Source organism: Tiliqua scincoides, chromosome 7 (assembly GCF_035046505.1).
Source record: "Tiliqua scincoides isolate rTilSci1 chromosome 7, rTilSci1.hap2, whole genome shotgun sequence".
In the NCBI taxonomy this organism is placed as follows: domain Eukaryota; kingdom Metazoa; phylum Chordata; class Lepidosauria; order Squamata; family Scincidae; genus Tiliqua; species Tiliqua scincoides.
In genome coordinates, this window is record NC_089827.1 from 69,538,257 (window position 1) to 69,653,597 (window position 115,341).

The 115,341-nt window shown below is 43.1% G+C and overlaps 2 protein-coding genes and 3 pseudogenes across 2 annotated transcripts; 2 read left to right on the forward strand and 3 right to left on the reverse strand.

The window, feature by feature from the left end:
• Nucleotides 1–16,118: 16,118 nt before the first annotated feature.
• LOC136658027 (5S ribosomal RNA) lies at nucleotides 16,119–16,237 on the forward strand (annotated as a pseudogene).
• Nucleotides 16,238–26,704: 10,467 nt separating this feature from the next.
• Nucleotides 26,705–78,764, reverse strand: METTL25 (methyltransferase like 25). The gene is made up of 12 exons (XM_066634499.1): nucleotides 78,530–78,764; nucleotides 74,814–74,978; nucleotides 68,760–68,860; nucleotides 61,081–61,719; nucleotides 59,565–59,709; nucleotides 47,747–47,841; nucleotides 43,647–43,676; nucleotides 41,439–41,512; nucleotides 38,600–38,693; nucleotides 33,054–33,128; nucleotides 31,765–31,836; nucleotides 26,705–28,203 (listed from the first exon to the last, which is right to left on the reverse strand). The coding sequence occupies exons 1-12, from the start codon at nucleotides 78,762–78,764 to the stop codon at nucleotides 28,090–28,092; spliced, it is 1,839 nt and encodes a 612-aa protein (XP_066490596.1). The 3' UTR covers nucleotides 26,705–28,089.
• A 269-nt stretch (nucleotides 78,765–79,033) lies between these two features.
• Nucleotides 79,034–85,009, forward strand: CCDC59 (coiled-coil domain containing 59). Its single transcript, XM_066634171.1, has 4 exons — nucleotides 79,034–79,190; nucleotides 81,062–81,287; nucleotides 82,896–82,995; nucleotides 84,765–85,009. Exons 1-4 carry the CDS (start codon nucleotides 79,079–79,081, stop codon nucleotides 84,924–84,926), a joined length of 600 nt encoding a protein of 199 aa, XP_066490268.1. The 5' UTR covers nucleotides 79,034–79,078; the 3' UTR covers nucleotides 84,927–85,009.
• A 3,758-nt stretch (nucleotides 85,010–88,767) lies between these two features.
• On the reverse strand, nucleotides 88,768–88,887 carry LOC136657794 (5S ribosomal RNA; annotated as a pseudogene).
• A 3,588-nt stretch (nucleotides 88,888–92,475) lies between these two features.
• On the reverse strand, nucleotides 92,476–92,589 carry LOC136657954 (5S ribosomal RNA; annotated as a pseudogene).
• Between the last annotated feature and the right edge of the window lie 22,752 nt (nucleotides 92,590–115,341).

Consider the following 115,341-nt stretch of genomic DNA (forward strand, 5'->3'; position numbering starts at 1 on the left):
TTCATCTGTCTTCCTTATTTAGGCTGTAATTCAAGAGTGATTTAATCTGTATTTTATCTGTATACTTTTCAATCTGGCTTCAGGCCAAGCTTCAGGACTGAAACTTCTCTGGTCGCCCTGGTGGATGATCTATGCCAAGGACTGGGCAGGGGGGAACATGTCCCTGTTGGTCCTGCTGGACCTCTCAGCAGTATTTGACACCATCAATGATGGTGTCCCTCTGGGACATTCAGCTGGGAGGCACTGTTTTGCAGATATTCCAGTCCCTGCTGGCTGACAGATCCCAGAAGGTATTACTGGGAGACTCCTGTTCCGCACGCTGCTGTGCCTATCTTGTTCCCATATTTACGGGAAAGTGCTGTGAGAGGTCATCCGAGCGTTTGGAGCTGGTTGACCTCAATGTCACCAAGCTCTACTTTTCTTTATCATCTAATGCTAGGATGATGGCTGGATCCCAAAGGATCTCCTCTATGGAGAACTCGTGCAGGGAAAGCGCCCTACAGGTAGACCACAGCTGCGATACAAGGACATCTGCAAGAGGGATCTGAAGGCCTTAGGACCTCAACAAGTGGGAAACCCTGGCCTCTGAGCGGCCCGCTTGGAGGCAGGCTGTGCAGCATGGCCTTTCCCAGTTTGAAGAGACACTTGGCCAACAGACTGAGGCAAAGAGGCAAAGAAGGAAGGCCCACAGCCAGGGAGACAGACCAGGGAAAGACTACACTTGCTCCCATGTGGAAGGGATTGTCACTCCTGAATTGGCCTTTTCAGCCACACTAGACGCTGTGCCAGAACCACCATCCAGAGCGTGATACCATAGTCTTCCGAGACTGAAGGTTGCCAACATTGCAATGCTAGGGAAACATTTGAAACTTTGGTGTGCAGCCTGGAGGCCTTGTTAAGATTTCCAGGATTGCTTTCAAAAAATCACCTGGAGAATGATGCTTATTCCAGGCTAATCCTGGGATTGGCAACCCTAAACACAAGAAGTTACTCCATATCTGTGACCTACTGGGCCATTGACTGTGGTTCCCTATTAGGACTACAATCCTATACACTATATAGGGCAGTGGATTTTTTGCTAGGATTCTGCAGCTCCCCTGACAGTTTCTGCAGCTCCCTGGGGAACCACGGTGCACAGTCTGGAAAGCACTGCTTTAGAAAAAGGTCAGAGATGGGCATGGTCTCTTCCTAGCCCTGGAAAAAAAATAGGCATAAGGCACTAGATGTGCCCACTAAAGTGTAATAGGATCACTTGTGTTTAAACTGAACTCATCAATCATGAAATTAGTTGATGCATTTTTGTATTTAGAAACGCTACAGTCCATTTGTCATAGCAAGGAATCAAATTTTTTTGAAATTGCTCGCCATTTCTTCACATTAGTTTTGGCCATTAACGCAAGGCCATTTGTCTTTTATCTTACATAAACCCCAGAAGACAGAAATCCAGTCAGGTTAATTGTGACTTACTGTCAGTGATACATTTCAGACCTTATATTTAAATTATAAAAACAACAAGAGCAATATGTAATCATATAGAGAAGTCTTTGATATATGAGAGCAGAATAACATCTCTTGACAACTTTATGCTTTTTTTTTTTTTTTCAAAATAAGAACATAAAAACAGCCCCACTGGATCAGGCCAGAGGCCCATCTGGTCCAGCTTCCTGTATCTCACAGCGGCCCACCAAATGCCCCAGGGAGCACACCAGATAACAAGAGACCTGCAAGGCCTCCTGGGAATTGTAGTTAAGAACATAAAAACAGCCCCACTGGATCAGGCCAGAGGCCCATCTGGTCCAGCTTCCTGTATCTCACAGCGGCCCACCAAATGCCCCAGGGAGCACACCAGATAACAAGAGACCTGCAAGGCCTCCTGGGAATTGTAGTTAAGAACATAAGAACAGCCCCACTGGATCAGGCCAGAGGCCCATCTGGTCCAGCTTCCTGTATCTCACAGCGGCCCACCAAATGCCCCAGGGAGCACACCAAATAACAAGAGACCTGCAAGGCCTCCTGGGAATTGTAGTTAAGAACATAAGAACAGCCCCACTGGATCAGGCCAGAGGCCCATCTGGTCCAGCTTCCTGTATCTCACAGCGGCCCACCAAATGCCCCAGGGAGCACACCAGATAACAAGAGACCTGCAAGGCCTCCTGGGAATTGTAGTTAAGAACATAAGAACAGCCCCACTGGGTCAGGCCATAGGCCCATCTAGTCCAGCCTCCTGTATCTCACAGCGGCCCACCAAATGCCCCAGGGAGCACACCAGATAACAAGAGACCTGCAAGGCCTCCTGGGAATTGTAGTTAAGAACATAAGAACAGCCCCACTGGGTCAGGCCATAGGCCCATCTGGTCCAGCTTCCTGTATCTCACAGCGGCCCACCAAATGCCCCAGGGAGCACACCAGATAACAAGAGACCTGCAAGGCCTCCTGGGAATTGTAGTTAAGAACATAAGAACAGCCCCACTGGATCAGGCCATAGGCCCATCTAGTCCAGCCTCCTGTATCTCACAGTGGCCCACCAAATGCCCCAAGGAGCACACCAGATAACAAGAGACCTGCATCCTGGTGCCCTCCCTTGCATCTGACATAGCCCATTTCTAAAATGAGGAGGTTGCACATACACCTCATGGCTTGTAACCCGTAATGGTTTTTTCCTCCAGAAACTTGTCCAATCCCCTTTTAATGGCGTCCAGGCCAGATGACGAGAGATTTCCTTAAAAAGGGAAAACTGGGGAGAGCAGTGCTCAGTGGCATCACTAAGGGGGTTCTGGCTGCATCCAGTGACACCCAAGCAGAGGGGAGTGACACAACTACTAGCCAAAATGTTTAAAATCTTGATATTTTCAAATAATGCCACTGTGTTATGTATTGTTCGATGCGTAATTTCATGTGGAATGCAATGAAACAAACCATGTTGAAATATCTCTAGTCTATCAAATGTTACAGCCAAAAAAATCCATGGGGGGGGAATGGTGTATCACCATGTCCACTCCTTGGTGCATTGCCCCATTCACTGCATGGGAGGAGATCCATCATGAGGATGATATGCTCGCCTCCTTCAGTGGGTGAGACAAACCCTAGTGCGGCCACTGGTAGTGATATCATCCGAAAAGACGGCGCTGAAATCTGACCACTGCCTGATCCTCACCACCATTAAACCCCTCCATGCACTGCACAACCGGCAACATAAACCCCCACCCTGCAGCTCCAGAGGCAGAGGATGTTTGCAGCCACTTCTCCCAGATGCGACAGGAAGGAACACTTTAGCTCTACTAAGAGGCACATGCATCTCCAAGCTAAGCGTGTTAAAGAAGCACAGGACAGCTTCACATACTAGTCTCCTAGGAGAGATAAAACTTCTAGAGCAACTACTTAAATGACATACTTGCTGCAAGTCTATAAAATGCTTTTGGGTAAATGAGCTGAATTAAACTCACTAGACAACAGTAAAAATCCAAAAGCGGTGCTATATGTTAATTAGCAATATTATGAACAAGGCAATAAGTGCACTAACTTATTAACCTCAGCCCTCCCCTCCCCCAGGACATAGAATTATAGCGTTCAAAACAAAGGATATAAGATGTACCAAACAACCACCACCACCAAATATTAATGGAATTTGCAACTTTTTGCCCAAATATACCTGGCGTGATTCCGGACTGATAGACTTGCCTAAGGTAGGCAAGATTTAGAAAATGAGGTCTTATAATAATAATAATATACAGTATTTATATACTGCCTTTCTTGGTCTTTATTCAAGACTTTATTCAAGGCGGTTTACACAGGCAGGCTTATTAAATCCACGCAGGGATTTTTACAAATTGAAAGAAGGTTCTCTCTTTCAAGAACCACCACATTCAAGATGTTACATTCCGATCTGGTTTAACATTCTGGCCTCCATCCTCCCACACTCCGAGCAGATGGAACAGCTCAGCTGCAGCTTGCCAGCTGCTTCAAGGTCGCACGGTGCTGGTGGCCTCGAACTGGCAACCTTGTGGATGTTAATCTTCAGGCAAATGGAGGCTCTACCCTCTAGACCAGACCTCCTGCCCTCTAGACCAGACCTCCTGCTTCTCCCAGCTGCAACAGGAAGGAACACTTTAGCTCTACTAAGAGGCACATGCATCTCCAAGCTAAGCATGTTAAAGGAGCACAGGACAGCTTCACATACTAGTCTCCTAGGAGAGATAAAACTTCTAGAGCAAGAAGTTAAGCAACTTATACAGACCAGTTGCTCTCCTCCTCAATCAGTATAATACAATCTGTACTGTCATTTAGCAAACAGACTTAAACACAATGCATGTCAAAGCAGAGCAAACGTTTAAAGGTTTTATTGCTTGCAGAATTATTGGATTCAATCTAGTGAGACTTAAGTGTAGTTCACCATAGCAACTCTGAGAAATCCCTCTCCTGGTTAGCCTGTCCTAAAATGCCCTCCCTCCCCCAAAAATCTTTGACAATTTGGAATGGCTGTTTTTATTAGTTTCCCTAAAAAATGGGAGGTAGGATTCTTCTTAAGAGCTCTAGCTCAAATGTACCAAAAAGTACAAGCAGTGTTCAGGGTCTATATTAACTCTTTCACATTCTCTGTGTTCTCAGGTATGAAGCAGGGATGCTCACGTTCACCCCTGCTTCTTGCAACACCAATGGAACCATTGGCCATACCTGACATCATCATCAATGTCATTGTAGTCATCATCAACATTATTAATTATTATTATTATCAGTATTGATTTTCACACAGTCAGGCAGGTGTTATCAACTGGTTTGTTTTATCCAAGCATTGATCCTGACTTTAATTATATTTTGATATTGTTCCTAGTAAAGCTGCTTTTTGTAATTGGCTGATGGTAAATTCTGTGACTCCTATATGGGCCCTTTTTGTTATGGTTCTTCATCACAGCCTAGGCTGGACTGGTTATAGTTTGCAATTCAAGATCTAACCAAGATCCTGGGAATCACAGGTCACCTTTAAAATAAAGGTATCTTTAAAGGAAAGTCATAGCGGACCCAGAATGAGCGCAACAGAAGGTGTAGTCCAACTTATGATCCCATGCTAAATGGCTAACACTCTGGCTTCTTCTGGATTACAAGTGACAGCTGTGAGGTGTCAAACTTTACTGAAAGTCATATTCCTTAGATCATGGTGTCAGCCACAAAGTGGTCAGGATAAGGTCCAATAATTTGCGTGCCAGTCGCCTGGGGCACTATGGTAGATTGGATTGGCATTGCCATTGCACTTGTAGTAGATACCATTGCCAAAGACAGCATTTCAACCTCTTTCTTTCTCAAGCAGCGAGAGTAGGACAGCCTTTCCAGCACCACATTTCCTTTGAAGAGAGGACGTTTGAGATTTATGGGTCACATTCAGATGTCACATTCCCAATCTCGCAATCGGTGGCTCAAGCAACAGGCCCCCTCCCCTCTCCTTCCTTCCTCCCTTTTGGAGGAAATGATGCGTGAATTTGTGTCTTTTGTAGTGACCTGGTCATTTATGAACATATTGGTTGAACATTTATTAGGATGGTGGAGAAGCAAGCGCATAGTCAGGAAGACAGACACATCAGTCAAAATCAGGGGTGTCCAAAGTTTTTGGCAGGAGGGCCACTCTGACACTGTGTGACCGGGGGAAAAAAGGATTAAGTTACATTTAAAATTTGAATAAGTTTACATAAGTTTACATAAATGAATATATTAAAGATGAACTTATATGAATGAATGAAGGTCTTGAAATAGCTCAAGGCCTATAAAAGGTCTTGCACAAAGCAAGGCTGGCCTTTCCTTTGCTGCCGCTACTGCATCACAGACGTGAAACAGCAAGCAGTGGAGGAAGCCCTCATCCCACAGCTCAAGCGAAAGGTCAAACAGTCGCCCTCATGCTGAGAGCAGTTGCGTCAGGCCAGTGCGGGCTCCAACGAATCTCTGGAGGGCCAGAGGCTCATTGGAGACTGGGGGTTCCCTGAGGGTCACATTGAGAGGCCTCAAGGGCCGCATGTGACCCCAGGGCCGGGGCTTGGGCACCCCTGGTCAAAATCAACATCAATTCCCATCAAATCCCCCAATTCTCAAAACTATAAACTTCTTTGACATTCCACCTGCCCACTTCTGATTGCTCCTGTTGAGATTCGTCTCACACAGACTTTGCCAGCTTGTGTAAAACCGATTTCTAGCTCTCTCCAAAGGAGGTAACTGTGACCTGTGTTCCATTTAGTGTTAGATACAGGGCACTGAGCTATATGAAGCTCAGGAAGCCTCAACAGTATAGTGGCATGACTCACAATAGGCTGTCATTGTGCTATTATGGCTAAAACATAATAGTGTGCTCGCACTAGGACTGGGACAATTTGCCCATACATCATTCTAAAGGCATTTGGGCCACCATGACATCTGTGTAATTGTGAACATATGTGTAGGTTTGTGAGGTCATTACTATGGTAGATTTATGCAATAAATCCCACATTTCCATCAGAAAACATACATTCCAGAAAATGAGCAACATGTTGTGTCGAAAGGTTGAAGACTCTCCATTGGAGGTTTTCAGAAAGAAAACAGTCAGGTCTCAGTAAAAAAAAAAATGCTTGAGGTGTTATCTTCCAACTTTGGTTTCATGGCCCCTATAACTTCTACAATTCTGTAACGGTGGAGCAGTGACCACCTTCTGAGTCTACCAGGAAGGGTAGGCTGGCCACCATCGAGAGCAGAATGAATGCACTTTCTGCATCAAAGGCAATTTCAAGTGTGAAATTGTGAACAGTACTGTGAATGGAATGGAATTGTGGAATAGTACAGGTGAATTATATGTGTGTGTGCACGTGTTAGTTTGGTGCGTGTTAGGCTGTAGTTAGTTGCAGCCTCAGTTTGGCTGTACTTGTCGTAAGAGGCGACTAAACAGCCACCGGGTAGATGGGACTCATTAGCCTGGGAACGCAGCTCATCTGAGAGAAGGAAAATTCTGATCCCAAACCTCCACTGCCTTGTGGCTACATCCAGTTATGGAAAAGGCTTCAGGAATCAACCTCGAGGCAAAATCCGGAGCCAGAGTCCCTGAGGCAGTTCATGGCTGAACACGTCACGTTCTGGCAACTCCTGCAATGCCGCTGGAACCAGCTGTATTGGCCTCTGCCTTTCCGTTGGACCGTTTCAGCAACGTGGAGAGGGGGGATTTGCTGCATGGGAAACAGTCTATCCTCCATACCTACTTTACCCAGGCTTCGCACACTGGAGAGGACACTCTGTTCCAAAACCACCATTCAGAGCGCGATACCAGAGTCTTCCGAGACTGAAGGATGCCAACAAAAGTGCGTGTTACCTCTATGAAGCCACTGAAATGAAAGCAAAATGTTACATTGCTACTGACACTGAGCAGAGACTTGTCGGTCTGCAGAATATGGTATAGCATTAAGGTGAAAAATAGATGAGCATTTAAGGAGTACTCAGAAGTTTTCTTTAAGAAAAAATCACTTTTCAATCGTAACATAAATGAAGGTGAAACTAAAATAATCCTTGGTCTTGTTGGAATACAGGAGCAGTATTCCAGAGGGTAGTATGTATTGTTGAGGTGCCTAAGACTGACTCTCTCTCTCTCTCTCTCTCTCTCTCTCTCTCTCTCTCTCTCTCTTTTTTCCTGGTCATTGAAAGAGCAGCATCCAGCTTCTGATCTCTATCCCTGAGTTTTAGGCAGCCACTGCTGAAGAGTGCCTCCCTTACCTTCCCAAAAAGTGAACAGCATACTGGTTCTCTGATCCCTAAACAAGTGGTTCTCAAACCTTTTTGCACCAGGACCCACTTTTTAGAATGACAATCTCTTGGGACCCACAGAAGTGATGCCATTAACAATTGCCATTAATTAACTGATGTCAGGGTCAAAAGTGATATCATCAAGCAGGAAAATTTTTAGCATCCCCATACCATCAAATCAAATCAATTAATTAAGTAAAGAAGGCTGCAATCCTACCCACACTTACCTAGGAGTAAGCCCCATTCATATAATCGGACTTACTTCTGAGTAGACATGCATAGGATTGGGCTCTAACCCTCCCAAGCAGTTGCTGATCTCTTTTTTTAAAATCCCCTGATCATTGCAAAGGCTGCAATCCTATCCACACTTACCCAGGAGTAAGCCCCATTGACTGTCATTGTTAAAAGCATATACATAGTAGCCTGTTCAAAGTACAGACTTGTAACATTTCCCCAAATGCAGTCACACGCCATGGTAGCTTCCAGTCTAATATATTAAAAATAAAATATGCATTGAAATGAATGGGGACCCTCCTGAAATTGGCTCATGACCTACCTAGTGGGATTCCACCCACAGTTTGAGAAACGCTCCCCTAAGGGACGGCAAGGGAGGGCACCAGGATGAGGTCTCTTGTTATCTGGTGTGCTCCCTGGGGCATTTGGTGGGCCACTGTGAGATAAAGGACTAGATGGGCCTATGGCCTGATCCAGTGGGGCTGTTCTTATGTTCTTAAGCTGTAGAAACCTCTGTGTGAAAAGTGTCCCCAGGTGACATGGGTTTGTGCAGCCATTTCAACTCCTGAAAAGGCTGATCAAAGAGTGTCCCCTTTGAAGGAGAGGTCTGTGGTCCTGCTACATCAAAGTGAGGCCATGACAGAGTTGTTAGGAAGAAATCTGAGAAGGGCCACCAAAAACCTTCCTGCCAGTTTTGGACAAAATATGACAAACCCATAATTTGAGGCAGCTGCTGGAACTACAATAAAAAACAAATGACAGCCAGGAGGTGGATTTTATAAGAAATGCATATTTTGGAGACAGAAACTTCCACATGTCCAAAATGCCCTATTTTTTCCTACTATTTTTCCTGTATTTTTGGACACTTTTAAGTTCCCAGGAGCTCCTGGGCAAGCTCAGCAGTCTTAGAGTTGCTGGAAAACCGTCCTGCAGCATTCTTGGTTTAGAAACGCCATTCTTCCCCCGCCATGTCGTAGATGTGCCTTCAGCATCCATCTTCTCATTTGAGACGGCTATTCTGCTGAATAACAGAGCTACCTTGCCCATTGATAGCAGATCTGTTGGTCTAAGTCCAAGAGGTGGTATGGAGGAGCCAGGTGGGTTCCACACCTCCAATCAGGTAGCTTGTTGACCTCATCCAGGCAAGGCAATATATTCCTCAGTTCACACAAATCTGGGTTGTTTTCTGCCAGCTGCTGAGTGAACCATTCAAAGAAGAGCATACATTCTTCTCCCCACTGCCCCACCACCTGTGCAAGGACTGTGGCTTCCTTAAGCAATATAAGTAACTGGACTCATTTCTGCCCAACCCACAGGTGTACATATTTGATCCCTGTTGTGTATACATGCAACATTGGGCAGAAATGACTTAAACTAAGGACCTCCTAGCTAGGATTGCATTAAGAAATAACCTAATTTTCCTGATTTGCTAACTTAGGGCCAATCCTAACCAGGTCAACTCAGAAGTAAGTCCTATTTTGTTCAATGGGGTTTACTCTTAGGAAAGTGTGGTTAGGATTGCAGCCTTACTCCAGCTGATTTGCAACTTCTTTGGGTTACAGACACTTTGGTGGAGGGCTGCATAGGCTGAGTTTTTTTTGGAGTAACACCCCAACTCCATCCACAGGGTGTCATGGGCTACTACATCCATATCATGAATCTTTTCTTTATGCTTGCCAGTCAAGCTCAAGTATTTTCTATCAGTCTGCTTGTTCTTTTACTAACCCTACTTTCTTTCTCTATATTATTTAATTTCCTTTTTGTTTCCAGGGGGTCTCCAAACCCTGGCCAGGCAGCCACATCTGCCCCACCACAAGATTTTATCAGGCTGTCAGCAACTTAAAATATTTTTCCCCAGTCACACAGTCAGAGAGTTAACATGTGCAATTCTGTCTGCCACACTCCTTTCCATATGGCCAGAGTGGTGTCAGCCTTGCTAAACCTCATTTTCAGTCACCTGGGCCATCTGCTTTAAGACCCTCAAACCACAATTAATCAGTGTTAACCTTACCCCTGCTGCAAAAACAAATCTGGTTTCCGCATGTTGACTTTTCAAACAATCACAGCGAGCAAAGAGTGTCACTTTTGTACATACATAAACAAATCATTAACTGGGCTTTGCACAGATTGGACAGAGACAGTGTGCCCTGCGTCACTCGCTTCCACCCTATATAAAGCTGATTTTTTTTCAACCCAGGGTGTTCCGGGGTGGAAGGACAGGCAGTAGGCCGGCCGGTGGGAAGACCGGGTCCTTGAGGGGGTGGTGCCAGGATCCAGTATATAAATACTGCTGCCTCTGCTCATTATAACATTTTTTGACTAATCATTTTAAAGGATTAACTACTAATTATCTGTTACAGTATCTAATGTCTCTACACTGATTTAATATTATAGAAAATTCTATTTTTGTATCATCATGACTACATTGTCATAAAGAACCTGTTAAATTTTAGGGGAAGGCAAAAACTCAAAGAAGTTTTTGTAGGAAGCAAAGGGCCCAATCCTATCCAATTTTCCAGTGCTGGTGCAGTTGTGCTAGTGGGATGTGTGTTTCATGTTATGGTGGAGGAGCAGTCACTGGGGCCTTCTGTGAAGGTATGGGAACATGTATTCCCTTACCATGGGATTGCATTGTGGCTACACTGGGGCTGGAATGTTGGATGGGATTGGGCCACACTGTGGTTCCTACACAGAAGACCAGAAGGAAAACCTGCATTCCATTTATATAATGCTGAAAGTAATATAATGGTTTATATTTTGAAAAATTACATTTCTTTCAAGAAGGCTTTTATAGAAATGAGTTATGACTCTTGAGAGAGTATGATTATTCTTGTGGTATCCATCTTGTTTGGGATATGGCCGAATTTCAGCAGAGTTTGGTGGTTACTGTCAGCCAGGATAAGCAATCACAATATAACCACTGTTGGCTAATCTAATACACTGCCATTCATAAACAGAGTGCAGGAATCTGCCAACCAGATTCTGCCAACATTTTTTTTAAAAAAATGTTCCTAGTCCTTATGAAGATAGGCAAGAAATTTTATCAGCAATGTCTGAGAAAGGCTGCAATCCTGTCCACACTTTCCTGGGAGTAAGCTCCATTGCCTATAATGAGACTTACTTCTGAGAAGACAGGCACCCAAAATCTAAGAAGCATGACTTTATCCAGTGAGAAAACATGGCATCTTTGCCCCGATGCCATATCACAAACCTGAAACTCCCCTCAGAGTCAGACTACACATTTTGAGGAATACGTAATTGTATTTTTTAAACAAGGATCATACAGAAAGGCCCCCCAAACAGGAGGGGCACTGAATTGTCCCCATAAGTAGCATGGGCATAACCAAATATGCACAATAATACATCTGAATAATGCAGCTTCTGAGGCTGCCTTTTATTCCTTTATGTCCTTTTAAGTCCAAGATGCAGCTCAGCTGTGAGCTATCTCGCACCCCATGACCATTCAAAGTCCCATCAAGGTCAGATGAAGCTCAGGTGTCCATCAGAGTCTCCATTGGCCTTGATTGATTACAGCTGTGGAGCCAGCCCTGCCCTTCCCAGAGCTGTCAAACAGCTGTCAAAACATGGGAATCGTTGTCAACACCACTTCATCCACCTGATGATCTTCTGATCTTCCATTACAGAAGGTGATTTTGCCCAGGTCCAGTCAGTATTAGGCAGACAAAGGCCAAGCCAAGGCAGTATTAGGCAGACTGGCTGTTGTCTTGAGAGCTCCCTGAAGCATTTGGTGGGCCACTGTGAGATACAGGAAGCTGGACTAGATGGACTTTTGGCCTGATCCAGCAGGGCTCTTCTTATGTTCTCATGTTCTTAGACCCAAAGCCAGGTGTTGTGTAAGTGCCTGCTCAGAAGTTCTGTGGTGTGGGCACCTTACTTTTGATAAGATACACATTGATTGCTGTGCAAGGGCTGTGAACTGTCCTCCCAGCTGCTTTGTAGCTAAATGAGCAGTTTGCCAGGTGCTGTGGATGAACCTCTCCTTGGTGACTGTGATGACTCTATAACCAAAGCACCCAGCTTTTTGATTGGTGAGCTTCTTCCTTAGGCTTAATCTGTTTGCAAGTCACTGTTCTGGCAAATGTTTTATGTGCTTATTGTCATCATTCCAGTTCTAAAACCCTCTGGTTAATTCCAAGTGGCTCAACTGCTTCTTCAACTTAAAGTAGCTGTTCTAATGTTAAATGAAGGGCTTTCACCAGATGAGGTCATTTAGGCAATGCATTGGGTGTGCAATGTTTTGTCTCCCCTACACGCAGTTTAATTGGAATCTAACTGACCCCATTTGCCTCTTTAATGAAATTTTCAAATTCTCTCTCTCTCTCTCTCTCTCTCTCTTACACACACACACACTCAGAGTGAGGGAATGAAATTGAAACATCATAGAACAATTGACTCTTTAGGACCAAATTACACATTACAATATATTAGTTTGGCCCATTCTTTTTTTCTTTTTCTTTTTATAAATAAATGTAATTTATTTTTAAATGTAAAGGGACATGCAAAGCCCTGTCCCCATTGCAGTGGGGGACAAAGTGGGGAGCAGGGGCTTGCTATTCCAATTGCACTCTATGAACAGTTTAAAAAGGAATTCAATCAGAAGCCAATCTCTCCGTGGGGCTTTACATGCCCTCCCCTTGTGGTAGATAGAAAAGGGGTGGGGGAGTACAGATCAAACAAACACTTCCTTTGTAATGCATAATTTGGCCACCAATGATAGGTAAATACATGGAGAAAAATGATGTCGTTTTTAAAAAAATAAACTTAACATATTTGACACTTCTTAGGATGAGTTATAACTAGGGAATTGACCCTAAACTAAAACTAAAGATAGTCCAGAGAGGTGTTGTGTGTGTTCTTCTTCAGTAAACTATGCATAAACTTAAAACTCTCATGGTTGACGCAAACCTGAACTGGAGCTTGAACCCTGAAACATAAAAAGTGGTAACAGGTTCAAAACCAATTCAATCAATCAATCAGTCAATCAATAAAGGCATCACAGAGGTTCTTCTTAAGTGCGGTGAGCAGTGCCATAGCAAATGGGGAGACAGGGGTGGTGGTCTGCCTTAGGTACCAGACTGGAAAGGGGTGCTGTGTGATTGTGACAGCAGCAGGTAGAGTCTCGGATGGGAAGTCCTCCTGACACTCAAGGAGAAGCTTACTCACCCACAGGCTGTGTAATTCAGCAATTTGGACACAGCACGGAAGTTTCTTGTACTGAGGCAACCTGAAGCTTCGTGTATTTTGTCAGCATGGCAGTTCCTCCTTCGCAGCCGTTCTATGCATGCAGTGAAGGTATCATTTCACATTCCTAAAGAGTATTAAGTTCTTTCCTTTTTAAGTAAATTACTGGAACTCTTTGAAAGACAAGATAGAGGTTTGAGGAGTCGGGGCAGGAGAGATTATAGTTAAAAAGGAAGGAGGGCTGTGTGATGAGCAGGAGAGGAAAGAGAGCTCAATTTGAAAGTGTATTAGAGATTAAAAACAACGAAGGGATGAATTTGGTATTTGGGGACAGGCACAGAATTGTGGTGTAAGAAACTGACAATGCAATCCTGTTAACTGCGAGTGCTGGCGCAGCACCTGGTGAGTGCCATAAAGTACTTTTCGACAACTTGTACGTAAGTTGCTGGTGGGAAGGCCTGTGCCATCCCACCAGCACTGTATCCTGACCCCTGGCTGTCAGTGGAGGTAAGTTAAGTGCTGAGAGGTGCAGGGGCTGCACAAGGGTGGAAAGGTGACAGGGAGGGGGGGTTTCTGGGCAGGAGGATGGTTGAATGAGTTTGGGATAGGCTTGGGAAGGGATGGAGTCAGCAGGGAAGGCCTCCGCCATACCCTATCCTCCCTTCTGGGCAAGGAAGTCTTACATGAGACTGCTTGGACTTATCCAAGTAGCCCCATTGGATGTTATTTGGCTACAGCGTTACTCAGGGTAAGGTGAAAAATATCCCCTTACCCTGATGAGACCTCCGGCCTGTTCCTAAGATGTGCTGGATATAGTGGAGTCCATGTGGCCCCACTGTGAGCTGTGAACCAGAACATCCCTGGTTCAAATGGTGTCACCACCATGAACGCCCTACGTAATTTTCAGGGACGTCCTAGGTGACTTCTGTCTGTAGATTCAACTTCCCATCTGTGATATGGCTATAACAACACTAAAGTGATAGAGAAATGCTAAGTTTTATAATGGTATAGTAAGAGGAGCAGGAATAGCAGAAAAACCCCATGAAAAAGTTAGCCTTCTTTAATATCCAAGATCACGGCTTCGCCCATCTATAAGTCATTTACTTCCATTATGATTACAAAAATATGAACTATGGAAAAATTTCCTATTCTGTCTCTACTGTTATCTCACCATATTCTTTTCCCATGAAAAGACGAGGAGGATGATTCATTACTGAGAGACACTGTCTCTGAAATACTAATTCAATCTGGCTTTATTTGGGTCAGATAGGATAATTTTCCATGTCATTTTTTAAAATAAAATGTCAGAATAAAATATATCGCAAACGGGTGCTAAAGTTCAAATGCATTAAGACTGACTAAAAAGGAATTTATTGTTTCACCTGAATAAAACATTCGGAAAACTCCCTACAAAAAGAAGCCATATATCCTGTGTGCTAAAGGAAATTTAAGTATTCTAACAGATACATCATTTACCATTAAGTAGTTCAGATATTGAAAGAATTAAATTGAGCTGAATATGTGGAAACCTGGAGCAAGTTCTATCCTGGCACAGAACAGACATTGTACATGGGGTCTTGCATGGAAAAAAAAATAATCCCGAATTTTGCCTCAAAAGCTGAGTGGATTGTCTGCCTTCCCATTTTCTCATTATTTTGCTCTTCGGAGAAATCACCGTTGCCCACGAAAAACCAAAAGACTGTGTCAGAAGCCGCAGAGGTTGTGTTTTTCACTGCCTAATTTGTAGCCAAAAATCTTTTTTGGAAAGCAATCCAAAACACGGCTGAAAATTTATATGATTTCACAAGGTCAGCAGACAGCTGACTGGCAGCCCAGTCCTATGCATGTCTACTCAGAAGTAAGTCTCGTTAAAGTCAATGGGGCTTACTCCCAGGAAAGTGTGGACAGGATTGGGCTGATAGTTTCCACCACCTTTCCCATTAAGTACAAAGTGCTGTTTTGTTTTGGGACAGAGATATATTCTGTTAGAAGAAGTGGACAGCCCAAATTCATTGTCCTCCCAAGGAGAAAAATATAAACTCATTCGAAACCAATTTCTTATCCATTCCCTGTTTCCCTTTCTTACTGTAACCATTATTCCTCTTGTTCTAAGAGGAGTCCCAGGAAAAGGTGCTGACATCAAATGCTAGTTGCCTTAATTAACTACCAAGTCATAGCTGTAACAAAAGTGCTCCCCATCAGCTTGACCATTAAAAAGTGCTTTGCATTTGCATTCAGTGAAGACTTCCATCCTGAAAAGGGCTAATGAAGCTTGTGTTTCTGTGCCACAAATCAGGTACTGGCCAACAGAGGGGAACGCAGAATGGTTCGGGGAGGGGGGGGAGAGAGAGAGGAGGGCTTCATTACTCCTGAATTTCTGATTAAATCCAGATTAATCTCTGACGTAAACGCAGCAATTAAGGAAAATGAAAAGATTTATCTGGTTGTTTACCATTGTGCAATTCCAAAGAAAACTCTAGAATTGCTTTTAGTAATTGTGAGTTATTGCATTGTGTCATGAGAGAATTAAGTGTGGATGGCACTGCCTGGCCTTTTAAGGACATAACAAGTCATTTCGGGTTTCTTCTGTGAAATCTGAAGTGATGTTTTTCGGCCCTCTGAGGGCTTTCCAAGGCCTTCAGAGGGTTGGGGCAGTCATATGCTGCTTTCCCAGTCCTCAGAACACTTCTGGGGGAAAGGCGGTGGCCGTCAGGGGGCCCTGAGGGCAGTGGCCGTCAGGAGGTGGCCATCAAATCAGCATGCCAGCTGACTGAGTGCTGTGGGGGGGGGGCACAGGGGGTGGATGGTTGCATGGCAAATGCTTGGGGCATTTGATCCCCTTGCTCCCCCCTCAGATACTCCACAGCTCAGGTCACAACGCCCCTGCAGTCACTTCTTCCCAGGTGCTACCATTTTGGATTTTGCAAAATCTCATGACATCCAACAACACTGTGACCCTGCACATGCCTGGTCTCGTCTGATCTCGGAAGCTAAGCAGGGTCAGGCCTGGTTAGTACTTGGATGGGAGACCGCCTTGGAATACCGGGTGCTGTAGGCTTACACCATAGTCTTTCGAGACTGAAGGTTGCCAGCCACGACATCCAAGATAGTGGTGCCCAAACCTCACTAGATCTTGCGAGATCCAAGATGGTGGTGCCCAGAACAACAGATAGGAGGAGCACTGGGGACATCATGCGGTGCCCGTCAGTGCTCTGCAATGCCCTAAGGTGTAAGGCGTAAGTTACATACGTACTTTGGGAACTCCTGCAATTGACTCTCACTCTTCACCCGATTCCCATGCAGGAGGATATGGGCTTACCAGAACCCTGGTCAGAACCCTGCCTCCTGGCACTTCTCAGATCACCAGGGAACTTGGGACATGAGCACTGAACAGTATTTTGTGTCAGGGAAAGAAAATGGGATGTCCCTTTTTTTACACCTGCACAAAAGTCATCTGTACAAACAGATTGCCTTCAGCAGTCACAAGGGCAATTCCTGTCTCTTCTCCACTATTAGGGACCACTTTTACCCCACTACTGCTGTGCAAGACACTCCCTTCTGAATACTGATTAGATCCTATCAGAAGCAGGTTTCCACCCTTTCATCGTTGTACAAAAGCCTGCAGTATTCTTTGCCTCTGAAAACACTCCAGCTCATAGAAGTAAAGGAGAGAGTCCGTGTTGCTAAAAGTATCCGGCAATTAAAGACACAAAGCTTGAATTCTGTGACTGTAAAAACTCTATATAAGGCATAGTTGTCGCTAACAAGCAACTCAAACCACTAATACCTATGAAGAGGGCATGAGGTTTTTCCATTAGAGAACAGCACACAAACACGGTGGATGTCGAATTTCTAGCAAGCAAGTTCATTAACGGTTGTGATTAACGTTTTATTTTTGACTCTCCTCTCCCTATTCAGGCAGCCAGCTAGTGTGGTCACTGCTGACATTGTTTCCAATGGCTGCCATATGTTTTGGGTTAATTAATGAGATTGGCCTAGCCATTGTTTTCCACTCTTGTTCAGCTGAATAGTATTTGCTTTCTAAAACAGCTTTCAGTACATGAAATCCGCTGTGGTTTGGGCACTTTTCATGCTTATGCACCATTGGCAATAGTTTCTGCATTGACGTCACACATCTCTGTCGCGCATGGAGCAATGTCTCATGGTACAATCTCCTGCCCAAGTAGAATCAGTATCCCACTAAAAAACACCCAAAGAATTACAAATAGAAATTGAAAGGCTGTGGCAGAAGAAGACCAAGGTGACTCCAGGGGTGACTGGTGCTATTCCAAAACACCTTGAAGAGCACCTGAACAGCATCAGGGCCACAGAAATTACCATCAATCAACTGCAAAAAGAAGCTTCACTGGGAACAGCTTACACTGAGCAATGGTACTTATAATATCAAAATAGGGTAAAAGTCAGGCAATCCCAGCTCCTTGGGAAAGACTTGATGTCTGGATAAAACAAACCAGCCAATAACACCTATATGAGAAAAAAATCTAATCATCATCATCATCATTTAGTAGGCAGGAATCTGTCCTAGCAATTTATTTTAAACTCTACACACCTTGGTGACTAGTGCTGAATTTTCCAGTGCTGACCTAGCCACAATGCAGCCCTAATGTAAGGTTACAAATTTGCCCTTACCTTGAGGAGGCCCCCTTGATTGCCCCCCCACTGCAGGGTGCAATGCACGCCACAATGGCACACTGATATCAGTGCTGGCAAGTGGGTTAGAATTGCACCCTAACTGGTTCACTTCGCCAGATGACTTTGTGTTCATTGTAGCCCGTGCAAAGCGAAGATGCACAGTATACATAACCATGCTAACTTGCTCACATTTGGGTGCCTTCTGTATGAATATTTCAATCCGGGCTGTTTTCCCCAAGACAGCAAATCCTTAGAGCAATTGTAAAACAGTATCATAAACAGCCATCCCATTGGATCACTTATACAAAGACCTCAGGGGCATTGCTTATTCGAAACAGGGAAGAGCCCATGCAAATTCAACATGAAGGATAACAGCTAACCGTTTCAATGTAGCAGGGGAGCTCTGGTGAGGAAATTGTTCAAATTTACAGCCCATAACCATAAGCTGTTTGAAAGAACATTTAAAGTTTTGCAAAACCACATCAGAATACCAATGTCGTGAAACGGCACACATTGGAACCATTCCCCGAACACGCAGACACATTTCTGATTTTCATGCAATCTTCTCGCCATTACAGGCTCATCTTCTTGTGTTGACTTGACACAATCAACTGGATCTTGGCACGCTTGTGAATTTGTCTCCTCTCAGCTCCTGCTACCTCCATGCAAATGCTTTTGGCCAGCACAGTTGTACAAGGGCAAGAGAAGGGCACAGCCACCAATGCTCAAAAGGGCACACTGAGCAAGGCACACACCGTTCCAACACCTGCCTTAGCCCTGCCTGCTTTCTACAAAGCAGCCAGTAGGGGGCTCCCAATTGCCTGCACCTGCTTTTGTGCAAGAGGGACAGGGCACCATTAATATTATTTTATTATTTATTTATTTTTCACATTTTTATCCCGCCCTTCCTCCAAAGAGCTCAGGGCGGTTTACACAGCTGCTCCTCCCCTCTTTCTTGTCCTCACAACAACCCTGTGAGGTAGGTGAGGCTGAGAGAAAGTGACTGGCCCAAGGTCACCCAGGAAGCTTTGTGGCTGAGGGGGGATTTGAACCTGGATCATCCAGGTCTAAGTCCACCTCCCAAACCACTACACCACCCTGGCTCAGTGTACACCCTACAGTGGTGAGTGAGTCCTATCCCTACTGTCCCCAGAAACCCTGGTTATTGATAACCAGATGGACATTCTATCAAATAATCTTTAACTTCAGCTTTTTCGAATCCAAAACAGGGTTTCACATGCATACACTCACAGCGCAATCCTATATTTGCCTTATTCCGGCAGAGCAGCGCTGGCTGCTCTGCTGGCGCATGCTGACAGAAACATGCCATAAAACACAGCAGTGTAGAAGATAGTTGTGCCAACAGGAAGGCCTGGACCGTCCCTCTGGCACGATCGCAAGCCTTGACATTCCCAGGAAAGATCTGCAAACATGGATCCACTTTGACTTGCACCAGCAATTTAGCAGGCACAGGTCTGAGTTGCTGCCCCCTCCCCACCCCCAGAATGCCCTCCCACCCCTCTCTCTCTCACCCCCAGCACCACCTGGCACAAACATATCTCCTCCAGTTGATGCAGGGGCCGGATCCGGCCCTGGCAGGTCAGTGTGGGCCTCTGCTCTAGCCCAGCCAACTCTTGAGTCGGTGCAAACGTGCCTTACAGCACTGAAGAGCGGGCACAGGGGACCCCCAATGGAACAAAACACAGTTAAGATTGTACCATCAGGAAAGATCAAGGTTCGGTTTTATGGGAGGTCTAAAGAGGACCTTCCTTGTAGCAATGTAGCTTCTGCCCCAATGCTCCAGAACTTGCTGCTTACTGAAGGCTATGCTGCCTACCCTGAAAGACTTTTTGATGGCAGCTAGAACCTCTTTTTTGTTCCACAGAGCCTTTGATAAGAGTTAAGAGCTGGGTGTTACGTTAGGCATCTGCTGGATATTACTCTTAGTGGCTTTGGTTACTTCTGCTGCCTCTCTCGTTATTTGTACATTTCTAATATCTCAGTTATGTTGTTTTACTGCCAGTTTTCTTTTAAACTGTTGTGAAAAATTGCCACGATCGGCAGTATTTTTTTTTTTTTAATGCTGTATAAATGCCTAACTCAGGATTACTCTCTTGCTCGGTTTCCACACCATGTTCCCAAATTAGGTTGGCATAGAAACAGAACAGCTGCTGTACACTGCAAGTGCTTAAGCAGCTTCCTTTGATTTCATGGGCATCTCTTTAAGCTATTTAACTCTGTGTGTGTGTGTGTGTGTGTGTGTGTGTGTGAGAGAGAGAGAGAGAGAGAGAGAGAGAGAGAGAGAGAGAGAGAGAGAGAGAGAGAGAGAGTTATTACAGCCATGCTTCAGCCAGATTGCAGGGAGAAAGCCCTTGATACTCCAGGCTGGATTTTGCCTAAGAATGCCACAGGGCCACTATAAAAGTGTTTGCAGATTGTGTGCGTGTTTGTACGTATGTACAGACTAGGTGAGGGTAAATCTGTGCACATTTCTTGCAAACAAACAAATTCTGATTATTGCAAACACCATCAATATAACGGTGGGGGAAAAGAACCCCCTTTTCCTTCTTTCTGACAATGTGAAATACTGTTTTAATTGTTCAGAGGTTTCTCTGAAAACCTGCCCTCCAGTCTGCAACTTTCTGGTCCCACTGGAAACCATTTTCAATGAAACAATCATTTGGAAATATTTTCCATGGCAAGCTCTTCTGAGCAATACCCTCGGAAGGGGAATGTTAAAAATCAATCCAAATTTATGATTCATATTCCACATTTATGTGTTCTGGACTGAATTTCGGAGCGGTGCATAAAGTAGGCATTCTTTAACAACTTTTTTTTTTCCTTCGTAACAATAGTATGACATAAATAAAAGACAGGATATACTGCATTCTAACCGCTGACAGAGGTGATGATTAAGAGGTAAAAAGCACAACATGGATTTAAACTAGAACTCAGGTTCTGTTTTATTAAGCTTGACAGTATGCCGACTGCAGCCAGTATAAACGGTATGAAAAGGAGTTGGACAAAAAGAGATTTATGGGGTTGGGTGGTAGAAGTTGCCTTTAACAAACGAAGAAGAGGGACAAACATTGCACTAATTGGAAGCCACAAAAATAGTTTTGCTGAAGTTGATAGAAATGCCACTGTTAACTTATGACAATTTTACATTATAAAGACCGGTGCCAGCCTGTTCAGCATGAAAGATTTATTTATTATTTAAAACAGAAATTAAATTATAATTTATTTATTATTTAAAACATTTATACCCTGTTGTTCCAAAAGCTCAAGTGTCGACATTCTCTGTTAAATGCTTTAAGGGCTCTTTCATGGTAGCCATAAAGGACGTGGTAGCATGGTTGCAACTCCAGGTCTTTCTGTGTTTTACACACATTTTAACATCTGTTCATCCTCTTGATGACTTCAGCCTTTCCAGGAAGAACAAGTGAATTCATGATGGATGGCTGCGAAACACCCTGGTGACTTGCACGCTGTCAGCTTTCATTCATTAGCCCAAGAAAAGGCAAGGTCCTGAGTAAGGTAGATTGAACACACATAGGTTTATTGTTCGGTAAGGTGTAGATAACCAGAAGACATCCACATGGCATTTTCAGTTTTGGAGGTGTGCCTGATTCTCCTGAGTGATTCACAAAGCAGGTGAGTTGGTTCTTTTCTTCTTTGGGCCTGTCAAGCAGCTGGGGCATAAAGTCAATCGGGACTTCCGACTGTCGGGATTGCAGCTGATTAGATTGACCATGTCTTCTTTTCCTTGATAGACCTTGTGAAAAGCTTAAAAGCAGCTCTTTCTAACATGAACTTTGTCTAGATTCTATATGAATCCAGACTACCACTGGTTTAGACTCAAAGGTCCTTCTCGAAGGAAGGAAAGAAGGAAGGAATTAGTTTACTTTCCGCTCACTACTTTCTGCTTCTCAGAGAAAAATGGAGAAGCTCTTGTGACTTCCAACATGTGTAACATTAATGTATTGCCAAATGATGCCTATAGCAGAGGGAATAGCAAACCTGAATCTGGGCTGAACACCATGCAGACAGGCGTGTTCGCATCATGGAAAAAAATAGTAACAGGTACAAAGAAAACTAGATTTCAGGGTAAAAAAACCAAAACCTCCCCTTCTAGTTTTCTTCTCTGTGTTGAGAATTGCAGCCCAATCCTAACTAAACTGCTTGCGCCGTGATGTCACAGTGCTGAAATGACCACTGCTGTATCCAGAATGGGCAACGAAGCTGCTGGAGGTCTCCTTGGGGTAAGGGGGTAAATGGAAACCCCAGCAGCCGCTATGGGGTTACTCAGGTCTGCACCAGAAAAACCAGTGGCGCAGGCCTAAGTAGCACCAAGCTGACAGGTTGGGCCTGAGCTGGGGTAAGATCCAGCAGGAGTCTCTGCCACTGTCCACACCCCCTCCTGGTCCCATTCCACTTACCCCATACCACCATCCCCCTGCCCCATTACACCTCCTTCCCTCCCTCCCCCCATGCTGAAATGGAACTTACCCATCTCAACTACTGCTGCCTCCCCCACCAGCATGAGAGGTCATAGCTGTCCCACTCAGCCCTTACAAAGTGCTTTCTGGCAGTTTCACAACAGCCATTGCCAGGGCAATGCATGGGAGACCAGCTCTGTGACCCTGGTGGATTGGTCTCTTAATTTGTATAAGGCGGCATTTATGGTCCATTTCTATGCATGTCCATTCGTAAGCAGGTCCCACTGAATTGAATGGGACTTGCACCCAAGTAAGTGTGTGTAGGATTGCAGCTTTAGTCATATCATACCCCCCAGTATGTTATATAGTCCAATTAGATGTTTACTACAGCTTCTTGTGTCAACTACGCCTAAGGGATGGCTCACACAGAAATGTATAGCTAGCTCTCTCTTGCTCTCTCGGTATGCCAGACAAACACAGTCTTAATTGAAAATTATTGCATTGAGCAGTCCTTTGAGAGATTAGGGAAGTTCAGTTACTCAGTATAGCAGTATAGCAGATTAGGGAAGTTCAGTATAGCAACAGCCTATTCACACGTGCAAATAATTGCCTATTCACACATGCAAATAATTGCTCAATTTGTGCACTCACTTAGTATTTGCAGTTCTGACAATGGTGGCCTGAGAACGGTAGGTTCTTGGTAGTGTTCAAGACACACTGAAAACAACTGGATTACATTATGATCACATTACACTGACTTATAAGAAAAGCATGTGATTGAGCCATTTGAGACACAAAAGGTACAAAGCCTGTACTCTTCATCTCAAGATTTACAGCTCAGTCAGGCTTATTTGGTTGATGAGACTCCTCTTCTTCTCCTAACAGTGATCATTTATATAGCCGTTCTCGGCGAGGTCATGCTTCATGAGCCACAGTGTCTTTGTTCTTGCCAAAGTTCTTATGAAATACAGCATGCAAGTATTACCTTCAGTGGATAATTGGGGCCAAGAAATAGTGACCTCTCTGTGGCTACCTAGCGAATGGTCAAGACGTTTCAGCCTGTGTTCATTTAGTTGTTAACATTCTTGGAGAAGGGGCTAGTCTTTTTTGTGTATGAAATTCTAGAAATGGCCATATACTGGCCCCTGGTTAAATTAAGTATAATTTTAAAACATATCATTCCTGAGCCATATTGAACGCTTTAGCCACAAATCTGCAACCGCTCTCCTTTAGCTTCAATTTCTCTAAGTGATATTTTTTTAAAAAGCAGTAAATGGAACAAAAAAATGGCTGCAATCCAGACACACGCATATCTACACTGCCCACTGCTTGGGAATTTTTATCTCAGCAGTTGTCCTCAGAGCCTCAAAGTTGCATCTTAAAATCTGTTACATTTGATAGCTGTTGAGGAATTTGCCAAAGAACAGTTTAAAGGGAAATTTGGTGTGTGTGTGTGTGTGTGTGTGTGGGAGAGAGAGAGATATACAATGCACATACATGAAGCAACTTTCCTTTAAGCCAGTGGTTCTCAAATGTTTTAGCACTGGGACCCACTTTTTAGAATGACAATCTGTTTGGAACCCAGTGGAAGTGACATCATCAAGCAAGAAAATTTTTTAAGCCCCTCACAGCCCAAGTAAATTAAAAGTTTACAATAAGTATAAGTTAAAAAATTATTTAAAATAAAAAGCCTTTGAATACTCCCAAGCAGTTGATGAACCGTTTAAAAAAAAAAATCCCAAATCATTCCAAAGGCTGCAATTCTATCCACACTTATCTGTGAGTAAGCCCCATTGACCATCATTGTTAATAGCATATATATAGTAGCAATCTGTTAAAAGTTCTTATCTGTTACATTTCCCCAAATGCAGTCACATACCATGGTAGCATCAAGTCTAATATATTAAAAATAAAATGCACATTGAAATGAATGAGGACCCACCTGGAAATGGCTCACATCCCACACACCTAGTAGATCCTAACCCACAATTTGGGAAACATTGCTTTAAGCCATTGTTTCCATATGTCAAAGGTTAGATGGTCCAGTCTCCATGCAAGGAGGACACAACTTAACGCACAGTTGAATTGGTCTTTGGCCAAGCTCCCCAATAGAAGATACACAGACTCCTAATTTCCCCCCCCCCCCAATTCTGGCTTCTCCAACACACTACCTCCCATCAATAAAGGTGAGGAGAAACTTACAACTGCCATGTCGGCTATATTAAGTCTCAAAATTTTGGCTGGCTTAACCTGTATCTCACATAATCACTGCACAGGGAAGTCAGCCTACTAAAGAACCAGACTGGTCCCATAAACTATCCCCTCAAAGGCTATGACTTGGTCATTTCTAGTTTTTATTCAAGTGACTATCCAGGTAAGGAAGGAAGATGCTAGTTGCTGCAATGTTAGATGTTGGAACCACCTGTCAGCTCACTGCATACAATTTCTCTAAATCATCCTATGATACTCTTGGCCTGATTCCTGGCTATGGGGGTTGGTTCTCTTTTTAGCATAAGGAACAGACTACAGGGTGTCAAGGAAAATGGGCTTCTGCTCTCAGTACTGCCAGACTACTACAGCATGGTTTAGTTTCTCAGTGACATTTTTGGTCAGTTTTATAAATTTGTCAATTCATTAATTTTTTTTTTTTAATCTGAAAATGTCCTGTCAACACACCAGCACAGAATTAAAACACTAAACCAATCCTTTTGATTGAATACATATCTTAGCATTGTTACAATGTAATAATCCAGGAATTTAGAGAAATGGAATTTTTAGACAGCAGCATGCTACAAAACACAATATAGTGGTTGCGCAATACTTTCTCTCTAGCAAGTGGTCATTACAATTACTTTTGGTGTACGCTCTCAAAATAATCCACATTAAATGTTTTTGTTAATAATTCAGCTTGATGGGGTAGTGTATGTTGCAAATACAGGAAGCAATTAGATGAAATGTAAGTTTCTGAATAAGGGCATAGTGTTCTTGATCTGCATCATGCCCTGGAAAATTCTAATTGGTGCAGCAACTTAAAATAGCAATCTCTCATTTACTTCCCACTGACAGAACATCTGCAGACTTAATAAGGCTGCAAGTAAAGATAAACAGGAACAAATACATTTGCATCAATTTATCTATCTATATAGCCAACAGCATCAGTAAGCAAATGTATTGTGGTTGGCCCCCGAGAGCATTTTAACCAACTTGCAAAATATATCAGGCTCATTCTACAAGATATTTTGTGTGGAATTAGGACTCACAATCCTGCCTCTGTTCTGCATATGCCACTCTACTCACATTACAGGGTTGATTCATAACGTCTAAAACAGTGTTTCTCAACCAGTGGTATAGGTACCAGCAGTGGTACTTGAGGTGGTATCCAGTGGTATTCACAGGATGCCCAGGCTCCTGCAACCTGACAGTGAGACCAGTAACGCAACGCGACAGACAGAAGTAGGAGGCTCGGCTTGGCACGCAGAGCTCCAAAGCATGCTTTTCCATGCACAAAAGAGCCCTTCTGTCCGCCCTAAGCCTCTTATTGGTATTTGCCATGTCACATCTGGCCTGCCAACCCAGAAGTCGCTGGATACAATATCACCAGTTACTTCCAGTGGTACTTCCAATAGGTGGAGCATGTGAAATGATATAATTAATAATATTATGGCAGGGGACAAATGTTGAGAAATGCTGGTCTAAAATTATCTGCATGGAGATAAAACTTTATAGATGAAATCTCATGGAGAAAGTAATATATGAGATGGTGCAACCACATTGATTACTGCTCTTTCTTAGTGTTGACAGAGGCACATTGGTCCGCTCCACTTGTGTGATGCTGTCATTGGGAAGCTACGTGATCACTTCACGTCATGTTTCCTTTCACCTATCACTTTGGGTGAAAACTTTTAGAGTGTACAGTTGAGGCAGGCAGAAAGCCTGTCTGGAGTTACTGACTGCTTTGTGGCAACTCTAGAGTCACTTCTTTCTGAACCTTCTCCTGTGCACCCCTTGCTCCAGTGGTTTGAATCTTGTGGGTTTTTGCACTCGCACATACAAGCAAAATATATATTCTACAAATGGCCATTTTACATTTGGCTCTGCTTCTTCCAAGCTGCCGTTTCGCACTGGTAGCTCCCGAGGCTATGGCCAAAAACTGTCACTCCTGAAAGCCTCACAAACAGGGAGCCATTGATACAAGGACACCCTTCTTGAATTCTCATTCATTTCTGTAGGAGCTGTGCAGAAACAGTTCACAGGAGAGTAAATGTGGAAACTGGATCAGGCTATAGGCAGACGTTCTTTTTTTTACTCTTTTCTCCAATTCTAAAGTACTGCAGCAATCATACGCATTGCCCTTTAATGTGGTGGTTCAGAATATTTTGAAGATTGTTCTCAGGCAAAGATTCTAAAACATTCTTTCTGCTATGCAGTTGGCTAACAGACCAACCTGCCAATTTAATACACTCAAAATATCTCTCAGCATTTTATTTAAGTGACATACAATAAACGACGCCAATTCTGAAAATATATTTTATATAAGAGTATAATATAAACACAAGGGGAAAGAAAGGAAATTACTCCTTCCACTCCATCATAACTTATTCCCCAGAGCTCTGAGAAAATACATTCATACTCAAATAAGTTAAAAAAGAAAGACACTATTGTGCCATAATTTCTTAAAACTCTGACATCAAGGACTTTGACTTTAAAATGTGAAATCAACCAATCTGGGTTTCCGTAATAAAGAGGGGAAATTTCAGGGCTGTTTCATGCATTATGTTTCTAGAAGATACGGGTGAAATAGTTTACATATACACACAAAACTAGACTGAACGCTATAAAAGTTAGGTGAGTATTGCATGTATGACATGTACCAGAGAGCTGTGTTTGATCACGGTTCCCTGCAATGTAGAAATATTTTGCTCAACATGTTCGCTAACATGTCATATATGAAGTGGTCTTTGCTGATCATATTTCAATTACATCTTTCCTCCAAGATCAGCGACGTGTAAGTGGAGTAATTTCATTCTACTCTTACATAAAGCCCTATGAAGTAGGTAAGACTGACAGAGACAGGGCAAAACCATTCAATGACCTGAGATGACATTAAGCCGCTGAGCCTGGCCTCCAATGAAAGGCAAGAAGGGAGAGGAGCCGATCACATGACTGATTCTTGCCTAGCTTTCTATGGGTGAGATTTCTGGGCATTTTCAGCCTCTCACTGGCATTCATCATGCACCAATGTGCATCACAGCTGTGTCCCCTTGTGGTGCAGCAGCTACTCCCGTGTACTCCCAGCTACTCCTCAGATGCAAGGGAGGGCACCAGGATGCAGATTCTCTTGCTGTCTTGTGTGCTCCTTGGGGAATCTGGCGGGCCGCTGTGAGATACAGGGAGCTGGACTAGATGGGCCTTTGGCCTGATCCAGCGGGGCTGTTCTTATGTTCTTAACTACAATTCCCAGAAAGCCTTGCAGGTCTCTTGTTATCTGGTGTGCTACCTGGGGCATTTAGTGGGCCGCTGTGAGATACAGGAAGCTGGACTAGATGGGCCTTTGGCCTGATCCAGCGGGGCTGTTCTTATGTGTTCCTATATTGTGGGTGATGGAAGAGGCCATCACTAGTTCACTCCTGCTTTACATGGTGGGGGGTGTTTGCTCTCAACATAAAGAAGATTCACAATGCATTTTTCAAATTCATTTAGCATGGTTCCATAAGCACACAAAACATTTTTTTCAAAAAAACAATGGAATGCTTAATAACAGTAAAAACAGAGTTCAAGCCAACAGCAGCCGCCGCTCCGTTCCCCGCTGTAGATGAGGCTAGCAATTTGCTTGCTGGCAAAGCGTCTGTTCCTTCACAGCCACAACTGCGTAGCATCTGGGGGATTTTATGGGATCAAATAACTTCACCAGTCCAGACCAGGCAATGTTGTCCTGTAAAAGAATATTTGATCAGAGGACAACAAAAAGGCGTCTGACTTGAAAGCTCAGAGACATTCCAAATTTCTTACATAAAAAAAAAAAAACATAAAACCAATTCTGCAACTTGTATCCAAAGCAGGAGCAGTTCTCTTTTGGCATCGGGTGTTAACAGCTGCAGCGGCCACCAGTGACACTCCAAATGCCAGAATTTGGAGAGGAGATGGCATTACTGTTCTTGATGGTCTTCCTGTGAACTTGCTCCTCGTGCTACATGAAGAACTCTTCACCAGTTTCTAAACACTACTCACAAGGCCTGCAGTGGAGGCTATTTCTCCTCTCCCTGCTTCACTTTTCCCCACACTATGGGCTGATAGAAGCAGCAGCAGCCCTTCATCAGCACAGGTAGTCTGTGTGGACTGTGCCATAAAAGCTTCTTACAGCACCTAAACAGGCAGGTACAACCTGGGTGCTAACTTTTTATGGGTCCTCATTGCTTCAACCTAATTGTTTTGATGAAGCAAAGGCAAATTATCTTATCCCAAGTCTTGCTGTGTCAGCACAAGCAACAGGGCCATCCATTCAGGCAAGATGAAATGGTAGATTTTGAGGATACTGTTAAAAAAGCAGCACACTGTCAATTATTTAGTGGTATTTTCCTAACATCGTGGAAAGCATTATTTTGCTTTGCAGCCTCAGGCACCAAAATATCTTGTGTTATTGCTACCATGAGGGTGCGGTGTACCAATAGCTACACCAGTATAATGGCACAGAGCTGGTTTTGCAAGCACCACAGGCAGTTACACTATGTATGCACAATTCAGAAAACTATAAGAAAGACTACTCCCAGGTCTGAGGAGGCCCTGGACAAGGTTGTCCTCTAGTGTACCCCTCCCTCTAGGGACAGGAAGCCGGGAGGAGGCTTTCCTGGGCAGCAGCACAATGTCTATTTTGGTTTTCTTGGGAGGTTGCAGGCACGTGGTCATTTCACCCACCAGCAATGTCTCTTGCAAGCCTCATTACAGAGCACTCCATGGTAAAAATGGCAGCTCTGCTGGCTGTTCCGTTTCCCCCCCCCCCCACAATGTTGCAGAACAATGCTACATCAGGGAAACTGTAGGGAAAAAAAATGGCTGTCAGGTTCAATTTGTCCTGGGGGTCTGAAGGGCAGATGTCAGCAGTTGATCCTGCCGGGATTCTGGCAGTTTCTCTCAGGTGTCAAGCAGTTATGCTAGGCCTGTCTACGTAGTAATCTCCCCTCATGCTATGACCGACTCTCCTACCCCCTTTTCTGCTCCTCTTGAAAATGCACATTTGACATTTGAAGGAACAAAAGTCAGAACTGCCATTGTTGTCTGTACACAAGCCTCATAGAACTGCAGCTTTAGCAATTTAAAGCTAGTTGGCATTTGGACATAATATATAGCTATTTAAATATTCCAATATAGACTCTAAAAATAACCAGTAATAACAAAAGGGTACATTTATTACAATCAATTGTTCCAATTTACAATGCAAACATAGTAAAGATTTTCCCCCCTTTGGGATAAAAAAATGGAACGCTTCAAAAGAAAGATTTAATAGTGGAAAAAATGGAGCTGTTCATGTAATACGAAAAAAGTTACAAAATGGGTTTCACTCACCATGCAGAATAAGAACTACAGAAGCATTAAAAACCCACCAAATTTCTTACTGATAAGCCTGGGCGTAAGTGTTAGTTCAATGATTCATTATTTGCCAAAATGTAGACATCCCTGCACAGGCTTCATTGCACTTTATAAGCACAAGGTACATAGATGTGGTTTGCCTGGGTGCAAGAGCGCAAAAAGAGCCACTGGCTATCATTTTTGAGAACAGAACAGTCGCCCCTTCAACTTCCAAGCAACCCTTAAACTTGTGGGAAAGACATGCATGGCTATACAGAGTGTACATGCTCTTTTAAGTATAATTTTTGACTGAATTTCACACTTTTTTTCTCCTAATACTTGATGGAATGATATTGACAGGTTTCCCTTTGGCATTCCTTGTTTTTTAATAGACTTCTTCTGTACTTGTTGTTACATAAACAAGATCACCACTCTTTAGTCTGCACAGCAACATCTGATTACTGTGAACTGATTCAAAGTGAAACATACCCACCACCAGCTGTCTTTCTATGAACAAGTGAGATTCTATTGCCTAAACTGCAGAAACCCATCTCCTTTTTTCTAGGTACAGTGGGCCCACAGTATCAGCAGGGGATCCATTCCAGGATCCCCTGCAGATACCAATTCCCATGGATACTGGGGTCAGCGGAAAGTCCTTAAAGGAAGTTCTGGTCATGTCCAGGAGCTGTTCTGAGGTCAGGGTGTGCCTTTTAATGCCTCTGGGAGGTGTTCTGAGACCCTTCAGATGTGGGGTCAGCACCCAGAGTGAGTCAAATTCGTCGGTGCCAAACCTGCAGATTACAAGGGCCAACTGTATAGTGCACACTACTAACACTGCTTCCTAGACTTGACAGTCACCGCAGAAGAGCGCAGATTAAGGAACAGCGGGGATTGTATGACCCAGCATGCAAACCTTATTGTCTGCTGCTGAGAGCAGAATGGCAAAATATTTTTTTCGGTCCACATATGCTGTACCTGCCTCTTTCAGGCAATGTAAAAGTTCATTATGTGAAGCAACTGAGCATGGAGAGGACAGTAACAATTCCCATGGAGCACTGTCACAATCAGGAGAACCACTGTGGCCTGTATCTATGATTATCTGACTTGTAGAACTAGTTCACATCTTATTTTGAGAAGCACGGCTCCTCTCATGCTTCTCAGTGTAATGTGTGTATTTTCTACCCATGTGGATCAATGGGATTTCATACTTGCGCACTAAGCTCATGACACACCTTCTGACTAGGCAGGCAATGTCAGTAAAGTGAAAAACCACACAACCCATATCCTCCAGCACATGGGTAGAGAATGTACAAGTTATCTTGAGTAGCCCTGGTACAACCACACCACCAAAAGTAACACATGAGCCATGCAAAATGTATTTACATCCTATGTAAGTACCTAGCTAGGAAAGAAAGAGGCTGGTTCAGTATACAAAAACCGACTGTGCTAATTGGCCTTAAACCTGCTCTTCATACTAGACAAAACTGATTTTGCATTGAACTCTTAGGACAAAACAAGCACACTATAGCAGAAAAATAATCCACATAATTATGATTACGATTCAAAACTTAAAAGTATATAGGGAGTATTCACTAAGATGAATGCAAGAACTTACAGAAAACAGTAGTACACACAAAGTAAAAATGGTTTCGCACTTCAACTATTAACAATTAATATATCTGTTTAGGCAGTGCTGCTTCTTTATTACAAGTAAATTACCATGCAATTAAAAGAACATAAAAACTTTACTGTAACAGATTTCACCAAAGTAGGAACATCTGCTGAGCAATGTTGGGAGTGATGGATTAAAAACTTGGGCAAAATGTGCAGTTTTTTAAAAAAACATAAGAAGATCTTCTTGGATGCTGAGCAAACAACCCACATGGTTGATACCTCTGAAAGCGGAGTGTATCTCATACCCACAAATTACCTGTTCTTTGAGGTAGCAGAGGCGATCTAGAAGCATCAGAACTTCTATACAAGGTCCCAGAACAACTTTTAACTAAAAGAAAGGTTTAGAAGTAATTTAGGTACATGCAAGTAATATAACTTCACTACTGCAGCAAGGTTCAGCACACCCACACCTCCTCATCCATATGGTTTTGTTTCCTATATAGACCTCCTGAAAACCAGGGTTTTTATTTTGAAACAACAAACAATAAAAACAGGAAGCTTAATATAAAGGGCTAATAGTTCTCAGTCCAGCTGACACCTTTGGCAAGAAATAATTTGTTCCTCACCAACTGTCAACCATTCAATCTGCTAATGCAAATGAGATACATGTTGCATATGATGGAAGCCCATCTTGTGCATTTCTTTATGGAAAAGAGAGATAAAAGGACAGTCCAACCTCTGCATCTGCATGAGTTCCTGCACCTCAGGACACCCTCTGGACATGACCAGAGGACATCCTTGGTCACACCCAGAGGGTACTGGTGGCCCTCAACACAGGTCAGGGACCTGCATTGAGTTGAATCAGCGGATGCAAAATTCGCGCATGAAAAAGACCTGAGTATCAGACTGTACAAAAAACAGTGTAATCCTACGCATGTCTACTGAAGCAGACATACTTACTCGCAAGCAAGTGTGTACAGGACTGCAGCCTAAATGGCACAAAGGGCTACATTTCTTTGCCTTGTGATCAGCTTCCAAAGTGGCTTTTGGCACGGATCCTGCGTTACAGAACCGAAACTCTTCAACTCCTTCCCACCAAAACAATTAAAAAAGGTGGGTCATTTTCTTGAGAAAAACCAGCACAAGTGCTACTCTGCCAATATTACTCTATTGGACGTCTTCAGAAAACCAGGGTAATAAAGATCAAAGTCTGTGGAATGCAGCAAGCATGGCATCTATTACTTAGTAGCTTTGAGGTATAACCCAGCATGCAAAACACATTGCAAGTGGCAGAAATCTTGTTAAAAGGGAACCCACAATGAAATATATTATAAAGAATACTGGTGAAACAAATGGAGAAAGACCAACACAAGTTCAAAAGAAGCCTGACATTTCTCCTCACATTTATGATACATAAAAAAGAGACTCCATATGTTCTCATTATTTTACTGACACCTAATATAATTCTGGAAGAGAGTAGGCTCTCACCATCTTTCTTTCTAGAAAGTGTATCATAACAAAAACTGATCCACCCCATCAGAAATGTTTAATACTGTTCAGCTATTCTCCAGCATGAACATACAAAACAATTTACTGTGATGTTACCATATTAAAAGCTTCCAGCTCATTCATTCTGTGCTTGTATTTTTCCAAGTACTGCATTATGACTCCGTCCGAAATCTGAAACCGCAAGAAAATTGATGATAGCCATTAAAACCTACCTGAGGCAGACGCTAAAATTATTTTTCTCTAATTAAAAATAGCTCAAAACTAAAAAGACATTTTGTTTTATGATCAATATTTTTTCTAAGTTACTATAATGAACTTCCAGTACTAATTTTTCACTCCCAAAATTACTTATGTCTCAGTTACCTATAGAATCACTTGTATAGCAAGCTATAAAAACATAAAAAGATGAAATTGCTTTAAGGTTGCAATACACAAGTTAAAAGAAAGGAGAAATTTGACAATCTCTGGTGTAGTTTAAAATGTAATAATTTATATGATTTGGCTGTCATGAGCAGGTTTCAGGCTCATGGATATCTTCACCCTCCCGGTTGTGGTCTCCACAAACCAATTCACCTCCAAAGCAGAACTGGGAACTACATTTTGAACCGGGTTTCCATGTTTGGTTTGCAGACAGACTATGATCACAATAGCGTTTGAGCAAATTCCGACGTAACAGCCATCATGAAAGGGTGCTGGGCTCCCATACTGTCTTTCATCTCTCATGCATTCCAGTCCTTTCCTTCTTTGAGCAAAGAGAAGAGACAGTATGGGAGCCCCAACACCAATTTGTGATGGCTGTTACATCGGAATACGGCAAATGATAAGTCCAAGATTGGAAATCTAATGAAAAGATGGCAGATCCAATGGAAGAATATTTCTTACAACTCTGCATAGATTTCAGACACTCTGAAGGAGACCCTTGTCTCCCTTAATTACTACATCTTTAGAAAGCAAGTGGAAGGGATATACCACATTTTATCTTGATCAAGGCCCTGCCAGACAAAGTCTCATATAAAAGAAAGAAAGTCGGCTCCGAGGCAGTGATGAAATGCCGCTAAGAAAACCCCATACTGACTCTCAGTGCTTATCAGCCACTTGCTCTTTTCCTTCTCCTCCAACACCTTGCTGCTGCTGGGGATTTTCTGTTTGCTTATTTTAAGATGCAGTCTGTAGTCTGTCAGGCGGTTCTTGTAGATATTACAGCTGTTAAAACTGCTTGTCAGATTAAACCAGAATTGGCACTGTCATCATGCAGATTCATGCTGCTTTATAATGTTATCCTTGAAGCACGGCATTAATATACACACTTTATACAGATTTGTCATCAACCTCGCACAGTCCTGTTTTGACGACTGAGCTTTAGTTCTTTTTCCGCAGTTGGCTGGAAAATGTTCTTGTTGAAACGCTCATCACAATGTCAGATGACCTATTTGCATTATAACTCAAGCTAGTATGAAATGAGCAAACCAAACTGCAGGGGAAAAATAATTCTCAAAACCAAAGAGCTTGGGAGTAAGTTCCACTGGATTTGGCAAGACTTGTGAGTGAATTTGCATATGATTGTACAGGTTCTGGTAAGGTTTCAGCAACAAAAATGGCACCCTTCAAATCTATAAAATCTATTTCTAGTTCATCGTTCCGCAAATGTGCACAGAAGATTATGCGTTTCCCAACACCAAATGAGGCAGTCTCTGCTTGTGGATAGGTGACTAGATCATAATGACTGGAGATTACATGTGCGGTTCTATCCCTATGTGTGCTTGAAGTAAGTGTAGTTTGTAACTCATCTACACATCTGAAGACAGTTGCTTACTGTCCCAAGAAAGGATCAAGTAAGTAAAATAAAGGAATTTGACACCCACTCCCAAATTCCCTATCTTCTTCAAGTCCTTGTAGTGACTTGTACCTACTTCCTGCTTTATGCATTTAAATAATCTTTTTAAAAAGGTGTTAAATATTTTGAGTAGGTTCTTTCTCCAAGTCTTACTTGGCCTGTATTAAATCTACCCTTTATTATTAAAAATATTTATATACAGGCCTGCATCACTTAATGACTTTCCGCCTAATGAAGGACCACATATATGATGGTGGTCAAAGCACAACAAAGAGGCTCTTAATGAGGTAATTAGGTCTGCCATAGCCTGCAACATAGTGTTTGTTTACACAACAAACAAGAGGCTCTTAATGTAAAGAAGAAGGAACAGTCTCCAGTAGCTTGATGAGCCAAGGAGTGTCTGTTTACACAACACAAGCACCAGATTGGGCTGAATGTTTACTTGAAATCTAAGTGCATAACAATGGGGATAGGAGAATGAACCCCCCCCCCCCGTACAGCATAGCCGTACTGCTTTTCAACAATAAGGAGTACACAGAAGGGCTTTACCTAGCAAAATAAATGAAGAGATTGTTGCCTGATCCAAAAGGGTTCACAATGTGTGAAAAAAAAAGGAGACTTGAGAAATACCACCAGTCATGGGGGGACAGGGGGATGGACGACGACTATGTTGGGGTGAATAGGGGGAGTTGCTCTCACTCTGCTATTTATAAGAGAACTGCCACATTAAAAGGTGCCTCTTAGCCCAGTTAAAGGGTAACTGGGCTGGTTCACGCTTCTATTTTCTCTATTTTGGCAAAACTCCCATATTCTCCCCCTTTTAAAGAAGTCTATTTGCCCTTTATAGCCTTTAATATTTTCCAATTTAACCATGATGGCATCTTCTGGACAATGTTAACTGTGCATATATTGGCTTGATGATAGCATTTTGTTCTTTTTTTTTCCTAAATGGTCTCTCAGTTGTGTCTTTTAGTTTCTTTTAAACTAATTCTCACATTTTTAAGTAACTTCCTAACTGAAATTAAATTGGCTGTAATCCAAGATGTCCAGTCTGCACTCGTCTATAGATCACAGCCATTGAATTTTTGCCTAAGTAAAAGAAACGTGAACTGATTAAAACAATCACTCTTGCAGAGTTTCTTTAGAAATATAAGCTTATTAAAAGAAAATGCCAGCACCAACAATACACATGTATATTCAATATATGTTGCAATAAGTTCCAGATGATGTCCAAAGAGAGGCAAAAAATGAAAAAAAAAATGCATTTCAGTCACTTGTGATATATATTGTATTTGAGCCTTGATGATAGTATCACTCTTCCCTCGGTATCACATGTGAAAATCAACTTAGTTTTATTGCTCAGAAGTAAAATATTCTGTAGAACATCAAACTGACATTTAAATGACAAAACCAATAGTGCTAATTCAGAGTAAACTGCTTTAAAAGAAAGCACAATACAGCTATTTCAACCAAATAGAAATATAAGACAACAATTTTAAAGAGCTGAACTTGATAAAAACATGGCTTTTCCTTGAAAATGAATGTCATGCAGTCATATACAAGGAAAAACTATGCGCAAATACCTCTAATGGTTGGCAACCTTCAGTCTTGAAAGACTATGGTATAAGCCAGGGGTGCCCAAACCCTGGCCCTGGGACCACTTGCAGCCCTCGAGGCCTCTCAATGCGGCCCTTGGTGAGCCCCCAGTCTTCAATGAGCCTCTGGCCCTCCAGAGATTTGTTGGAGCCCACACTGGCTCAACACAACTGTTCTTAGCATGAGGGCGACTGTTTGATCTCTCATGTGAGCTGTGGGATGAGGGCTCCCTCCAATGCTTGTTGTTTCACGTCTGTGATGCAGTAGCGGCAGCAAAGGAAAGGCCAGCCTTGCTTTGTGCAAGGCCTTTTATAGGCCATGAGTTATTGCAAGACCTTCATTCATTCATATAAGTTCATCTTTAATATATTCATTTATGTAAACTTATGTAAATTTATTTAAATTTTAAATGTAAATTAATTCTTTTTTTCCCCGGCCTCCAACACAGTGCCAGAGAGATGATGTGGCCCTCCTGCCAAAAACTTTGGACACCCCTGGTGTTTTGCATCTTTTAGATTGTGAGCCATTTTGGGACAGGGAGCCATTAGTTATTTGATTTTTCTCTGTAAATCACTTTGTGAACTTTTGCTGAAAAGCAGTATATAAATACTGATAATAATAAGCCTACAGCACCTGGTATTCCCAGGCGGTCTCCCATCCAAGTACTAACCAGACCTAATCCTGCTTAGCTTCCGAGATCGGGCATGTGCAGGGTAACAGTTGCTGCTACTTCTATACTTCCCATATATACCTCTATATAAGAGATCAGATAACTCAGAAAGAAATCAAATAATTAAAATTTCAATATATGTGTTTATTCATACTAGACATATATCTGTTGAAGCTTTCCGAAGTGCAGTATAAGTAGTAATTTTCTTCGTGTAAAATAGCTGAATGTTCGAAGCTGCCTGGATCATTTTTAGAGAGAGAGATATCCTTGCTACAGGCTTACATTCCTCCTAGCAACACAAGTCTATAACAAAAGAATGCAAGACTGGCAGCTGGCTCCGACCCAGGGTTCAGTAAGTCCATCTCCTGGTTTCCAGTAGTGGTTAGCAACAAGTGCACAGAAAGCCCACAAGAAAAAACATAAAGGAAGCAGCCCTCCCCACCCTGCCATGCTGTTTGCTTCCCAGCAACTGGTAATTTAGAGGTTTACTGCCTCTGATGATGGAGGTTCCATCTAGCTATCACAGCTAATATGGCTGACCATAGATGGGCCTATCCTCCATGCAGTATTAAAAAAAAATTAATGAATCTAATCCACTGAAAATGATATGTAGCCCAACCCTAACTTGGGCTGTAGCCTTTTCTGTTTTTGTGCCACAGTTGTTACTTCTGCAAGGTACATGGGGTACAGCTGAATAGGGAATCACAGTCTGCAGGTCTTAAGGGAGGAGGACTCAAGGAGGTTGTGGTGACCCAAAACTTCGCTCAGCCTTCTCCACCATGCAAGAGCTATGCTGGAATAGCAAGAACAGCAGAGAAGAGTGGAGTTGCTTGCCTGCTAGAGCAAAGGGATAATATGAAGTCTCATTGCACGGGTACTGAGGTACCCTAAGCCAAACATGGGGCTCTACTATCTCAACACATGTTTATTCCACTCAGTCTTTAGAAAAATATACAGCCATTACAAAGATCTATTACAATATAAAAGAAAATGTTTGATAGCAATCACAGTAATGACTTGGTACTGGAGACACCAAGTCTACTGCAGCTCACTTTAGCTAACATAGGAAGAGAGCCAAAAATTGTTGAGCTTTTCCTAAAGGTTTGGGCAGTTCAGCTCCAGACTGCTCTGCTTCCACCTCTTTCAGAGAGTCAAGTACCTACATATACAGGCTTACCAATATTTCTGAGTTTGGGGGGAACCCAAGACATGTGGTATGGAAATGCAGAGAACACCACTGAAATCAGAAAGTGCCTCAAGGAGGATTTCCATATTCTGCTCTCCTGCAACCTCTCATGCCACTCTGTTCTTGAGGATTCCCTGGCCTGATCCCATCCCTCCAGGAACAGGTTTTTGGAGGGCTACACTGAAGAAGGCAGGAATATTCCCACAATCCCTGATATCTTCAGTGAAAGCTCCCTTCGGAAATCTCCCAATCGCTGACTCAGATGAACTACTGGCATGGTTCTCTACAAAAAGCACCTTCCTGATGTTCAAACCTACAGAAAAGCCCCTGAATACTTTTAAGAAATTGGTTCTTACCTTGGACTCATCAAGTTCAAGCTTTCGCAAAGATTTTCGAACATAATCCAAGAAGGAAGATGACTTAGAAAATACTTTCCCGATATTACGATCACTGAAATGATAAATGAAGCTTTGGTTTTTGTCCTTGTTGCATTAAAAGGATACATATACATGCAGACGCCGCTCCACAAAGAACATCTCTGTCATGTATATAAACTGAAGGCATTTAGTGTTAAGTGAAACTCAAACAAAATTTCCCATTACTTAAACCTACCATTTACCAGAAATAAATGTTTGCTAGAGTTGCTTCCACTCACAAACATTCAAACGTTCTTCCACTCACATTTTCCTACCTAAATGGAAAAGTTTGTTTCCTTTCTTCTAATAAATTGGTGGGGTTTTTTTGTGTTGTTTTTATAGGTTCCATTATCTTGTGGTCATTTTCAATGTGCCATTTGCTAAACAGAGAAACACTCTTGAAAGACGAACTCACTGAGCCAACAACAACATGTGGTAAACTGATTTACTAGAACAGGCTTACAAATTATGCATTATTATAATGTGCCGTATGCTGGAAGGAAAACAAAAATATTAGAAGGCATTCAGCCCTAAACTGATAAATTTTATGCAATAAATACTCAAAGTTGAAAACAACTTTATAGGTAACACATGGACCCACATTTTGCCTATATATTTTGCATTTTGATAACATGATCAAATGATTGGACAATGTTGACTCAGACATCCCCCAATAGTTATCCCTATAGTTAGTTGTGATGAGAACCTAAAGCATGAGCCTTGGGACTGTGGGCTCTCCCTACTCCCTTCTTTGTGCAAAGGAAGAAGAGATTAAAGCTTACTTTCACCATTTCGAACAAATCACAGTTTCCATTTATGTCCAAATAACATTGGTTGAAACCAGTCTATAAAGCTGGTTTACAACCCAAGATCAAGCCATATTTTGATATCCTGGTTTGTGAAATACACTGAGTTTTATTCCTACTCTGAGTTGGTTCTTCTAGCAAACAGGTGAAAACCCATTTGGCAGCAAAGAATTGATGCAAACATCCTTCAACAATATGAAGAACATCTTCTGTTATGTATAATAGCATGGACTTTTATAGTACGGACAAGCTAGAATAGAGGTCGTGCCTCATTGTCCACCGGGATTCCATTCTGGAACGCTCAGTGGATAAAAAAATCAGTGGATACCAAATCAGTGGAAAAACAGATTTAAAGACCCACTTCCAGATATCTTGCTCTTCCCATTTTTGCCCCAGAATGCATACTGGACCAGTGATTTTCAACCATTTTCATCTCACAGCATACTGGCAAGGCACTAAAATTCTCAAGGCACACCATCGGTTTTTTGACAACTAACAATGGGTTGGTGAGGATAGGCATGATTAGTTTACGACTGAATGGAGCCTGGAGCCAAATAGTACACCCGTTAACATTTTGGGGGAGGTAGACGGTGAGCACCATTTCCCACAATTTAGGTCCCTGCATGGTTTTGGGTGGTAGTTAGTGCCCTGCTGTTTTTGTGTAGAGAGTTAATAAAGTGTCCCAAGTTATCTCCAAAGTCTGTGTCTAGAGCAGTTATTTTCAACCTTTTTCCATCTTGCAGCACACTGGCAAGGCACTAAAATGGTCAGGGCACACCATCAGCTTTTTGACAACTGACAAGGCACACTATGCTGCCAATAGGGGGCTCACCTCCCGAATGGTCCTACTAATAAATGACCCTCTCCTCAATTCCCATGGCACACCTGGGGACCATTTGCAGCACACCAGTGTGCCATGGCACAGTGGTTGAAAATGGCTGGTATAGACACTATACTGCATTCAGCCACTAGACAATGTGAATCTAATGGAATGCAATTATAATTATTTAACCATGTGAAAGTAGGAAATTTTATTTTGATGATTTTTCCTTGTTACAAGGCATTTAAAGGTAAACCTTGATATTAGTGGTGAGACGAGTCAGTGGATAGCAAGGTCCCACCTATAGTTATATTCTTGCATGTTTTAAAAGGACCAGCTCACCTTGGGACAGTCACTCTCAGCCTAACTTACTGGACAGGGCTGTTGTATAAGACATGGGGTAGGTGGGAGAGAACCATTTTCACTGCCCTATGTTTTTTTGAAAGGAAGTTGGGGGAAAAAATGGAATAAGTCAACTATGCAGCCTGCACATCATTTGCAGAACACATTAAGTGTGAAGTGTATACATTATTTTTTTTAAAAATTCAGATATGGGGATAGGTACAAAGGTACATACAAAGTGTATACATGTATGTGTATGAAGCAGAGCATCTCTAGTGCAAAGTACTGGGATAGATAGATATGGAAGATTTGTAGTTGAGACCCACTTCAAGCAGGGACTGGCCTTGGAATAGTCATATTCTGGCAAACTAAATTCTTTGTCTACAAAGATAATGACATATCTTACAACTGAGAAGATGAACAGGAAGCATTTAGTGCCATTAAGATGTTACAGTAATGATTAATAATAACCCACTGTAGGCATTGTTATTCATTCTTTTGTTTGACTAGCTGCATTTTCAAGCATGATTACATATACCATTTCAAGAATGAAGAGCTCAGTCTGCCAAGCTTTGTACAGAAGAGACAACACGTAATTTGTGAGTTCCTTCCCACCGATCAACTTAATTAAAAAAAGACTGAATTTACAGAGTGAGTTTGCTTGCAGATTTATAGACTCCCAGTCAAGAAGAACTATTAGGATACAAGGTTTGCTATGCTTTCAACACATGCGTTCTCCTCAGGTGCCATCACCAACATGGGTATAGGAGACCAAAGTGGTCTAATGATATGGGAAACTGCAGCCTCCTACCTTCTGCTGATGCCATAAAATTCTTCTACAATAACCTGCAGGACAGCTCGATAGAACAAGGATTCTGTAGGCAGCTACAAAGAATCAAAGAACAGCAGGAAGTTAAGTTGGAGCTAGGCACCCTAACTAGAACACTGAAAATAGTTGGTCGTCTTCAAATAACTATGGGTTGGTATTCATTCCACTCAGTGTGACCAGCAAGGCTCTCATTCCCAAGTTCAAGTGTTGTTCTTTAGAAATATAATGATGTGACCATAATTGTTGGAAAAGATAAACAAAGGAAATGGTAAACACCATGTGGAAGTGAAAAGAAGGCTAGAGGAAAGAGAAAACCCCATAGGCCAAATTATGCTATTAGTTATGTGGGTCTTACTGCAGAGAAGTGTCCATTTAAGCTTAATCTGTTTCTCTAAAGTCAGAGAGAAAACATTTTGCAAGTATTAAGTGTTCTTTTTTAAAGTTGTTCTTAACAACTTCATCTTCTTTCCCCAATGTATATAGAAAGCACTATGCTTCTAAAAACAGCATTATGTCTGGAAGAACTTCATACCTTTAAGACGGAATATATGTTTACATAAGAAAAGTTAATGCTGGCCTCTTTAAAATGCAGGGGCAAATTCATCCCTTGTGTAAACTCCACTGAGGTCAATCGTTTTGTAGCAGGGACATTTTGGTCTGTAAATCTGGTGTGCTGAATAGCCATGCAGCTTGTGTACATACACCAAAAGGGATGATAAATGGTGCAGGAGTGATTTAAAGTATTCAGAGAAAGAATTTAGACAGGGATTTAAAAACAAAGAATACTGAGAGTCCTGTCAGAACTAAGAATTTGCAATAAATCAATGCAAATCCTTGCACTACCTTCCCATTTTTTATATTTTTAGCTGCGCATAACTAATATGGAACGGAAAAATTCATTGACCCACACTAGGAAGCCGTTATACTTCTGGTTAAATGTCAGAAAATGTATGCCTTTATTATTCTAATATTAGCCTATAAAACTGAAAAAAAAAACACCACAAAATTTTAGTAACGAATAAGTCTTGTGGAAGGATCTGAGCTTGCAGCAATACATTGTGGGGAAGGGGGTGACAGGAAGTGATCTAATTGCAGGAACTAAGAGGATTAGAAGAATATTCACCTTATAAAAAAGTAGTTGACAAACTCTGGCATTACCGGAAAAGTGTGCCAGATTCTTTTGACCAACATACCAACTTTATGAGATATTCAGTTAAGGAAAAAACTTTCATGAAGACTTAACCACAGCAGCAGGTGTCCACCAACGTGTGAACACTACCAAATTCCTCCACACTTTTGTACACACGCGTAGGTGGCCAGGAAGAGAAAAGAAGGTGGCATTTCTGTGATCTGCACTTTTTGAGTCTTCTGCAGTCGCAGAAAAGGCTGCTTACTCCCTCCAACAATAAATACAAATAATCTTGCATTAGATGCTCTCATCGGGTCATGTACTCATGCACATGATCAACTGGTGGAACTCAGCAGCCTGAACGGGCAACTAGTCCATGGTCATTTATATCTCTCTAATGAAGTGTGAGCAACGACATGAACAGAGAACTCATGGAGAACCAAATGCTTCACTTCCAGACTTGAATGATCATAAACGTAGTATTATAAGAAGTACAATAAAAGCATTCTTCTTATCTTGCTGTGGGTTCTCTACAGAAGACACACAGTGTATCTAAGCATCCAAAATGGAGGTCACAAATCCAAACAAGGTAATGGTTTGTTTAGAAACTACTCTGTGCCCTGCAACAATGTTCCAGCAGGAACTATATTAACAAGCAACATCAGGTGCACTGTGCATGCAGACACAAAAGAAACCACGTTACAATAAGACTCTAAACCTCTGCCCACTTATCCAGTCGCCCTGAACAATTTGTCGTGACTTCAAATGAGTCTACTACAATGAGGTAAGCTGATGCAGGACTGAATTGCAACACACCTAGAGGATTTTTAATGTATGCTGTTTCTTTCAAGAATTCTTAATTAACTGAAGAAAATTATGGTTTATCATCGTTCCATGAAGACCAGGCAATAAAGGTGCAATTTCATGGTGCTGATGCAGAATATCAGCCTGCCTCCATTCACGTTTTGCTGTTTGATTCTAGAAAATGACAGGTTCGGTACAAGGTCACGGATTCACAGAGAGAAAACGGCTTTGTCAGTAGAAGGGGTGACATTACTCACCACTTGGCCGACCGCTACACGTTCCAGAGCCTTTAAAGATAGAAAAAATATATATATTGCTGGTATGTTTATTCTTGCATCTGAACATTTTATAAACATTCCGCAAAGAGCAAAAATCGCATATTAACAGAACATGTGATAAAAATAAGTCGTTTGGCTGAAAAGTGCTATCATTATGTGGTGTTTAAAGAGTGTAATAGGATTCACACTTATAATGAAATGTATACACACACTTACATCTGCAAACAGCTGAGATGATGCCAGGCTGTACGCTTTAAAACATTTTTCTGAATTTAACCAACATTATATTAAGTACTGTACGTTTTTAGCCTCTAGTGAAGGCTCCTAGATCATATTCAAATAACTGTAAGGCAGAAAAAGTATGCCCATAAAATGATGAGCGCTTATAAGTTAGGCCTGCAAGTAAACGAAAATGAAAGAGGAAAACTTTACAGAACTGGAAGTAGGATGTAATTTGCAGAACAATGAAAACATGCACTCAATTCTCTTTCCTTTTGCTAACACATAGTCTCAATTAAAAACTAATACAAGTCCCACCCCCCATGACTACAGTCTCCTGTCCAAACCACAGATTCAACTTTTCCTTTTGGCCCTTACACAGCAGTACTGAGGCTTGTAGTCCGTGCAATAAATGCCTTTCCTATACAGTCCTTAATTTTTCAGCGTTTACACATTGAAAAGGCATGTAACTCTTGAACAGCCTAACAGTTTCTACATCTCTTTCTGGCTCTTCCTATCCTTCTCTCATGCAGCAGGTTGATTCTTTCTTGTGAATGCTTGGTGCACCATTTTAGATTTATTTGCTTATTCTCCGTACTGTGCTTAAAACTGAACTGATTCACAATACAGTTGGATGTTGGCGTCTGCGGGAGATCCGCAGACTCCCTGCAGATACTGAAACCCACAGATAACCAAATAAGCAGATTGGTCCAATATCACCTCTGAACACAGTCAAGAGATGTTCTCTGGCTGCATCCGGAGGTGTTCTGAGGCCCAGAGATGTTTAACATCTCTGACCACATCCAGAGGTGATATTGGCCTCAGAAAGCCTCCCGGACACAACTGGAGAACACTTCAGGTTGTGTTCAGGAGCTCAGGTCTTGCCCTCCACTGTGGGTTTGGAACAGGCAGTGTGTTAAATACACAGGCGCCTCTTTTCAACAGATAAGGAGGACAAACCTGTAATTAAAAAGACGAGCAATGGCTGTTAACCTCAATCCCATTCTAGTTGCTCCTCCTTTTACAGAACAGCAACTATCAGCAGGCCATGTAGGTGTTAGTGATTACTAAAGTGCTCATCTTTGGTTGCCAAACTTGTGAGATGTGAAGGCTCCTAGCCATATCTTCACAAAACTCCACCCCATTTCTGCATAAGGCAAGTATCCTTATGCCAATTAGAAGTTTCATTTTCACTCTCATGTTACACAGCCACGAGGATCTAGCCCTTTGAAAGCCCCTCCACCACATCACGCATACCCCCAAGTTCCAAGGAATTCCCTTCCTTATCATGTCTCACGTAGTACCTCTCTCTTCAAGAAGTCAAAGTCGAACCCAAGTCAATGCCTTTCCCCACTACAACACAGAACAGGGGAGGGGATGCACATTGGGGCAAAGAATCAAAACTTCACATATAGTCTAATGGGTTCTGAGCTGTCTGAGACAGATCAGGAGAGATCTTGGGGTGCTGGTGGACAGCTCAATGAAAGTGTAGACCCAATGTGCGGCAGCAGTGAAGAGGGATAATTCCATGCTTGGGATCATTAGGAAAGGCACTGAGAGTAAGACAGCTAATATTGTAATGCCGTTGTACAAATCGATGGTAAGGCCACACCTGGAGTATGGTGTCCAGTTCTGGTCGCCACGTATCAAAAAGGATATAGTGAAGATGGAAAACATGCAAAAAATGATTACTTGGCTGGGGCACCTTCCCGATGAGGAAAGGCTACAACGTTTTGGCCTCTTCAGTCTAGAAAAGAGGCGCCTGAGGGGCGACATAATGGAGACATACAAAACCATACAGGGGGTGGACAGAGTAGATAGAGAGATGCTCTTTTCCCTCTCACATAACACCAGAACCAGGAGACATCCACGAAAGTTGAGTGTTGGGAGAGTTAGGACAGACAGAAGAAAATATTTCTTCAGCCAGCGTGTAATTAGTTGTGGAACTGCAGACACAGAGGAGATCAGAGGGGGCTGCGAAGCTCCACAACCCTGCAGGAGGCCAGTCCTGCCACTCATGTAAGTAAATAAGCCCTTTGGAAGCAGCAATATCGAGATCCCTTCAGTACTGCTGCTGCTCCCTCTCTCTGTCCATGCACTTACCTGGTTCTCAACTCCCCTGTAGGGGTTTGGGAACAACTGTCCTAGATAGTTGCCTTATAGCTTAAGAAAAAGCATTTCGGAAGGATGGCCAACTACCACTTCTGTTAGTCGGCCAAGATGAAAAAGGCAGCATGTGCACAAAAAAACAGGGGGGAAAGAAGTATAGCTTTTTTAAAAATGAAGAGATCAATAAATATTTCAAACAAAAAAGAAAAGAACCCTGGCACAGTAACAAGAGCGTATGGAAAGCACTACAGAAAACATTAAAAACCTACAACATTAAAATTAACCTGATCAACTAAAATCTGGATTATCACTAAAAAAAAATAAATTCTCAGGGACAGGGAGAACTTAACACATGACTGAACCACACAGTGCAAGCAACATTTCTGACAACAAAACCATGATGACATTACTCATCTGACCACAACATTGCTCATGTCCACTCACTGCTGGGAAGGAAACTGAACTGCATGAAACAGAGACATACACTAAGGTAGAGCTCCTTAGTTTCTGTTCATAATCTGCATTTGGACTGAGGCCTGCATATACGTAGTTGCCACTGAGACCTTAAACCCAGCCATACATTCTGAGCATATACAGAGGACCTGCTGTTCATGGATTTAATCTCCTGTGAATTGAAAATGTATTTTTTTAAATTCATATACCCTGCGGTAGGCTCATTGGCCTCACAACCTGCCATTTCACAGTGTTTGCGTCGCACCTGCTCATTTTTGCAAGTATAGGCAATTTACATATGTTTTAGGGTAATCTGTGCAAATTTATACCATTTTGTCAGCATGACATCTGCAGATTTTGGTATCCTGATGGGGTTCCGGAACCAAACCCCCACGGGTACGGAGGCCACTGTATGCACTGTAAAAATGGCCCACCACGTATTAAGAAACATGCCTGAAACCATGCTGTTTGTTCCGTATAAGCAATGGCATTTTTACATTGTGCATGAACAAATAGGTAATCACTGATTCCCACCCACTCCCACATTCAACTAAGCATCCAGTAAATAACAGGAGCATAAGAAAAAAAGATGGCCAATGCAATGGAAGAAGAAAGGGATACAGCCCACCTCCAGTCTACTGAAGAAACAAGGGCTAAGTGGTGAGGGACGAAAAATTTGTCTGAATGTGCTTGAAGGGATTATGTCTGCTGAGGTCAAGGATGAGGGTGTCAAAGAGGCAACAGGGGGAGGAATCAGGTATATAAGAGGATCAGAAAAAGGATTAAATCAGCAATTCGTTCAAAGAGAAGATGTGTGTTCAAAGACAGGGACTATGTTGGAATCAGGAGCAGTGAAGCAGCTCTAATATTCTGATCTCCTTTGCACTTGGAAGATTCTGCTTGCCCTTTCTGATACAAAGCTGGCATCTGTGAAAACATGACGCCCAGCAAAGATTGACATAATAGCCTACAGCCCTGACCTGGCCATTAAATCTACTTTTTTTAGATGGCTGCCAAAAATTTCTGCCCTGACATTGCCCTGTTTTGAGTCCAACAAAAAAAGATGAGGCTGAATTCTTACCTTTGTTCACCATTTCTTACTTAGAACAGTTATAAAGTGTGGGACGGTGGGAAGTTAAAACACTTTAAAAACACCTTATAATTTATCACAAATATACTAAAGCTATCCTGTACTGTATTAGATTTAAGAGGTTACCTAGATTTGCAAGCCAACCATGATGGGTTTCAAAACGTGGATATTTTTCTAAAGGGAAAGAAAAGAAAAGAAAAGACCGTACCAAGCAAGCTGCCATCCTGGCGTTGCGACCACAGAACCAGCCTTCTTCCTTTAAATAGCGACACATGGGAAAACCCCATGTTCCTTGAGTGGCATCTGCAGAGGAGAGAGAAAAACACTGCATGACTTTTTAAAAAAGAAGCACTACATTGACTACTAAGAAGACACTAGAGCACTGGTTCCCAAACCTTTTGTACCAGGACCCACTTTTTAAGATGACACTATCGCATGGGTGTCAACCATAAGGCCTGTGCGCAAGATGTGACCACCAGAAGCAATTTATCTGGCCCCTGTTATAATTGGGCTTTCCCAGCATGATAATTGGGCTCTCTCATATCTTGAAATTACAAACAAGATTTGCGCATTTTCTCATCTGTCATTTGCAGCTAATGAGTTCCTACATAAGAACAAAGTGCTTACTTTCGGTCATCATCTGCTTAATGATGTCACTTATTGATTAATGATGTCACCTCTCACTCACTCTCAGCAGGCACCATTAATGCTATTCAGTCCACTACATGAATTGAATTTGGCATCCCTGCTCTGTCAAGACCCACCAAGCTGCATAACACACGTTTTACCTTACCAGCAGCTCAAGTGTCTGTTTTTATTCTTTTTACTATTGGGGTGTACTGCCTTCTGGAGCATTTGTTGAGCTCCACATTCAGGTCAAGACCATTCTTGCCACTAGAATGGTCCTGAACAGATAAAAGCAGGCCTCAAACAACACTTGAGAAGGAAGTCCACCCCCTCCAAGCTGACAAGGAAAATGCATTGAGCCCTATGGAGTCAAACTGAGCCACACGTGTGCATTTACTTGCAAGTAGGCAAATGTGCCTCAGCTCTTATTGCAGGCCAGGTGACAGGGAATGCAAGGCCACCAGAATGGTGCCCAATCTGATTAATATGAAGCTCAAGAAATATTCCAGAAGGCGGCCTCTACCATCCCAATAAAAAGGATAAAAACAGAGGCTTGAGCAGCTGGTAAGGTGAAACTTTTTTTAGTCTTATACAGCTAGATGCGTCCTGATACAGTGCCATTTTAAAAAATGTATCCCAGGGCTAAAAGTTTGGGTTTAGCATAATCTTGTTTAGTTGATCAGGACTGATCAGGATTTACAGTAAAACCTAATACATTTACAGCCTAAACTCTAGTCCTCTTGCTGCCGTAAACATTTCTGGTAGCAACACAGAGATTAAAAAACGTAAGGAGGGTGAAACCTGTGGTAAACCTGCTCACTTCAGCGAATGCACATTTAACTCTTTCTCTAAGCCACTACTGTGGTCACAACCTGGTAAGCCTTGCCCTGCTCTTGCTTACATTGTGATGAAAATGAAGTCCCTTTCTGCCACAGAGCCCTTCTGCCAAGCCACAGCCTACAGAAGTGGCGAGGGGGAAGGTAGCTTGTCAAACTATGACTCATGAGCATATTTCTAAGCAAGGTGTCAAAGCAGGGGTCATTATCTTTTCAACAGTCAAATTGCTCCTGGTGTAATAAACAACCTCTCATTTTAAGATGGAACACACTGTCTTTAGTATCTCTTCCATTAACAAATCCAAGAATATAGAAAATTCCATAATACAGCAGCACACCACAGATAAAACAATGTTTGAAAACCAAGCAAGTTCAAGGATGACCAATACAGTGAACTGATTAAATCATAAGTATCAAACCCGACTGCAATCGAAGAGTGTCATTTTCAATTGCCTGTGTATTTTTTTGTTGTTTACCCTGATAGGCAAGCAACTGCACTGTGACCTTGAATACAAATTTAAAGATTTTTTTTGTCATCAAATCTGGTGCCCCGAGACTGGTCCAATCCATCTGTCCAAACTGCATGATGTCAAGCCCTTCGGGAGACTTGAATCCCAGAAATGTTGTTTGTCGTCAACTCCACCAATTAGCCAAGACAAATTTCACTGTGCAATAAAAACATTCCTTTCATAAATCACACCTGCTAACAGATTAGTGGCATAGCTCCTGTAACACACTCTGGGCCTGCAAAGCAGGTTAGCAGGTTCATTGGGAAGGCAGACAGATAAAGAAACAATGGCTGGTGATAAACAGTGGCATGGGAAGGACAAGAGAACTCATGAAGGATGCAGGGGGTTCAACTGACTCCTGCTCCATTCTCGACACTTATTTTTGATTAGGATTGTGGGAAGACATAGAAGAGTGGCACACAGCATCATTTCCTCTTTCCCATGCATTCCCTTAATTGTGAGCATGTAAAACACATATGAAAGTGGCTGTTTCAGAGGAAGCACATACCATACAAATATCTTCTGGTGACGGTTTCGGGAACTGGCTTCAAGGATAATTTACACTTTTCTAAAATGATTAGAAATCTCATTGGCTTTTAAAAGAGAAGCATGTGTCACATCCTTTACTGTGAGCTAATTATGATGCAAATCGATAGGTTGACCATAAGGAGGGAAATGAGGCTAGCTTCTAAGTGTTAGCTCAATATATATTGATGCATACGCATTCAACAAACTGCGAAAATGATTTGTAATGGAACATTTAAGAAAAAATAATAAAAAATTTTCTAAGTCTACTGAAAGAAACAAACACAATACACTAATGTATTGAAGTGACAAAGACAAATTTCAAGTACAACTTGGAAATTCCTACAATGGAGAGAGCTGCTGAAGCAACTGACCACAACTAAAAATATACACATATGCGTATATAGTCTTGCACACAGATATTAACTATAATCAATAACCTAATAAAAAACTAATTCATATTCAGAAACACAGCAGTGCTCCAGTTCCTTGACTAGCAGCTCAAGAATCTAATCTTCATGTACAACAATGTCAGAGTCACACAAAAAGAAACAACTGCTAAAAAATTTACACTCTCACATAACACCAGAACCAGAGGACATCCACTAAAATTGAGTGTTGGGAGAGTTATGACAGATAAAAAAGAAAATATTTCTTTACTCAGCGTGTGGTTGGTCTGTGGAACTCCTTGCCATAGGATGTGGAGACTGCATCTGGCCTGGGTGCCTTTAAAAGGGGATTGGACAAGTTTCTGGAGGAAAAATCCATTACAGGTTACAAGCCATGATGTGTATGTGCAACCTCCTGATTTTAGAAATGGGCTATGTCAGATGCAAGGGAGGGCACCAGGATGCAGGTCTCTTGTTATCAGGTATGCTCCCTGGGGTATATGGTGGGGCCGCTGTGAGATACAGGAAGCTGGACTAGATGGGCCTATGGCCTGATCCGGTGGGGCTGTTCTTATGTTCTTAACAGAACCACAGCACCTGTTCCATTCAGGTTCAACCACACACTTTGCAGTTCCAATTTTACTAACGACATAAACCAAACAAGGGACTTAGCATAGTGCAAATAAATGCAAGTGCTAATAACTGCTAGCACTTCTGTTCAACAAATGATTGAACACCGCAATTAATTTCCTGTGAAAAATGCAGGTCCTCTGGAACACTACAACAGAAGGAGACAAGCGACACTTTCACCTTCTTTGCTTCACTAATAAGCATGAAGTCACAGATCCTTAATTCTTAAAAGGTACTCCTTGAACAATCTCCTCCTTTCTTCCTCACCCAATGTTCTGTACTGCTAAACAACCTTTCAGAGGAGGAAGAGAGCGAACTAAAGGGACTTCAGTCACTGCATACAATGATGCAGTTCTGTTAAACTTCAATAGGACAATCTCACTCAATGAGATCAAATCATCAACAAAGTCACCACTTCAGGCTGGAAGGTCCACTGGCATTGGATGTCCAGGTCTTGTTATAACCTGCTATATACTATAAAGATGGTGAGACTTTATACCATAAAGATGGTGACACTTTCCAGAAGGGAACACAAGTCTATTTCAAACAGCAGAGGATGCCCATATTAACCACTTTGGACATCTCTGTTGCAGAGAAAGACAGGGTATAAATATTTTAAGATAAAATAAACCCATGTTGCTATTTCTACACAAAATGTAAAACTCTATTTGTACACAAAATGTGAGTTATTTCTCAAAAAATTCTATCAGGTTTAAAAAGTTACCTAACTCAAATGCTGATAATTAATGAGTGTGGGGGGGGGGGATCTATTTTGAGGAGCACCAACCTCCTCAAGGTTGTCAGCTCCTCAAAAGAGAAGCTACAATAAATAAACACTGAAATGGAATAGAGCAAAAAAGCTACATAGATCACATGTTTAGCTACAGTTACTTTGCTTAATTTCACTCAACGATCTCAAAACTAAAAGCTTTCTTTTTTTGCCAGGACAGCTCTCTCAAATATACAGAGACATAAGAGATGGCAGGAAGGATAGGACGTTAAAATGCTGAGAGCACTTGACTCAAACTCCAACAGAAATACAATTGATTTATGCATTTCTAAGTTAGTACGGGTAGGGCCTCTTTATCCATGGGTGTGGCACCTGTGGATTTAACTCAGGAGGGCCCAACCTGACCGCCCAGACACGGCCTCTCTGGGACTAAGAAAACCTCCTAGAGATGTTGGAAAAGCACTTCTGGTTTTACAAAGAAACCCAGTACTGCCTATCCAACAACTCCAGGAGGTGTTCTGGTGCCCAGAGAGACTGTATGCAGTGCTTCCAGTCATGTCTGGAGGTCCTCTGATGGCCCACCTGCGGATTCCATTAGATGTGGGTTTCATTATCGAGGGGGGGGGGAATATTGAGGACCAACCTGTAACCTTTATTTCTAAGCCTCAGGAGCAAACACCTAATCAGTGCTTTCAGCGGTTATATGTTTTCAAAGATCAGGGAGCCAGGAGCCCTGCAGAAAGATTAACATCTAAATTTCTAATAAAGCAAGGAGGCACTATATCCACAGAGAAAGAAAGCGAGTCCCTGGTAGTTCTAGCTCTGCTAGTACATTATAACATAGAGCCCATTGTTATTTTTTTTAAAAAAAGGTATATCTAAGTATTTTTCTATTCTTCAAAGTTCTAAGATAATTCTTTTTCTGGCCAAGCTAAACCTATCTGACATTCTTCACATGCAGTTTATTACCATTTCAAATATAAAGGAGAGCAGAGTTCTCCATGATCTTTATGCAATTAATGTTTCTCTTTCCCGGTTTTCAAAATTAGTCAAATTTAGTCACTTTCCTTACATTCAGATTACATGTTCGTAAAAATCTGTACACGAAGGACACTTCAAGTAAACTTTTCTTCACGCAAGAAGGGTGTAAATTAAGAATATACTCAGGCTCCATTTTACCACTTCTGGGAAGTCAAGGTAATGCAAAAATAGAAAATTGTCCTAGGCTTGCCAATAACAAATGTATAACTGACCGAGGATCAGATACAGCTGGCAGTGCAAGGTAATTACCCAAGGCCTTCCAAGCACATCGAAACACCTCTGTATTAATCACACACTTACTGGCAGGGATTATTTTGGGATTGAGGCCAAAGATAAACAGTGAAGGGTGACTTGATATGGAATCCATATCTTGTACACAGCTGGATTCACAAGGCTGGCACCAAAAAAGTTTATCAGCTTTTTAATTACAAAGATTACAACTTGGGAGGTAGCAACCAAGAACTGAGTGCAACCTTGGTTGATTTATGGTATATTACTGACTGAACTGAAAAAATGAAGCCACTTTCATTTCATAGACAGAGCAGAACTCTTATCACCTTGGCTTTTCATTCTATAAGAAAACGTTTATCTATAAGAAAACGACTTTGTGCTTAAGGTGGACCACAAAACTTTGAAAGTTTTTAGCGCTGCTTATTATTATTATTAATAAGCATGTATCATCATCTAGACCAGAGGTGTCAAACTCGTTTCATACAGAAGGCTGAAGTTAGCAGTCATGGCACTGCTGAGAGGTAGAAGTGACATCATTAAGCAGGAAGTGACATCATTAAGCAGATAATGGCCGGAAATAAGCATTTTGTTCTCATGCAGGAACTCATTAGCTGCAAATGTGCAAATCTTGTTCATAATTTCAAGATATGAGAGAGTCCAATTATCATGCTGGGAGAGCCCAATTATAACAGGGGCCGGATAAACTGCTTCTGGGGGACGCCTTCCGTGCATGGGCCTTATGTTTCATATAACAAAATTAACCTGCAAAAGTTTACAAACAAGAATCAAGTTATGACAGCGCTGGCCAAAGGGGCATGGGTCAAAATTCCATGCAGAGTTAAGCATCCTGAAAGTCATGAGTTTAAGAGCCTATAATACTGTGTAAAACTGTGGCTTTGGCTTGCAAACACATTCATACTTAGTTTCTTGTAAGCAGGGCTGTGCCAACCATGGCAATGTAGAAAACTGCAGAATTCCTGAGCATTAGCTAGCTTTCATTTAAAAAAAATATATAAACAGAAAGAAATTTCTAGCTTTGATGACTGCAAAAATATGCTACAACATACAAGAGAATTGCTGGAATCTCTTAAAACAGAAAGGTGGCCAAATACAATTACAATCTCAAAAACAAGCCATTGGAAAGTCTCTCCCTGGACTGCATGGCAGTGGCGTCACTAAGGGTGAAGCTAGCAAGTCACCCCCATGATGCACCCATGCATTGGGTGGGGCAATGCCCCAGGTGGTGGGCATAGTGATGCACTATTGCCCCACCCCAATGGTTTTTTTGGCTGTAAGGTTTGATAGAATAGAGATATTTAAACACGGTTTGTTTCACTGCATTCTGCATGAAATTACGTATCAATTTATATATAACATGATGGTATTATTTGGAAATACCACAATTTTGGCCAGTAGAGATGTTAGCCTCCCCGTGCATGTCACCCAGTGCAGCCCATACCCCTCTAGCAATGCCCCTGCTGCATGTTAACTTCATGGCACAGGATTAAAGAAGCTATGTGCTAGGTGTACGTAGACTAGTTCTGAGGCTATTCGATGCACAGCAAGTGGATCCGGAACACCAGAAATGACGTACGTGCAGCAGTTTTTCTTGTGGAGTCCATGTGACATTGCCTGACTTTCAAAACCAAAACAAAAGGTCATATCACACTATATAATAAAAAAATGATAAACCACCATGAAGTAGACCCATGAGCTGCCTATCTGAAGTTGGTTCCACTACTGCAATGATACGCCTGCCAGGAAAAATTTGTTTATATATTTATATTAACCTATACTATAATTTATAATCAGAGGTCGTCAAAAATGGTGATATTCATCTTACTCAGAAGTAATCCCATTGTGTTCAGTAAGACTTAAGCTGTATGTATCAGTGGTTCCCAAACTGGCGGGCTGTGACAAACCAGAGGAACTGGAAGGAGGTAATTTCCCCTTAAGGGGAGTGACCAAGAAATGACTGTGGGGACAGCACTGCCACCATAATCAAGGGGCTTTTTAATATAATGGGGAGGGGGTAGCACTGCCATCTGAAAGGTCTGGGGGCTTCACAGTCTCCTGGGGGCCTCCCTGCTGCTCAGAAAGGCTCTCCAATGCAGTCACGATAGCAGCAGGGACACCTGCAGAGGGGGCTGTGAGCCCCCCAAAGCCTCCAGATGGCTAGCACTATTCCCCAGGTATGTTAAAAAGCCCCTTGTTCGCAGAAGCAGTGCTATCACTGGGGTATTGTCGCCATTCAAGTAGTTTGTCTTCTAGCACACAAAACCTACTTCTGAAACACAAATATTTGGTTTACTCTCAGAATCATGGATATATAAAATAATTCATATATCAAAATAAGGCAAGACATGAGAAAAGGTTTTGAAATTACATTTGCAACACAAAATTTACTGTTCAGCATTGGCATATAAAAATTACAGGACTGTTATAAGACTGGGCGTACTAAATCAATCATTTTAATTTAATATTCAAAGAGAAAATGTGATTTCTTATTGCTGAAAAATCAATTGCTAAATAAAAAAATTGTAAGACGGGGATTGTGACAAATTATGGAGGTCACGGTGCACATACAGCACCAAAGATCAAACAGATTGACTGTAAAGCGCTAATTAGCCAGCTCTCTTTAATACTTGTGTAAAAATACTTCTCTCAAGACATAAAACAGGCCCTAATAATTATGTAGTGACACACCTGGCAAACTGTGCCGAAGACAGAAGGCAAAGAGTTGAAATGATAAAAGATTTTCATGCTAATTCTTTCGAAATAAGTCTGACTTCAACAGACATGACAGTGTTTATAGCAAATGAATCAAATAAATTGGAAAGAGAACTGTGTCAACCACTGGAACTGTAGAATAGAGCTGAAAGTAGTAGAATTCCAGACTACAGAATTCCTGAAGGGGGAAAAAAGAGCAAGTTGTTCACTTTTATGCAGTGAATGCATGCTTGAAAGCACATGGGCAATGCCTACTGGAATATAAGAAAACGAAGGTATATAAATATCATGCTTACGCAATGTTTAAAAAAGCAAACTCTGGCCCTTAAGTCTCAACAGGGCATAAATACAGCTTTTCAAAACATGAACAAGTTACAAGCACATGGGGGGGCTGTTGAGCATCACAAATACCAATGCCATGTGTAGATGAGCCAATGTTCATACTACATTAGTACTTCCGAAACTCTGAATAACTTTTGTATTAATATTGTTTCTACCGCGCATAAAAGTTTATGCTTTAATAAATAAAAAACAAAAAATTAAGGCTGACATGAGTTCCCCAATTTCATACATGCAGGGATAGTGCCATATCTCAGTGGTACCGCACACTGTGTGCAGCAAGTCCTGGGTTCTATTTCCAATGCCTCTGAAATTGGCAACATTTCCTTGACAGGGCTGGGAAAAGACCTCATTTGAATACAAGGGGAGTTTCTTCCATTCAGTATAGAGACCACTAAATTAGAAGGACCAAATGCCTAAAACAATACAAGACAGCGTATCTACATTCTCCTCTGCTGTAAATGAAAAACACAAAAGAAGCAGGTTAAGTTAAAGTTGCTGCAATTCTTTCCATTTTCCTTACTCCTCAAATAATAAATCACAGCATCTTAAAAGGGAAAGAACAAACAAAGCCATGGTGGCGTGTGACGCTCATGCGTGTGTACCCTATGTTGGGTAAAACAGAATTTTGGATATAAACGCGACTATACTGTAATACGTTCCAGTATCCTTGCATGTGTTTTATGGAATGAATAGGGAAACACGATCTTACCTCCCATTGGCGAACTCATGGGAATCTAGATTGAAGCCTATGTAACTTTTCAAAAAATCCTTGCTTTCATTCATTCAGTGAAGGAACACTTCTGTTTTGCTCTATGGCTGAGAGAATGCGTGAGCAATATCGCTGACACAGATAAAAATCAGAATTTATGAAATTCTTCTCTGCATTGTCTCCTCCAGACAAAAGCCTCCACATTTTGAACTGGTCACTTAGTGAGAAAGATTGTCTGAAAGCCACAAAACCGCCAGTGAAATTTAATACGATAATGATTTTTAATGTTTTAGAAACATTAGTTTCTAAACTAGTTAAAAACATCTGTTACTTTCTTTACTGTCCTGTTTTAGATATCTCACAAATTGATTCAAACGCTGCAAACATGCCTGTATTTAGAGATGATACGAAAATGAAATCGACTGCTTTGATCTTGTGTCTGGAGCACTTCATGGGTTGCCATAGTATCAAAGGCAAATATTTTCAGACTGATACTACAGAAGAGGCAGAAGATGATTATTTCACTCCTCCAACATAGTCAGACACACAACACACAACTTCTGGAAGATGGGAAACACCACTGTGGGCCAATTCATTGCTGTCTTAAAAAGTCAGCAAGTCCTAAAAATATTCAAATGTGGGCGCTCCTTCATCCCTCCTTGCATGCTGCGGGAAGTGTGGTTTGTTGCCACAGCTCATACAAATCTGTTTAACTGTGGATAACAAACCACAATTTAAACTATGATCTAAAACCACAGCTGATTTCCAGTTTCGGATTCTGGCTTAAACATATTTTGTAAACTAACGTTAAACAACAGCTCTGAGTTTAGATAAGCTTAGGACCTATGGCTTAAGAAATCACAATTCTCCCAGTGTGCAAGCAGAAGAGACAAGGTTGGGATGGGGAGCACACAGATTCAGGAGCTTTTAAGACCATTTTCACAACCAAACAAACCATAGTTGTTTGGACGGTTTGAACTGGATTAGTCCCTTGAGAGTACATGGTTTCCTTTACCAAATTTATGAAATTAAAATACAGTCTGGACATTAAGACACACATTTGTCAATGCTATAACAAAACAGGCCATGTGCAGATAATTGAACCCCCAGACTTGCATCACAACCATCGATTATTAATCCTGCAATTAGTCTAGCCTCTAAGACTGATAAATCAGTCTCATAGAATGTTTTGCTGTAAGTTTAATAATAATAATACAGGTATTTATATACTGCCTTTCTTGGTCGTCAGATTTCTCCTCAGACTTTAATTCAAGGCGGTTTACATGGGCAGGCAATGCTAAATCCCAATAGGGATTTTTACAATTGAAGAAGGTTCTGTCTTTCAAGAACCACAACATTTCAGATGGATCTTTCATGATCTGGTATCACATTCTTTACTAACACAACCATACCACATGCCATGCAGGGTTTGACGTTTTTATGAGTATAAAGACTTAAATTTATTAATATTTTGCAAGTTTGAGCCTACTACACAGATGCATTGGACGCATGTAGGTCACAGAAGCTTAAAGACAAGTTACTATATTGTGCCATAATATGCCATAAAAGCGCAATATGACTCATTTTCATGCTATAAGAGCCGAACATAGACCACTTTATGGGATTTACATTTCTGATTTGCCACATATCTAAGAGAACAGTGACAAGAGAGTTTTTCCCACTGTGATAATAAAATTAACTTTTAGTAGTCTGCAAAACACTACTGGAGCTCCATTTTTCCTACTACATACAGTTAAGCGAAAAAATACCGTTTCTTTACAAACCAAGACAAACCTGTTCCTAGAATGAAATCCTTTGAACCAATTTACTCATACATATTCACTGTAATTTACATGCCCCCTCAAACTGCTGTAGTCATTTAACCTGAGCTGGTCCTTATGCAGTAAAGCCAGCTGAAGTACTAACCACACCACAGGCATAATATTCCAATGCTATTTACAAAGTGTGCAATCATAAATTGCTGTTGCTATTTAAAGAAAAGCATTTAAAGGGCCAGAATGGTTTCAAATAAATGCGCTGAATTTCTCTGTATAATAAATTAGTGTTTTATTATTATATATTAATATTTTATTAATCAGCATACTGCCAAGAGCAAAGTCTGGTACGAACTTCATGAGGATGGAAATATAATGATGAACAAAACATGTACATATTTTTTGACTCAGGTGGAGCAGAAACAGCTGTCTTTCTAACCATATTAGAAGATTCCACATTCATTGGCCTATGATCAGTACAAACACTGAAAAGGGTGGCAACAGGGCATTCCAGACTTCCCCACAACATAATTACAACTAGTCAGAAATGACTGAATGAAAGGAGCAAAAGACATTTATTAAAGTTCCCTGCTGCCTGCCCCAAATCACACTGACTACAGGTGTCCTGTATTCCCGGAACACCTGCAGATGTTGAAACCCGCGGATAATGAAATCTGTGGGTCTGGACACCTGCAACCCTCTGGAAGTGATGAGAATTGTGCTCCTATTACCTCTGGAGGGGGTTCTGAGGCCTTTGGGAGGCCTTCAAAGGTCACTTCTGGTTTTCAGGGGAGAAACTGGAGGTGACGTACAGCTCCCATCATCTCCAGAGGGTCCATGTTGGACCAACATTGTGGGCCCATGACCCAGGGATAATCAAATCTGAGGGACCTGAATCCACAGGTAATGAGGACCCACTGTACTTGATTGTTTAAGAAAAAGGCTCTTGTACCTTTCGGGGATTCACACTCCTCTGACAGCAGATGATAGCAGCAGCCCACACTGCAAACTGCCTTGATTTCAGGCTTAGCTGTAAAAAGTCGTAAAGTGCTTGAAGCAAGATCACCACATGTATGCAGACCCACCATTACACAGTCCTAGCAGAGAAACAAAAGAGAGTTCAGAACTAAGGAAGGGGAATGAAGCTCTGAACATTTACAAGAGCAGCAGCATCATACATCAGGGGTGTCCAAACATTTTGGCAGGAGGGCCACATCATCTCTCTGACACTGTGTTGGGGGCAGGGGAAAAAAAGAATTAATTTACATTTAGAATTTGAATAAATTTACATAAATTTGTTAGAGATGGAACTTATATGAATGCATGAAGGTCTTGCAGTAGCTCAAGGCCTATAAAAGACCTTGCACAAAGCAAGCCCAGCCTTTCTTTCGCTGCCACTGCTGCAGCACAGATGTCGTCCCCATGCTGAGAGCAGTTTTGTCAGGCCAGCAGAAGCTCCAGCAAGTCTGGAGGGCCAGAGGCTCACTGGAGACTCCGTGTGGGCCAGATTGAGAACCCCCAAGGGCCACAAGTGGCACCTGGGCCAGGGTTTGGGCACCCCTGTCATACACAATGAATGTGAGAGTTAACTGAAGGCTAAAGATCAGGAGGTCATGGACTACAGGTATATTTCAGCTCCATAAAAGAGTAAAGGTTAAGAGTGTTTGCCTTGCTCCTCCATCTCTCCCCTTCTCACAGATGTACATAAATGGATAATTATAGTTACTTGAGATTGAGAGAGTATGTGAAGGAGTACATAGCAATATAGGGAAGCATCCCTCCTGGTGAGGGGAGTTGCTGCAAGTTTGGTAGCAATGGGGGAGAGCCTTGGTACAGGGCCAAATATGACTTCTTCACTTGAAACAGTAAGTTCATGAAAATATTAGCATAAATGACTCTGTTGGTGGCAAGCTACAGCTTCTGATTCAAAACTTTCTTTTTGATCTTAAGGAAACTACAGAATGAAAACTTCATTATGTTAATTTGTATTGTTATTTTGTGTGCATTTTTCTCTCAGTGATCACTTCCTTTCACATGATGCAGAAGATGCAAGAATCTGGAGCAGGTGAGAAAAATGCACCCTTGTCAGCATTTTGCAGCTTTAATTTGCACTTTGGGGAACACAAAGATAGCACTTCTGGGTCAACACCTGAAGACGCTCTCTGTGCTCTGCAACATTTAAAAGGATAATTTCAACAGGAGCTTTGAAATTTCACCACACTTCCAACTTTTTCTACCATGGACCTTCAAATCTCAATTTAATAATTTGGAAGTACATTTTGTTAACATTTGCTATGTCAAAGCCAAAGTACAGTTTCTTTCATCCTTTGCCTCCCTCTCTCCATTGTCATTCTTCCTATCTAAATGTTGACTATAAGACCTTTTTCTTATGCTACTCAGTAAACTGGACAGCAGAGAAAAGATTTCAAAAATCAGATTTTAACATGAACAATTATCACCATAATCACCTCCAGATCTGCAACAATATCACGTAGTTCGGTTTCTGCAGTGATATAGGACGTTAACGGAGAATATATGTTGGTTTCCTTGTACCTGCTCTCTTTGGCTTTAAGGGAAGCCATCTTCCTTCGTTCTTTTTCCTCTTCACAGAGCTCCTTCCAATCACTTTTGGGTAAACAGTCTGTTTCTACTGCATCAGCAGGCAAAACATTTAGAAACACATTTTCTAGAATGCTGTTCTCATCAGGCTGCAGCTGAGCCCCAGAATGAAGTTCATACTGTTTGTTAGTAATAGACATATCTGAGTCTATAAAAACATCAGCGGTTTCAAAGAGAATGGAATCTGGAAGAGCCACCTGGGTCTGACTTTGAAGACTGTTATTCGTATTTAAGGGCTTTTCACTGATATTTGCTTTACACTTCTCTTTATCTTGCTCTGCCCTTTCCTTTGCCTCTTCCAGCACTTGGCCTCTGACATTTGCTCTTGCCCGACTTTGATAGGCTCGCCAATGTTTCTTCAATTTCCTGTTCCTTTCATTAGCTCCATGGGTGTTTGAGTTTGAGGAATCAATTCCATAAACCTTCAGATTATACTGCAGGGACAAGAAGGAGCTCAGGTAGCCTTTTCCAGAGCCCAGGTCAATCACCTATAAGGCGGATAAGAAAAATGACAAAAGTAGCACGTTAGCAGATTGAATGCATCAGTCCATCTTAAAAGCAATTAGAATCAAACAAATAGGTCCCCAAATGTACGGAGTTCTGCCAATGTTTTAAAAAGAAATATGAAAACATTAACAGTATTGGGTATCTCATCCTGTATTCAAGTTGTACAAAAAGCATATAAAGGATATAAAAAGTCTGGAGTTCAATATTAATACCAAATTGCAAGTGCTTTTATTCTATGGAAGTACTCTTGAATCCAACAGAGCTCTAAATTAAGTACAAAGAGTTTGATCAGCCTGAGTGCCAGAAGAATGCTAAAAATTTGGCTTAAACCATAAAAAGTAGTTAGCTTAAATCATAAAAGTGACTTAAATCATAAAAAAAAAATCGTATCAGTAGTTGACAAGTGGCCCTGCCACAAAATGCGGCATCTTCCCAACCATAACATTCACCTCCCTTGCTAAGTTGCTAAAAGCTAATGCAGGGCAATTCCCTCTCACTGCCCACCTCCCACCACCTTGTTGGTGGCGTTGTTTTTCAACATTCTTAATGTTGATGTAGGGGCATCAGGCAGGCTGGGGGAGAAGGCAGCCTCTGTTTAGAGATGGTCCTTATTTGGGAGCCCTTGGGAGGCATCAGGTTTAGCTCAGGGGGAGGGGGTTAAGTCGCCCTAGCCCTCCTCCCTGGCGTAGCCCTTCAGACTGGGTCCTGGGCAGGAACTGTTGGAGACACAGCCTCCTGCCTCTCCAGTCTTGGCTTTCTCCTCCTCATGGGCTTCCCGCCCTTTATATGGGCTACTTCCTCCTCCAGCCCTGCCCCTTCCCTGCTGGGGTAGGGCATAAAAGGGAACCTGCTTGGGGCCTCCCTTCCTGGTGCTACCTCCCTGGTCTCTCACTCCCTGCTGACCTCCTGTCCTCTCGGGCGCTTTGGGGGAAAAGAGGGGGGGCGGCCCCCCTCCTGCCTGACCAGGCTTCCTTTCCCCTGGACCTCCTCAGCCCCCCCGCAGGGTAAGTCTGGGTCAGGCAGGGCAGAGGACATCCCAACAGTTACTTTACTCACGTGGCCGCTAAGTATGCTCAACCCATGCTGTTTTAGGTCCCCCCTCCCCTTTTCTTAAAACCCATTTATTTGTACATACTTAGGAACCTCTATAAAGAACTCCAGGATTAAACTGGTATATATGCAGGGAACTTGGTGTACTCATGAAGAAATGGGCAATGAAAAATGGAATAGTGATTCAGTTCCATGTGTACACAAGCACACATGTCTTGTTAAACCACAATTATGTTACTTTCTACATAAAGATCTGTCAAAAGAGGAAACATGAAAATATGCTCCCCTCTTAGTAATGTTAACATCCCTGTCAAATACCCTTGTCTGGAACCAAGATAAAAGGAACATATGTTTTTCAAACTTCCAATGAAAACACAGTACTATATATTGATGCATTTTCCAATTTCTCGGTTTGTTCAAAGTCTTCACCATTGCTTCCATAAATTATTCAATGCTCCTGCTCCACGGACTAACAGCCATGGTTCCAACAGCAAATTGCCTGTGCTATACTGACATCTAGTGCCTGTCAAAATGCCAGTACTGTACTCCCTTGGCAAGCTCCTTCTATTTATTTTTCATCAAGGAAAAAACACGTACCACCCTACTGTACATGTTTAATGAACATTTGACTTCCTCTTTGAAAAGCGCAGTGAAAGTTCTGTTACATACACAGAAATAAAGCACACTGGAAAAGGCTATTCCCTCCTGAAATATTACTGACTGAACTAGGAAAGGCAATGCCAAGTGTAAACTATTAAAACGAAATTGCCAAGACATAATGAAATCTTTATTAGGTTAAGTACTTTGTTCAAACACAATTCTTGCAAGCAACAAGGCAAAAACTTTAATGCAACATGGCAAAACATTTTAATGGCAAGTCAGAATTAAATGTTTCAATCCTAAAAATGCCTCTGTGTGTACAGTCCAACTGATATTAAAGGACTGACCTTAAAAACGTTATTGGGGTGTATGCTTTGCTTTAATGGGTCTCATAATGTGTATTTGTTATTTCTGATCTTGTTACAAACTGTGAGAATCCCCGTGGGCTAGTCAGTAAGGTATATATTTTAGTAATAAAACAAACAAATAAGGACGGGGTCCAAGCTTTCATCTCACACATTCCACCTCAAATAGCTACATAAGATGTACTTTTCTAAGTATGGAGTAGCCATTTAAACAAACATAAATGGCCCATGGATTGCTTTTAAAACTAAGCAGGCTTTATGCATGTGCTCCAGGTTTGGAAAGAACCCCAACAAAATGTTTCTGTTGAGGTCATTTTGTATTTTTGTAAGCACAAAGACACGCATGCTTCTGTGTTTGAAATGGATCGTAAGAAAATGTAAGGATAAAAAAAACACACACTCTCCCATTCAACAACACACAATCTGTCATCCCTAGCTTCCCAACAGGAACCAAGTTTACCATGTAGTATGGACCATTGTTATATAAAAGTCTCCATAGCCAGGGAGACAGACCAGGGACAGACTGCACTTGCTCCCAGTGTGGAAGGGATTGTCACTCCTGAATGGGCCTTTTCAGCCACACTAGACGCTGTTCCAAAATCACCTTTCAGAGCGCGATACCAGAGTCTCTCAAGACTGAAGGTTGCCAACAACAATATACAAAAGTGTTTTATATCAGTACTTAAAGAGCTTTCTAGACAAGCATGTGTCTGATTTGTTGTGGAAGATTTAATCCCCAAGGCAGGGAGATCAAATTGAAGACTTAAGGTCATTTTGTCAAAAAGGAAGGCCCCATTTATATGCTGCCACCATTCTGTGGTCACTTTTTCACCACAAGCCGCAGAGCCTGGTGAGAGCTTGTTTCGGACTGTGCTCTCAAACAAGTAATGGCTTCATCCAGGACATCCTACAGTAATCCACTTCAGGTCTGTGGGTTTGGCTAACTAATCAATGAGAGTTGATTATACTGCCATGTCTAAATTCCATTCCAAACAGCAGATAATGCACCTAGTCAGAAAGTTCCTAAAGGATCTATCAGATCTGTACAGAAGGCCCCCAACTTACAGACTTTCAGGTTACAAACTTCCAACATATGGTCAAATCTTTGAAGCAAGCACAGCTGGGAAGACCTGGGTAAAAACAAACAACAGAAGCTACTTGGAGACAAGCCACGAAGCTCAATAATGTTGAAAACAGCAACCCCCTGTGGTGGCAATGGAGAAAAACCAGCAGTGGATCAAACTGAAAATCTGAGGATTCCTGGGGGCAAAAGGAAGGAAAAGATGAAGTGGTCAGAGTGGTCAAGGCTGATCGGGCACAGGGACAGCCAAGATATCATGAAGCACAGAGGAGCATTAAAATAGTACAAGGAAAAAGAGGGCCCTGAATGGAGGGAACTCCAGCAACAGAACAACAAAACATAGTGAATGTCTAATCAGAAGTAAGTCCCATTGTGTTAAATGGGGCTTACTCCCAGGAAAGTGTGTATAGGATTGCAGCCAGGGCCACCTTTTACCACTGCCAAGTAGAGAAGGAGGGAGGGAAGTTAAAGCTGAGTTTGATCAAAGCCCCCTACTGCTGCCATCTATTCTCTCTAAGAAGCAAACACAGAGAAATTCTTGCAAATTTAATTATGATTGATGGGACTAAGAATTAAGGTCAAAGGAACAATCTTAGGACAGCACCTTCTGTGTTGCAGTTGCTTTAGTGCAGTGGACAACCAGGAGCCATACTTTTTGCCCAGCCTCAGAGTTGTCGCATCAGGTGGAATGCACCTGATTGACCAAAGTATCCCATTATATAATGAAATGTAAGCTGCTACTCACTGGAAAGTCTGGGCGTAAGCTCCACAGAATGTTCTAATCTTCTTTCTAGGGACTCTCTGGAGTGGTAATGTATGAATTTATGTGAGAACAGAATTCAAACAAGTACTGACAAGAGGTTTCCTGATGTAAAATGAACTTACAGCTGAAATACAAACTTATAGCTGAAGTTCAAAAGTTACTGACATTTTCACAATACAGTGAGACAGAAATTTGCAACCACATCCCCTTCTCCCAAAGAACATGACCTGGCACCTGGGTAGCAAACAGAGGTTAAGAATGGAGTTTTGGTCTGAGTTCTGAAGAAGCCACATCCACAGTTTATATTATGGTCCACTGATGTATACCGAGACACGAGAAAAATAATGCAGAACTACATTGCTGCTGGCACTTGACATGGGCAGATAGAACTGAGTTGAGCTGTGCTGCCTCTGATATATGCCTCTGAGCCTTATATGATATGACATAGGCATCTGAGATAATCTCCATGGCTCACAGGTTACAGAACTTCGCTACACAAGTCTCAGCCTCCGCGAGGGTTCCATTCCCAGAACCACTGCAAATGACAAAAACTGAGCTAAATTAAGTTCATTCTAACAACAATGCCCCTTTCTCAGTGGTTCAAAAATAGCCTCACTTACCATTGTAATATGGGATAGCAGCAGTAGGCAGACAATCAATCTCTCTCCAGGTGCTTAGAAAGGCTTCACTCCAAGACAGCGACCCCTTCTTTCAACATGGGAAAGGATGCAAAGAAAATGTAAAGCAGAGGTGATAATCATTTCCCCTTTGCATTTGTCCACTTGCTCTGGAGAAAGGAGGGGCCGCTCGCCTCAGAGTGAACTGAGCTGTTCTAAGCTCCTGGAGAGAGACTGATTGATTATCTGCCTGCTGCCACTCTCCCACATTACAATGGTAAGTGAGGATATTGTCAAAGGACGTTTTTCCTTTAATTTAAAGGGCCCTTCTCATTGCATTGAGAAAAAACTGCAGGTGAAAAATCTGCGGATAATTATACCTGTATATGACAACCTGATGAACTATATTTGCAGGTAAACAACCCTCCCTTGCAGTGGCGATCCTGGCCCCAGTATTGCCTGGAGCCACAACTGCAAGCTGCCAGGCTGCCACCACCTGACTCCCATCTGGAGGACCGGGGAGGCCGCATGCAGCCTCCCCAATCCTTAGAAGGCCTTGTAAAGCCCTCAGAGGGCCAAAAAAACATCATTTCAAGTTTCATGGAGGAAACTGGAAGTGGTGTTTTTAAGCCCTTTGAAAGCCTTCTGAGGGCTGTGGTGGATTCCCCATATAATGGGGCTAGAATCCCAAGCAGGCTTACCTGAGACTAAGTCCCACTGAACATAGCAGTAAACATGTGTGGGATTATACTGTAAGTCATGTTCATAGTAAATTCAGAAACAAAGTCATCACAAACCCTAGTATCCAGGAGATGCATCTCACCCAGATCATGCTCCAAACCCTAGGCCCAAACCCCATAGGCACTCCTTTTTAATATCTCCCAACTACTCAAGTTATGCAACGTGTTCAATGCTAAACAGACAGCATGAACATTTAGTTTCTATCTCAAGGAGAAATATTAATTTTGCCCAGTAACTGCCATCCCTTGCTGCTGGAAAGTTCAGGACACTTACAGCCCAATCTAATGCATGATTACAATTGCTTCAATGGGATTAACTGACTAATAAGTGTAAGATTACAGATTTAGCATTATATGATTGTGCTGAACACTTTTACATATACACAGCGCCTGTATGCTAAACAGGTCTCTCATCTCTAAGCAGATGTAATTCTGCAGTACAAAAGCATATGGGCTATACAATAAAAATTTAGATTATACACCTAGGGTATATAAAGAATCCGTTTAGCTGCAAACCAATTTGTTATAGCTTTCCAACGGGTATTTACATTTCAAAATGAAAGCACGATTCAATCAGTGTTTTCCCTTAGCAGAATAAATATGATTTAATCCATTCTGAAACTCTGTTTCATGCATACCATACATCTAAATATCTTTCTGATTATTAGAATACCATTAACAAACAGAAGAAGGTTCTGCCCAGGTGTGCGCATAAAATGCACATCAAAGAAAACAAATAAAAAATTCTTTTAATCTGTCAGGTCAAATGGAAAATCTAAGCAAACTGCCAATATAGTCATAAGAACATAATAGCCCTGCTGGATCAGGCCAAAGGCCCATCTAGTCCAGCTTCCTGTATCTCAGATGCGCCAAGAAGCAAGAAACCTCAGAGTTTCAAGAAAACCAGACAAGAAGAAAATTCTGACAAGAAAGTTAGAGTTCTGATTGACCGTTTTCATGTCAAGGAGAATGCTAAATACATAACAAACTACTTCCCTTAAATTATTGGGAAGCTGCTTGAGAAACATGAACACTGTACAACATGTATGATGCCCAGTTTTGCTGCAAACCAGCCTTGCTTCCTATTACTGAAATTAAAAAAAAAAAGGCACATCTTCAAGATTGTACTATTCTGTGCCATAGGCCAGCACCAGGAACTGGTCACAGATTCTGGATACCCTCCTTAGAGAAATAAGAGTCCAAGGACCCCAAGAATCACAGGGTCATTCCCCTGGGACATCTTTAGAGGCACACTGGAGAACTTCCTCAAGTTTCTGCACCAAAGAAGAGGTGGAAACACTCACACAAGTGGCAACTTCCAATAACTTTTCATATTGTTCTACTTTCCAGTATCCTTAAATGCCAATGATTCCTCTCTGAGAAGCTTGGAATCCTACTACCATCACCACAACATACCAATTCAGGGTCTGGGCAATAATGCTTTAACTGAGGTAGAATCTGTCATTTTAACTGAGGTAGAATCTGTCATGGGATGTCAGGATCTGAGTCATCAACTTCTCTGACCAGATCTGAAACAACATCCGAAACTACCTGGTTCTTGGTCTTGGTTCTGAATTCGACTCCCTTGTACCTTGTCCATGGTCCTGCTCTCTTCTGACTTTTTGAATTGCTTTATCAATTCTGCTTCCTATCTTCAGATAATTAGATCAGGCTGAAGGATTTCTCCACAATCCTACTTTCACACAACAAGCAACAGTACCTCAAGGCCATAAAGTTTATCACTTCAACACAAGTGGCTGCTTTAAAGTATACAATACCTACTCATAATTCATAATAATTCTTACCTGCTTTAAGCCACAATAATTTGCAATCGCATCTACTAACTCTGACATCAACTGCACCTCATGCGATTTCTTATAATTCATGAAGTCTTCTGTTTTTATCCCTATATTTGATCAAAAAGAAAAATGCAATTAAATTCAGATTGTTAGGATTGTCAGACAAATGCATTACTATCAATTCTCAAAAGCTGATTTACATATTTACATGTCAGTGTCAACTTTTCTTTGTACTGATGCTTGTTTTCAATGTATAATACAGCAATTTTCAATGACTGTGCACAGCACATTGGTGTGCTGTAAGCGGCCTGCAGGTGTGTCACGGGGGTTTGTGGGTGGGTCGTATAGGGGAATGTGAGTGCCAGACAGCAGTGTGGTGTGCCTTGTCAAATGTCACAAAACTAATGGTGTGCCTTGACAATTTTAGTGCCTTCACAGTGTGCCATGAGTTGAAAAAGTTTAAAAATTTCTGGTATAATAGGTGGTTCAGATTAATAGCCTCCTGAACAAAAACAAAGCAAAGATGCTAAAACTTACATATGTATATCGTAAGCCCCACAATAATGAACCACATTGATCAGCTCTGTCTGATGGAGAGTTCCACATTACTGTTAAGACGCCAGCAGGAAATGCAATGGTCACATGAAACCTTCCTATGCATTAAAGCAGAGTGTCATGATCCCAAGGGCAGGCATTCCTGACCTTTGTTTGGGACACTACCCCCTTAAGATGGGTACTGAGCCAACCAGTGACCTGTAGGTGCTGTGAGTGTGGTACTTCTGAGTTTTGCTGCCACCACTGCTGAATACACATAAGTAAAAAAGGTTTTTACTTACATGCATTTGGTGCCAGCAAAACCCAAAGTGCCACACTTTCGGCACCTAGGAGTCACCGGTTGGTTCACTACCCTCCTTAAGGGGGTAACGTCCCAAACGGAAATTGGGAATGCCTGCCGTAAAGTCACACATTAGAGCCAGTACACATCATCAGTCATGAGTTGATCCACATCATTAAAAAAACAAAACACAGTGCAGCCCTTTGCTAGTTAGCTTAAGAAGGATCATATCATATTTTTCCAGGTTCACTTTGCTTTATATGTTTATGGAAGTGATTCTATTAACCCTGGAGAGATGAGGGTAAAAGGGCACCATAACATTCTGACCTCAGGCTCTCAGTTTGAACGCTTTACAGCAATTAACTGAAATCTCTTAGAATTTTATGAAATAAACACTAGCAATCTATATGCTAAGAGTGTCAGCAAAGGCTTCATAATTCATACACTTTCAAGAAATAGGCTAGTAACCCATCTTTTCGGGAGTCAGATGCATGAAATGCAGCAAGGTGTACATGCTTTACACTATCCGTCAAGAAACCGATCCTCACGTCATAACGCTATTTATTCTTTAATAAATGCCCAAAACATTACAAGTGCATGAAGGACTTAGCTGAGCTCATTTAAGCATCCATTTTCCATGCCAAAGTCCAAGAGAGGCATGTACTTCTGAACATCTGGAAGTATGTACAAGAACAATAAAGATTTTATCAAGTAACAAATAAAGGCATAAAATTTAATGATAAACAAAATACAAAGAATAAACAAGTGTGCCATTTCATTTGATGCGTTCCCTCAAATACTGGCCAGAGCTCAAAGGCCTGAATACAATCATCTGCAGGTAGGTTTTTTCTGCAGCCCTTACAAACTACTGAAAAGCTGCTCTACCTTCTAGAGTAGATCTAATCTAGCACAAACAGCTACACCTAGAAAAGAACAGCAAAATCCCCACTGACACTCATGCACCTTCCACTTCTACATTTTGGAACCTGGGCACTAAATTTGTAAATATTGTCAACATTTCTGTTAAAACAGATATTGAATAAGGTGAAATCTTATTGAAAGCCTGAGGCCTGTATCTAGATGTAAGCCCAAGGCAAAAGACAAGTGTACTGACCAATGGTGACGGGACAAATATGCTGAGTCACAATGACTCAGCAGCCCCAATGCAAGGTGCATCCTGGGAGGATGATGTAACCAAGTCACGAGAGAATGAGGTAATCCCTTACCCGATTGATCAGGGGAGGTATAAAAGGGAGGCTGCTAGAGCCTACCCTCCTGGGTCGTCTGAAGGAGTTTGGAAAAGTGTAAATCTGTGTTGGTGTATCTGAAGAACTGTGCTTGCTGTTAAGCTGCTGGTGAGACTGACTACTTGTATCATAGGTAAATACAGCTTGGTGGTAGTCATCTGCCTAGCTTGTGTTTTCATTCCTTCTCTTCGCTATCTTGGATCGCTTCGGGTGCCAACAGTTCGCTGCACTACATCCTCTGTGGGCTTTGCACGCCACACAGCCCCAACACAATCAGTCAATCAGTCAGACTGGGGACCTACCACTGGTCCCACTCCCCACCTGGGATCCTAACCATGCGTGCCCTGCACCTGCTGCCGCCCACTCCTCACCCCTGATACACCCTCTCAGCACTGTTCACAGTAACCAAATATTCTTATTAGAAAAAGCAGAAAAAGTTACCATGAAGTATGGTACTAGTGAAAGCTATTTTAGTACAACTGTTAAGCAGGACTGAGGCACACTCTCCTGGTGCCTGAAGGGGTACAAGAGATATCTTCCCCTATACTTGGTGGAGTTCTAGTCCAGTGTCATCAACCTTTTTCATTCATCTAAGTTGCTGCAACCCCACAACTGAGGCTTCATGATCCCATTGGGGTCCCAAGCCATGATTGAAGAACACTGCTATGAAGTATTTGGAGAATTCTATAAGAAGGTATTTAGAAACTAGCAGGGATGGCTAACCTTCCAAAGTTAGGGCTCCTAGACCTTTAACAATTGTGTAGGAACAAGAATTTCAGGAAGGAAAGTTTGTCATCTCATAGATGAAAAGCTGCATCTGCTGAAATTCCCTCCTTTACACAACTGTTAAAGGTCCAGGAGCCCTGAAGTTGAGAGTTTGGCACCCTTGGTGTAAAGCCTATTGAAGTTAACATTTAAGGCTGTAATCCTAAAGACACTTTCTAGTGAGCAAGCTCCACAAACACATTAGGGTTTACTTCTGAGGAGACATGCTTAGACTCACACTGCCAATCACAGAACTTAAAAAGTACTTCTACTAGAAGGAAGCAGTTTCAAGTATGTTTTGGATGCAGAAGCTTCACACTTATTTAAGGCCCACTGATGTTTCATGAGATCAGCACTCCTTAGGGATAGAAAAGCAGCTACAACATAATTTTTTAGGGGGAAAAAATAGATTTTTGTAGATGTAACCTTATAAGTGGATCACGTATTTCCAAGCTATTTTGGCTATTTCTAAAGTCAGTTGCATCATGCTTCAAAGTAACCTCTGAGGCATATTTTTCTTCTTATGATAAGGAAAATCATAAAAATAAACATGAAAGAGAATTTTCAGCCCAATGTGTTTGAAAGTTATAACATTCTTTTCAGCGTGCAAGTTCTTTTTCCAAAAATGCAATTTGTTCAAAATCAGTTTTCAACAGTTAACAGATGTGCCTCTTTCTGGAGTACAGAAATGAATCTGGGAATGTCTGGAAAACATTCAACACTCAAAGGTCCCAGTGATCATATGAAAAGACCGTGTTACAACTCTGAAGTTAGGTATTTGGCCTCATCGGGTAACTGCCAAGCAATTCAATTCTAGTTAATGACCTTTCATTTAATACTGTTAAATACAAGAAACTTATTTTTGATATAGCGTGTTCAATTTTTTATAGTTAAAGATTATACAGTCATGCCTTGGCATTCGTGGGGGGTTCCATTGCCGGAACCCCCACAGATGCAGAAACCAGTGTCTGTGGGTCTTGGCATCCAACCCTCCGAAAGCAATCAGAGCTGCGATGGTGTTCTGAGAACTGAAAATCATCACTTCCTGTTTTCAGCCAAAAACCAAACTGACACTTTTCGATCCCCAGAAGGCATTCTGAGGACCAGGGATGCCTCCCCAGTCCTCAGAACACCCTCAGTCACAACCGGAGCAGAGCTCCGGTCATGTACAGAGGGTTAAAGTCAGGTCTAATTGGAGCTCAATGCAGGTTGGGGGATTTGTGTTGAGTCAGATCTGTGGATGAAAATCCATGGATGATCAGGCACCACATGTACAATCCTGTGATTCACTTGTGATGGCTATTTGCTTTTCTCTACTATGCAATTTTAGCATATTACAGTAGGAAGACAGTGCATAGTTGCAAAAAGGTGGGCTGGTCCCAGATGCCAAGAGGCTGTTAAAAACAGAATGCAATGAGGGACCTAAATGTAATAAGCATTAAGATATTTTCATAGCCAGAATCCAGAACCATGTGCTTAGCGCTACAATCTCAGTGGGACTTTTGACTGTTTAAATTGTTACAACAGCAGCTAATGTGGTGAAATACATTTTTAAACTTTGAAACTTATGGGATTCGCAGATACAGGGGCCCCCTTGTACAAAGGTAATTTTAAAAAACCAAAACACTAGAGCACAAATAGCAAGTTGGATCCAGAGAAGTTCCACCTGCCAGCAACTTTACAATGTGAAAACTGGAAGACCTAGGTATGAATTAATAACAGACTCAGATGAGAAGATACAATGGTTAGTTTTCAAAGCTATTTTTAACTGTATCAACCTGAAGTTGCATTCTAGTCGAAGGCAACAGTGAATCAAAATGCTATTGGCTGACCTGTAAATATGAGTCCTAATTTTGTACAAGCAGTGACAAAATATTTATTGATTCAACCTTGTAAACATGCACACTAAGTGACTAGTCTGATCACACTTACCTATGGACAATCCTATGCATGTTTACACAGAAGTAAGTCCTACCATGCTCAATGGGGCTTACTTCCTAGTGAATGCAATCCACAGTGAACATCAATCACTTGGTGGTTTAAAGAGGGGGGGAAAACAGTATCTGTAAAACTTCACAGGCTGGTGCCTAGAGGCAATTCTTTTTTTACCAAAGGAACCATGTGAGTGGCTATTTACATCAGCTAGCATCAGCTAGTATTTGGTGCAATAAGGCCTAAGATAGTGCCAAAATTCCAAACTGAAAAAACAAACAATACTAAAAGGCAGTTAACATTGACTTGGTAAAGTCATAATGAAAAACCATGGTTTGCGCTAATCATAGTTAAGAACCCAAACCATGATCTGAGTGTCCAGAGGTACAAAAGATAAACCATGGTTTACTGCTGCTGGTTTGCTTTTGTTTTCCATCTGCTCAACACTCAGTCTCATAAGATCAGAAATTAACTCCTGTTGCCATGGTGCAGTAGCCTGCTGAGGAGAGACAACAGCTGTATTGTTTGGTTTGTGAATTCAAACATACTGTGATTTTGCATTAACTGGTGTTCTCAACTCAACTTCAAATCATAGGTTCAGATCCTGGTTTACTGATTACCAGACATGGCCAGCCAGGCCATGAAGTGATCTGATGTGGCTTACATTAGTGATGAATGGCAGAGGGCAGATGGCAAAGGAGTGATGGGTTTAGGGTACCCCAAGACTGCTGCCACCTCCCTCCAGACCATTGGAGACACGAGCCACTTTGATCCATATTCTGTTTGCTAAAAGCAAGCAAGAACCAGATAATTCTCTTCCTTCCCCACACTCTGCACTCAGGTAGGTTTTAAAGTTTACATGAACTGTGTCCTTTAAACTCTGAATAGGAGCATTTTGCTACCCCTTCCCCCCATTCCCTACTCTTGTGGCATTTAAAGGGGCGTGCTCCTTTTTAAACTTTAAACCCTATGCTAAGACAGAGCAGGGCAAGAATAAAGAAAGTATAAATTGGAACACAGAGGCTAACTGTGTCTGAGATATAAAATCCAGGAACCCTCTAGTCATATGTGTCTAAAAGAACTATGCTTGGCAATAGGCACTTAACCTGTTTCAAAGACCCTGATGCAGATTTTTCTTCCTGTCTGGCTCTTAAGTTTTGAAGAAGACTGTCTTCAAGAATAAGTGATCTGAGGATGGCTGATTGGAGCTAGAAATACAAATGGAGGAGTAAAGATGGCTTATCAACATTTACAGCACTTGTACGGTTCCTTGCCACTTACCAGATTTTGGCTGCTGTTTCTTGTTCAATGCTTCCAACATCTCTTCTAATGGGATACACACTCCAAGGTTTGGCATGGAGTAGCGTTTAGCAGCTAGAGCAAAAGCTTGCACATTGACCAATCTCTGGGAGTTTTCACAGAAAATGTCAGAAAACTCATAGCTATCTGTATGGAAAAAGAAAGGAAACCAATTAACACTCACAAAAGAGTAACAGAAATATATTAAGAGAACAATCATTTAAAAACTGAAATGCATGTGCAAAAAGGTTTTGCTTTCATTTGCTGATTTTATATTTTTCCATATTAATCTTAATAGAATCTTCACAGCAAAGCTATACCAGCCATTCCCTACAATCTCAATTAGGAGACAAAGGCTGTAATTCTGTACATGACTGCCAGAGTTGCTGCCACTTAATTTAATGGGTCTTACTTCCAAGTAGGTATGCATAGGATTTTGCTGGTTTCTTTTTTCCCCTCTTCAGAATACATCTGTCTAAAACAAACAGCTTAATAACACACTCCTCACTCAAATCATGAGATGAGTAGCACAGGGGAAGTCATGGCTGCCATTAAACAACACTAAGGATGTTAGGAGTCATGGAAGCTGCCCTTTCCCATCACAACTTCTTTCATACTCGACAAGGCTATCTACCCCTTTCATAGGACTGTTTGAAACATATTTATAAAATCAGTGATCCTAATGTAACTTACTTAACTCCTTTCAACCTCTGGTATATTCAGAGTCAAGCACTTAACTGTATCTGAATATAGTAGGTTACATCTGAATGCTAGATACAAGGCAGTAGCAACAGGATACAGGTCCAGCCTATTTATACATGGATTTTTAATACATTAATTTGACTCAACACAAATGGCCACTGCAAATGAAAAGGAATGTGCTGATCCCTGGAAAACGGGGAAAAATGCATCCCTTTAAAATCAGTTTTAAAAACTGAACAGTCCTTTAACAACAGCCTCCTTAATGAGGGGGGGGCAACAGGCTAACAATCCATCAATCCTCCTCTTTCCTTCGGACCCCTCCCTTCCCCAAGCATGTGAAAGGAATGTGATCATTTTGCATTGGTGAAGGGAGGGGCTGAGTGAAGTGCTGATGGATTGTCTTCTTAATGACTCTTATCTTAGAGTCAAAAGTACAGTAAAGCTGTTTTTCGATCACTGGAGCAAAGAAACTTTGTTTTTTACATTGATTTGCTATAGTGCATTTTTTATCCACATGAGTGCTTGGAACCCACTGAATAATTAGTCTCAACCTGTACAAGTATTTTGTTGTCTTTCGTACTCCCTGAGCCACCTCATGGCTATCTCCACTTCCAGTTTTGCTGAGGCAGATTGCAATTGCGCTGCTTTCACTTTTGAAGACCTGGAGAGCCCTACAGACACTTGTGCAGGGCTCCCCGCACCCCAGGAAGGCTGCAGGAAGTTCTGGTAAGTCCAGCCAGCCCCCTTTGCATCACTGCCTTCTCTCCCCCCCCCCCCACTCCTGCAAGGACTTACTGTGGGGCTCAAATTCCCTTGGAATTTGAAAACTGCTGGGTTAAACACTCAGGGCTGGTTCAGATAATACTTTTAGGATTGCATGTGAAGAAGCAGTTCAGATGAACTGCCCTCTCCCATGGAATCAACAAAGTTAAAAGAGAAAAGCACAATAAAAGGAGGAGCAGAACGCAGGCATGTGAAGGGCCAGTTGTGAAAATATCATGCTAGTCGGCCCTCAGACAAACACATTCACATTTCTATACTCTGAAATGAAAATGAAAAAAAAAACTTCACTGCCACATTTCTGAACTGAAGCATTCAGAAGTAGCCTAACTAAGGCTGCGATCCTAACCACACTTTCCTGAGAGTAAGCCCTATTGAACAAAATAGGACTTACTTCTGAGTAGAGCTGGCTAGGATTGTGCCCTATGAAAGAGAGAGAATGTGGAAAGGGGGGGAGGAAGAAGGGTGATTCCTGCACTTCAAAGTCTGGCCACATCAAGAGAACTGGATACCCCTAAATAGATTCCATCACCTTTGACACATCACGCTGTGAGTTTTGAGAAGTGGTGACAGAGTCACAGCTTGAGGTTGCCAGAACTGACATATCTGCATACAGTCAACATGCAACTAGCTATCATGTAACCTGTAGTTTATGGCAAGGATGAAGGCAGTTAATATAATGACTTGCCACATGATTAAAAAAATATGTATACAGTATATTTGTTTTTGCATCTTTTGTGTAAAAACAAACACTGAGCTAGGCTCAGTTTTGGCACACAACTACAGGTGAGCTAGTTTCAATTCACAATCAGAACAAGAACAACACCTACCAAAATAAAACAGAAGCCTTAACTATGGGCAGCTCTCATTTCCAGGTGTCATAATACAATTACCCCTCCTAAACTGGGTAAAGAGGCACTTTTTCAAGTGGTGCCCATCTTATATTTAGCAGTGGGGGAATAACCGTCCCTCTTCACCCCAGCACAGTGTCTCGAACCAATAAGGGGTACACTCTTTATTAATTAAATTTGATTTTGTCATAGGGGGCTACAAAATCTTCATTGACCCCAGGTAGCAGTTTGCTGCCTTAGCTAAGCCACTGACTGGAGGGAGGCGGCAGAGCAAGTGGGTGGCTGCTGCTTTGAGCCCCACCCAATTTTCACTTTTTTAAAAGCCCCGGCATGATGTCACTTCCGATTAACACTTCCAGGGCATCATTTTGAGCTTGGCACCAGGTTACACCATCATTAGCTATGCCACTGGCTACCAGTTTCCTCCCAGATTTGGTACTGTGTTATGTCATGTGTACATCGCTCAGCCCAGTCCATATAGCTTGTGGCAGCAGCCACTGCATGAACCCATAGCACCACCTCCCGCATCCTGGGCGGGTAGTGAGATTGCAAAATGTAAGAACCCAGGAAGTTTCTGGGCCGCCCTCCTTTGGCTCCTGGGCCCCCTTTGGACCCTGGGACTGGGTACAGATTATCCCTTTTACCCCTCAATCATGGGCCGTGCCCCCACACACCACTAAGCACAGTATATCACTCCAAGCCTCCGGAAAGCCAGGAGGGTATGGGGGGTTGGACTCAGACCTGGAAGAACCAGGTTCAAATCCCTGCAGTTTCCTGGGTGACCTCAGACCAGCCACTCACTCTCAGCCCAGCCTACCTCGCACAGTTATTGTGAGGACAAAGAAGGAAGGACCATGTATCCCTCTTTCAGCCCAGTCCACCTCACAGAGTGAGGACAAAGGGGAGCAGGAACCCTATATCTATCACTCAGCCCAGACTACCCCCCAGGGTTGCTGTGAGGACAAAGGAAGGAGGAACCATGCATCTCCCTCTCAGTTCAGCCTACCTGTTGTGAGGACAAGAGAGAGGGTATCTCCCTCCCAGCCTGCCTCACAGGGTTGTTGTGAGGACAAAGAGAGGAACATGCATCTCTCTCTCTCAGCCTAGCCCACCCTGCAGGGCTGTTGTGAGGACGGGGGAGGGGCCATATGTCTCCCTCTCAGTCCAGCCCAGCCCACCCTGCAGGGCTGTTGTGAGGACGGGGAAGGGCCGTAGCCCACCTGCAAGGCTGTGGTGAGGACGGGGGGAGGGGCCGTAGCCCACCCTGCAGGGCTGTGGTGAGGACGGGGGGAGGGGCCGTGCGTCTCCCTCTCAGCCAGCCCACCCAGCAGGGCCTTTGTGCGGAGGGTCTGCGGCGGCTCCTACCGGGGCGCTCCGGGGGGCGCGGCGGCTCCTCGCCCAGCAGCCTCTGCAGCGCGTCCCCGCTGAGCGCGCGGAGCACGGCGTGGGGCGGCGGCGCCACCAGCTGCGCCCAGAGGCCGCGCGTGAAGAAGTCGACCGTGTGGGCGCGGCACAGCGGCAGCGCCCTGCGCAGGAAGCCGGCCACGGCCCGCAGCCGCGCAGACACCGCCTCCGCCGCGGGCTCGGGGGGCAGCCACATCGCCGCCGGCTGCGGGCAGAGCAGACGGGCGCGGAGCTAGAGCGCCTGCTTCCGGTCCCGCCCCGAGGATCCGTGCTTGAAAGCGGAAGCGGGTTCATTCTCCCCTCACGCGCCGCTCTGCTATCCCCGACCCGGTCTTCGACTAAGACTGCCTGTCGCCACGGTTGCCTCTCCGTTGCCATGGGCGACAGGCCCTTTCGCGAGCCAGGCGTAGCGAGTAGAGCGCCGATGCACGCCCGCTCCTCGATTGGCTGGCCGACGGGGAGTCGCCCGTCTGATGACGCGACAGGCGCGCGACGAAGCCGGACGCAGCGATGGCGCCCCCGGCGAGGAACGGAGGGGCCGGCGGGGCTCAGGCGCGCTGCAGGGGTCGGCGGCGGCCTTGGAGGAGGGACCCGCGCCTGCCGGGGGGGAGCGCCCAGGAGGGTAAGAACCGCTGAGGGGCGCCTCAATGCCCAGGTCTACCCATTGGGGTCAACGGGGCTTACTCCCAGTTAAGTGTGGAGCGGGTGGCAGCCTCAGAACCCCATCCCATGCAGCTCTACTCAGAAACAAGACCCGTTGTAGTCAATGGGACTTACTCCCAGGTAAGTGTGTTGAGAGTGGCAGCCTCACAGCCCGGTCCTCTGCAGGTCTACTCAGAAGCAAGTCCCATTGTGGTCAATGGGGCTTACTCCCAGGTCAGTGTGGCTAGGATCGTGTCCCCAGTCTCCAGCCAGATCCACCACCCCTTTTCCCCTCCACCTGAACAGCTTCTTTGTCTGTCTGGATTCAGAGTCTGTTCGGCTGAGGCTCAGGCTATATTTTGCCCAATTTATTTCTGCACCCAGCGAGCCATCGGTCTGTGGAACTCCCTGCCACAGGATGTGCGGACCCAGAAAATGGGGCTGTTTTCTTAGGCGTTGTGCCTCAGCCAAGACTTTTCCTGAGAAATAATCTCTTGGAAGTAACTTCAAGTAATACTCATCATTGGTGTTTTCCTTGTCTTTCCAATAGCTCTGACCGTAGCATCTGGGTAGTAGTTTATCCCATTTTCAGTTACGCTAATACTGAGTACTACAAATCCCAGCTGCTGCCAGGGAAAGGCTGTCACTCAAAGGGAGAGCACTGGCTTTTCATGCAGAATTCCCAGATCCAATCTCTAGCTGGAGCTGGGAAAGATCCTTGTCTGAAACACTGGAGATCCATCGGCATAGTCCAGGGGTGTCCAAACATTTTGGCAGGAGGGCCCCATCGTCTCTCTGACACTGTGTCGGAGGCAGGGGAAGGGGAAGAATTAATTTACATTACAAATTTGAATAAATTTACATAAATGACTATATTAGTTGTTATTATTATTATTATTGATAATAATAGTATTAGTAGTAGTGTTTATATTCTGCTTTTCAACTAAAAGTTCACAAAGCAGTTTACATAGAAAAATCAAATAACTAATTAAAGATGGAACATATGAGTGAATGAATGTCTTGCAGTAGCACAAGGGCTATAAAAGGCCTTGCACAAAGCAAGGTCAGTCTTTCCTTCGCTGCTGCAGCAGCATCACAGACGTGAAGCAGTGGAGTGAGCCCTCATCTCACAGCGCACATGAGAGGTCGAACAATCACCGTCACACTGAGAGCAGTTGAGTCGGGCCAGCATGGGCTCCATCTAGTCACCAGAGCAGTGGTTTTCAATCTTTTTCATTTCACAGCACACTGACAAGGTACTAAAATGGTCAAGGCACACCACCGGTCCTTTGACAATTGACAAGGCACACTGAACTGCCATCCCCCAATGGCCCTACTAAACAATGACCCTTCCCCAAACTCCTGCAGCACACCTGTAGACCATTCACTGCATACCAAATGGCTGCTCCAAAGGGTCAGAAGCTCATTGGAAACTGGGGGCTCCCTGCAGGCTGGATTGGGAGTCCCCAAGGGCCAGAAGTGGCCTCCAGGCCAGGGTTTGGGCACTCCTGGCATCGACAGTACATTGAGCGAGATTGCCCAAGGGTTTGAATTAGTGCAACAAAGCTTCATACATTTGCCATTCCTATTGGCCACATTTGCTCTGTGATCACTGTTTAATTTTACTTACTTTAAAAACATGAAAAATAAAAGTACTGTAAAATTAAAAATATTTAGAAAATATGATGAACTCAAGAATTCTTAATTGATCCAGTATGGCAATTTGCTATCTAAGAAAGGAACTGTGTTATGTCAAACAGGAAAAAAAAAAACAGGGAGGAGTTCAGAAAAAGTGTCATGTTAAAAAGCAGGTGTAGCTGTGGTCTAACTGAATTTTTCTGATGCTATCAGGTCAAGGATTTGCCTTTTGGAGAAAGCAAAAGATCCAGCGTGACTACAATAAATTACTGAAAAAGGAAAGACATGCCTCTGCTCCGAAGAACATTGGGTACACAGAAAATTACCCAGAGCATTTGAAGCATCTTTACTTAGCCGAAGAGGAAATGCTCAAGAAACAACGCAAGCCTAAAAATGATGCTCCAGTTACATTGGAAGAAACCAACATCACAACACCAAAGTAAGAAACTGCTTGTGAGCCATTACTTTGCTATGCAGTGGTCCCTCCTGGTCTCTGTGTCTGCAGATTCCACCATCCGCGGATTATGATATCACAGGGCAGTCTTTGTCACTCCCAGAAGCCACTTCTGGGGCACCCCAAGGCCTGCGGTCCCCTGTCTTGGCCCTGGCATGCCCAGCGGAAGCATTTAAAAATGCTTCCATGATGCATTATGGGGTGCGCTAGGGCCAAGGGGGGGTTGCGGGCCTTGGCATGACCTGGAAGTGGCATCGGGCAGCACCAGAGACTGCCCTGCACCCAGTGCAGTTTGTGGCACTAAGATAAGGAACCTAATTTTTTTTCCTTTAACTTTTAAAAATGTTTTTAAAGCGGACTTGGTTGTTTGCTGATTTTAGCCCCCACGGGGAGTCTGAGAACAGAATCCCGCACAGATGTCAAGGGCCCACTATAAATGTGACCCTAGTTTATCCTTCCTAGTAGATGCTTTCAAAGCATTTTAAGTTCTTTTAAAATTCTACTACTCACTGAGTTGAATCTTCAGTTTTTCGAGTATAGTTCAGTGGCTAAGGCAGAATTTGGCAATGAAAACAAATAAAATAGTCTTGTGAGTTTCAATTTTAGTGGGTGTTTGAGTCAAAGTATAGTGGAGGACTCATGTATCCAGTTTCGTGTATCTGTCTTGGTGCCCCATTCAGCAGTTCTAGAGTTTTGAGTTTTTGCAATGGTGTGTGTTTAAATAGGATTGAAATTTTACTTATGTACCAGCCCCTTTGCTGCACAACCATCATCCTTCCTGAGCTGGTGAAGGGGTCTTGGATATGGCATTGATTTCTCCTTGGATGTTTGTCCTGGGGGACTTCATCTATCCACAATGAAACCCCTTCAGTGGGAACTCAGGATTTCATGATTACTGTTGCAACTATGAGTTTGTCCCAAGTCATAACTAGACCAATGCATGTGTCAGGACACACTCTGGACTTGGTCTTTGCTTGATTGGAGAGGAGGTGGGGGAGTTTCTGTTGACCAACTTGTCATGAACATAGGATTAGACATACCACAAGTTCAACCCTCTGTTGAAGTGGAGAATCACAGTGACCTGCCCCAACAATCTAATGGATCTGTTTGGTTTCCAGAGGGCTCTTGGAAATTTTCCACTTGCCTGGACTAGTGATTCTGTTGAAGTCTTACTTGTCCTCTGCATTTTGGAAATTACTTGGGTGATTGCTCCTAAGATCTCTCCCTGGCTTAGTGAAACGAGCCTATATGTCTCCCTGGTTTTCCAGGGAGTCGAGGACAATGAAAGGAATTGAGCAACAAGAAAGATTTGAGACAAATCTGATGAAATGCTGTCTAGAGCTCATTTTGGGGTTTACTCCATGATGGTGATGGGAACAAAACATACATTCTTCTCTGGCACCACTGTGTCTGCTTGATACGAGGCAGTGGAACCTATTCCTAGTAGTTAAATCTCTGATGCATATATAAACAAATGGCATAGACTTTTTCTTTGAATCATTTAGTCAATTGTCAACTTGATTTCACAAACAGTATAATGTATATTAATCCAAATACATATTTAAAAATCATTTATGTACTTGTCTAATCCAGGACCAATATAAGCCGCAAAAAACTAGGAACAAAAACTTCAAACCAGAAGGCAAAAGAAGAATATGAGAAAATAAAAGCTGAACGAGAGGCAAAAAAAGAGGTAGGTAAATCCTGAATTGAATCTTGATCTGAGAACCATCCCTGAACATCATGTTTAGTGCTTCTTTCTAACTCCTTAGTGGGGAGAATGAGTGGCAGCCTGGTCTTGAGCATACTTCCAGTAAGTGTGTATAGATTTGCAGCCTTCAATCAAGTTCCTCTCTTCCTACCTCTCCCCACCATATATTCCATGAATCGGCTCTTTAAAATAGGAACGGACAACTGGGGAAGTTGTTAACTTTGCTTTGAGAGATGTCGGCACAAACAATAAAGTCGTATTAGGGTTTATATCATGTGTTTTTTTAGATGTTACGCTTATTTTGTTGCTCTAGCATGAGCTGTAGAACTGCAGTGTTTGTGACTCAGGATACTGTTGTCACCTGCAATTTGTTTGTTAATATAACTCCATCTAATGAGCTGTATTCTAATCTAGATCTTTACGTGTGTATTTCTGACTATACACTATACTATATTTCTGACTATAGGAGGAAAGAATGTTCACCAGTTTCTGCCCTTCTCTTCAGCCCCCAGTGCCACCTCCCATACTGTCCAAAGGGGTTCCTAATCCTCACAATTGGATTTTTGGAGGGCTTGGAGAACTGTTGGCAAAAGAGGGACCAAGGAAGTTCTTTTGTGAGAACTTTCTTCCATCCACACAGTAGTGTTAAGATTCTGCCCAATAGGTTTCTCTGTAGGGAAAAACTTTTCCACATTATAGTTAATTGAGAGAGAGCACACAAGAGAATAAAGGAATATGCAGAAGATCCTGTGTTCTGTCATGGAATTTCCAAGTTAAAAAGAATAAGTTGGTAACAAGTGCTTAGGGGACATCTGCCTTGCAGAGTTGTGCTTAGTCAACATAGGTTTCAATTCTGTCCACACTTTTCTGGGAGTAAGTCACATTGACTATAATGGGATTTACTTCTGAGTAGACAGGCATAGGATCGGGCTCATAGTGTGCTAGATGGACTAATGCGTCGACAGTATAAGGCATTCTTGTGTTCATACGATCCAGTTTTCTTTGCATGGATTTTATCAGCATTGAAAAATACAGGACCGAGGGCACAGTCCTAACCAACTTTCCAGCACTGAGGTAATGGCAATTTAACTGCAAGATAAGGGAACAAAAGTTACCTTACCTTGCAGAAGCCTTCATGACTGTCCCCCAACTGCAGGATGCAGCACATGACCCAATGGTTGGAAAGTTGATTAGGATTGTGCCCTGAGAGACTTTTGTCTGAATGCAGTGTAAGATCTTCAGTATATCATAAAACTGATCATCAGCCTTGCAGGAGACCATTCTGGGAGGGATGAGTCAAAAGGCAGTTGGTCCTAGTTGAGCGGTGCAGCCACATAGTCTGAAGTTAAAAACGATATGAACTCTTTTGTTAAGAGTTAGTGAAGTCTAATCCACAAATATGAAGCAGCTGAGTTCCTTGAACTGGTTACAGAAAATCCTGTTGTATTTGGGACAAAAGATATTTTCTGTCAAATGAGACATACACACAAGTTCTGGTATCAGTGGACTTTCATGGTCTTGGGCTCCATTATTTTTACTGAGCTTTAGGAGGTGTGAGTGTACCCAATAAAATAGCATGAATGGGCTTTGTGTCATGGACACATTTTTCATATTCCATACTTACTTTCTAATATACATGCTTAGAAAGGGAACTGTAAGTTGTATTTTTTTAAAAATCAAATTATTTCCAGAGACACTATGAGGGTTGGGAGGGAGATGAACTTCTTAATTATTCAAGGTTTTTATTTCAGGCAGCTAGAAAAAGGAGAGAAGAAAGAGAAAAAGCTCAGAAGCTCTACAAGCAGAAGAAGATGGAAGCTTACAAAATATTAAGTAAAAGGACTAGAAAAGGTCAACCAAATCTAAATGTACAAATGGAGTATCTTCTACAGAAAATACAGCAAAAACCATAAAGGCTTGTACATCTATAAAACAGGTGTGGACATGGATGCTTTTAATTGCAAGGGGATTGTATATAAAGTATCTTGGAACAATAGATCGTCTCTTGAGTTTGATTCAGATTTTACACAGGAGAATTGAGTGACCAGAAGCATTCCTACCTCTTTACCCACTATTTCTGTATCTAAGAAATTGTAGGTAATTTCTTAACTATTTATTATTGAAAGATAAACATCCATTCTGCTTTTTAAAAATTTTCTTCCCTATTTTGATTGTCCGTTCACCTTTACTACATGTAATGGTTTGAATTATTCTGGAAGTTCAGGTTTCAGCATTCATATATGGATCATACCAGAACATGTTGTTGTTGTAGCTCCATCAGAGTGGCTGCCAAAAATTTATATAGTGAATTAAAATGTAGCAGGAGAAGCAAATGCTTACAGGTAAGGAAACAACAAACATACCATTCAGACAAACAACAAAGCTCACAGGTAAGGAAAGTATACACGTTCTGTGGTAAATGCAAGGTAAATGAAGTACACGGACAGATTCAGTTTATTGACAAATAGTGGAAAAATACAAATCAGCTTGAACTCTGAACTTCTTGGCTCTAATCCAGGGCACTATCAAAAGCTGCTCCAGAAAATAGCAAGAGGAGCTACAGCTGCTGGACCCATATTGGCACAGAGCTTATGCCTTAGACTTTGTCAAGCAGATCAGTATAGCACGTGCATACAAAAGGCGCATGTGTTAACAAACCTTTATTTTTCTGTGCACCAATTTCTCATGATGTGGAAACTCACTTTGTTCATATCAACTGAACTGTCAGTAAGAGTCAGAACTACAGAAATTCTAATTGTTGTTCAAAACAGCAGCTCTTGCTTGGAGTTTCACAGAGCCCTGTGCTCCACGTGCTTCCACAAACCCTGGCTGTCTCGAGTGCTATTTGTGATGGCAGAGCAAAGGGTGGTGTGGAAAATTCCAGCGTATCTTCAGATCAACATGGAGACCCTTTGGATCTTGGCTGTAATGTGCTGTCCTGAAAATTAGGTTCCTGACCCACTTGATTTTCAAGTATCAGTTTTTGTAAACTGACCAATGCGATCCTAGGCATGTATACTGGGAAGTCAGCCCCACTGAGTTCAGTGGTGCTTACTCCCAGGTAATTATGTCTAGGATTGTAGCCTAAATTACGGTGAAAGTATTTTCTGATAGCAGAATAAAATCTGTTTGCAAATGGTCTTGTTCTGTATTTGGACTCTTTATGTGTTTGGGTGCCATATGTTTCAAAATGTAAAATATTTTTAATCTGAATTCTGTTTTTTAATGTGTTCAGGCAAAATCTGTTTCTGTGGACTTCATCTTCCTCTAGCAATTTGGTTACCAACGACTAATGGTGCTTATTTTTGTATGCAGACATGACACCTATGCAAAATATTCCGGGGAACTCTTTTCCTCCTGTCTCAATTTGCTGTCTATTGAAAAATTCATTTTGAGATCATCGTGCTCAATTTGATGCAATACAGAAATAGCAAGGGTACTCGCAAGCGTAGATTCCGCATTTGATGAATAGTTTAGAGCTGCTTAATCTGTTTAATATCTGTGTGCAGTGGGGGCGGGGACGGAGATACTATTGTTATATGCACAGCATTGGTACATCAAAGTGCTTTCCAGCCTCTTCTGTGTAGGGATCATTAATAACAGTTAAATCAACCCTAGGTTTCCATTTATTTAGCCCATTTTTCCCCAGCCCACAGGTATACACATTTGATCCCTGTTGCATATATGCAACGCTGGGCAGAAATGTCTTAATTTTTTAGAGATCAGTCGTTTGTATTAGAACCTTAATTTCATGGTGTAGACTTCCAACTGTTTACTTCGATAAACACAATGGTACACCTGGCTCAAATCTCACTATATATTTCATATCTCGAAGTTGTTGGAAGTGTGAGTAATGTATGGAGGTAATTTTGTTTTACTACAAGGATGAATAGTTGCTGTGCTCTCTAACCCTAAGTCCTACCAAAAGGCCAGGTTGACATGAATGTTTTATTTGGAAACAAAGCCATATTGATTTTAAGATAATGAGAAATGGTTACATTGATAGAGGAATAGAAGCAGAGGTGGTCCATAAAATGTGTTTCCTCTGTTGTTCTTACACAAAACAAAGTATAGGATACAGACAAACAACCTCCTGGTTCCTTATGCTCATTTTCATCAGTGTCATTCCTGTCACATTGTGTGAGACTTCTCTGGTGTATGACGATTACATGTTGGAAGATGCTTTTTCCTCTTGCACACTTTATTGCAACATGCACTGGTGTTACTGCACAAAATCCAGTTGTGTAGTGTGGCCCTGAATTTAGTAGATTCAGATGGGACTGATGTGTCTAGTTTTACAACCCATCTTCTAGATGACATTGATAGAAGATGCGTACGTATACAGATTTACATTTTCTGGCCTTTGATTAAATTGCACATTCCACAAGGAGAGCGGTGTGGGCGTGTGTGAGCCCAGGGCAGTTCTGAACAGGGAACAAATGTTTCCTTACCCCAAGGACTGCACATCTCACAACCTGCTGCACCAGCATTGGATAGAATTGGGCCATAGTTCTGTTTTCACATGACTTCCTGAACTGCAGTTTTGAAGTAATTCATTACTAAACAAAGAACACTGACAACCAATCTTTAAAAATGTATTATTATTATTATTATTATTATTATTATTATTATAACAACAGTATTTATATACTGCTTTTCAGTAAAAAGTTTACAAAGCCGTTTACAGAGAAAATAAACAACTAATGGCTCCCTGTCTCAAAAGAGCCCACAATCTAAAAAGATGCAAAAGAACACCAGCAGACAGCCACTAGAAAAGACACTGCTGGGGTGAGGAGGGCCAGTTGCTCTGCCCCTGCTAAAAGGAAGGTGCCCCAGCCCAGTAATCATCTTAGTCACCCTCTTTTGCACCTTTTCCATTTCTGCTATGTCCATTTCCACTATTTCCATTTCCATTTCTCCATGTGCTCCTAGGAGCCCTGGGGCCCTCCACGAGCACACCATAAGTGGCTGCCATCTGCTTGGTCCTAAACCACCCTGCGCATGCACTGGTAGGTCTCTCTGAGTCAGTTTAGGAGTATAAAGGGCTCCAGAGAGCAAAACGGATGAGAACCTTTGCTATAGAATAATCCAGTGCAGCTGCAGGGCACATGTGAACATCAGAAGTACATGGCCAGAGATTTTTCCATCACATTGTTGCCCTTCCTCCAGTCAGGTGATTCAAGGGAACCAAAGATTTGTATGCCTACTTGGCTCTAGTGGTCATAAGAATATGGTGAGTATTCAAGACAAGGCTTGCATGTGTATGTATGTACATGTTGGCCCTAATTATCTGCAGGTTTGGAACCAAAGATTCAATGCGGGTCCCAGACCTGTGTCTGGAGGGCCAACCTGTACCCTCCAAACATGACCGGAGGTGCTCTTTGGTTGCAGCCAGAGGTGTTCTGAAGCATGCGGAGGCCACATGCAGCTTCCCTCATGTCTCAGAAGGCCTGTCTGTGCATCTTACAGGCAGTCCGAGATGAGGGGAAGATGCGCATGACCTCCCCACGCCTCAGAACATAGCCAGATGCAACCAGAGGGCACCTCCAGTTATGTCTGTAGATTCTCTTTGGGTCCACCGTGGCTCGTGTTATCCATGGATTCTGACATCCATGGGAGTTCCAGGAATGGAACCTCCGCAGATGCTGACGGCCGACTGCATTCGAATTGACTAGATTTGTTGCATCCAAGTACTCACCTTATGGACTGCAACCAAATGGTTGGCAACCTTCAGCCTCGAAAGACTATGGTATAAGCCTACAGCACCTGGTATTCCCAAGCGGTCTCCCATCTAAGTACTAACCAGGCCTGACCCTGCTTAGCTTCCAAGATCAGACGAGATTAGGAATGTGCAGGGTAACAGTTGCTGCGGACTATACTAACCAAAACTGTTAAGCCCCTTTTTACTTGTTTGCTCAGACATTTACATTCAGGGTGTGTCCTGGGGAAAAATGGTAGCATGTAATAAAACTCTAAAATGTAACTCATAAGTGGAAATGGAAGCATTAAGGCTTTAAATGGGGTATAATTATTTTTCAGGGACTTTTTGCTTTTTATGCTTTATTAAGGAAACCCCACTTGGTGGAGGCATGGAGCTGAATTTCACCAGGAAAAAAAAAAGGATATATACGTGTCTGCATGAACAGTAAATTCAATAAGATGTAACAATAGCTCAAGAGCTCCAATGCTATTTTGAGGCAGGTTGGTTTTAAAGAGCTTATAATTTTAGCAATAATGAAAACATTTTTTCGGAAACGTGCCATCGGCCAAGAATTTCATTCTGTACCCTTTGCCTGACTATTAAGGAAGAGTAATGGCTTAATTAGATAGTCTGCAGTAGCAGAACACAGGCCTGGAGCTGGAGGCGGTGCCAGCTCAGTGGGCAGAGTGCTTTGGCACTGGGAACCCGTGTCGCCTTCCAGTGAGGCTCAGAGGTGTGCTGTTTAGGGCCCCGCGCAGGACATCTGTGCTAGACAAGAAGCTTTTTGAAGATGGAATCACGTAGGGAAGTGTTCTTGTCTTGTTCCGGAGAGGGAAACAATAGTGAAGAGTGCTGACAATTTACAGGGCCTTTAAAGGCAAGTTGGTCAGAGCTGGTCACTGTCACCTGCATCAGGCAAGGATGCAGAGATCCACCTCTCAAGCTGTGCCACGAGCTTGAAGCACTGCAGCTGCACAAGTAGTTTTCCCAGGCTGTGCACTACACCATAAAATGAACCCCCTCCCCCCACTCATGCTTAGATCTAGCTCACACTTAAGGGCACCAAAGATATGGCTGTTGTGATTACAGTGGTGATTCCTGTGGGAAATGTACATGATGTGAAGGGGGAGGGGAGAACGGCTGTGTGTCTTTGGAGATGCCCATCTTTTCACACTTCACAGGTGTCAACTGCAACCATGGGAAATCCACCTGCTACTGTGGGGTGTGAACTGGCCTTGGATGTGCCTCTCCTAAGCTGCGTGATGCACCTTTCTGAAGTCTAGCGGCACTTCCCACAGCAGTATCATTGTGGGGGCAGCAGCATTTCGACACTGAGAGCGATGGCCCGCAGCGGTACGTGTGCCTTCTGCTGTAGTTGAGTGCTGACACACAAGGATTTGGATGCGCTCCGTTTAAAATGTAAAACAAAACTCCTGCAAGGCCAGTGTGTGTAGTGGGACTGTGGGCAGAAAACAGCTGATGTGCTTTTCAGCAAGATCTTCTATGACAGTAATCTTCAACCCTTTTGGCGCTGCAACCCCAATAAATAAATAACTGAAAGATGAGGCTCAGGACCCACCACCAATTCTGCCTCCCCTCCCAGGCTCTGATCTGCCTCCACCTGCCCCATTTACCCCTACCTCTTTTGTCTCCGCAACAACCCTGTGAGGTAGCAATATAATGATTGTATTCACAACAACCCTGTGAGGTAGCAGCCTAAGCAGGGCTGGCCTTAGGAGCTGCAGGGCAAGGCAGCAAGAAGAGGCTGTGTAGGATAATATAAATAACTCAGTTTTGATAAGGCAGTAGCATGATTGGATTGGATCCAAGTCCTCTCTTGCACTGGCTTTGGAAAGTTGCCATGATCCCCCAAATGAGGCTTTGCTACCCCATTGGGGTCAGGACCCACAGGCTGAAGTATGCCATGAAGAGCAAAGGATGAACGAACAAGTGGTTCCACCACACCACGTATCCTGTCTACATCCTCAGGCTGAAACATCCAATTTTCATGTTCTCTTTTGGTCTGCATTAGAAAATCCCTGACTGCATTCTGACAACTCTTCTGCTTCTGAGCTTCCCAGAAGCAGCTGTTGAGCCCCTGTGTGAAACTGAACGCCAGACTAAATGGGCCTCTGGCCTGATCCCACAGGGTTTTTGCCTCCTTATGTTCTTATAACCCTTCGCATTCTGCAAATCAAACGGACATTTCCTTGGGAGAATGTTCACATTCACTTCAGAATACTGCCAGCGTTCTGGAATCAGCCCCAAAATGAAAGAGCAGGAACTAATAATATACTAAGCATTTAATACAGTAGACCTTTAAATAGAGAACCACTGTCACCACCAAATCTTTGGCTATTTTTATCATCTTCCAAATAAAAATTCAGCATAGCTTGGACTTCTGTAGGACTAAAATGACGCATTCCCTAACAATAGCTACAATAATTCATTCTCAGCTATAGTTGTTGCCTGGTCAAGCACAGTGGTAGTTATGACATTCCCCAGAATTGTGGTACTCAGCTGTAAGGACCATGGAAAAGTGTGCATCTGTTCAATGAAATGCTCAACAATGGAATGGAATAATGGCAGCACAGATGCAAGGCATCAAAGACTCAATCCAGAGATGGGATAAAATAGAAGCACCTCCAGCTTCAGACCAACCAAACAAGAGAGGAGCGCAGTCAAATCATTTTTAAACCACTGATTTGTGATGTTTCCATCTCAGAGTGACTGCTGGCCGAATGCTTTTCCCCTGGTAGGGAATGTCATAAATTAGTGGGAGACAAAAGCATCAGGACCTTCAGCAGTCACCTTCCCTCTGGATCTGGGGGATGAGAAAAAGCGCATCACCTCTGTCCCAAACAAACCTGGAGCCATGTTTCTGAATGAGGAATGGTGTCACCTCAATGACAGTGACATGAAAAGCCAGGGTGTGCAATCTACTTCCATGGGGCGCATGAATGTCCTTCCATGAAAGCTCATCCCAGAGCACTCTGTGATGAAAGCTTAGAAGTGAAAGTTAATCCGGTCACACTTAGGTTGGGAGCTTTGCTCTCTACCATCCCTTAATGCTCTGATTAATGCAAATTGTTGACTGCCTTCTAATGAATAATTGAAATGCATTTCTATGGGGGGAAAAGAAGGAGGGGCTATTTATGACCTTTACTATAATGGATACAGTGGGTCATCAGTATTTGCAGTTGTCTCATGGATACTAAAATCCATGGATAATAAAATCTACAGGGGTTCTGGCACAACACCACAATAACTTACCCGGGGGCTGCACCTGGCACTCCAGAGGTCAACCTCTAAGGTCCACTCCAGAGGTCAATGCACAACCTCCTGGCCTTCTCAGAAGGCCTCCCAGGTGCAACTGGAAGTCACTTGAAGTTCACACTGGAGACTTGCAGCCATGTCAGGGAGGTGTTCTGAGGCAGGAAGCCTCCCCAAGCCTCAGAGCACCTCCTGGACATGACCAGAAGCCGCTTTGTGTTATGTGCAGGCCCTTCGGCCATGGGTTTGGCATCCATAAATGCTCACGAAGGCCAAGACCACAGATAAGGAGAGCCCACTGTACTTTATAATCATGGTTTCATCAGCTCACTGTTCTCTGTGGCTGTATAATTCTTTGGCTGGATTTGGTTGGCAACCTTCAGTCTTGAAAGACTGATATAAGCCTACAGCACCTGGTATGCCCAGGCAGTCTCCCATCCAAGTACTAACCAGGCCTGACCCTGCTTAGCTTCCGAGATCATGGTATAAGCCAACAGCACCCGGTATTCCCAGGCGGTCTCCCATCCAAGTACTAACCAGGCCCGACCCTGCTTAGCTTCTGAGATCAGATGAGATCAGGCATCTGCACGGTAACAGTTGGGGGGGGGGGTATAAATGTAACCATATGCATTCCTTGTTTAAAAAATAAAAACAACATGCTTATCATCTTAAGAGCAGGTAGAACTATACACCAAGAGTATATGAACTATGAACATATATAAACTATGAAAAGGTTAGTATTGGAACAATGAAGGAGAAATTGAAAGGAAATTCAGAGAAATGTGACAGGCAGAGCTGATGCAGATGTGTCCCAAATCCTTCATTTAAGAAATGGAACAAAGAATGTGAACTAATACATTTTACTTTTAATTACCCTGCATTTCTCTTATAAGAAGTAGGGGTGTGTGGGGGAGGCGGTAGGAATCGGAGAGAGAAATCTAAATTCAATAATGTGCGCTTCCAGTACACAATAATATCCTCCAAGAGAGACAGGGACAAATACCGTTTCCATTTCCTCAAGAGACAAATGACAGACGAGAGGAAATAATGAGCTCTTGAGTTTATGCAATTGTATTCTCTTGGTGCTGAGGAGGAAGACGATTTCTTTGTGTGCTTTTGCTTAAAAGTTCTGCAGGTAGTGATGTCTTTGGGGAAGCGACTTAAAAAGGGTTCGGAGTTAATGACGGGCGGCAAGGCAAAAACAAAACAAAACATGATGGCAGTGGTTAGGCAGGTTGGATTCTTTGCAAAGCTTCCTTGTGGACATGTAACCCCCTGCATTCATGGGGCTCACAATTACACTAAATTGTGGGGCAATTAATCAAGTCTAAAATCAAAGGGGGTTGACAGTTATAGTCAGTGAAATGTGGATGCATGCACCCAGTGGCATAGCTAGAGGGGTGCAAAGCAGTACATTTTTCAGGGAACCTGACCCTCCCCTTCGGAGCCATTCCAGGCTGCAAGAGCAAAACAGAAGCAACCCAAAACCGAGGCCCCAAATGGCTCCAAAGCGGAGAGGGAGGGGCCACTTGCACCCCACAGTGAGGCTACCTGCAAAACGTAGTGCTTTGCACCCTCTCTACCTACACCAGTGTTTCTCAAACTGTGGGCTGGGACTCACTAAGTGGGTCGTGAGCCAATTTCAGGTGGGTCCCCATTTATTTCAATATTTTATTTTTAATATATTAGACTTGATGCTACCATGGCATGTGACTGCATTGGGGAAATGTTACAGATCTGCACTTTGAACAGGCTACTCTTTTAACACTGATAGTCAATGTGGCTTACTCCTGGGTAAGTGCGGGTAGCATTTCAGCCTAGGATTGTTACAAATTTTCCTGCTTGATGGTGTCACTTCCGGTGGGTCCTGACAGATTCTCATTCTAAAAAGTGGGTCCCAGTGCTAAAGTGTGAGAACCAGTGACCTACACCATTGCACGCACCTACCCACCCATCCCCTTTTCTGAAGGAATCTGAAGCTACTGCTGACTCAACCTCATGGTCTGCCCTTCAAAGCAGTTTTGTCAAACCTTCTCATGGATCTTGCATAGTCTCCTTCTGCCTTATATTGGATGAAGGTACATCTGCACCAATATTAACTGTCTGTCTTATCATACTAGATAGATACAGAGTTGGCACCAAGTTTTATTGCGGGGATCTCCATTAGGAGATGAGTGCTGCAGGTTGCTGCGGTTTGGGGGTCAAGGGGTGTGTGTCAGCAAAGGCAGGTCTACTAACCAAGGTCTGTGAAATGGATCATTTACTAGGGTGAGTTCTAAAAAATCTCCAGTGTTAATTCCATTGATCTGGTGAGGTCTATTCATTACCACGAGTTGCAAGTCAAGAATGGGTCACACCACACTACACAAGAACTGGATCTTGTGTTCCTGGGATTAGATTTTTAATGCTGTGCATACTACTGTGACACAACTATATTTTCATGTCATTGTTATGCACTGCTGTTATGCACTATATGTATATATAGTGAAAAAAACTGTTCCCAGGAGCCTACAATCTCTAGACATTGACCTCAAAGTGACAGTAGAGAGAAGGAAGTAGAATGGAGATAGGGTAAACAGGAGAGGCACATGCGAGCATTCCAGGTATTCTTAAACTTTGCGACAGTAGGGAGTGGAGCCTAAGGTATGACGACAAAGATTTCCTCTCTGCAAGAGACTCAAAGCACAATCCCAAGCACTCATTGGGCCAGCGTAAGTCCCTTGCACTGGCTTGGGAGGGTCACAAAAGTGCTGTGAAGCACATTAGTGCCTCTGTGGGAATAAGCCATGACAATGCACGGAAGTGCACCAGCCCGCACCGGCCAAATCCAGCCTCCATGGCAGCAAAGAAAGGTAAGTTCACGCTGGCCAAGCTCAGCCAATGCAGGAGTCTGGGGGGGATGGGGAGGAGGAGGGAGGAAGGTGTTTCGGGGCAGGGGGAAGGCAATAGGTGGGTCCATGGGCGGGTGGGCAGGAGCCGGCAGTGGGGCCAGGACCCAGCAGTTATGTTGGATCCTAGTCCCCGTTCCTGGGCAGCGCGTAGCTGCTCCTGGCTGCTCCGTTCTGCTTGAACCTGCACCACCTGGTCAGGTGGTGCAGATCAAAGTAGACCCATTGGGGCTGAGGCAGCTCTCCCTTGGGGTAGAGGAAAAGTTTCCCTGGCTGAGCCACAGTCAGCCCCAAACTTGCGCTGGATACAGCGCAGGCCTGCTGACCTGCCTGTTCTAGCACAAGTTAGGATTGAGGTGTAAGAAGAAACCTGCTGCATCAGATTCGTCCATCTAGCCCAGCATCCTCTGTCACCTGAGTGTCCAACTTGATGCTTCTGGGAAAGTCACAGCCCGTCTTGGGGGGGGGGGGGGTCTGTATACAACCAGTCCTCGAGGGTCTGTTTCAGTGAGCAGTGTATGCATTTGACAAAGCGGACTCTGGCCCAGCAAAACCTATGCCACAATGAGTGTTTTTGTCTTTGAGATGCCAAAAGATTCCCCCCCCCGCCCCAGCGGGTGGTTTCTAATAGTATACACATCAATTACAAACTCATTTGTGGGAACTGGCCAGGTTCTCAAGCAGACAGGTGGACAACATTTGCAAGAGATGGTTCCACAAAACCAAACTTTCAGGAAACGTCTTGTTCACGTGGATCACGGGTATATTTGGGTGTCATTAGGTGGGAAGTATGATCAAGTGGGGATTGCCTTTAAATCGAATGCTATAGATCGCAGACAAGCGAGGAGAACCATTGTCTGTTAGTAATGTGGAGCTCTCCGAGCTCATGCCGTTTCTTTGTTGCTGAGCAACAGCATTTGTTCCCACTAGTTAAGCCTTTGTAGCAAGTATGTATGGATTAAAAATAAGGGCTACATGGAATGCAAACCACACTGCTCATTGTTCTTAACCATTTACAGACAGAGCAAATTCACTCACGCAATCAGCGCACAATAGAATTTGACAAGGTACAACCTGTCAATTCTGGCCTATTCAAACGGCATGGAGTTTCGACTCCAGGAACTCCAGCCAGCCGGCAAGTAAAGCCATCTTAATTCAAATGCTTTGACTTTGCTGTCATGTTGAGCTCCAGTTGCTGAATTTCAAAAGATTCATGTAAAAAAGACCCACATTTTCCGGAGTCTTCTGGAAAGTATTTGGGCAGTCTGTAATCTGATTTTATAATTTGGCATACAGGTAATCATCTTATAAATCGTAAGTCCAGGAAGCTGGACTAGATGGGCCTATGGTCTGATCCGATGGGGCTGTTCTTATGTTCTTAAAGGTCACTGGGACTTACTCCCAAGTAAGGCACAGCCATAATCATTGTGCCGGGCTCTGAAATATTTAGTCGTTTGTGATCAGGGAAAATGATAAAAACCTGAGAGGTAACTGTGATATTAAAATGCAACAATATCAAAGCAAAGTAACAGCCTCCGAAAGAGAAGAACCACATTAAAACACAACTTTGCACACTGGTGTTCGCTTAAAAAAATGCACAGCGAGATCCATATGTACAGGGGCTGTCCAACAGCAGCTACCACCCTACCCCAGTGCTGCATTGCAGGATACTTTTTCAACAACAGTGGAATTGACAAAGCAGATTGTGATGCAGCTTGGGGCAAGGACTTGGAAGTAACAGGGCTGGTTTTTTACAGAAAAATAAAATGTTGCAAGCCAACAGCATGCATTGTTTCCATACTGCTACACCATATGCCAATAATGTTTCCATAATAGTACATTGCTTCCCAATAATGCACCAAGATATTTAGTTGGAACAGACAAAAGTAAATATTTCTTTCACCAACATGCAATTAGTCTGCAGAACTCCCTGCCACAGGATGTAGTGATGGTGTCTGACTTAGATGCCTTTAGATGGGGATTGGACAGGTTTCTAGAAGAAAAGTCCATCACAAGTTGCAGGCTGTGATGGGTATGTGCAACCTCCTGGTTTTAGAAATGGGCTACCTCAGAACGTCAGGTGCAAGGGAGGGCAACAGGATGCAGGTCTCTTGTGGTCTTGTGTGCTCCCTGAGGCATCTGGTGGGCCACTGTAAGATAGAGGAAGCTGAACTAGATGGGCCTTTGACCTGATCCAGCTGGGCTCTTCTTATGTCCTTATATTCATAATGCGAAAACTGGATTAAAATATATTAAAAACAACAATTAACTTTATGTGATGCTCTTCGTGAAAAAACTTTACTGAAAAGTTCCTGACAGCAGTTCGGCAGTGGAATAGGTTGCCAATGGGTGGACTCTTCCTTGCTGGAGATCCTCTCTCCAGCAAGGCTTGACAAGTTCCTGCTGGAGATCCTCTAGGACAGGGGTGCTCACACTTTTTTGGCTCGAGAGCTACTTTGAAACCCAGCAAGGCCCGGAGATCTACCAGAGTTTTTTTTACAATGTTCACACCATCATAACATAACATTTATGTGTACAATGTATGTTGGTGTACCTTGAGCCCCACTGAGTATAACAGGACTTACTCCTGAGTAGACATGCCTAGGATTAGGCTGTGAGGCTGCAATCCTAGCCACACTTACCTGGGAGTAAGCCCCATTGAGTACAATGGGCCTTACTCCCGGCGTTTCCTCCCAGGGGCACCTGAAGGGGGAGGTCGGCACTCCGCGATCTACTCATTTTGCCTCGCGATCTACCGGTAGATCGCGATCCACCTATTGAGCACCCCTGCTCTAGGAGAATTTTCTGCGACAGGCAGGGGGTTGGACTAGATGGCCTTTTAGGTTCCTTCCAACTCTGTTTCCATGATTCTATTACAGAAGAAGCCATTGCCATCCATGCCATGTACCTAGACCTCATTGCCTAGAAGGGAACTACCATAAACAATACTTCATATGTGATAAGTTTTAGGAAACACAAAGGAAATCATAGACCGCTGATCATAATAACAATGAAACTACCTTGGCGTCTAGTGTTTGGCCAATGAAATCCCAGCAATCTTCATGAAAAAATAAAGCATCCAAGGATGACCCTGGCATACAAGCCCTGCCCGTACCACCGAAAGGCAGAGGATGAATTAATACTAGCATTTCTTTTGCTGGCATCATCTGGATATGATTTATTCATTCATTCATTCATTCTGCAAAGCTTCAGACCTGCTGACTGCCCTGTTTAAACAATAAATAGATTAAAGATGAGCCAGGATGGCAGGAAGGTTGGAGAGAGAGAGAGAGAGAGAGAGAATAGCTGTACAGGATAAACGGATAAAGCCATGCAAACATGTATCTCAAGGTCAGAGCTGAAAGCATTCCACAGCTGAAAGCAGGAAGCAGCCACATCCAGCCTCCACTGTAGTTAAGTAGAAGGTTGGCAAGGCAAAAAAGCAGCCAACCTTGAATAGCAACAAAGAGGGAGAATATAACGCACGGACTTCAAGTATATTTCTAGGAAGGGAGCAACACGTTCTCGTCATGACAGCCTCAGAGTTAGAATAGTCACAGTGTGCACATCTTATTTGCTGGCATTTGTGTTCGTGTTAACATGACAGCCCCGATCTTTTGTGGGATTCTCATTTGCCTCGGCTTCTCCGAGAGTGGGTGAGCACTGGCTCCAAGGCAAAACAAGAGGTGACATGGGGGTTTCACGAATAGGGTCTCTGTCAGGTCTATGTTCTGGGTAAGGCAGAAACACAGCCAACAAGGTGGTTCAGGAACAGGTGCAGATTGCTGGAGTCAGCAGGATCAGCAAACACCTGTGACTGCCTCACCCTGGGTGTGGCTTAGCCTACACTGATTGGCCACTCCAACTACTTAATGTTTGGTCTGTTGAGCTTCCAGGGCAGCAGTAGGAGTGTAGTAGGAGACTACTGAACTGCTGCCAGTAACTTGGGAGGCTGGATGTGAGTATATACATGTTGTTACTGACCATGGAATGAACTTTGACTGTGTATCTTGGAAAACTGATTTGGATTTGTTGTTTATGGACTGACTGCTCATTGTGCTGACTAGGACTGTTTACTGATGACTCTTCCTGTGATAACCCTTGCTCTGAAATATAACCACTGCATTCAAAGAACTCTGCTGGTGTATGCTGTTTTGTGTGCCTGCTCATCCAAGGTTCCATACAACTCTTTACCAGACAAAGGGTTGCAACTCTAACAGTCTCCTTCCGGCTTTTTCAAATTTCAAAGCAGTGATCGGAAGGCCCAATTTGCATTGCCCTCTGGGGCAAAACATGCTGTTTTGATGGAAATATGTGCCTTTACCCATAGGTAGAGGTGTCTGGAAATGGTGTTGTTTGTTTTACTCAGTAGTAAGCCTGTTGTACATGTTTAGCTATAATCTTACCTTACTCATTGAAAACATACACCTCTACCCACAGGACACTTAACAGCTTTCAGACCCAATCCTAGCCAGTTTTCCAGTGCTGGTGCAGCTGTGCCAGTGGGGCATACACTGCAAACTGTGGGGGGAGGCAGTCACAGAGGCCTCCTCAAGGCATGGGAACATTTGTTCCCTTACCTCGGGGCTGCATTGCGGCTGCACCAGTGCAGGAAAATTGGATAGGACTGGGCTCTGAGAGGCAATTCTCATGGCGGTAGTAAACCCAGTCCTCCATCATTGCGATCCCAAGTCAAATCCTCATGTACCCACCTGCTGCTAAGACTACTGATCAATGGAAGGTTTGCTTCTTTGGGTTGTCATCTTTCAGCCAGCCTATATCCAGCTGCAGTTTCATATGCTTCCTCCTCTAGGTTTGCCACATCTCTGCCGCACTGGTACACAAGTTCTGTACACAAGTGCAGTGAGGCTTCCTGCACTGCAGGTGTCTCCAGAACTCATATTCTAGTAAATTCCTGGTCCTTTCTGGTAAAAGGCACCTGAGAGGGGGACATGATTGAGACATACAAAATTATGCAGGGGATGGATCAAGTGGATAAGGGGATGTTCTTTTCTCTCTCACACAACACCAGAACCACAGGACAGCCACTAAAATTGAGTGTTGGGAGAGTTAGGACAGAAAAAAGAAAGTATTTCTTTACCCAGCATGTAAATTAGTCTGCAGAACCCCTTGCCACATGATGTGGTAATGGCATCTGGCCTAAATGCCTTTAAAAGGGGATTAGACAATTTTTTGGAGGAAAAGTTCATCATAGGTTACAAGCCATGATGGATATGTGCACCCACCTGATTTTAGAAATAGGCTACCTGAGAATGCCAGATGAAAGGGAGGGCACCAGGATGCAGGTCCCTTGTTATCTTCTGAGCTCCCTGAATTACCTGGTGGACCGCTGTGTGATACAGGAAGCTGGACTAGATGGGCCCTTGGCCTGATCCAGTGGGGCTCTTCTTATGTTCTTATTCTGCCTCAGGAGAAACTGCAGATTTTCAAATGAATTCTGCTGCCTGTCATGGAATTTGACTTGTCCTGCCATATATCATCAGATGACTAACTCCAGCCCACCTGAGAAAACCTGAGAACAGAAATCAGAAAGCCCCCAATTAAGGCTGTTATGGAAATATGAATTTTGGGTGCTATCTCAAGATGCTTAAATATCTAGTACTTCCATCTTATTAATACAGAAGACAAGAAATCCTCTGTACTGGAATCGCAGAAGATATTGCAAGGAGATAGGATGTGGTGGCAGCAGTGACCCTTTGCTCTGCTGATTCTGGGGAACACAGGGTTAAGGCTTGGGCTTTCAGAGGGTGTGCTGCACAGCTGCAGTCACTAGAGGCAATGAGGTCTTCAGTAATATAAGCAGCACCTGAGGCAGGGAGAGTTGGTGGGTTGTAGCTGGAAGGAGAGATTTGCTGGCCTGCTAACTCATGGGCTGGCTGAACTCATGGACTGACCCCTGAGTCTGCTAATGAACCAGCTAATGACTTGCTGGACTTTTGGGCTGATTAACTGGCAACCTGACTCACAGACTGGTGGACAACCAATGAACTGGCACACTGACTGATGGGCTAACTGATGGAGTAATCACACAGAGACTGCTGAGTGGTGGAGAGCGGAGGTGGTGCAGCTTACCTGAAAGGACTGCTGCCTTAGGAACTGGGAGGAGGGACTCTGCAGTCCCACAGGCAAGCTACCCTTGCTGGTGCTGGGATACCATGGTAGTTCTTGCAGACTGCTAGAGTTAGCTGTGATTAAGTTGGGAGAACTAGTTAAAGTGGGCATAAGTTGTTTAGGCAAAGTGTAGAATAGGAATTTGGTGACACATCCTCCTGGTGAGAAATTATTATATCCCAATCCCCTGCGTTTTTCAAGAACTTTGAGAAAAATCTCTAAATAGTGTTGAGGCAGACAATTGGTTCAGTGTTGATCATAGTATAAAAATGGATTGACGCGAGGGAATTGTGTCTCCTTCTTTCCAAAAGTCTGGCAATGGACTCAAAGTTCTCTTTGAGCTGTAGATGTCTTGGCTACAATTCAGTCACAGGTACTTGCTCTCTGCCAAGCTAGACATTCCCTTGTCATTTCAATTCAATCAGTGACTCTTCTGCTAGCAAAAATGTCTGTGTGGTTACTATACCACTTCAGTTAACAGGGCTGGTCATAGAATTCAAAAGACTCCCTAGAAACAGCTGGTGTTAGAGAACACTGGGTCTGGATCCTGGTTTAAATTCTGTGTACACTTTCCAGTGACTGTGCAGTCTGAAGCTATGTTCTGTTTTTTGTTGCTGGGTGGATGAAATGGGGTGAAATTTCAGCAAGTGATGGGGGCTGAGGTGCTTCAGAACTTTGCCCCCCCCCCAGTAATTCCAGTTCCAATTGTGCACACGCAGGCTTAGCAGCTTGATTTCCTGATGGAAGTGGATGCTTGGTGTGAGTTTCTGATAATATTGGCTGGGTAAAGTGGAAGCTGAAGCATGGAATGCAAAGCCTTTTTCACTGCCATGCCTGGCTAGGTAATCTGGGGGTGGTGGATCTGGCTGAAAGGCCAAGGTTTGGAGGCCTGTGCCCTAAAGGATCAAGTTCTCTAGGACCTGTACTACTTAACCTGTTAAGGTTAAAAGGCTTTTTGTATGAAATTATGAGAGGATTGGTGTAGGTTCCCAGTCTTGTCCCAATGTGAGCAGGTTGCAAGAAAACACTTCAACTATACAGCAGAGTACTTTCAGCAGTTGTATTGAGCAAGGGATATCACATTCAGAGTAGTCAGTAAACAGTCCAATAGTCAGCACGGAGAGCAGTCAGTTCCAGTATAACAAATCCAAATCAGTTCCAATAATACACAGTTAAAGGTTCAGTCCATAAGTCAGTAATAGCATATACATACAGTATCCAGCCTCTTCAGTCACTGGCAGCAGTCTCACAGTTACTCCATCAACTTCCCTACTGCTGCACTTGAGGCTCCATAAGACTAACCTTATATAGTTAGCTCAGCCAATCAGTACTGGCTTGGTCACACCCAGGGTGTGCCTGTCCCAGGTGCTTGCTGATTCAGCTGAATCATCAGTCTACACCTGCTCCCTGAACCAACATGTAAGCTGTGGTTCTGCTACACTCAGAACACAAGCTGACACGGAGATGTACATGTTTTAAACCAGGGATGTCCAACTAGTTTCATACAAAGACCAGCATTCTTGAAGCCTGCTGAGGGCCGGAAGTGATGTCCTTAAGGAGGTCATGATCAGAAATAAGCACTTAGTTCTCACTTAAGAAACCATTAGCACCAAAACAGAAAATATACCAATCTGGAGCATATTTTCAAGATGAAGGGTTAAAGGTATAGGCACTCTGTCCTCCACTGAATCTAATCAGCCTGCTGAACTTGCTCCTTTTCAACTGATGCATGCTAACCACTACACCAGCTTGTGCAGTGTAGCACTTTGCTGTCCAATTAAGACTGGCAAGAAGGGCTCCACTAAGAGTCCTTTCCTGCCAGATCTATAGGTCATATCAACAGAGGGTCACAGCAAGAACTCTTCCGCTTGTATCCAGCGTCTTGAGATTTCTATCTAAACCTCAATTTCCTGGTTTATAGGAATGATTTGTTCTTTTTAAAAAGAACGGTTTTAAACTTTAAAGATGCTATTTTCCTCTTGTTAAAATTTCACTGGTTTTACTACATTATTTGTTGTATGCATTTTTACTGTTTTAGAGTTCTTTATCGTTTCACTCTGTTTTCATTTTGCATGTTTTTTATGAGCTTCATTAAGTTGCTCTGAACTGTTTTATTGATAAAGTGAGATATATACTTTGAATCATCTTTTTTTTTTCCTAAACACCTGAGGGAGCAGTTATCCTATTTGCATAACTGATTGTCACTGAGAGTCTTCTCTCTATACTTATTGCTGCAGAATTTCTGTCAGTCCTTAATAGTTCAAATCTCTCTTTTAAAACATTCCCAGCTAATGCCAGTTTGAAATGGAGTTAAGCCTCGGTAGCTGTGGAGACATTAATTTTTGTTGCCACCAGAGGAATTTTATTCCTGTTGCTAAGTGTTAAGTAGAAATCTATTTCTGGGGTTTTGTGTTTGTTTTAAGGGCAAAATCTTATATGAATGTCTCCTGCCTGAACCCCCTTGAATGGGAGCTGCAGAAGGATCCAAAGATTGTTGGGCATCTAAAGGGCTGTCGTCAGGCTTCTCCCAATAGTGTTGCTAGAAAGGTGCAGATTGCACTAGGTGTTGCACTTGGGGTGACACCGCTAATGGCCAAAATTGTGAAATCTTGTATTTTTGAATAATACCATAATGTTATAAGTCATTTGATCTGGAATTTCACACAGAAAGGAAGGAAACAAACTGCATTTAAACATCTGTATTCTATCAAAAGCTATGGCCAAATAACCAGAAAAAAATACAACTGCCTTGTGTAACAAAGTGGATTTTCTTAACTCAGAACTGACCAATGAGACTGATCCAATTGCACCAATTCCCAACAAGCTTTGTGAGGTGGGTGAGGCTGGGAGATGGTGACTGGCCCTGGGTCACCCAGGAAGCTTCACAACTGAGCAGGGATTTGAACACGGATCTTCCAGGTCAAGTCCAACTTTCGAACTGTGGCTACAGCATCCTGTGTCTCCCACACATCCACTTGTTGACATATCTTAGATTCTAAAACTGCTCAAAGTAGCTACTGAAACCGTTGCAAGGCTGATAAGCAGCAACTCAAGAACAACTCGGTACAGAGGGATGAAGGGTGAAGGTTCACAGGCTTTTATTTGAATTGTATACAGTTGGTCCATGGGACTCATGTCCAAAGCATGGACCCGGTTTTGACTGTGTCCAGGACTCTTATATGACTCTTGGCCCTTTGTCAGAAAATCTAGACTTCCCATTAGCTGAAAACCTGACATCATAAATGGGGCTAATTCCTAATAGGATATAGATACCATTTACATAAAAGATAGAAAATAGGTGGGCAATAAGTGGGCAAAACCACTGATTGGCTCTGATTTACATACATGTGGGGTTTCACCTTAAAACTTAGCCAAAATTACACAATTTCCAAAAGTTTTCAAAAACCAGTATGGTACTCTATAATTCCATTTACCCAGTACTTGTTCTCAATCCCATCATTCGTTTCAATTAAGAATCACTTTGACACGTCCCTTCGTTAAAAGAGAACACAAAAACACTTAAATCCAGGTGTGAAGACCTCATCTTTGGCAGAACTTCAGACCCATTTCTTGGCATATATCCCCTTCAGAGCCATCCTAATTAGGATGGCCTTGCTTGAGCCACCTATCTTATCTCTTCTGCATTTCTTCTCCTGGGTTTAGTACTGTGGGGCCCTTTGCAAACCTCTGCGAAGCACAGAACTTTAAACTTCCTTTAACAGTTCCACTAAAATCAAACATTTTGACTTCTGTGTCTTAATTCTATATAACTATTGTGACCTTTTACTTTGGGTACATACTTTGGTTTGGTATCAAAGGTTACTTGGTCTCCATATGTATACCTTTGCTCCTAAAGCATAAGAGAATAGTTACATTTTCCTGGTGAACACAGGTGTTTTCCATCAAGGTGTACATCTCCAGCTTGGTACTGCTTTCTAGGCTAAATTCCAACGTGTATAGCACAGCCTTTGAGGCCCCAAAGTTCCAGCCTCTGTCAGACTAACCTTATTGCCTTTAATAAAATCAAGCAGCTTTTACTGTTCTCTGTGCTTCAGACTTGCAAAATGATTCTTTCTAAACACCAAGCAGCCTTTTTTTTTTTTTAATTATGCTTATGTGTTGCTCCAGTGGCCTTTACATGTGGGTTACAATCTGGGGTCACTGTGCCTCAAGACCTCTGGGAGGTGGGCAGAGGTTATCTAGCTTTTCCCATCCTGGCACTGCCAGTCAAGATGAAATTGTTGTCTGTTTTTGGTGGCCAGAAAATGGCAGGCTCCACACCATGAAGGTTTCCACTGTGATCTATGCCTTCCAACCTTCCGCATCGTAATATATATCATTATGTTGCTAAACAGCGTGGCTGACAGTGAAGAATCAGAGTGGAGAAGGTGCTACATTATCGTAGCACAGCTGGGAGACACATCACCTGAAATAGTCTATTTTGGGCCGCATCACTGATAAATTCAAACATCAGCCATTTTTGACAGCTTACTTGATATTAATAGAAATGAAAGAGGAAAACACTTGTTTTATTGAATTTTAATGGTGCAATATCATGAGAACGGAGGAAAATATTTCAGTAAGAGTATGCAGAATGTACTGTTTAGAATTTATTCCCCCAAAAGAGAAATCTGGGAAATGGAGGAAGATTACCTTGAAACACCTAATGATGGGGCATCACCCATGGATGTCCTATGTCTTCCAACCACTACTTCCCAGTTTGGCTTCTATTGACTCAGTACCTTGTGACTGCCTAAAATTAATCTTTCAACTTTGCCAATTTAAGGACTACCATGGTTTTCTTCCCCTCTGCCTTAAAGGGATCTGTGTGTGCTGATTAGGATTAGAGGCAAATATTTTTCTTGCTCCAAGCGTATTTTTTCCTTACTATACGTCAACTTTTCTTACTCTTGAATCTTAAAAACAGTGAGATGTGCACCTATTTTATGTATAATTTGTTTTTGTGCTCCATGTTGCTTGCTGCTGGTGGCATCACCAGGAGGTTCGGACTACACTGGGTGACACACTCAGGGATGGTGGTGGAAACACCACTACTGGCCAAAATGGCAAAATCTTGGTTTGTTTTTTTCAATATCATCATGTTATACATCATTCAATGTGTAATTTAATGCTGAATGCAGTGAAACAAACCACGTTGAAATATCTGTATTCTATCAAATATTATAGACAAATAACCCAAAAAGGAAAACACAACTGCCTTATGTAACAAAAAGTAGATTCTCATAACTCAAAACTTACCGATGAGACTGATTATTCTGAGAATTATTCAGAAGAGAATTATTCTGAAGTGTTATGACACAGCAAGGAACCAAGAAGGTGTTAGTATGAGTCAGCTCTCATTTCCATGCCTCAGAGGTAATACTAGATCACTTATTCATTTGTGTATCATCAGGTTGGCCACTTGCTTTCTGTTGGCTTCTGATTTGTTGGGTGGCCTGACTCTATGTTAAAGTAAACGGATAGGTTAATGGGAGTGCATCTAGGCTGTGTATGTAATATTGTAATTTATTCTTTGTGATCTTGTATGGGAGGAGGCTCATCATGGGGGGTTCAGCAATGTGCCCTCACAGCTTGTGATGCAAACCCTAGTGATGCCTCTGCTTGCTGGCTTAGGAATTGCTTATTGCACAGGGGTTTCCGTACCACTCTGGGAAAGGTTTTTGTGAACTTACCTACTTTGTGCTGTGATTTTTTTTGGTAATATGTGCAGATTAACTCTTCAACTTGTGAGTATGCAACAGAAGAAATGGCTGCATTTCAGTAGGCATGCATTTTGCCGAACTGAGCTTATTTTCAAATAAAAGGGGCAATACACAGTGAGAGGTGTTCTGAGTTTCATGAACATACTGTGGGCCACGCAAGTGTCTACAAATGTAAGGGAAGGGGTGATCTACATACGGGCAGAAACAAGCTCTGTAATGTAGATCCTTCTCACCCCTGCTAGTTTCCTCCAGTCATCTCTCTGACCCCGGAGCTGATCTAGTGTTTGTGTGTGTGTGTGTGGGGGGGGGGGGGCATGAGCACTACCTTAACTGCAGAGCCCAGGTTAACCAGGTGGGTATACCTGGGCTCCTGGTTGAACTTATGGCCTCCATGGCCAAAGTTTGCTGGGTAGGTAGACCTGGAGTCCTACCAAAACTCAGAGCCCAGATCTATCTGCCAGGCAGACCTGGGCTGTTGAGTGAACTTGTGGCCTCTGTGGCTGAGGTTTGCTGAGCTGGTAGACCTGGGGTCCCACCCAGACTTGTAACCCAGATCTACCTGCTGGGTAGACCTGGGCTCCCATTCCAACTTGGCTCTATCAGCCAAGCACGATCTCACTGCCATCACCGTGCCAAGTGGGTGTTCCCCTGATGCCTGACTTTGCTCCCCATCCCGGTGGGCACCCCTCCCCACTGGCATGACAGTTTGGGGGGCCCACACACCCATGACCCCTCCCCCCTTGGATCCACCAAACTAAGCAGAAGTAGATTAAGGTTGACTAATATATCTGCTGCAATCAGTTCCCAATCCGAACCATGTTCTCCATAAAATAAATTGCTTGTAGCTGGAGAGCTGAAATGTTTTGAAGCTTTGTTTTTTACAACCTGGCAATGACAACAGAGCAGGGTCCACATTTCCCATAAGTGAATGATGTCATTCTTCACAGGAGAGAAGAGAAGCTCTCCGTGCAACACGCTCCTTAGCAAACGTTGCTAAGTGATAGACTGGTTCCCACCGGGGAAGCCACAGAAAAAGTGCATGTGTATCTAGGTGGTGCTTTATGAAATACCAAGGAAACACCCAGAGTGCTATAGATCTCATTCATGCTGTGTTCTCGGTGAGAAAATTATTGCTTGACAATCAAGATGTAACTGCCACAAAATGCAGGCTAGATGGCCTGGCTTAAGCTGAAAGGCAGGTCAGGGAAGGGCTGTCACTCAGTAGTAGCGTACATGCTTTGCATGCAAAAGGGCTCTGGTTCAATCCCCAGCTTCTCCTAGTACGGCGGAGGAATATTCCTGTCTGAAACCCTGCAAAGCTACTGCCGGTCTGTGTTGGTAATACCGATCTTGGCAGATGAACGTTTTGATTCGGTCTGGCAGCTTCCTTTGATGTGAATTTTCTGCATGCATTCGGAGTTATGATTCTATTCACCCTCGACATACACTGTCACAACGCACTGTGTTGGACAAACTGCAAAGTACAGGCTGTGGAACCAGACTTTGAGAAGGCTGCTGGATCTTGAAGAATGAAACTCTCCTGACTTTGATGTTGCCCTCGAACTTCACTAGGAATATGCTACAGCAGGGGTTCTCAAACTCCCCCCCCCCTGCAGCAACCCGCCACCGGAGGGCACTGCAATCCACCTCCTTCTCCTGTGCTAGACCTCCGAAAGCTCTGCAGGGCTCTGGAAGTCACTTTCATAAATCCCAAAGTGGGATTCATAACGGTGCAATCCTAACTGCCCCTTTGGCCAGTGCACGTCCCTTGCACAGGCCGAAAAGCGTTACGAAAGTGTCGCAAAGCACTTTTGCACCACGCTTCAGGAAAATAGTTTGGCACACAGACTTGTGCCGATCTCCCCACGCTGACGCGGTCCCCAGAAGCAGGTGAGCTTGTGTCGGCCGAGCTTGGCTGCTACAAGGGTTGGGGGGGCATGGGGAGGAGGCAGGAGGGAGGTGTTTTGGGTCAGGTGGGGAGTGGGTAGCAGGCGTTCCCTGGGCAGGTAGGAAGCGGAAGACAGGGCTTCCAGCACTTATTCCAGATCCTAGTCCTTTTCCTAGGCAGCCACTACTTGGATTTGCATCACCAGTTCAATGATGCGGATCCAAGTAATCCCATTTGGGCTGCTGCGGCTCTGCCCGGGGTAAGGGGAAAATTTTCCCCTTGCCTTGGGCCGGGCTGTCTGAAGACTGGCCCAAAACTTGCGCTGGATACAGCGCAGGCCCACCAGCTTGCCTGTTCCAGCGCAAGTTAGGATTGCACTGTAAGTGACTTTCTGGCTACTTCTGGATCCTCCCTGTGGAGGCCCAACGTGGCCACCCGCTGCATCAGGAGGGCTCCAATTTGCAGCCAACCAGATGCAAGGACAGGTGGGAAAGGCCCAGCCCAGGAACCACCGGACTTCGGGTCAAGAAGGAAAACTAAAAAAAAAAAAAAAGATCAAATAGCCTATTTGATTTACAGTCCATTGCTAACCTGTGCTGGCACAGCCAGGCCGCATGGCCTGCGCTGTATCCTACCCAAGTTAGGAGGTGGCTGGAGGTCACCTAGGGGTCAGGGTATGTTTTCCCCCTTACACCATGTAAAACCCAACTGTCCGTACTGGGCTTCTCAGATTTGCGCCAGATTTGCAAATCCTGGTGTGACACTGGTCTGACTGGGGGTGGGGTTAGGATACAGTGTGCACTGCTGCTGCCAATCTTGCCCCCCTCCCCGACCCCATCCTCCCCGTTGCACTCTCCCCTGCCCAGAAACGCCCCCTCCCAGCCTCCAAAGTGCCCTCCTGCCACCCTCTCCACTCCACCTTGCCATGCAGCACAGTCTTACCTGCTCTGCCTAGGATGTGGCACTAGGAGGCTGGCACATGCCTTTAGGCTGGAGCAGTCAGCTCTCGAGTAACCACAAATGTGCTTTACGGCATGTCTGTGACACTTGGAGCCGGTGCAGGGAGGGCTGCACCAACCCACCAGGAGCATAGGATTGTGCTGTTAGGTTAATGGACTTGTTTCCAGACTGTCCTCGGAAATCATCCTTAATAAGTGAAGTCAAACTTAATGGACTGAATTTCTATAGAGTTCCTTCTTTTCCCACAAAGCTTGTTTCTTTTTATGGGAGCAGTAAAATGCTTATATCTTTGCATCTGTTAGCTGCTAATGGGACAAGCACCTGCTGTTCCCTTATTGACGAATCCTGGCATCAGCTGGTATGCTGGGATTTAATGTCTGAATTAGCTCTAGGTGTGTGTGTGTGTGGCTTGTTGGTGAAATGAATAGTTCATGATATGGGAGCATTTCAGACAGCTGCTGTACCCAACAGATTATAACTCGACTTGTTGCTGGCCAGAAATGGAGGCCACCCCTTAATGGGCAAAATCACAGTGAGACGTATTTTCCCCACCCACATGTTGTACACAATTCCAATAAATACAAACCTATTTCATGGATGAATTTCCTTCACAGCAGCCCTGAAAAACCCTTCACTCCTTCTGCTTGGATGTTTTTGGTTTCCTAATTTATGACGCTCTCAAAGCTCTGTTTGCTCAGTACTGGAGGAACAATTTCATCTGCTTAGACACTTAACACCATTAATTAAGCAATAATGCATATACCCATGAACGTTAGATCTGGATAAACACAGCCTCCCTTTTTAATTATCTGAAGAGCCTGAAAAGAATGGCGTAGCCAAGACAAACCACTTGTCTGTTGGCCCCATTGTTATTGCTAACGAGACTGAGTGATACAATTAAAAATGTAATGGCAAAAAAAAAACACAGGTGAGGATTTGTAGGCTCGCCTGCTATCCTAAACACCTGGGGAAGTAAAGGAACCAAAGGGATTTATGTCTAAGGGCCTGATCCTATGCCAGGGTAGCATCGGCAGCCGGCACACTGCCCTGGTGACTGCTGTCAGGTGAGTGTCATAAGGCATGACTAGGCTGAAACAGCTATCAGAGGAGAAGGGTGGGGAAGAGTGCAGGGAGATGAAGGAATGGGGGAGATTCTGGACAGGGAGAGGGAGGGCAGAAGGCTAAACAAAGACAGGAGGGGGTGGTTCTCAGCCCCGCACATCTCTGATCTTGTCTGATCTTGGAAGCTAAGCAGCATCAGGACTGTTTAGTACTTGGATGGGAGACCGCTTGGGAATACCGGGTGCTGTAGGCTTATACCATAGTCTTTCGAGACTGAAGATTGCCAACCATGTATAAGATCCTAACCCTGTTCCCTCTCCCTTACTCCCATCAAACCTACTCCAGTAAAATGGCTGCTGTAGACCAGAGGAGGTCCATTGGGATAATGGATTCTTGTTGTTGGCATCCTTCGGTCTCGAAGACTATGGTATCGTGCTCTGAATGGTGGTTCTGGAGAGGCGTCTAGTGTGGCTGGAAAGGCCAATTTGGAAGTGACAATCCCTTCTACACTGGGAGCAAGTGTAGTCTGTCCCTGGTCTATCTCCCTGGCTGCGGGCCTTCCTTCTCTGCCTCTTTGCCTCAGTCTGTTGGGCATGTGTCTCTTCAAACTGGGAGAGGCCATGCTGCACAGCCTGCCTCCAAGTGGGACACTCAGAGGTCAAGGTTTCCCAGCTATTGAGGTCCAATTCTAAGGCCTTCAGATCTCTCTTGTAGATATTCTTGTATCGCAGCTGTGGTCTACCTGTAGGGTGCTTTCCTTGCACTCATTTTCCAAGGTAAACCTGCAGATATGCAAATCCACAAATCGGTCCAATATTACCTCCGGGTGCAATTGGAGATGTTCTTCTGTCACTTCTGGAGGTGTTCTGTGGCCCACAGAGCCTGGGGTGACCAAACCCCGGCCCTGGGGCCACTTGTGGCCCTCGAGGACTCCCAATACGGCCTGCTGGTAGTCCGCAGTCTCCAATGAGCTCTGGCTCTCCAGAGACTTGCTGGTCTGACGCAACTGCTCTCAGCATGACAGTGAACTGTTCAACTGAGTTAAATCTGTGGGTCTCAAATCCACGGATGAGGATGGACCTAGATTTAGAATGCTATGGGTTGCAAATATAAGATTTTGCACAGCAGGTTTGTTGGCAACTTGGCTCACTTCCCCACCATTTCCTCTCACTATCAGTGGAAAGCATTCAAATGGTGGATTCTCACCCACCACCTCCTCTTGTGTTTTTTTTTTAATGTACATTTTTAAGTGTGCAAGGGACTGAGTCTTATGTTTCAGTTTGTATTCTTTCCTTGGCTTTTTGTTGTTTCCTTCTATATTTAATGAATTTTTGTGTCATGCCCTCCGGCATATAAGCACTTCTAGAGTGGCTCACAAAATTAAGATGAAAATAATAAAGGCAATATAAAACAGCAAGTAGAACAGACAGATGAAAAATACGGCAGATAAAATTCTTAAAAGCCTGGAAGGGCAAGTCATGCCACCTGACTAGGCTCAGACCCCCCAAAGCGCTGTATACCTTTTCCAACCTTAGAATTGAAGTTAGGTTGGTCTTTATCAATCTTCAACCACTGTTTTGTAGGCAATTAGCAGGCTGAAATTGTGGTTAGACCAAAATCTCCATTCTTTCTTTGGTGTAAAATGGTCATTGTCAAGTTGTACATCCCAGCCCTAAGTTCTGTATGCTTCCAAAGAAGGTATTTAGAGGATCAGGATATTAGTGCTCATGAGTATAAGATGTAGTGATGGTGTCATCAATGAAATGGAGACCATCAAATGGACTATAGAGTGTTACAGTGCCGGGGGAAGGTACGTGTATTTGAAATCTACCTTGAGCCCTTTTGGAAAATTGTAAATACAATCCCCGTGCCTGTTAATCTTGCAGAAAAAGGAACTTGAAGCATGTGAAATGATATGTGAGCCAGGATGGTGTAAGTGGTTCAGCAGTTGGATGTAGACCTGGAAGACCTAGATTCCAATCTCCACTCAGCCATGAATCTTCTTGGGTGACCTTTGGCTAGTAGTCACTATCTGTCAGCCTTATCTGTCTCAGAGGGTTGTTGTGAGGACAAAAGGAAGGAACTATGTGAGCCAACCTGAGCGCCTTGGGGGAAGGGAGGTAGAAAAATATGAAAAATAAATTTGCTAGACAAATCATTGACCATTTCAGAATTATTTGACCTAATTAAAGAACTGCATTTCCCTATTTTATGCATTGATTGATGCACATGGACAGGTTGACATGAATGATTGATGTGCAGGTTGATTGATGCATATGCACAGGTTGACCCTCGATATCCGCAGGGGTTCCATTCCCAGAATCCCCACAGATGCCGAAATCGCAGATGGTGACATCCACGGATTTGGCCACCAAATCCTTCCTAACGCAACTGGAGCTTTGCCCAGCCTTCAAAAGCTCCACTGGACACAGCTGGAGCATAGCTCCAATTGCCTCTAGAGAGTATAGGTTGGACCCACTCACAGGTTCGGAACCCATGGATGATTGAATCCATGAGTCCTGAATCCATGGGTAACGTGGGCTGCCTGTATATACCACCCACCCAAGGAGCTCAGGTTCCTTGCTCTTCTTTTTTTTTTTAAATCCTCACAACAGCTTTGTGAGATACACTCAGCTGAGAGATCATGATTGACCCAAGGTACCCCAGGGGACTTTGTGTCAACTTTGGATCAACCCAGGTCCTTGTCCAACACACTAGCCACCCCTCCCCCACTCACTAGATCTTTACATCTTGTTCTGTCTCTTATTCTGTGGTTTGCATTGTTGTACTATTTTAATGCAATAGAGTAATAACTTTTCCCATTAAATTTCTATGTCCTCTTTCTTCACTGGTGGTAAAAGGGAATTGCTGAGGGATGGCACACATGTTCTGTTTGTGGATGGCCCCAGGAGCAACACCTTGGCCTCTCCAGGCAAGCTGGGAAAGATCTGTGCCTGAAACCATGATGAACCACTGTCAGTCAATCTGTATTGAGCTAAATGGGCCAAGAGTCCAACTCCACATAAGGCAACTTCCTGGAATAGCCTGTGACCAGAGCACTAACTGGATTGGGGGAGAGGGGAAGTGTTTTCCCTCTGTACATCTCTGTACATCTCCATTAGTTCCAAAAGACTCCATGACATCTCAATTCTTGCACCTTCTGTTGAATGCGTTTGATATCATTTTAACGTACGTTTCTATAACGGCAGAGTTTGCAACCAGCAGTACAGCATAGCACAGGCACGTATTGGGATTTATGTCTTCTGAAAGATAATCAATGAATATTTAGCCTTTTATCACTACAGCTAAATATGTCATTAAATAAAAAAGTGTTTTCCGACCCTTTAGAGAAGTTTCATTAAAACAATATATGTTCTGTGTAAGAGAGAAACCACCCTGAGCCTTATGCAGCTACTGTTGCCTGAAGGAGATGGCTTCGGGTCTTTCTATTTTTTAACTCGCAACCCCGGCTCTTTTGAGTTTCAGCCAGAAGTGGCATTGTTTTTATGCTCTTTACATTCCCAGCCTAGCTCTGCCTAGTCACATCAGTCAGATTGTGCACTGACTTATGCGGGCACAATGTGTCACACCACTAAAAACATCAGCCTTAAGAAAGAAAGAAAAACCCCAGCCAACTGGCAAGATTTCCAAGGACACAAGATCCTTCTAGCCACACTTCAGGGTTAAAAAAAAAAAATAACAATCAATGCAGGGAAGGGAAAATAGGAAAGCAAAAGGGTTAAAGAGTAGGGTGTAGAGAAGGAGGGATGCTTAATACAACTAAGGGTGCAATCCTAACCCATTTTCCAGCTCTGACATAAGGACAATGCAGCTCTAAGGTAAGGGTACAAACGTTGCCTTACCTTGAGGAGGCCTCCATGACTGCCCCCCAACTGCAGGATGAAGCACATGCCTCAGTGGCGCAGCCTATGCCAGGGCTGGAAAGTTGGTTAGGATTGCGCCCTAAGGTTGATTATGCAATCCCTGAAAATAATAATTCTCATAGTCCTAATGCCAGTTATGTGTATGGTGCTTCTCATGGCAAAAGAATGGTCTCCGTCCCAAGGTGCTTACAATCTAAACATAATTCCCAGGGACTGGACAGAGCCTGCAGAAGCTCTTTATCCGGCTCTCAGGCTCTTTCCCAGCACCACCACCAGTTGCTCTCAGCTGCTGAGCTGTGCTGAAGTGTCACTGCTGACAGGACTGCCTGTGCAACAATTGGGCTCTCCCATATCTTGAAAATATGATCAAGATTTGCGTATTTTCTGTCATTTGCAGCTAATGAGTTTCTAAGCGGGGGGGGGGGGAAGTGCTTATTCTTGGTCACGACCTGCTTAATGACGTCACTTCCTGCTTAATGACATCATTTACAGCCCTCCACAGGCATCATGAATGCTATTCGGCCCCCTGTATGAAACAAGTTTGGCACCCCTGATCTAAACTGTGGGGTGGAGATGGGCAAATAGCTGCCAAGGGTAAAGAGCAGATGGAGGAGCAAGGAACCTGTTGCGTATTTTTAGATTTGTGACTCAATCCTACCTCTGTTTGTGCTTGCAGGGCACATCGCAACAGTGCGCGTTCAGGAAGCACCAGTGGGAAGGCTGGAGCTAGCATAAGGAGCAACAGCTGAGGTGTCTGCTGGAGCAGGTCAGTTCTGTGCTGTCCAACATAAATTTTTTTGACTTATAGGCGAGTATA

Coding starts and splice junctions, on each gene's coding strand:
- METTL25 (XM_066634499.1), bottom strand. CDS start 78,764: ATGTGGCTGCCCCCCGAGCCCGCGGCGGAGGCGGTGTCTGCGCGGCTG. Junction 74,979..78,529: donor GCGCCCCCCGGAGCGCCCCG/GTAGGAGCCGCC, acceptor TTTTCCATACAG/ATAGCTATGAGTTTTCTGAC. Junction 59,710..61,080: donor ATATTGTTGCAGATCTGGAG/GTGATTATGGTG, acceptor TTTCTCTGCTAG/GACTGTGTAATGGTGGGTCT.
- CCDC59 (XM_066634171.1), top strand. CDS start 79,079: ATGGCGCCCCCGGCGAGGAACGGAGGGGCCGGCGGGGCTCAGGCGCGC. Junction 81,288..82,895: donor ACCAACATCACAACACCAAA/GTAAGAAACTGC, acceptor TGTCTAATCCAG/GACCAATATAAGCCGCAAAA. Junction 82,996..84,764: donor AACGAGAGGCAAAAAAAGAG/GTAGGTAAATCC, acceptor TTTTTATTTCAG/GCAGCTAGAAAAAGGAGAGA.